General features: G+C 33.2%; 1 protein-coding gene across 1 annotated transcript; it reads right to left on the reverse strand.

Moving 5' to 3' along the window:
* Nucleotides 1–13,930: 13,930 nt before the first annotated feature.
* On the reverse strand, nt 13,931–105,270 carry Synj (synaptojanin). The gene is made up of 23 exons (XM_076462699.1): nt 104,833–105,270; nt 79,699–79,785; nt 61,874–62,144; nt 58,227–58,452; nt 55,971–56,054; nt 53,727–53,788; nt 50,797–50,893; nt 49,887–50,056; nt 49,609–49,690; nt 49,260–49,412; nt 47,437–47,593; nt 40,929–41,111; nt 40,214–40,319; nt 39,273–39,413; nt 35,963–36,155; nt 33,645–33,803; nt 30,628–30,781; nt 28,883–28,952; nt 24,830–25,051; nt 24,311–24,389; nt 20,845–21,019; nt 20,302–20,534; nt 13,931–18,504 (listed from the first exon to the last, which is right to left on the reverse strand). The coding sequence occupies exons 1-23, from the start codon at nt 104,957–104,959 to the stop codon at nt 17,878–17,880; spliced, it is 3,858 nt and encodes a 1,285-aa protein (XP_076318814.1). The 5' UTR covers nt 104,960–105,270; the 3' UTR covers nt 13,931–17,877.
* Between the last annotated feature and the right edge of the window lie 222 nt (nt 105,271–105,492).

Below are 105,492 nucleotides of genomic sequence, written 5' to 3' on the forward strand. Positions count from 1 at the left end.
TACAGAGACATTGTTAGTAGATTGAAGAGACTATTTGTATTAAATTGATTGCAGAAGATGCTGAGAACATATGTTACACAAGTTAAAACAGTGTAGAAGTGATTTATAGAACTCTAATACCAAACATGCATGATTATTTTCTGTACCAATAAAACAAGTAGTAGCCCTTAAGGGTTTACTCTAATACTAACATCAGTAAAGATGTTTCTTTAAAATCTAACAGATTTTTGTTTTTTTTCCTTGAAAATATCTCCTATGGAATGTAACCCAGGTTACGTAGTGACTGAATTGGAAAATATTTTAAACATATCTTTTTTCATGTATTTTAAGTAAGTTTTGTGAAATAGGTTCTGCTCACACCCATAATTTGTAAATTATTAGTTTAAAAATCAGGTATGAATTAAATACACATTTAAAAAGTCAGGAGACTTTATCACATAATGAATATTTTATCATTTTGTTATTGTTACTGTCAGGGGCATAGATTTTTTACACCCGATGGGGGGGGATGTTTTTGCAACCACTTATGTGGACTGTTAAATTTGCAAATTGGTAATCTCTGATTACGTGAACCTGAAAGCTGTAAACATGCAGTCATACTTAGGCCTACTGACTGATACTTGCATGTATTGTAACTATTGCTTAGATCGAAGCTCGCCTATATTAAAGATGTACATGTTGACTACTGAAAAAGCCTACATCTAGGCCTAATTATGTAATTCGATTGGTAAGAACACGAGAATCACAAGAACAAACGCACAATTTGTAGGCCTGTGATGCAATAAAACAATTCAACAGACCAAAGTGTAGGGAGATGATTGTATGCACCATACCCCCCACCTAAAATGAAGAGGAGATGTATCCCCCATCCCCCTAGGATCTGTGCCCCTGGTTACTGTATAGTTAAGACACTTGTTTCCTCTTAGTGTTTGTTGATGAAATGGTTGTTTGTAAAATCAAATGTAATGTATGATAAATGCTGACAAATAGGATTCGTGCAATATTTGAAAGTGAGATATTTTGCAGATACTGGTAAAGCTGGAACAACCTTTAATTGCATATTAGTTTTTCCTTATACATATGTTGGCTGTATTATTTGAAAATTCTTCACAAAATCAGTACAAAATATAAGCACTTTCACTGTAACTCCTATAGGAAACTACTAAGTGCCATTGGTTCAAAGTTATGGTAAACAATGAATGTTTACACATGCTGCCTTGTTAATCTCCAATTGTTTGATTGTATTGCCTTTAATGTATTCAACAACACACAATGCTATTAAAAACATGGCTAGCCTTAATTGTTTGTGTTTCGTGATTTAATTAGCTAAAGAACACTAAGTTGTTTCAGGCTTTTAAAGAAATTAGAAACACACATCCGTTGTTTAAACAATCAAGTATTCATGCTTTATTTGGTATTAGAAAATGTACAAGAAATATCATATTGTAAAAATGAAGTTGACATCTTAGATAATGCAAACAGATGTAATAGTTTATCATTCTATTCTCAAGAAAACAACGAAAGAGTTTTATGATCTCAGAATGTAATTAGACTAGTGATTTAAAACTCTTATATTATATTTCATTTTTTTCAATTTTAAATTATTTTGCATCTTTCTTCCACAAGATTCAGTGTCATTGTACACATTTTATAAAAGGAAATGTAGCAGATAGAGAGTATTACATTAGCAAAATTTGGAGAACAGACAATTACCTCAGAATAGTGTTCCTTTAACATGTTTTAATGTTCCTAACATAGTGAATATAAATGAAAATATTTAATTTTTACTTTTCTATTTTAATGTATTAGAGTTTCATCTGGATTATTTTGGGATTCGCATGACTTGTAATGAGGGGCAAACTTAATTCAGTGAAACAACTTGCTTAAGTTTTCTTTTTTAGAAATTAAAGCTATTGTCAAATAATTATAATTACATTTAAATCTAATTTAAAATTTCTTCAAGTATCTTAAACGATCTGCTAGAAAGAGCTTTAGTGACTAATGATATAAACTGAATGATACGAGAAGGTTAACAAAAGTATCAAGCACAAGTTACTTTGTATTTCTGCAATGATTATATTGTCTGAAATTCTTAATATATATGACAAATTTTGGGGCAATATGGGTCCATCTTGGCTGTTCCATCTACTAAATTAAATGGGAAAAAACAAATCTAAGTGGCCTTTTATATATATATATATATATATCTAAAGGAAAACCATTTAAGAGACCACTCTTAGAAAAATAAAACTGCCTCAGATGACTCGTACCTTGCCAAAATTTATACTTATGTCTAGTCCCACTGTTAACTATGAAAAAGACAATGTATCGACACTATCAGTTCTCTTTACAATCTTAAATACCTCAGTCAGTTCCCCTGTAGCTCTTCTTTTATTAAAATAAAACAATTTCAGAAATCTTAATCTTTCTTCATATGACAACCCCTCCCTCTGGGCATTGTTCTACTAACCCTCCTCTAAAATCTTTCCAACAATTCAATGTCCTTCCTTGGGTAAGAAGCCCAGTACTGAACACAACACTTCATATGTGGCTTAACTAGTGACCTATACAGTGAAATAATAACATCTTTAGACTTGTATTCAATATTTCTATAGATACAACCTAAAATTCTATTTACCCTACCACTAGCAACAGCACAATACTGGATGGTTTAAGAGATTGATCAGCCATTACAACAAGATCCTTTTCTTTCATGACATTGTTAAAATTATTCTTATAATTCAAATCATGATAGCCCATGTGCAAATGTTTTGATTTGTGAGTGCTGAGATCCAAAGAAACATTGTGTATTCACAAGTGTCATCAAAAACCAAGTATCGTTCAGTTTGTTTCAAACAAAAAACACTAACTAATCCAACTCTGAATCCACCAAATACCAAAGTCATTCTATGAATACTTGTAACCTGTCAATAACCCATATGATTATCAAAGCACATTTTTGTTCATTTAAGGCTATCTAAAAATACTCTAAACCAGTCATTATCATTCAACCATTAAGCTCCCTTGAATTATTGCATCAACTATTCCTGAATTTCAAATATCCTTGAATTATCCTGTAACATATCCAGTTTCCTAATGTACAGAATTTTTACATTGCAGAAAACAAGTACACATTGTAATCAAACAAGCCTACAAAACACGTTTAAAATAGAAATTCCACTTTCAGCATATAAATCAATAAATATGGAATTCACAAAAAACATTGTAATGGAAGATAAAACTACTACAAATATTTATTAAAAATAAAAATTATATTTTTAACATATAATAGTAGTGCAGAATAAAGTTTTTTGGGGGGGAACATTTTTATAATTTGTTGACAGATAACACAATGTAACAAAATGTTTACTTTTTCTTGTTCCTGGACAGAAAGTGTTATTTCCCAATTGCTTATGCCTAAAGTAAATGGAAAAGACCTATTCTTCTCTTCAAACCTTACTTTTGTGACCTGGGAGCATATAATGAAAACATGATGACACAAAAGTGATTTACATTACAGTCGCAAATCTCGAAAACTACTCTTGTACACATTTCTGTATAACTTTAGTGTAAATACATGTAAATCTTGATTCATATGTTGTTTTATTCAGACCTTATGCAAATGAAAATGTGCAAATTTGCCCATTTTTACATATAAAATAGGTTAATTTCTAAATTTCATTATCCAGGTCACGAAAGCAAAGTTTGAAGGGAATAATGGCCATTTTCTGTACTTTTACAACGTAAGCAGTTAAGAAATAACACATACTGTCCAGGAACATAATCTGTGTTACATAGTGTAATCTTTAAATGTAAAACAATTTTGATGTAATTCAACAATGATGGTAATTTTTCTTTCTTCTGTGGTTGATCAAAGATATTAAATGTTACACAAAGATACATGCACTGCTGTATCTCTTTGTTAATGACATGAACAAATATTTAAAATATTATTAAATGTATCATTGAAATATTTATAGCAGTAAAAATATTAGGTCATTTTTAGACCAAATACCAATTCTTAAACTTTTAAAAATTAATTTTCAATAAAAGTGGCAAACAAAACATTGACACAGAGATGAAAGATCAATTTTAAATGTTTATGTTTAAACTACATCAGTGAAAAAAAAGTTTTGTATATCCTTTCATAACTAATGCTCTGACAAAGTTTTCAAATCTGACTGTTAGGTTTATTATTTTATTTTTAAGACTGCAAATGATTGAAAAGTTAGATTTTGCTTCTATTTCTAAAACTTCACATGAATTATCATAAACCATACAAGGAAATATACAGCAAATGCTTGTTTGGATAAACTTAAAGAACAGAATTATTAAATTACTTCAAGGTATTTGAAAAACAATAAAATATTCATAATTGGTCAGTAAAATAATTTATTTGAATCTTTTTAAACTTGTGATGTGGTTCAAAAATAATTAGATTATTAGTATGATACATGTTTTCCTCAATTTATTCACTATTTAGACATTTATCTTTAAGTGTAGTTGAAGGAAAACTTTTTCTCTTATTATGAAGACCATCTTTTGCTGGTAAGTTAGAAACAAAAACACCTTCACGCTCTAAGGTATTTACTCTATTTTGTGAGTTATCAATATTGCACATTATAGGAACCTTACTGCTCCTAACTTTCTGTTTTTTAGGTAAGTATGACACATACAAGTTAGTTTTGTTCATTGCATGTTCCTCGCTATCATAGTGTTTCAATGTTTCCGAAACATCACAAAAACTAGAGGAATCACGTACTTCACACTTAAGCTGAGTTCTGGTTAGTTTCAGTTCTAATGTTTTGAGTATTAAAATCTTTTGAGGCTGGTGTTTCTTGCAAAGCATTTTGAGAGTTACTCTCACTCTTTGTTTGAAACATAAAATTAACTTCACTGTACATGAAGTTATGTAACATTTCAACTAATTCTTTCATTTTCCTTACAACAGGCCTGTATTCATCTGTTTGAATATTAAAGTTATTCTTTTTAAGATCTGCAAGTGATTTATGAAAATCACTTTTAAAATGCTGCTTAGCACAAAGTGGTCCTGTGAAGGTTACTTTACAACTTTTACACACTAAAGGCACATCTTCACAAGCGAGAGTAAATAGATCATCAGACCTAGTAGAAAACGTACTACCAAAAACCTTTGATTTCTTTTGTGTGTCTCTGTTGTGATATGAAGTAAATTCAGTACTGCTTGAAAAATCTTCATTGCTGAGAACTAATTTGGTTAGTTTAGTACAACTTTGTTTATTCAATTGTTTTTTATGAATATAACTTTCCATATGATCCTTATATGGAATTGGGCTGTTAAACTGTTTCACACAAACCTTACACGACTACTCTTCATTTTCTGGTAAATAATTTTTAGAAATTACAGGTTTTGTAAACTGTCAATTACTTTTTACATCCTTTCTTACTGAAGGCTGTAAGTTAATATTTACTTGAATTTTCTTGTGATGCTTTTGACTCTGACAGTGTTGTGCATATGGGATAGGACCATTGAAGGACTTGTCACAGGGTTTGCAAGAGTAACTTCTTTTGTCTGACATAATGAGTGATGAAATATTGAATAAATCAGACTTGATTGATGGTTGTTGTTATATAGATATGGACTCTTTACAAGAGATGAACTCCAGTACAATATGGATTCAGTTCTGTAAATACATAATGCAGGTGTTCTTAAAAAAAAGACAAACAGGATAACACTAACTATTCGAAACATGCTGAAATAAAAAACACACTAAAGTTTATTTTCTATTTTCACATTATAAATAGGAACTAAATGATTATGTCTGCCTTTAAAGTACAGATTAATAATCTGAAAACAAATAAGGCACAAGGGCATCTGTTTTCCAACTTACACAGTATTTTGTTCTTTTATATGTGCTACACATTTTTAGCAATGGTTAATAAAGTCACTGCATAAGTCAAATAATTATAACCAATATTGTTATGATATCTTATAAACTTCTGTGGTTATAAAATGAAAAGATTTTCAAGACAACAAGAAAAGTGGCATAAAATTTACAAAATTATGAACACAGACTTCATCATAGAAGGTAGAAGACAAACTCCAGAAGAACTGGAATTTGTTGAGTTTCTCTAGAAATAATTCAAAAGTAAATTGCTTATCTATCTGTCACACTGATGAAGTATACCGTATCTATGTCATAAACTGTGCAGAAAATGTATCACAACATCATCAAATCTGACATTTTAACTGAAACACAAAAGTTCACATGTACCTGTTATAACATAATGTTTAGGGACCTGTTGGTCCAACTAAGTCAAATTAAAACTATGAAATAAACAATATTTTTTAAAATATTTAAAGCCAGACCTTATCATTTATATATCCATAAAGTTTTCTTTTAAACTCACTCAAATTTGCTGCATCTACTAAATCTGAAAGCAAGCCATTCCACGGGTCAAACACTCCATTTAAAAAATAAAACTGCATTAACTAAATACCGCTGCACCTTTCCTAAATCTATATTTATGTCCCCTAGTTCTATAATTCTTTCTGTTAAGTTTAAAAATTGTTGATGCTTCAATAGTAGCAATTCCTTCTACAATCTTAAAACACTTCAATCAGATCTGCCAAAACATTTTTCAGGACTTTAATCTCCTCTCGTATGATGATCCCAACTACCATTTTAGTAACCCTTCTCTGAACTCTTTCCAACAATTCAATGTCTTTCCTAAAGTAAAGGGATCGAGAATGAACACAAAACTTCATACGTGGCCTAACCTAACCAGCGACCTACACAGTGAAATAATAACATTTTTAGACTTGTATTCAATAATTGCCCTACCATTAGCAACTGCATGTTGCTTGGATGGCTTCAGATACTAATCAACTACTACACCAAGGTCTTTTTCTTTCATGATGCTATTAAGGTTATTCCAATCGAAATTATACTCATAATTCAAATTATGATAATTCAAAAGCAGTATCTTGCATTTATCATAAACTCTATCTGCCATTTATTTGCCCAACTCACTAAATGATCTAAATCATTTTATATAGCAGCAGCATTTTCTTCACAGCTAACATCACTCTAAACCTTAATATCATTTGCAAATTTAAATAATTTATTGACCAAACCTTGATTTAGATCACTGACATAAATCTAAAAAGTGGAATGATCCTCAGACGGTGCCCTGAGGTACACCGCTTGCAACATTAATCCACTTTGACTGAACTCCATTTATAACAACCTGCTACTTTCTTCCACCAAGCTCCTCTTCTATCCAATTAGTTAACTTATCCCCCACACCTATAGTTAAGTTTCGTTTGAAACATGTTACGAGGCACTTCGTCTTTTTTTTTTTCTCTAAAAATCCATATACACCAAACCCACAGCTTTACCTTGTACAGATATGCAGTAACATTTTCAAAGCATATCAAAATATTTGTTAGGCAAGATTTTCCCTTAGTGAAACCTTGTTGACTATTCAATAACATTCTAAGCTTGGTTTTTCATGCTCCAAGTTATACGCTCGTGTACAATGCAGACACACTACAAGTCAAATAAACAAACTATATGTTATAATACTATTCGAAGTAAACATTTTTAGGAAAACACCTTTAATGTTTTTCAGTAAATTGTTTAACATATCTTTCAATTTGTACGTAAGACTGTTCTGAAATTAAAACTCCATTTTTCAAGCCCTCGCTATTTATTGCACTTCATCGCCATAATTCTAATACACTTCTTCTATGCCATTCAATTCTGTTCTCACGAAAAGACTAAGTTTTAAAATCGTAACCAAAACAATTTCCCGCGTGATAAGATAACGTGTTTACACTTAGATCTGATTTGTTAATTGGAAAGGAGAACAATAACATCACCATGCGCGTGATACAACCGTAACTGTTTCGTATTTGAAGCTTTTCTTGAATCCTCACAACGCTGGTAAGTTAATCAAAGCAATACTCTTTCTAAAAACACAGTGTTGGATCATAAATAATTATATTTTATTTAGCGAAGCTTCGAGAAACAGCTCATCGTCAGGTCTAATTTGTTGTGTAATTATTATTAATAATATTAACATCTGACTATAAAAAATTTGCTTTGAACATAAACTGATAACTAAATCAAGCAATAACGTGATAAAAAAATCAACGTTGTGTGTTTTCTGTATTTTGTTTTTAAATTTCATTGTATTTATCAATTAACTTTAGGTACTGTATAATTTAATGTCTTTTGTGTTCTTAGAAAAACCTACATTACTCTAAGGTATATCCAAATGAAACTAAACTACTTATGAAGCCTCCTAGTAGTTCAGTGGTAAATCAATGGCTTAAAACACTAAAAAATGCGGTTTCGATTCCCATAGTGGACACAGCCCATTGTATGTTTACGCGCTTAACAACAAACTAACTGTAGGGTTAATTATACTTGTCATAAGGTGGGTGGTGATGACTAGCTGCCTTCCCTCTAGTCTTACACTGCTAAATTAGGGACGGCTAGCATAAATAGCCCTCGAGTAGCTTTGTGCGAAATTCAAAACAAACAAACAAATATTTGAAGTAAAAAGAAAATAGAGAGGACCTAATGTGGCTGAAATTTTTGTAATGTGCTCTTTCATTGGACGGGTTCTTTTGGATTGATTGATAAAAAGAAAGCCAAGTCCAGTTCACATTGAATAATTATTTGTTTAAAATAACATTTGCTATAGATTCAGTTAATAATGTATAAAGTAAGAAAATTATCTCATCCATCAAAATTTGTAGTACATACTTGAAGGATTCACATATCTTGATAATAAAGTTAGAAAACAAATGACCTTTACACTATAGATAATTAAAAAGTTTTATTTTAACCGATATTTTTCCTTTGGGACTTTTTCAGGGCTATTACATATATCTTTTATATGCAAAAACGGCTCGTTTGGGTTGAGAAAATAAGTGGGTTTCTCGACATCACTGATTATTACATATATCTGTTTCTGCAGTAGAGAAAGTACCGTCCCTAGCGACAGAAGTTTTAAGAAGGAAAGATCGGTCCAAAGAGAAGACTATATACGAACGAAAGAAGAGGATGTGAGAGGAAACTATAGGCTTTTCGAACAGTGGTAATCGCAAACGAGAAAGAAGAAACATATCTGTAGACAAAAACGATACAAAAATAATAAGTCAATAGCTCGAAATGAGCACATGTGAGATCATGCAAAACCTCATTAATGTCTCAGTCTTGCATGAAGGTTCGGCAAGGAAAATGGAGAATGAATTAGTGGAACATAGTGGAGAGTACAAGGAAGAAACACCTTGATGAAAAGAGAAAGGCAAAATATCAGATAGAAGTCCTCCCAACCAGGGGCGTAGATCCTGGGAGGGATGGGGGTAAACATACCTCTCTTCATTTTAGGTGGGGGGTATGGTGCATACAATCACCCCCCCCCCTACAGTCTGGTCTGTTGAATTGTTTTATTGCATCACAGGCCTACAAGTTGTGCGTTTGTTCTTGTGATTCTCGTGTTCTTACCAATCGAATTACATAATTAGGCCTAGATGTAGGCTTTTTCAGTAGTCAAAATGTACATCTTTAATATAGGCGAGCTTCTAAGCTTTTCGATCTAAGTGATAGTTCGTATCAGTCAGTAAGCCTAAGTATACATGCAAGTATCGTGGCAACAGGATTACTCTGTGACTGCATGTTTACAGCTTTCAGGTTCACGTAATCAGAGATTACCAATTTGCAAATTTAACAGTCCACATAAGTGGTTGCAAAAATCATCCCCCCCATCAGGTGTAAAAAATCTATGCCCCTGCTCCCAACAATTTGTAAAAGCAGAGGCCAATAAACCATGGATTTTAAAAAGGTAGTTTACAATCTGAAGACTAAGAAAAAACGAGCGGTGGAAAAACCAGTCACAAATGACTCCCCACGGTCGTCGATAGCTAAACACAATAGAAGAGCAACACGACTGTGATAATAATGTTACACAATAGAAAAGTTTAGCCCGACGGGAGTCAGATCAGACAAGTCACACACGTGAAATAGAGGTAAGATACCCCTTAATGAAGAAGGGAGAGTGAAATAAAAAAAAAAAAGAGACAAATAGTGGAAAAGTCTGGGTGTCAAACGAAGGAAGGCAGAATTGGCCAAAGAAATTCCAATAATACAACCAAACAAGAAGAGTGGTGTGTAAATTAAAAAATTTCTAAGTACTTTGATTATTAATAAATGAAGCCATTAAAGTTATACCATTCTCATATTACATTTCCAAATTACTATCAATCAGTTTTGTACACTTTTCATTGTTATTTAGAGTTACATTAATAAATATTTTATGATTCATATCAATATGAGGTAAATATATGACATTTGCTGTACCCAGTATTTTTACTTTGAAACGTAAACGCATATTTTGTATAATAAGATATAAATATGTTCTACCTTTAGAACATTTAATTAGGGTTTCAGAAATGTCGATTTGGTAGTTGTGTCCAATTTGCAAGCGAAGTGAAGCTTAGGTTTACTATAAAAGGTTGTTATAACGAGTCTTTGTTTTCATTACTTTTGTGACTTGTATGTTTTAAAAGCATTTTGACTATTCCATAAATACTACTACTGTTCATGTTACAAATTAAGAAATTATTAGTGATAAAAAAACAACGTAAGTCATAATCCAAAATAATTCCTGTAAATTACTATAAAATTTTATCCTCCCAACCAAGTTTTACAGATGAATCGATTTATTTTTTACTTTGCAAAAAATTATACAAAAAAACTTAAATAGATTTGTTTCATAAAGCCAGCTGTATTCTCTACAAATATAACTTTAATTTTTTTGTTAAAATATAAAATTTATGTTACAGCGATCATGATTTCATGAGTATAACCTGCAATTGAATGTGTGGTTTATAACCAAAATACCACACACTTAAGTCAGCTAATATAACAAGAAGGAATTGTCTGTTTTTTGACTAAAGTGAGAATATACTCAAGCAAAAATGAAAAAGACAGAAAGAAAGCCCACCAGCTCCTGTTTATAGAAGAACAAACCCAATCAAAAAGCATGAATATATAGAATCAACTATTTACAAATTAAAAACAAAGGAGACACAATAACAATAGAAATATTCCATGCAGTAACATAGAATTTTGTATTAAAAGTGTCTGAAAAAATATGAATCTTTATATATATCATACAACAATGGTACATTATGATGCACAGGAAAACTAAATAAAACTACTGCTATATCATACCAAACCTTCACCACCATCCTTAAGCTTGAAATCCGGAGGTAAATATATCTCTGTCACATTTAATTTGTTTCTTTACCAGTGTCTATTAATTTTTAAACAAACACATATCCTTGTAGTTGACTCTTTTTAGTATTTGTTGGTGCTTTCATTTCATCAAGTTTCTTAATTCATTAAAAAAAAAAAAAAAGGGAGAAAGAGTCTGGGGTGCATGTATTAAAGAAAGAGTCTTGGGGTGCATGTATTAAAGAAAGTCTGGGGTGCATGTATTAAAGAAAGAGTCTTAGGGTGCATGTATTAAAGAAAGTCTTAGGGTGCATGTATTAAAGAAAGAGTCTGGGGTGCATGTATTAAAGAAAGAGTCTGGGGATGCATGTATTAAAGAAAGAGTCTGGGGGTGCATGTATTAAAGAAAGAGTCTGGGGTGCATGTATTAAAGAAAGAGTCTGGGTGCATGCATGCATGTATTAAAGAAAGAGTCTGGGGGTGCATGTATTAAAAAGAAAGAGTCTTATGTATTAAAGAAAAGTGCATGCATGTATTAAAGAAAGAGGTCTGGGGTGCATGTATTAAAGAAAGAGTGTATTAAAGAAAGAGTCTTAGGGTGCATGTATTAAAGAAAGAGTCTTAGGGTGCATGTATTAAAGAAAGTCTCTGCATGGGAGTCTTAGGGTGCATGTATTAAAAGAAAGAGTCTTAGGGTGCATGTATTAAAGATTAAAGAAAGTCTTAGGGTGCATGTATTAAAGAAAGAGTCTTAGGGTGCATGTATTAAAGAAAAGAGTCTTAGGGTGCATGTATTAAAGAAAAGAGTCTAGGGTGCATGTATTAAAGAAAAGAAAGTCTTAGGGTGCATGTATTAAAGAAAAGAGTCTTAGTCATGTATTAAAGAAAAGAGTCTTAGGGTGCATGTATTAAAGAAAGAGTCTTAGGGTGCATGTATTAAAGAAAGAGTCTTAGGGTGCATGTATTAAAGAAAGAGTCTTGGGGTGCATGTATTAAAGAAAGAGTCTTAGGGTGCATGTATTAAAGAAAAGAGAGTCTTAGGGTGCATGTATTAAAGAAAAGAGTCTGGGGTGCATGTATTAAAGAAAGAGTCTTAGGGTGCATGTATTAAAGAAAAGAGTCTTGGGTGCATGTATTAAAGAAAGAGTCTTAGGGTGCATGTATTAAAGAAAGAGTCTGGGGGTGCATGTATTAAAGAAAGAGTCTGGGGGTGCATGTATTAAAGAAAGAGTCTGGGGGTGCATGTATTAAAGAAAGAGTCTTATGGGTGCATGTATTAAAAGAAAAGTCTTAGGGTGCATGATTAAAGAAAGAGTCTTAGGGTGCATGTATTAAAGAAAGAGTCTTAGGGTGCATGTATTAAAGAAAGAGTCTTAGGGTGCATGTATTAAAGAAAAGTCTTAGGGTGCATGTATTAAAGAAAGAGTCTGGGGTGCATGTATTAAAGAAAGAGTCTTGGGGTGCATGTATTAAAGAAAGAGTCTTGGGGTGCATGTATTAAAGAAAGAGTCTTGGGGTGCATGTATTAAAGAAAGAGTCTTGGGGTGCATGTATTAAAGAAAGAGTCTGGGGGTGCATGTATTAAAATAAAGAGTCTGGGGGTGCATGTATTAAAGAAAGAGTCTGGGGTGCATGTATTAAAGAAAAGAGTCTGGGGTGCATGTATTAAAGAAAGAGTCTGGGGTGCATGTAGTGCATGTATTAAAGAAAAGAGTCTTGGGGTGCATGTATTAAAGAAAGAGTCTGGGTGAAAGAGTCTTATGCATGTATTAAAGAAAGAGTCTTAGGGTGCATGTATTAAAGAAAAGAGTCTTAGGGTGCATGTATTAAAGAAAGAGTCTTAGGGTGCATGTATTAAAGAATGTATTAAAAGAAAAGAGTCTTAGGGTGCATGTATTAAAGAAAGAGTCTTAGGGTGCATGTATTAAAGAAAAGAAATTAAAGAAAGAGTCTTAGGGTGCATGTATTAAAGAAAGACTTAGGGTGCATGTATTAAAGAAAGAGTCTGGGGTGCATGTATTAAAGAAAGAGTCTTGGGGTGCATGTATTAAAGAAAGAGTCTGGGGGTGCATGTATTAAAGAAAGAGTCTTGGGGTGCATGTATTAAAGAAAGAGTCTAGGGGTGCATGTATTAAAGAAAGAGTCTTAGGGTGCATGTATTAAAGAAAAGAGTCTTGGGGTGCATGTATTAAAGAAAAGAGTCTGTATTAAAGAGGGGGTGCATGTATTAAAGAAAGAGTCTGGGGTGCATGTATTAAAGAAAGAGTCTGGGGTGCATGTATTAAAGAAAGAGTCTATTAAAGGTGCATGTATTAAATTAAAAGAAAGAGTCTTGGGGTGCATGTATTAAAGAAAGAGTCTGGGGGTGCATGTATTAAAGAAAGAGTCTGGGGGTGCATGTATTAAAGAAAGAGTCTGGGGTGCATGTATTAAAGAAAGAGTGCATGTATTAAAGAAAGAGTCTGGGGGTGCATGTATGAACTTTATTTCCTGATAATAAGTGGTAGTGGCTAGAATTAATTTTTTTTCAGTTTTTATTATAATTATGTGCCAATATGACAACAATTAAACAATGTAACCCCTTGAAGTTGGATATACTGATACCACCACTCTTGGAAGAAGTGACACATGTTGACAGAAATTAACAACACACTTATGTGTAACAGAACAAACTATTTAACCAAAACTACACTATCAGATCTTTCCTAAGTTTTTTTATTTGCCACTTTATTTTATACAATCAACAGAGAAGGTTTTAGTTCAAGATCACAAACCAACAGGGCTATAACGACAACAAATGAAATACAAACCAAATATTCTGTTACATTTCAAGGAACTTTTGTTGAAACTGTTTATTTCAATCATATCTTTTATGATAATTAACATGAAATAAGTGGTCGTTTATGTAAAACATTACTACCAACAATAACAACAAAATGCTAAACAATTGCAAATCTGGCCATGAAGAACACCAGATTACTTGACAAAATTCAATAAAAACATTAACAAATGGAAATTCTTCCCCCTGATTTTATATCATAGTAATGCAACTGTCTGGAGGTTTGTTTTTTAGTTTTTTACAACTGTGGCACCTTAAATATATAATATCACTATATGACAGCTACTAAAGAAAACTCACAAGTACAAATACGTTAAAAATTGAAAGCACATTACAGACAACAAAACCACATTATGATCCGTAATGTTGGCTCACAAATTATTCACAGAATGAAAACACTTGTAATTATTACATTTTTATAACTGTAGCTATATTAAAAGCAATTTACTTTAAAAAAATGTCATGACCTGATTAACAAAACTGGCAAGAATTTCAACTAATATTTATTCGAAGTGAGAATGTTTAAAAATTAATAACTAATGGGCACACTGTGCTAAAAGGTGCAAGCCAAAACACTTTCTGTTAAACATTACAAGAGAGGTAAATGATTTGGACAAACTATAATTTTCTGATTAATTTAAGTTTCAACACTAAAACTGGACAAGATCAACTGAAAAGGGAGAATACCTAATTTCTTAGCCACAGAAATTTAATCTACAAGATTTTAGTGAAAACAAAGTACTAAATATTTATTTTACTAAAACAGTAATTTTACATTTTCAACACTAGAAGAAAATTAAAATGACCACTAAAATGTGTTTTGATATTAGACACTTGTACATGGTTTTAGAAGACTTCAAACACATATACTGTATAATTTTGAAAACTAAATTTCAAGATGTTTTCACACTAAAAACTTCATTTTTTTTTTTGCTTTATGGAGGAGAATGAGGGTGTAATTCAGAATAATTTTGTAATATTTTTCTTATTACATCTTACAATCTCATTATTCATAGAGCTTTTCCTTTGCAAAATTTTTATTAAAGTAAGAAAATTAGCTTTAAGAGTTTAATAGCAGTCAGTAAAAGTATGTGTAAGTACTAATAAATATATATAAAGTGGCAGGTTACTATTGAACCAGAATAGAGGTGTTCTATTTTTATTCTCTTGACTAAGATTTAAAAGTAATTAGAATTTATAAAACCTCCTGAAACTTAAGGGCTATATGCTAGATATTAAGTAATATTTTTGGTTATTGACAAATCATTCTCATATACTGCAACTATTAAATAAACAAGTTTTGGTACATACGTGTATGGTTAAGACAAAACAAATTTTCACTTGATTAATATCAAAGATATCTAGAGGCAAAATCAACTATAACTATAAATGATGGAATGTTCATGTATTATTAATGGATAGAACCACAAAAATGTATCTTGTAGTTCTTAACTTGGTCAGAAAATAGCAGGACCAACAAGTAAAGCTGAATTTTAAAAATACTTAACACATTTACTTTCACTAAAAACTCTGAAATTACAACCCACAAGCTATAATTTCAAATTGATTTATAAAACAAATGGCATGTTTAATTTAATGGAAATTCAACTATTAAAAACTGAGTTTGTTTCCATCATTCCATTTTTTTAACTAAGTTTAGATTTATTGTGACCTAATAAATACTGATAAAAATTAGAATAATAGTCTTACTTTACAAAAGTGTACTTTTATCAATATATTTTGTATAAAAAAAAATTAGTGGTTAAATTGTTACCACATAACAATTGCAAGTTTGTATGTTACAAGCGATTTTTCAAAAATGTTTAAAACTATAAACAATAAAAATGAATCAGTGTTGAACTTCTGATTGTGCTATCTCCAAATTTCAGGTTGGTCTTATTTTATAAATCATCTCACAGAAACACATTAATAAAAATAAACCAATTTTTTTAACATTTTAGTCAGCTTTTTGTAGTTCAACACAATTGTAATTCATCACACAAAACTAGGTGCAGTGAGACAACTCACAATGAGCTACACAATGAGTATTATACCATTTTTATTGAAAGCAAAATATGCTTTGAAGTTGATGGTTGAGAAATGAAATTGCAAAAAAACAGATGCATGAGTCAGTTCATGCTGAATGTTACTTAGTATCAAAATTATATGCAACAACGTTTCAAAACTTCAAGTTTTCTGCTTTCACAAATTATTTATAAATAACTTAAAGAAATGAGCTAGAAGTTGTGAGCTATCTACAAGAAAAACATTATTTTGCTATATTTAACAAACACGGATCGTAAATATTCACCATTAATGGGTCAAATTACTTAAACTACAATTGTACTCTGTGTGTGTCATCAATTTCTATGAATGAGCCATTGAATATATTCTTTTAACTTTCCATATTGTATCAATGGATCTTTTTGGTTCAATTTCATGTACAAGTCATGCTGTATAATTAAATCATCATTGGGTTTTTAAAAGATGAATTTTTATAATATTTGTAAAATATAGTAGTTTCTGTATAACTTTCTTCTGACGTGCTTAAGTTGATTTCACAGGAACATCAATTATTCTTATGTCAAACCTTTCTTTAAATCAAATACTATTAACTGTTAGGTTACCTCATATCAACAATTTAAACTTTTAAAAGCTTTTAATGAAACAATTTATAATAACAAAGCATTAAATACGACTATCTTTCTTTACAATAAATTACAGGTGTACAGAGCACAAAAGATTAAATTATTCATCAAAATTTAAAGTTTTAAACTCCTAAATAACCCATCAACATCAAACAAGTTAGTTATGAATTTCAATTGTAATACACAAACAAATCAAAGTATAACAGACTGAAATGTAGTGTAACAATAAAAGTGCACCAGTGATTCAACTGACTCTCTGCAGACAAGGATATACACATATTTAAGTCTGTGATCAGTGAAAGAACTGGAGTGATACTTTTATAAACTTCCTATAAAGCAATTCACAATCTTTTATATTTTAGTTTTTTTTTCATCTTTGTTTTCACTACAATAAGGAAAAGTAACATTTAAATATATCCAACAAATCTTGATAAATTACTTTACATGGAATTAATGAACAGTAAGTTCTAGCAATAAGTGATATACTGAATATTTCTTCAGTACTGTCTGCATAATGTTTCTTAAACCTCAGAATAACCAAGTGTTAAACTAAAGAATCAGTTATGACCTTTAATTTCTCTAATTAATAAATCAATTAAAATGTTAAATTCACAAATGTGAAATAGTTGTTACAACATTCAAGAAGCTAATGATTTTCTATTGGTTAAAAATATAATGTAATTTGATGCATGTTAAAAGCAAAATTCTGAATTATGAAAAACAGAAATTCGAAACCAATAAATAAAAATTGCTGAAATTGTCTTCTATGAGATAAAGTAATCAGGATAAATTATTTAGAGCATAATTTATAAATAATGATTCTTAGACACCAAGAACAAAATATACACCCTTTAAAAAAAAACAAAACCATATGAAGCACAAAAGTAGGATCACAAGTAACCTTTGGTTCCCACCCAAGTATTCTACTAATGTAAATCAATTTAAGAGGGAGCAAGCTGTGAAAGAAATACTGGAAGACACCCCACTGTTTTAGTTTTATAAATTAAGAGAGAGAAAGTGTGAAATAATATGAAAAAGGACACTGTTTACAGAATAGTCTGATAAATGCACACATCAAATATACATATTTGTAGTTACACTTTAAACTTTGGTACCAACAAACATTTAAAATGGATAAGCTACACAACTTGGCTGTAACCTACTGAACTGACCGTCTTGAAACATCTTGTGGGGGGCATGGATGTACTCTAGTAGTACGTGCAGGAATTGGAGGTGCCGGTTGAGAGAGAGGAGTTGACCCAAATGTAATTGTAGGCATCACTTTTGGGCGAGAAGGAATTGGAGGAGGAAGAGGCTCTGTAGGTGGCTGAGAAACATTTTCTGTTGGAGGAGACGGCTCTGTGAACAGCTGAGGAACATCTATTTTACCAGAAAGTGGTGGTGATTGCCACGAGGATGCTGGAGGTTCTGGTGGTGACATTTCTGGCTCAGGCCATGACTGAGTTGATGATCCCATTTCATATGAATCAATACGAGGAGGAGGTGGTGGTGGTGGTGGAGGAGCAGATGCTCCAATGGTGGTGTACGGGACTGAAGGCGGGAGAGGTCTTGCTGGTGGATCTTCAAGCACCTTCTCCTTAGTCACCCAAGATTCAGACACTGGCTGACTATAGCAAGATCTAGAGACTGATGTAGCTACAGAATTATCCCATCCCTGGTTCCAATTAGAAGGACTTTTCACATCAGCAATACCTTCAGAGATAACATGTTCTACACTTGATAATGAAGGTCCTTCGACAGGAGGAGCTTTGTTTCCAAAAACCACCTACAAGTTTTAAAAACATTAAATGAAAAATAATATTTATACCAATCTTCTTAGTTTTGCTCTACAAAGTTAAAAGAATGTAATTAAATATAAGGGATGAAAATTACTTTAATTAAATATACTAGAAAAGACTGATTAGGATATTTACGTTGGATACATGTTACTGATTAGGATGTTTACATTGGATACATGTTACTGATTAGGATGTTTACATTGGAAACATGTTAATGTTTCAGATTAGATGAAAGTAATCAGCAAGAAGATAAATAAATAACACACACACACAGAAACTATAAAAACAGAAATACAAGAAACATACACCCAGCAAATATGAACAAAGATATAGCATACAAAATGTTAAGGACACGCGTTAGGAAGTTATACCACTTTGTGTCAGGAAAAGCCTTCGTGATGTAGCACTAAAACAAATGTTCTATCACAATCTCAATCTAGTTGAAATGAATAATTTTCCACTTCACAGCACTAACTGGAACTACATTACATCATGTGACAGTGCAATAAAAGCTCCCGATTTGTACAAGTGATGAAATGTGTATGACGTGAATACAAAGGGATTGTTATTAGAGAAAAAAATAGGTTAAAAAGGCATCTAATTTGAGGTGAATAAACAAATAAGCTAATGAGCATGTAAAGAACAAAGTGTCACTTGCAAAGGCTATCGTCAACAGCAAAGTAAGTAACACAATAACTGACGCAATGTGAAATCTCATCGCAGCAGTATTTACACAAAATAGTTTTCAGCAGCAATGTATGTAAGTGACATAACAGTTTGCTGGCAATTTATAAGCCACTGTATAATTACAATCAAACACTTAATATAAATTAACCTTGTGAAGAAATGTATACACCTAGTACACCTTTTTAATTAATTGTGTTCCAGTGATTTATGATTCAAAGATTTTCATTAGAAAAATTACTGTTTTACTGTGTATTTCTGTGTAACTTGTTGTCCTGTGGTCTTCACAATATGTATAATCCTACATCAACATAATGCCACTGCATTCATGATTAACAAACAAGAGTAAAAATATTAACATATTAAAGGCAGGCTAAACATGAACTAGAATGACAAAAAAAGCAGGAAATCTTAAATTTCACTTTATTGAATATCCTCACAAGTGTCAGATAAAACACATGCCTGCAAATTTAAACTTCATAAAAGTTGTCTTGATTTTAACAATTTCCATAATTCAGCTACACAGACTGAAAATATTCATTTTTTCTATCACGTAAGGATTTTTTTTTTATATATATATATACAAATTGGGAAGGGAAAAAAAAACTCTCACATCAAATTATTATTTTGTGTACAACAACGAAAGAACATTTTTTATTATGTTTGGGTTCTGGAACGACCAATAAACTCTCATGTCATGATTGGTCTGTAGAAACCTATAGCTAGTGGTTGTCAATATTTTAACCATACAATGTGTCTCATTTTCAGTTAAAAATTATTTGTTTACACAAAAGTACGTGATGTTTCATGAAAATTCTGTAAGAGATGGAGAAAAATGGATATCATTTTCAGATTCATTGTACACCTGCACAACCATGCTTTTCACAATTCTAAATATTCTATTACATACTTAGCTTTTAAATCTTCATCATAAATCTTTGTCAAACATACAGTTATCTGTAAAATGATCAACTCCATTACTAAATTGTCTTTCTTGAATAAAAACATAACAATACAACATAATGAGGTTTAGGAAAATTTGTAGTATTTACTACACTAAGTTACAGCTGACACACATTCCAAGAGATAAACAATATTACTTCTTCACGAGCTCTTATTTCCCTTCTGGGGGAACCCTTTGTTGTTGAGCTAGTTGGAGGCGGTGGAGGCCTTCGAGGAGGTTGTGGACGTGAAGGTGGTGGTGGTCTCGGTGGCTTTGTATAAGTTCCTTGGTCAGTAAAGTCTGTAGGTTCCCCTAGTGATGGTGTACTACGTCCAGAAGAAGGCTGTGACATGGTCAGTTGGCTTTCCTCCTCATCCACAACAAGGTAAGCTATACACATAAAAACTTAAGTTCAAGAGTCTAAACTGTATTTACATCAAAGAAATAACTCAATGATCTACACAGTCGTGATAGAAGTTTATAAGATTAGAAGCCAAGGCATCCCAAAGGTTATTTACTGATTTACAAAGTCACAAGAACTCAGCATGTCTTGTAAAACACCAATGTCTCTTACACTTGCAATAATATGCATAACTAATGTTCACAAAACAAAAACAACTTCAAAAAGGAAGAAAGAAAAATGGCAAAATTCAACAGCAATGGTCAACAACTTGTTAAACCACACAAATATTTTTTATACCTTCCATGTCATAACCAACTTCAGGAGGTAGATATTCTTCATCCAGTAGGCCAATACCTTCATCATGTTCTTGGTTTAGTGGTACTGTGTTATTTCTACACAGCTTTAGTTCCTTCTCAATAGCAACTTTCCAGTCGGGAGTCTTTAGTTTCACTATAATCCTGTGACCAAGAACCTGAAATATACAAATACTTTTGACTACTATTCCATGCTTTCCTATTATTCTATTTTTCAATAACATAATAACAGTTTAAACCTACCACAAAATAACGAGTGATAAATTAGGACAGATAACATGCATTGTTTTGTCTTTTGAAATTCTTGTCTTGTGAAAGTGAGGTTCAGTTCCATAAGATACGTTTTTATTCAAATGATATTTGTTGTTGTATGGTTCTCTACGTAATACCACCATTCAAAAATGTCCATTCACTAAATACCTCAATTTTTATCTTAGTAATACCACCTTTCAAAAACATCCATTCAGTAATACCTCAATTTTCTTTCTTCAACTAATTCATATACTTATGTTATTCTTTTCCTACACTGAAAATGTATTTCTTACAGGTACTTACTTCCACTCACATACAAAACTCTTCTTGCTCAGTGCTGTTCTCTATTTGCAAACTTTTTCTCATACACCCCAAGCCATTCAATCCTATGCACCTTCTCAGGTCACAAGGTTTAAATGTTCACACACGATAAATCTCCACCAACAGAACTCCATTATGTAACGACTCCCTGTATTCTATTCTACTTAAACATCACTTCAAGTTTGGCAGTAAACAGTGGGGAAGGAAGGGTGGGAAATGTGAGTGGTGGTAGTAACTAAGTACCTGTCAGAAATACATTTTCAGCACAGGAAAATTATAAATTCTGTCAAGGTACCTTATTTACACTCATGTACATAACCCACATTGAATAAGAACAGGTTGACAGACCAGTGCAAGGGAGAATAGAGAAGCATCTAAAGGACCCTCCCCCAATAGAGAATCCTCAAAGAAGAGAATGATATGTGGAAGACTGTCCCATTTCTGTTCCACATATATTCTTTGCCTAGACATAGAAAAGGTGAGACTGAGTTAAACAGATAAAAATGAGGAGCACATTTAACTGTGGGTTAAAACCAAAAGGGTGATTTGCCCCAAGGTGTAGAATGGCTAGGGGATGATGGACCATACAAATTCAAGCCAACAACATCCAAAATGCAACCACTGGGAACCAGCATCCATATGGGGGCAGAATAAGGATCATATCATCTGTAAGTCAACTTTGATTGAAAACTCAGCCACCAGAAACTGAAATCCCAACATGGGTAGGATGAAAATAATATTTTGCACCTCAGTTCCAGCCAACTCAAGGAAGAATTAGCTGGTGAACAGAGCATATGTAATCAGAATGAAATACAGATACATCACTCTCATATCAAACATTTTAGAACCACCCCAAATTCAGTATCATCACTGGTTTAAAACCAAAATACATTTAGGGGAGGCACTAGAGAATCAACAACCAAGTGTACCCATCATAACCCACAACACAGCATGAACCAAGGGAATAGATGCCACCATAGAAGACCACATCCCAAAAAGAGAGGGAAACTCAGGAACAGTAAGAAGGGATGATGACTGGAAGCTTCATTTAACAGAGCCAAAGAGGAAAATATTGGGCCTGACTAAAATGAGTGTTGAAAAAAACACTCAAATGGATAAGAGTTTAGGTAAGAACAAGGAAGGATGTCTCCAACTTCATCAGCCAACTGACCTGAACCACTTCTAAACAACAACAAAAAAAAACAAACAAACAAACAAGTGTGTTGGGTAAATTCCAGTTCAAAATGAACCAAGAAAATCAGTTGTCCATGTAATGGTGGAAGTATAACCCTCAAGTTTGCTAAGCTATGCAAAAGCCTTGACTGCCCAAGAAATGACATAAGGGGGTGTACAAAGCCTGAAAGGAATAGTGCAAAATTAATAAACTCCCCTGTGATGCAATAAGTTAATGTCTCAATATGGGAATATGGAGATAACCAATTAGAACATTGCCCTTGGTCATCCTTAAACCCAAAGAAAAAGCCCTCAGTAAATTAAGACATGATTCCATACTAAAATGAGGTAGCACCAAGAAGCAACTGAGGCATAAGAGATCCATCACAGGATGCCAGTCTCCAGTTTTTCTTGTGAATCACAAACAGCCTGGAATAAAACCTTGGAGAAGGGTGAATTATAGATTTGATGGCATATTGAGAGAGATCTTGTACTGCTTTGTACAAATGCTGACATGTGGATAGATCCCAAAGTAACAAAAAGGAAAAAGGTATCTGAAACAATAAAGGCAGAGAGAGGAAATGGATAGCAAGTCCCTTTGATTAAACTTGAATGACCCACAGATCTGTAGCAAAATTCTAACACAGCTGGGCAAAGTTAGATAAACAGCCCCCCCTAAAACAGAACCACAGGGTAATCACCATTACTATTGGCAAAATAATATTCATTGTTGAAGAGAATGACAAGATGTCTCCTTGTGGAAGGAACAGCAGATATAGGGCATTGTCAAGACTCCATGCAAGACCAGTGATCAACTAATGAGTAAAGAGTCAACTGTCTTCTTACAGATTCTACCTGCAATTCCAAAGTCATAAGAATATCTCTAAAGACTGGCCGTTGGAGAAAATGGGCAAGGCATAAATCCCAAAGATAAGGAGCTGATAAACATTGTGGGACAAAACTGCACCTTTTCCCACTTTGGAAAACATCTTAGCACAAGTACTGCCGAATGGCATACAGGGAGCCACACGTGTATGGTTTGGTTTGTTTTGAATTTTATGCAAAACTACACAAGGACTTTTACACTAACTGTCATCCCTAATTTAGCAGTGTAAGACTAGAGAAAAGGCAGCTAGTCATCACCACCCACCATCAACTCTTTGGCTACTCTTTTACCAACGAATAGTGGGACTGAACATCACGTTATATAACCCTCATGGTTGAAAGAGTGATTATGTTAAGCAGGACAATGATTCAAACCCACAACCCTCAGACTGAGAATAAAGTACCCTTACCACCTGGCCATGCGAGGCTTATGTGTGCGAGGCAGATCTATTGGTGGAGAGTTGTCAAATGACAGCTTGCATGTGAGAATCAGTTAAACTATGTGAAATGAGAAAGTACAAAGAAACAAGAGGTTTGTAGCATACAAAAAAAAATTGTGAATGGAAGGCAGCACTGAACAAGCATAGTTATATATGTGAATAGAAATAAGGTACCTTGCCATAATTTTGAATTTATCTTAACTTTTCTATTACAAAACACAAAAATATTTATTTTTGCCCTTAATGAGATTTTATTATGTTTTCAATCTTGTGTATATAGTGTTTGAACACAAGTCAGTTTTAACTCTTTCACTTTTAACTATTTTTAAGTTCTTGACTATAATGTTCTCAGATTAGTTACCTCACATGACATCTCACCTCAGATCCTGAAGATTTTGTAGCTGCAAGTGATCCCTGACCCTCTCGAAATGTCACCCATAAAGTCTCTTCAACATATCTGCAATAATTTGAAAAACAGATCTGCAGCAAATATTAAGTGATGAAACAGTATTTTGAAATAATATGGAGTATAAGGTAAAAATACCTAACTATTGGTTTGTCCTTATTTATGAGTGATATTCTTGCTGTTCACAAATAGACACACATTTATTTCATTATTCAATGAGATTAATGTCTTACAGAACTAGTTTATTGGTGTACAGCTGCATGAGACAAACTATTGTATCCACTACAATACTACAGAACCAGTTGAATTTACTGAACTCATTTCCAAAGTTTTTGAAATATTTTATGCTTTTAAAGTGTCTTTCTTAAGAAACTCAGAACTATTTTTAAAATACTCGCCAGACACAGATTTAATGAAAAGGCTGAACAAAAACATGCTAAACATGTGAACATAAATGCCTCCAAAAAATAAACATTTCTAGAACCTCTTACCTTATCAAAATTACTTCTCCTGCAGATTTGAACAAAAGTAATAAATTACTTAAGAAGTCATCATCAAATATGTGACAACTTTCTCCCGATACCTCTTCTTCTAGTTCAACAATAACTGTTCCATCAGGAGGTCCCATTGAGCCAATGACATCTTGAAACACCTCGTCTCTCTTATCTTCATTTACTTGTAGCACCTCAATGTCAATTTCAGCAATCACAGCCCTAAAATATTTCCAACCAAAAATGAACAAATAAATTAATTTATTTTCTATAGTAATATTACATGGTTTGAATGAAGTCAATAAAAACAACTAGGTAAGTTAGCTGTGCACAAAATATAAATGAGTGAAATTAATAATCAACAGCTAATGCAAAAGGCTTGTCAAAGTAAGGTAACATCACACAGAAGTCAGTGCACAATAATGATTTGACCTTTTCAAAAGCAGTTTGACATGTTTCAGACCACTTTAACTTTTGACTTTTCTTTGATAGGTTTGTTAATGGTACAGTGATTGTGGCAAAATTTTTACAACACTTTCTCTAACAGTCAGCCATTCCCAAAAATCTTGAACTTACAACACAATAAATCAATTTTGGAATGAATTAGAGAAACTTGGCCATGGACTACTACATAACCAAATAAACAAATTTGGCTTTAAAAGAGTTACTTTTTGCCTTATTTACATAAAACTGGCTTTCTTAATCCTTTCAAAGACATCACATAAGACACATAACTGTTTTTCCCAGGTGTCACTGTAAATCACAATATCATCAACATAAATCAGCATCTCACAGATTGTTGAAACATTGATTCATCATTTGTTGGAATTTTGCTTGAAAATATTTCTTACCAAAAGGCATTACAGGAGTAACAAAAGCAAATCTTTCTTTTGCCCTATAAGTTAGTAGAATAATCCAGTATCCCTTTAATTGGTCACACTTTGCGATATATCTGGCTTTTCCAATTTTATCAATACAATCCTCTATTTTTGGAATAGGAGAGGTATCTATCTTTGTCAAAGCATTTACTTTGCAAAAGTTTGAACAGAATCCAACCAAACCATCAGCCTTAAGACCTAGTGCACAAGATAAAGTTCAGTCACTTTGACTGAGTTCTGAAACACCATTTTCCAGCTTACAAGATATTTCTTTACACATTTCATCAGCCATGATTGGATTCACACAACAGAGATGTTGTTTCACAGGAAAAGCATCACCTATATTCACATCATGGACACCAATACTGGCCTGATTAGGAACATCCAGAAATATACTTTACTTTCATATTCTATCAATAAACTAACGAAATAAATATCAATAAATAACGAAAGTGACTGAGGTGTGAATCAAGATTGGCCAAAAAGTCAGAATTAGTCAGATTGATGCTGCATTCATCTCCAATATTTTAAAATGTATGGGTGGTTGATTCAAAGCAAGGGTCATCAGTATCAGGAGAACACTCAACAGATAAAATATTTTCAGATGCTTCTCAGATGTGATAGGGCTTCAATATATTCATATGACACACAGCTAGGTATCGTATTGATGATTGGATGTTTTTACAACGTAGTCCATATTGTTAATCTTTGAAACAACCTCACAGGAACCATAATACCTAGCTCTAAGTAGATGTCCCATAGTGAGTAACAATACTGAGACTATGCCATCAGAATACAACATACACTTTTCAGCCTTGTGATCATAAATATTTTTCAATTTAGCTTGCAATAACTTCAAATTTTCTCAAGCCAATTCACAAGTCATTTGAATACATGTCTATTATTTGTTTTTGGCTTTATTTTTAACACAAGGGATTCTCCTCAACATCATCATCCTTAGTAATAAATCCATTAAACATTTTGGGTTGGTTCAGCAACAACTTTACCACCAGCTAAATCAACTCTCAACAATAACGATACACCCTTAACTGGCAAAGTAGGTCTTACTCCAACAACAAGTGGTACCAAAACTGGGTCCGATGCTAAATGTATGATGTCAAGAGGAACATCAGTAAAGCCACCCTCAACACCCTTAGCAACAGAAGACTCACTTTAATCCAAAGTCACAGAAACAGACATAAAAAGGTCTAAGTTCATCAATGATTACATCAGCATTTATATCAATGGCTGAATCAACAATACTGGGTGAACTGAGGAAACTATGTCCATATGTGGACATGAATGCACCGAGTGTTGCCTCATCTTCTCTTATTTTCTTCAAACATCAACAATCAGACATAACATGGCTAGGTTTTATACAGAAACGTCTGACAGGCCTTGATGAAGTTTATTATGCCAGAAAATTTCAAACTAGAAGTTCTGGATTTTTTTTGAAGAATCCTGAACAGACATAGGTTTTTAGCTGAGGTGGCAGGAATTTCTTTTTAAGAAAAGAAGTTTTATGTGTTAATGTGTAATCACCAGCTGCTTCCTACAGTTTTCAACTTTCTTTTCATCCAAACAAGTTTTAAGGTCATCATTCCTCAGTTAGACACAGTTTTGTTAGTTTGTAAAAACTGTTGCCAATATCCATCAAATTATACCATTTATCAAAATAAACCTCTTTTTTTTGTGGTCAAATTCCAAATAAGTTTAATTTTCTTACTTGTGATAAACACAAAACATTTGGTGATAAGTTTTGAGTACTAACTCATATACTTTGAAAATAACTGCTTTAACCTTATCATGATTTGTACAATCTTCTATAGAAAGAGAAAAGCATAAGGTACTTCTGATTTCACCAACTGAAACACTTTGTAACAATAATGATCATTTTTGGTAGGCCATTCCATAGTCTGGGGAACCTTCTCTTCATTTCCATTGAATGATGGTAATTTATCAGGTCAGTTAAGTTCAAAGTCATAATTTTCCCTGGGTCAACCATAGTTGAGTCTAATTTCCATTTCTTTCAGCTTGATTTCTTTTTTGGCTTCAATACAGACTTGTTCTTTCTTAGCTTTGATATGAGCTTGTTCTTTATAGACTATGATATGAGCTTCTTCACCTTTGAGACATTCATTTTCTCCTTGAACTTTGATACAAGCTTGTACAAACTATATTTGTTTGAGTTTTAGCTGGATCTCTAACTTATCTTTATCACTCAACTCTGATTGGTTAGTGGAGACATTAATGCTTCTTCTGACAATAAATCATCATTGACTAGCATTTCAATAGAATGTTTTTAATTAGTTAATTTTTCTCATTCATTTCTCAACCTCTAATTTTAATACTTTGGCAATTTTGAGCAATTCACTTCTGTTATACCTTCCCAGTTGTATAAGTGAGGGTGATTCAAGAAAGCCTTGATAATCAGACATGATCAAATCTGTCTCTGATTCAGATCTTGGATACAAGCCCCAAATTTATTGTGTTACATATTACAATTTAAAGTACCATAAAATTGAGTTAAATTGTACTTTAGATTTAGAAGTTAAATACATATCAATGTGTATCCAATTTTGACACTTGTCAACAAGATTGGCACACTTAGTTTCTTTTCAATACAAATATATTTCAATGTAAAAACAATAACACAATTTATTGTTTGTTTCTATTTTGTGCAAAGCTACATGAGGGCTATCTGTACTAGTCTTCCCTAATTTAGCAATGTAAGACTTGTGGGAGAGCAACTAGTCATCACCATCCATTGCCAACTCTTGGGCTACTCTTTTACCAATGAATAGTGGGATTGAGCATCACATAATAATGCTCCCACAGCTGAAAGGGGTGAACATGTTTGGTGTGCCAGGGGATTCAAACCCACAACCCTGAGATTACAAGTTGAGCACCCTAACCACCTGGCCATGCCAGGTCAATACAATTTATAATAACAGTTATTAAAAATAATAATAATGGGTTTCAGAAACCTACAAAGAATACTTAATTCTTCTGTCTGTAACAGAAAAACAAGTTACTAACAAAGAAAGTGCCCCTATGCATCAGAAACAAGACAGTGACACCAAATCCCAGAAAAGTCGAGGAATCAGATGGTCTTTATATAGATGGTAAAGTCTAAAACAAAAACTTAAGGATACAAATAATGAAAATTTCTTACCTGTGATCTGAAGTCTTAAGTTCTGCCCTTCCATAGTGTACAATGTTTCCAGGATTCCAGAATGGGTCATCTGGAAATTAAAGATTTATAAATGATTTAGTGTTACATAAACAGAACAGTAAGAATTTATAGAACTGTTTCAAAATGAAGTAGAAAACTAATAAAGCTGTATAATAATAATAATAAATAAATAGAATCTTATTTATGAATTTACATTGTTTTTAATGTTGTAGAAGAGAACTGCCACTTTAAGAAGATAAAACTATTTTATGAACAGACAATAAATAACTCAGCTAGGCCTTTAATAACTACTAAGAAAACAGACAAATAAACACTTCTATTAGTAAGTTATATGTAGGAATATTTAGTGTTTGTTATATAAAATCTCATATAAAAAGACTCGTGTGTAAAAAAAAAAAAACAATTTCCTTAAAACTTTTAACATCTTTGAGCTTAAACTTGTTCTGTATTTTTAACTTAAAAATTCTTGTAGTTAAAAGTTTACCTCAATTTCTCAAATTATTCAACATCAAAAGTTTTATCTATTTTATTTTTGACTTGTATATGTATAGTTTCAACAATGTCTTTAAGATACATTTTTAACCAATCAAGTTGTTTCTGTTACACACAGACTCCTTAAAACCTTAATATTGTTTTTTTTTTACAACTGTTTTGTACGAAAAAATGTGAAATAAAAATAATGAAATATACATTTTATTTTCTTCTTGAAACAAAATTAGTATAAATTAACTAATATCATCTGAGATGATCATGTGAGATGATAATACTTGGCAGGTGCAAATACTGATGTTGTACTTGTAAGAAGAAAGATTTGAAAGTAAATATTTATTGTATTACAATGAAGAAAAATTTTTGATGCAGATATACAACCAACTCACAAGTATTCAGACACAAAGTTCTATGGCTCACTGTTCTCTGACAGTGTTTCAATGTCTTTCACAAAATTAGGTGCTGTTATTCCACAAAGTACACCCTAAATCAGTTTATAAAAGATGCCTGGTGCAACTCATCTCCATTATTGTTTGAAAATCTTGGCCAGAAAATCACAATTACGATCTAGTATTTGAATTTAAGTTTCCTAGCTGGAGTTAAACATCTTGGTGAGCATTCCAAAATTTTATTATTGTTAACATTGAAACAAGACATGCTTTATTGTAGAGACTGATATCATGATGGAACACAGCGTGTGGTTAACTTATCTTTTAAAATTCATGGGTAAACAAATGTACAGATACTTCACAGATTAGCCACACAACTGATAGCAAAATACTCACCACGTACTTAGACCACAGCAGACAAATCATTCATCTGTTTGCTTCTAGATCCACAATCTGCCACTGTTTCAAAACTGTATGAAGTGCATCTTCTCATTCCAGAAAGTGTAAATTAATTATCAAGGTTTGAGTGATGATAGAAAAATTAAACAAAATAGTGCAGGTCACCTTTAAGGGACACAGTGCATAATTTGTACTAGGAGAGAAGCCAGGGTGGAAAGGTTCAAACCACCACCCCAATATTCTAAAAACAGTCTAACTAATCCATTATCATTGATTATAGTTTTCTTCTTTAAGAAACCCTTGACTTTCACATAAATTACTTAATTTTTTTATGTAGATGCAAAGGTCCACTCTTTTTTTTTTATAAAACAAATACACTTAACATTTATATATTATTTTAACATGCAAGTATAATTGACAAAAAAGATGTGATTTAATAAAACCTACCAGTTTCTCTCACAAATCTTCGTTTTCTAAATAGTACTCTGTCTGTCCATGCTGGTATACGATTCTTTTCGCTTGTGTCATAATCATCAGAAAATATATCATACTTGTAAGTAGGGGGAAAGTCTATGTCACCTTCTATAAAATGCTTAAATGTCTGGAAAATAAATGAGAATTTTTTTGTTTTTCAATTTCACACAAAGCTACATTGAGTTAAATTGTACTTTAGATTTAGAAGTTAAATACATATCAATGTGTATCCAATTTTGACACTTGTCAACAAGATTGGCACACTTAGTTTCTTTTTTAATACAAATATATTTCAATGTACAAACAATAACACAATTTATTGTTTGTTTCTATTTTATGCATAGCTACACGAGGGCTATCTGCACTAGCCGTCTCTAATTTAGTAGTGTAAGACTAGAGGGAAGGCAACTGGTCATCACCATCCACTGCCATCTCTTGGGCTACTCTTTTACCAACGAATAATTGGATTAGTGGGATTGACCATCACATTATAATGCCCCCATGGCTGAAAGGGCAAGCACATTTGGTGTGACAGGGATTCAAACCCACGACCTTCAGATTACAAATCGAGTGCTTTAACCACCTGGCCATGCCAGGCCAATAAACAAGTAAATTTTATCATTAAAAACAAATATATTATAGAAATTTTTCTTTTTTTCTTCTTAAATAAATCAATGGTAAATTTCATTTCTAGAACAAAAAAAACAAAAAAACACTGCAACTAAATCCACAGAGATTTTGATTTCAAAATTAAATTGCATAATTAAACTGATTTAATTCTAAACATTTACATCATTTGATAAGAAAAAAATCTTAAAACAATTTTGAAAATAAAATGTTTTAGTCACCTTAACTGCTTAACTCTCTTGCTCTGGGCTAAGTTGATTCAACTTAGTTTGTGATACCAGATTTATCCTCAGCATTTCCATATCTATTTAATAACACACTTGCATTTCTCTGTCTAGAACTTTTCTTATAAATTTCTCAATCAAACATTACAAGTGTCACATCTTTAGAAAGATCTTTGTTCGAGGAGTCAAGATTCAATACTGGTTTTTATATTCAGCATCACCTAATCTGTTTTTACTTAATTAAACTTTTTAATGTAATAAGTATGTCACATGTTGGCCAAGTGTTGTTGACATTGGGTGAAGACTGGTTTCGATTTCAGCTTTAGTTTTTCATTTGTGAAATATTTCTCAGAAAAAACACTCACTCTGCATATAATTTCCTAAAAAAAAACAACTAAAATATGCATGCTTGGTTCATTCAAAACCATACGGTCATCATTTTATGAACATGCATTTCTGAATATTCACCAAAGTTGGTCTACATTTGAACTTCACATTTATTTTATTTTTCAATAACTTAGCTTCAGTTTGTTTGAGACACTTTAAACCTGCTTTTTCTTTACTATGAATTTTATTTTTTGTGTTCAATTGAACTCATAAAACTGTGTCATACACTCAATGCTATTAACTCTTCCATACTCTATATACTATTATAAACACTATTACTTTATTTACTGTTTAATTTATGCACAGTTTTATTGAGTAAAGTTACATATATGCGAGTTTGTTTGTCTGACTGTGTAAATTTTTTCAAACAGACCAGGATTTATCAATCTAAAACATAATGCATAGCTTAACTAGCATGTGTGAAAATGATAATGTACAGAAAATTCAAGCAAAGGGCATGAAAACTACAGCAAATATTTTGCAGGTCATGGCTAATTATAACTTAATATATATCATATAATGTACATTGTGTATCTTCATAAAATTTCAATAAATATTACATGTCTTTGTAGAAAAATTAGATCATTTTTAATGAAGCATTTTTACTAAACATTTCTCCATGAATGTATATGTTGACTGTTCCAAGTGATTTTCTTGTTGTTAAGATAATAAAAACCTATCTTTACCTGAAAATTGTCAAATTTTAATTGCATTATCTCTAAAACTTCCTAATTAAATTTCAATTTTTTTCTCAGTAAAACTTTATATTTTTATGCATTTGGTCATTTGCCCTGCCTTAACTCTATATGCATTTGGTCAATTTGACCAACCTCGTAACAATCATAAAAAAGAGGAAACAAATTTAAATTAACAATTTTCTTGTTATTATGAATACAAATTGCAACAGAACACCACAGTTGTTTATCCTTAATAACTTAGAGCTTGTAACAGTACACGTTTTTATTGTTTCCTTTCCCATTGAACACACCTAATATACCACACAAATTGTAAATCACTCTGCAAATGTGTTCCTCACATCATTTTATCAAATTAAGTTATACACAAACTACTCATATACTTGTGAAGACTTTTTTATTATTATTATTCCTTATCCCATGGAAATAAAGTTTGATTTGGAAGGAAAATAGATAAATCTCTGTACAAAAAACAATACATCATTTGACAGATTAAAACTTAAAACCTTTCACTGGGTATAAATAATTAGATTTCAGAGTGACTTATTGGATATTTGTGAAAAAATATGATATGATAGTAGATGAGGCAAGTGGGTCTGATTTTCTTGCTTCTATCTCCATCAATGAATAAGTTTGAAGACTATAAAGATTATGTTTTGTAATAACCATGTTATAACAAGTAATTTAGAGACAGTAAATAAATTAAGGAAGAGGGTAAACCTATGAAGCAAATGTCACAATTTTCATATAGTGGAAAACTGAGAATTTTTAATATTCTCTTATGAAATAAAAAGCTTTAAACTTATATAATAACTTGATTTATCAACTTTGTTTTCATGCCAAGTTTATTTGTACTCTACAATAATAAGGTACTGCAATTAATTTTTGAATGTAAAAACCATGAACTACTAACTTTGACCTGCCCAAAGAGAGAGGGTAATATCTTAATCTGTTTTAATTTTTGAATTACATTTTGAACAGTAGTTGTATTAATATTTTTAAAATACAAAGAATTCTGATATAATTTTGCACCATGTTAGGCTGAGAGAGAGCATACCTGACCAGCTTGTTGCTGAGTTTTTAGTTGGTCAGATTCCAATAAAGCTGACCAGTTCTGCTGTCGAATCAGTTCTTTCACCTCTTCAATACTCATATCAATTCTGTAGTTAAAGTCTCCACACCAGAACACGTAGTCATGGGAGTTCAGTGTTCGTCCCTGAACAGATCTTTAATATTTACTACACACTACTATAAATGATTAACTCAAACTACAAAGAATATTTAGAAAAAATAGATTTCATTTATTGTGGATCAATTGCTAATAGTGTTGATAATATGGGCAGATAAACATCACTTCTAAATACAGTCCACAGTAACATTTATGCTAATAGTGTTGAGAATATGAGCAGATAAACATCACTTCTAAATACAGTCCACAGTAACATTCTTTATGCTAATAGTGTTGAGAATATGGGCAGATAAACATCACTTCTAAATACAGTCCACAGTAACATTCTTTATGCTAATAGTGTTGAGAATATGGGCAGATAAACATAACTTCTAAATACAGTCCACAGTAACATTCTTTCATAAAATGGATATATATAACGTGGCAGATCATGCCCCACCCTTTTCTGTAGTTCATTTGTTTTTCAAAATTGGCAGGAATCATATAAGCTTGGCAAAATGCTGTAATTTTCTGTGGTTAGTATAGATTTTACTTGCTAATTAACAAAGATCCATTACAGGGTGGCCCATAAGTCCCTACCCATCCATATGTTATTATGTTATATTCAATTATGCATGTATTATAAATTTTTTCTTTTTTTTCAGAGAAATATGGCCAATGTAAGCCCATTTACACTTGAAAATGTCTCGCAGAACATGGCATCGCATAATATTATGCAGCGAGAACGAGGGACAGCACACAGATACACTGGATACATAAGATATATGGATGGGTAGGGACTTACGGTCCCCCCTGTATAATAAAGTGTTTAGAAGTAAATAACAAAGAAAGTTTTATCTGAAGACATATTAACACCAACCTAACAAGTCTCCATGTTATTAACTAAATTAACACCAACCTAACAAGTCTACATGTTATTAACTAAATTAACACCAACCTAACAAGTCTCCATGTTATTAACTAAATTAACACCAACCTAACAAGTCTCCATGTTATTAACTAAATTAACACCAACCTAACAAGTCTCCATGTTATTAACTAAATTAACACCACCCTAACAAGTCTCCATGTTATTAACTAAATTAACACCATTAACAAGTCTCCATAATTAACTAAATTAACACCAACCTAACAAGTCTCCATGTTATTAACTAAATTAACACCAACCTAACAAGTCTCCATGTTATTAACTAAATTAAAACCAACCTAACAAGTCTCCATGTTATTAACTAAATTAACACCAACCTAGCAAGTCTCCATGTTATTAACTAAATTAACACCAACCTAACAAGTCTCCATGTTATTAACTAAATTAACACCAACCTAACAAGTTTCCATGTTACTAAATTAACACCAACCTAACAAGTTCCATTTAACTAAATTAACACCAACCTAACAAGTCTCCATGTTATTAACTATATTAACACCAACCTAACAAGTCTCCATGTTATTAACTATATTAACACCAACCTAACAAGTCTCCCTACTACATGTTATTAACTAAATTAACACCAACCTAACAAGTCTCCCTACTACATGTTATTAACTAAATTAACACCAACCTAACAACTCTCCCTACTACATGTTATTAACTAAATTAACACCAACCTAACAAGTCTCCCTACTACATGTTATTAACTAAATTAACACCAACCTAACAAGTCTCCCTACTACATGTCATTAACTAAAAATATACCAAATAAAAACCATGAGCTTAAATTTCCCACATAAAACTTGTTATATTCATTTGCCTGACATTACAAAATATTCCCTAACAAAAATGCTCAAATTTTCCTGATCAAAGTTGGTAAATTAACTTTACATGTATATACAACAAAAAGTAAATATACACAATGCAAATTTTCTTCCTGTTGCACACTGTCAAATCTCTGTTCAGTATTACTAAATACTGCTATAGTCTAAGCTGTACAAGAGCAAAACACATGTATATTTAGGATAAACTTATCTTTAAAGTGACAACTGTACTGGACAAAGAATAGATATTTTCTTCTTTCGTGCAACTATAAAATATTTTATATTTTAAATTTTGGATTTTGCTTCTGTATAGTTTTCCCTTATTTCATTTTCTGTAATGTGGAAAAGTTTATTTTTCTGGTTCATGGAAATCTGATTTAAATTCTACTCTTTTTGATTCAAATGTGTTAAGTTTTACAAAGATTTCTCACCATTGGGAATGAAATTTTTCTGGTGATTTCTGAATAATCTGCATTTCTCTCAGCCCACTGAGACTGTCCTGCAGCAAAGTGAGCACACACAAAACAGATGGATGTACTGTGAAAAAGCATACGAATCGCAACAGCTCCTTTGTTACCAGTGGCTCCCCCTAGACCTGTCTTTACTAAATCCACTGCTACGTCTCTGAAACAAACAAAAATCCATCAAAGAACAAGATTGTATCACACATTATCATTTTACTAAAAATACTAAATGCTAGACATTAACTGATCTGTTTGTTTAATACTCAGAATAATATACATCATGATCTTACTGGGAGTGTTCAATACCAGGATAAAGAAGCTTCCTTTGAAAGCATCAAAATGTTGATCTATAACGCACAGAAAACTTTTCATAATACTTTAAAAATATACACAAGTTAAATATTCAAGTTGTTATATTTTAAAAATTGTAAACAATCCTTTTTTTAAATTTGCATTCATCTGTCATGATACTTGATAAAAACGAAAAGAAACAAAAACAGAAAATTCCTGAGCTCTTAAATAACAATACAATAGGGAATTTTTGTTTATGGCAAAAAGACTCAAACTATCTACTGCTGTTCCTACTTTTGAACTGCTAGCCACAGGAAGGTAACTGTCCAGTAATGTAAACTGCTAACTCTTTATCACAAAATATTGGGATTGACTATCACATTACAAAGACCACAAGACTAAAAGAGTAAGCTTGTTCATTTAGACCGTGAGTTAAGCATTCAATCCACCAGGCTGTGCCAGGCAACAATTATATGTAAAATAACACATGTTGAATGCCAAAAATATATATTAGAGAATCCATAAGATCAAAGGTTTTCTGCCTCATAGTTCCAGATATTTCAAAATACTGAGCAAAATAACATACATATGTTTACTGCACATTCTCTTTGTCAAAGTTTCCAGAAATGCAAAAACTGTTGGCACATATCATTGTTTAAAATGCTCTTATTCATGGATAATCACATTAATTTCTGTGGTATGAATAATGAACTGAGATATATGTATCAGTAAAACAAAATATATTCTTGTAAAAAATTAATGCAAAGCTAATAATCAGGTGTTACAGTAACGCATTACTCCTTAAGGTGATGTTACTAATGAAATTTAATGTTTATCTTAAAACCTCTTGTTTCATATATTATACAAATTAAAATGGTAATTTTAAATCAAATTCATAAATAACACCCAAACCATTTACTGATTTTATTACTTGATCCTCGTGATGTTTTATTCATTGTTGTTACATTTCAATAATTTTTTGTTTTGAAAATAAATAATACTAGCTTAATCAATAATGTCACACAATCTTAAGAAAAAATTACTACATTATGTAATTGAAAATAATTCAAAGGACAATTTCAAAAAATTGGATTGAAGAGTCATTGGGAAAAATTCAAAACAGTTAAGTACACAGAATCTGCGCTAGCTGTCTCTAATTTAGCAGTGTAAGACTAGAGAAAAGGCAACTGGTCATCACCAACCACCACCAACTTTTGGGCTACTCTTTTACCAACGAATAGTGAGATTGACCTTCACATTATAATGCTCCTATGGCTGAAAGGACAACCACATTTGGTGTGATAGGGATTCAAACCCACAACCCTCAGATTAGGAGTCAAGTTTCTTAGGCACCTGGCCATGCCAAGCCACATCCCAGGAGAATCACAAAGCTCTCTCATTGCTTTATGTAGTGTACATCATACGATAATCACATCACTCTCATTGCTTTATGTGGTGTACATCATACGATAATCACATCACTCTCATTGCTTTATGTAGTGTACATCATACGATAATCACATCACTCTCATTGCTTTATGTAGTGTACATCATACGATAATCACATCACTCTCATTGCTTTATGTAGTGTACATCATACGATAATCACATCACTCTCATTGCTTTATGTAGTGTACATCATACGATAATCACATCACTCTCATTGCTTTATGTAGTGTACATCATACGATAATCACATCACTCTCATTGCTTTATGTAGTGTACATCATAACGATAATCACATCACTCTCATTGCTTTATGTAGTGTACATCATACGATAATCACATCACTCTCATTGCTTTATGTAGTGTACATCATACGATAATCACATCACTCTCATTGCTTTATGTAGTGTACATCATACGATAATCACATCACTCTCATTGCTTTATGTAGTGTACATCATAATGATAATCACATCACTCTCATTGCTTTATGTAGTGTACATCATACGATAATCACATCACTCTCATTGCTTTATGTAGTGTACATCATACGATAATCACATCACTCTCATTGCTTTATGTAGTGTACATCATACGATAATCACATCACTAGTGAAAGTTAACAGGATAATGTGCTTTCACAGAAAAAAAACTTTTGTTGTGGAGCATCTTTGACATTCACCATTACCTTCAGCAACTGTACTTTACTGTTCAGCCATGACAATGAATCTGTATGAACTATACTTTCTTGTGTATAAGGTTTCCCTCAATATCATCCCAGAAAACATCAAAGTAGTGAATATAAGAGAATCTATTAAATTTATCCCACATGTTTAGAATGCTGGATGTCTGTAAAGTGTGTGCTGCAGTTACATACATCAAAATGACTAAATTATGCAACTGAAGGCAGCAAACCTAAACTTATTATGCAAGCAATTTTTGACTTTTACTAAAGGGCGAGTCCCTCACTGGGACAGGAGTAAAGCTACAAATTTAAAATGCTAAAATCAGGGGTCTGATTCCTCTCGGTGAACACGGCAGATAGCTCGATGTGGTTTTGCTATAAGAAAAACACACACATTAAATGAATGAACATGATATCAGACAGTAAAGAATTCTACCATAATATCATAAAGAAATTACCAAAACTACAATAAAGTTCAGGAATAAACACCGCTACCTCAGAGAATGAGATAATAATACATTTTAATGTTACAAGTACAATCCAAAGGAGTTGTAAAGAAATCAATAGGAATTATAACTACTTGTAGAAAAGCAACTTTGTTTTTAATAGAAATATTTCATCTTTTCCTTGTGTTGTGTCATTGATCTGTTTGTATGTGTCTACTTCTTTAACATCAACCAAATCTTCATACAGTGAATTATTGTAATATACAATCTACAGTACATTATTCCACAAATGGGAAAGTACAGAGAGACAACTGGCTCTCAAAACTACAATATTCACAAACTACAACCAACATTAAAAAAGAAACCGCTATCTGAACTACCTTAAAGTAGACCAAATTTCTCATCTTACCTAATATAAGGAGTAAGGTGAGATCTAACAAATACAAACAAACAAACCCCCACCAACTGGCCAGAGGTAAGAATGACGTATTTCTGGTCACGACAGATGGTCTTCTGCAACTCAACAAGCCATTCCCTTTGATTGGCTGTGCTGTAAAAAAAGAAAGCCCACCTATAAACATTTACCCTTGTATAAATACAGACACTAATATGCTTATTACTTATAATTACTGTGTAATTGGAAATATATTCTATGTGGTTTGAACAAACTGAGGATTCTATGATTTGTCCTTAACATACACACAGAACTACATAGGTTGCCTTTAGACAATGGTAATTTCAAGTTTTATTTCAATTTCAACTTATTCTAAAATTCTGTTTTGTTCATAAGGTTTTAAACTAATATGTTTTACAGTTTGTAAAAAATTAACACATGGGTTACAGTTTCATCTTTATTGCTATAAGACAAACATTACTAATATATCATAATAAATTTTAATAAACACTGTTAATCTACTGTGTTACTCTTTGAAGATTTAGTACTGAGTCAGATAACATTCAAATCTCAAGCAATATTAATTGTACAACACCTGCTGAAAGATCAAGATATCAACATAAGGAACTGGATTGGTTTGGCTGCAAAGCTACATGAAGGCTACCTGTGCTAGTCATCACCACCCACTTGCCAACTCCTTTACCAATGAAATAGTGGGATTGACCATCACATATAATACCCCATGGTTGAAAGTGTAGACATGTTTAGCGGGACAAGGATTCCCACCCACAACCAGCAGACTGCGAGTCAAGCATTCTGACTGCCTAGTCTCACTAAACTTCATAAGTGACTGCATCACCAGTTGTTTTATTTTTGTGTTTCTTTACAGGATCAACTTCTACAGAACAAAATGACAAAAACAGCAGCAACAACAACAAAAAATAAAAAAAATTCACCTGGCTCCCATGATATTGGATGCATTCAGGTCAACTATTTCTTGAAATCCAATAGCAAAAATATCAACGGGGGTGTCATCTTCTTCCACTGTTAAATCCACTAAAGCTGAGGGATTAAAAACACTTAATCAGGAAAGTTGTGTTATTACAATGCTATGAGAACATTTGTCAAAAACTAAGAAATGGTGAAGAGTAGACAACATTTTAACATTTCTAACACAGGTTTTTGTTCCTTGTTTTTTAGTCATCAGTAATCACTTTGACAAATAATGCTGAATAGGATATTTGAAAATTATGTCTCAAATCACATGTAATAAGTTGAAGACATGCCATATTTAATATTGAATTAAGGAAGTATTAAATGTTTACCATGGGAATAAATAAATGACCTTTTTCATCTGCAAAACTGTTGGTCATTCTAAGACATAAACTAGAGAAGATCTGTTCATGTGTTGTAATCATTCTTGTTAAAATAATTACACAGTTTAAACCTTTTCTGCCTTGACACTTCGTCAACGTCTAGTCATAGCAATAATAAACTTTACTACAGACTAAAAGTCACATACAAAACCAAAATAATAAGCATATCCATAAAACATACTCATGTACATATGTAAATGCTCACAAAACTTATTTGCTCTGTTAATAAGTACACTCTTAACCTTACAGAACTGTTTTTGCATTCTAGAAAAAATGGTGAAATCTCAACATTTACCATTTGCCTTTTTTAATTTTCGATTATCCAAAAGCCATTCACTAAGAGGTTGGTGTTTAAAGACAACACTAGTAAAGTGTTTTCCTCCATTTACATTCCAAGTTGCCACAGCAATTCTTACTTTCTGTGGATGAGTGTATTCCAGGTGGCGACTGCACATGGTTCGAAGGATGTTTGTTGGAACTGAAATAAAGAGCAGAATGTAAAAAATGCTTCTTATGTTGTTTACAATCTAAAATCCAAAACCCAAAGAATACGCAAAAGATACATATGTGCAAAAGTAACTCATGTGCTAAGTCATAATCTTTATCAGCACCTACCTGCACCATTAGAACTCCCTGTCAGTTGTTTTGTCTGTTTAAAAAGACTGTTTGCATTAGTCTGCATACTGCAATCACTGATAATCCCAAAGCAGCTTGCACTCATGATTTATCCATCTACAACAACCAAGGCATATTGCAAGAAAGGTAACTTAAAGTTTTACAGTCTTGTATGGGAATGAAATTAAGCAAAATTACTTATGACAATGCCATATTTGGAAGACATTTTTCAATTTGCTTTAAAAAGGAATGGATGAACATGGGCTTTGGAATAATGGCAACATTAAAAAAGAAACACTCTGATGCTTGAATGGTGAGTTACAAAAATAACCTATGTCACCAAATGCTAAGTGCATCAACAGAAATTTAGCTATTATAGTTACCACTACTAAAATTACCTACTCTATAGATATGGGTATTAAAACTAACATAAATACAAGCTTTACACATAAATTATGAGTGTTTATAATATTCCAGTAAATATAATAAATGAAAAAGAATGCACAATTATGCTTAAAGTACATGTATATGATAGCTCTATTCCTACTACAGTGTAATACAATAACATTCAACAGGCTTTAAGTATGTATTTAATATCAACCAAGTCTTTATATAGTGTATTATTTTAATATATATATGTTTCTAGCTAGAGTATGTTACTGCAAAAATGGGAAAGTACAAAAAAACTGACTGGCTCTCAATTGCTGAACCAGGTATCTATCCTCGATGCTATCTACTGGATTGTTTGGTTTGTTTGCTGTTTTATGGTGCAAAGCAACAAGGCTATCTGCACCAAACATCTGGTAAAAAGTAAAATTATTAAAATTCATAAAATGAAATTAAGATAAAACAAAACAAAGTTTAATTTTTGAGTTAAAAACTTAAATAGCATTAAATCCAGTTTTTATACCTAGTTTACAGCAGTAACAGAGAAATTACAGTAATACAAGTTGTAAAGGACTTTCTGCAGCATAATTTTAATTATCTTAACTCACCAGGATGACTAATGGATAAGTTCGAAAGTCAGCACTAGTTACCTGAACTTGGCCTATCCAGTCCTAGTTTCAAGTTATTTGACATTATGGCCATTTTTCAGAAAGTAAAATAATACAAATTTTAAAAGACTTTCTGTAGCATAATTTTAATTATTACAACTTACTCGTTAGTTGGCCTTTCCAGTTCTGGTTTTGAGCTAGTTGACATTACAGCCATTCTCTAATTTCATATTGAACTAGTTGTACTTTAATTCGTAAAAAGAAATCATATTAAAAAGGGTCTAATTTATTAACTAAAACTTAAATATCATTAAAAAGGTCAATGGCCTTTAAAAAACTAAAAACATTTGTAAGGTGGGTAGTGTCACCATCGTACAATGACACTGTTCAACATTATGGATAAACCTTGGGACAAAACATGTCTAAAATGGTGCCATCCTTCAGAGTTATAACAATGAGAAGACAATTAAATGTGGCTTATTATTACCTGAGAGTCACACAGACAATACACTGGTGCATCGCTTCCAGATGAAAGAAAACAATGTGTTAAAAAACTGACCAATGTGTAGTCTTGTTAGGACAACTTCCTCTTTCTGATTCTTATGGAAACAAGATGGCCAAAGTTCAACAGAGGGTTCTATTTGGAAAAGCTTGTTTTCATGTTGCTCATTTCAAGTTGACTGCCGACTGGCATGGAGCTAAGCCTTCAATACAGGACCCTAGTCCATGTATGGAACAAGCAAAGCAGTGATAGCACCAGAGCAGACAAGACTTAGCTACAGTGTTGGCGAGCACATTCCCATGAATATAAAAGTAGCCTGGTATCCAGAAGAACTGGACAAAAGTAGACATTAAAGAGAAATGGGCCAGTGAGTTTTGAATATCGGCGAGAACTAACATGAAGCAATTCCAAGGCCAGTATAGGAGCAAGTGAGTCAGTATAAATAGTGCAATTCGAGTGCTGCTTAGCTTCTATGTGATCCAGGGCAAGAGAAATGGCATACAGTTTAGTAGTAAACACAGAAACTGTAGAGAGGATTCTGTGCACAACCATCAAACCACAACAAACCATGGCATAGTCCACACAGTCAACTGATTTCGAACCATCCGTATAAATGGGAATAAAAGTATGGCTTAAAAGATGTGCAACAAATAACAGGCAGTATTTCCAATCAGAGGTGTGTACTTTTCTCAAATGACTTAAAGAAAGGTCACAATTGGGGATTGTAATAAGCCATGGTGGAATGGGCTGACCAGCAGATACAGCAATTTATCCAAGGACAGACCCAATTCATCAAACTGCACCTGGATGCAAAGGCCAAAAGGAACAATAGCAGATCATCTGTTCTGAAAAAGCATGGCCCACTGAAGAAGGAAAACACAACCCCAGTTGAGATTTTGTGGTAATGATCAAAGTTTCGAAGCATACAATAAAGACAGTTGCAAATGGCAGGTGTAGAGGAGACTCTATGCACAAGTTCTGGACTGGAGAAGTGTGGAAAGCCCCAGTGCAGAGTCAAAGTCCCTGATGATGAATGGGTCCAGCATCTTCAAGGATGAGGTGCTACCAGAGCCAAAGACCAGTTACCCATAGTCTAGTTTTGATTGAATAAGAGCACAATATTTCTTTGGCATAGAACATCAATCCACTTCCCAAGTGGTGGAAGTGAGAACAAGGAGGATGTTCAGTGCTCTTGTACATTTGACTTGTAGCTGCTTGATATGAGGTATAAAGGTCAGCTTATGGTCAAAGATAAGTTCCAAGAAATTTGTCTCAAAAACCAGGGTATCACAACTTCACCAACACAAAGTTCAGGATCTGGGTAAATACCATGTGCCATCTACTGGATCAACAGGGCTTGGAATGGGATAACACCAGAGGATAATGAAATGCTTCAGCTGCAGGATTCAGCAACACTTCATCATTTTCAAATGTTTTAGACAATCTAAGTGTCAAAAATGGTGAGGCAAATGAATATAGTGCGGTTGGAAGTTTTTGAATATCTCATGATATCTTTGGAGCAGACTTTCTTGAACTCTGTGATATTGACACAAATTCTTAAAATCTAATGAGAAATAAAAGAGACTGGGACAAGAATTCCCCAGGAGATGACCAAAGTTTGATAATGATAGTTTCACTGATCATGGAGATGTAGCTGTCAAGACTGACACAGAACAAGGTCAATAAGAAACATTGTTTGGTGTCCTGCAGTTTAAAAATACTTCAACACTGAACTGTACACAATGGTGTTGGTAAGCACCATTCAAGACAATGCACCAACTTCACAAAAAAAGTGATTTGTTGAACAGTTTTGTTATGAATGTTAGATGTATTAATAGGAATACTAATTATTTCCATGTTTCTAGCTTTTCGTGTTTAAACACGAGAAAACAAAAAATTGTAATAACACAAGAATATCAAGAGGATGGATCTCTACATAAAGGCTATTTTGGCTTCTACTCCAGGGTGCATTTATATACAGGTTTGTACTTCATTCAAAAAATAACTAACACTTCTCTTTGGATCAGTAACAAAACAAAAACTAAGAATGGTGAAAAATAATCTATACACAATCAAAAACATTTCCTTCAAAATAAAATAAACTACCATCCACTAAAATATTTTTAATATCAAAGTTAAGATTATTTCTAATTTCACAAATCAACAAATACATCTTGAAATGTCATATTAACAAAATTTTATAATTACTTGAAACCTACAGTTTTATTTTTCTTGAAATACAGTTTAAAGTTAACTGTAACAGAAAAGAAACATTTCTTTAAGAAGGGATGTCAAGATTACAAAACCATAGTTGATTGTGGACTACAACAAGTATATGTGAGGGGTAGACCTCAATGACCAACATTTCAGCTACTGTTCTACTGAATGAAGGACAATAAAATGTTATAATTTTTTTTAACTTTTGGACTTGACAGTTGTATATGCTTGCATTTTGTACAAACAACAAGGCAATCAGTTGGTATTATCCTAGAAGACCTTCAGAATGGACCTAACCACAGATTTTACTGAGTCTCTTCTTCAAAGCAGACCAGGTCCAACTGTAAGAACTCATAGGTAGATATGCAGACTGAACCTCCCAGAAAATAAAGTAACAATCAAATGTAAACTGTGTAATGAATTTCTGTGTTTTAAATATTTTGAAAAGTATCACACTATCGCCACTCTTCAAGTGTCTGTTCTCTTCCTCTGTTCAGTTTTTTTTCTAAATATTTTAATGTTTGTATTTCAAAGTATAGCAGAAATTCTTTTTTTATACAGAATTTTTATTGATATATATTTTTAAAGTTTTCTTTCTTTATTCATACAGTAGTAACGTGTCAACATCAGTTTAAGATGTTGAAAATGTTTTTAGTAAAATATTTACATAAACTTGCATTCACTGATAGTTTTTCCTGTGCAGAACATTACGCATGTTTCTCCCCCATTCTTCATCTCTTCATTTTGGTTGTTCCTTTTATCTTGTGTCAACATTTGTATATATTTTGTTATGGTAGAATGCATATAACTTGATATTAATTCACGTATAATTTGTATGTACGTTATTCATTTTAGAGATGTATATCATTTGAGCACAAGTTTACTCTGCAGAAATTTGTAGAGTATTGTATCTTTCTGAAATGTTATAAACAAACCTTCCTTTTTTTCAGGTTGTTTAGGTTCTGGTGTTGCATAATTTGCTTTTATCTCAATTTAGATAATTAGAAAAATAATACAAATTCAGCATGCAAAAGTATAGTATATGAACCTACAAAGTCGAAGTACAAAACTCGAACTATAATACCAGTATTCTGTACAATACAGGGAAATTTTGACTACCACAATTTACATGTTTTTATATATATTATTAATTCCCAAATGCTTAAATTTTAGTTATTTTTTTTAAACACAAAGAAAATAAGCTTCAAAAACAAAGATTAAGTTCTCACAGTTATTACAAGATTTTGTACTCAAGTGTCACATCACAGTTATTACAAGATTTTGTACTCAAGTGTCACACATGCTAAGCCTTGTTTATTCTTTTGAATGGAAGGTGTAGAGATATTATTATTTTACTCTTAAAATACACATAAAAGTTTAAAAAATATCAACTTACTACATTAGTACACACAAAACACCTGTAATTTAGAAGAATCTCTAAAAAAAACCTTCAAGTGAATTTTAAAAAATCCCATTTCTCTTCAGAGCATAAACTTGTCATTACACTTCAATACCTGTGGTGAAATTATGAATTTCATCTTCAACCTGTTGATAAACAGACCTAAGATTAATGTACACAAGAAACTGCTCTTTCTGTTGGTTGTAAACTCTTAGAAAAATAAAAGTTGGTGGGAGTGGACAAGAGGCTTTGAAAAAATGGACTAGTGGGAGGAGCCAAACTACTGTCTCAGCAAATCAATGAGGTAGTGGGTGGGTTCTTATTTTTATTCTAACTTGTTAATATCTCCAGTTCAAGTTTCTAATTCATTAACTACTGCACTCATTGTGCGGCAAGCATAATTAATTATAAAAGGAACAATAATACAAAAGAAAAAGCTATGTGACACACAAAAAATATTTATTTTTATTTATATTTCCTTTTAAATTGAAGTTTAAAACATATATAATATCAAAACTTGGAATATATCCTTCATTTTGATGTGAATCCCTCTGATGTAGGTAACGACAAAGCTACTTAATAAAATTTTGAAAATAACTCTTAAAACATCATGACATGTCCCTTTGACCTACCTGCAGTGATAAGGTTAATTAACATTGTGATATCCTGTAATTGTAATGATATCCTGTAATTGCAATGAAAATGATAAAGTCATTCAAATAAACAAGAACACATAACTTTATGAAACATTTGTTGAAATACTAAAAGATATTTAGTACAGTTAAACGAATGTATTGTGAGCTCAACAAACTCACACAGCAAGGCATTAGATGTTAACCCTTCATTTGCAGCTTATGTAAGTATGCCTACCAGCTCATGTGCACCAAATGCTTGCATTTAATGATATCAACTACAGACAAAGAGTTATAGGTATGTTTTCTGCAGTTTTCTCTTTTCGTAGAATCTATTTACATTATCCATTAAACACAAAACATGCTGAAATTTGCAAAGGAATAGTATTCCAAACACATATTTTGGAAAAAACAATCTTTAAACTCTAAATTACAAAACTTACCATGCAACACATGCATAGGAAGCAGGGCCCTGGTACGATCAGCAAGCTCACTGTTTAAAGCACTTCCCAAAAGTAGCACATCAATAGCTTCTTGTTTACTATTGTCTAAGAGATTGCTCTGTATTGTACGCACTACAGAGCGGGATCCATCTTTCAACTAAGTAGAAAAAATCAATTTGCCAAATGAGAATTTAAATACATGTAGCGCAGAAATTTTTGTGATGAGTTTAATATAAAAAATTAAAACTCATGTGAAGAAACATGTTAAACGTGTCAGTGTTCTTTAAAAATCAATTTTTGAGACACATTTCAGAAATACTACCATTAATAATTATGTCTAAAATCCATACTTGATTGATGTAAAACTAAGAAACACATATGTATACATCATGTAGAATTAAGTTTTAGTTGTAACTTTCATTTTTTCACAGCTTACTTTATAATTAACTGCAAGAAAAGCACTACCAAATCAGTAATGATATAAAACAACAACAATACGCTTAGAATTATAAACACACTTTATAGAAATGTTTCCCACATTATCCTTGGAACTACTACTTCCATCATAAATCATACTTGATCCTGCAGCCAGATTATGCAGTATAATCTGGGGTTTCTTGATCCAAGTTTCTTTGGCTATCTTTCTCACCTTGGAACTACTACTTCCATCATAAATCATACTTGATCCTGCAGCCAGATTATGCAGTATAATCTGGGGTTCCTTGATCCAAGTTTCTTTGGCTATCTTTCTCATGAAACAGCCTTTGAATTTGTTTACCTTCGCAAACTTTTAAAATTATTAATGAAACCAAGAGATACGCCCCCTTTCATCACAATGGATTTTCGAGTTAGAGGGTCATCTCGTAACTACAACCTGCAAAATGCTGGTTGGTTGGTTCATTTGATGTTTTATGGCACAAAGCAGCTAAGCTATCTGTGCCAGCAATGTGCTGCAATAAGTAGTTAAGAACATTATTAGAGATTTACTTGTGCATGATTTCAGAGACCACTGTTGTCCCAAACTTTCTATAGGTAAGTTTTTCTATTTTGTAGCAAACATCAAAGAATCTCTTCATCAAAATGTTATGATTTTGATTCCTCAATGTTTAACAATCACACTGCACAAATGTTTCTCCTTGGAAATGACTGTGATACATTCCACCAGTCTCAAGTTACCTTGGTGATACTGCATTGGTAAATGGTTAGGACTTCACTATGAACCAAATAAGTAAGGACTAAAACATATCATCTGTAGTACCCACTGTATGCATTTACAGTGATGTACTGCTCAATCAAACATACAAATCTTGTAAAGTTTAGTTAGCTTTCAGTATTACTTTTATATACCTTTAAATTTGTTTTCCTAATTTTGTGCAATTATTAATTGTTTGTTGTTAATATATTGAAGATTGATGAAAGTCATATTTTAAGTGTTTCCTTTAACAGAGGTCCAACATATTAAAACATTTATTCATTCTAGAAACAAAAAAACTGAAATTTTATTTCAGGAACAATAAAATACCAAGAAAAAAGTTGTGTTAAATATTTCTCAAATTATTGTATTCACAAAGGTAAACAGAATTGTGAAAACAAATAGATATTGTCCACCTTAAAAATACTTGTGGTAAAATAAACAAGTTCTACCATATGTCATATGTAGCTTCTCAACACAGTTATAAATAAGAGAGTAATTTACGAATTTCATTAAGACAATTATTTTAGATTTTGACTGTTTTATAATTCATACATTGCTTATCAAATTTCAACTGACTGCTATAAATGTCTAACACACACTCTTTTATTTAGTATTCGTATACTTTTACCTTGGATTTTCCTTCAAGTGCTCCAGTTCCAGCATATATTTTACTCACTTGGTCACCATTCTGAACCCACATCTGACGAAATACCTCCACAAACCGATTTACTATTTGAGATTTATCAATGAGACCTAAGCTCTCAAGTTGTTTGGGAAGTATCTAAAATAGAATAAATAATTACAGTGAACAAAACTTGTGTTCTTACTAAAATAATAATTTATAGTTTTTAAAAGATTCATATTAAAAATATCTTTTTTTTCAAATTTGTAATATTTTTGAACAACTATTTTCAGACCAATAATTCTTTCCTGCACTAGTTCTATTTAAAAAAATGTAAAATAAGAAATCTACCCACCTCTAGTGCAACAAATGTCTGTACTGCATTAGTCCTATCAAGACAATCCAAGCAGTTGGTACGGAAAGATCCCGTTTGACGTCTGTCAAAAGAATAACATTTCACTAATCATCATTTTATGTTTTCTTTTAATTTGTTATTAAGAATGTAATTCTTTTTAATTATATGTAACCTACTCTATAAATCACTGTTTTGAATATATTAACTACATAAAAAAAATTATTTTACACACCATGGAACTCTAATTACAACCATCATAAATATCAAAAGTTACTCACTGATACACTTCTCCACCAACTGCATGAAAGAGATTAAATTTTTCAAAGTTCTCTTTGAAGGTCCTATTCTTCAACTGAACAAGGTTTTCTTGCCTTCCCCCACGACACACAGAATGATAGTCAAAATTACACATTGGAATGTTTTTGTGGCGACAAGCTTTAAGATGTGTCTAAAATAAAATCACAGAAATAACTTTCTTCTTTCAGACACATGAAGTACAGCATAAGTTAATAAAGACATCTCACAACTAGTAGTTTCAACTGATAAAATCTGTCTTAGCAGAGAGTCATTTCTATAAGACATCACAAAATAACATTTCGTCTAAGTAATATTATCTACATGAACAGTGGTAAAATGTGGAGATAAAATTGTTTTGGAATCATAAGTGTTCTAAGGTATTTCCATTCTTTGTAATTTATTTTTCACTAGTTTTATTTTTGTTTGTTTTTTAACCAACAAAGTTTTTTTTAAGTTATGATATTATTCTTGTTTTTAAAAAAAAATTAAGGATACTTCAGGGGTAGGGACTGAAAGTGTCAACCACTGACATTATAATACAACACAACTTTAATGGATTATTTTCTCCAAAGTGAAAATACTTAATAATGAAACTTACAATTGGTTTAGTAGAACTTTTTATAATTAACTGATGAGGTAAAAGCATCATTCCTAAATCTTACTTTTTAACACAGCTTTCAAAGCAAATCAAGTTGTGTATCAGGACACATTTGAACTAGTTTAAACCTCCAAGTCTTTACTAAAATCAATATTTTCATACCTTTCACTAAAATCTGTGTAATAAAAATAATTATATATTTACTAAATATACAATATGAAACTGATCTTAAGAAATAAAATTGCATTATTATTATTATATAAGTCAAAAAATGAATTATGAATCTCTTCTACCTGATACATTTGACTTAACATTGACTCCCCTTCTTTGCTTCCCAGCAAATTGATTATAACTTGGTCCCCATATCGTTGTTTGATGATTGTGAAGTGTCTGTTTAAAATGAGGTCACTTCATTACAAAGAACTGTAGACTGAAACTTATGAATTTCAGTTTTAATACCATCTTAGCAGTATAAGTTCATGTATTATTTTTTTCACACATTTTAATACCCAACCAATGTATTCAATTCCAAGTTCTTGATACAAATTCTTTAATTTTATGTTTCAATGCAACTAGAACAGTTCTGTGTACTTATGAAAAGAAATGCTGTCAATAACATCAAGTTACTATTTCCATATTGAACTAAATTAGTATGTTAGCTTCTATGAACTTCAGCAAACTGCTTCAAGACAGATTTATTAACACAAGATCTTTCCCCTAATCTGAGGTGAAGTAGATTTTTTGGGTGGCAGGGAAAGGAACAAGAAATTGAGTAATTGTTTGAGGTAATGCATAAACTGTTGGATGTTCTGGAATCTGCTGTATCTAAATTGGCAATCAATATAATTGTAACATTTCTGTTGAGATTTGGGACCAATCAAAGATATAATGTGTGTAATTTAAATGCACACACCTAGATCAACAACAAACAAACAACAATAAATCCCAAGATACAACAAACTACAAAACCTTATATTGCTGCATACCATATTTTCTCAACATCAGCAAAAAAATAACCAACATTTGGAAAAAATTTGCAACAAAACACAACATTCCAGTAATCAAATTTATTCAAAAACCAGGTTCAAAACTAAAGTCCATATAATGTAAAACCTACACTGACAAACACAACACTAACATAATTTATAAAATGCAATGCAACAACTGCCACAACTTCTATATTGGAGAAACAAGTAGAAAAATGGAAACCAGATTCAAAGAACACAAAAAAAACACCTTCACATATTTTTGAACACTGCAAATCAAATAAACAAAACATAACCACAGAAAACACTCATATATTAAATCGAGAAACAAATATAAATAAACGCAAAATCAAAAAAGCCCTACTTATACAACAACTACAACCAAAATTAAATCAATATAAAGGAACACCTTTATACCTATACTAATTAATAATATAACATCCCTTACAACGCCCCCTACAATCCCGTACCCATATATACTCTCGTCCCTAAGACGCACCTGGCAACAGTCAGTTGCAAACTCTCTCTTTGTTAACCTGAACATGACCTAGAAAGGTCGAAACGTTGTTCTCTGCTTATCAATACAAGTGTTAATACTCATACCAGCTGTTCCGAGATACATTTTTGTGTAGAAAGGCATTTTAAAATCTGATTTTAACACGTAGAACTGTTTAATACATGTGGATACTTTTTTTTTTATAAAACATACAAAATTATTTGTCAGTTTTATTGGACTAAATAAAAAGCAATGTCATGAGCATACAAGAGGTAAAATAAATTAACTGTTTTTTTCTAGTAACTAAAAGAACATGATATTCTTGTATTCTCTCAATGTTTAAAGCAGAAGCATAGTGGTTAAGAATCCTCTACTATAATCTAATAAAAAAATTTAATGATAAATAAAGCTTATTCAAGATGTATCTGAAATTCCTTTGCTATTAAGAATAATTAAATTTTAAACTGGCATTTTGCAAAAGAAAGTGTTTGCACAGATCAAGACTAAATCAATGCTTGAATTATAACATGTAGAAGAAAGTGATTAATTAAAGAGCCAAATCAAAATTATTCTTAATAAAACTATAATCAAAGGAGAAAAATAACAAAGAAACAAAAGTAACAGAAAAAAACCCAGAGTCAAATGAAAATAAACTGAACATGAAGAAAGTTCACATTTACCACACACATGAAATTGTACAAAGAGCAGCAGTGTCGGTTAACTTTAATTAACAAATCACATCTTAAACTGTGATTAATTAACAAATTGAAGTTTCGTAGCAAAAATACAGATAGTCAAAAAGCCAAAATCACCATTTAATGCATGTTTTAGCAGACCTTAGAACAAAACTGATAGCATCTGCTTGAACTGTAGAAGTGGATAGACTCAGCACAAAGAATGAACTAAAACTACATGAAAGCCTCTCATTTAAAAAAATTCATACAAATTAAAAATGAGTCATGTTGCTGCAATCAAATGTTCCTGAATCAAAGAACTTTATTTTTCCTTTCACAGTTACTTATAAAAGCAAAATTTGCCATTAAAAATGAAGAGAATTAAAGGCAAAAACATGCAAACCATATGGCTTTCATTATCAACTTTACACTGATGAATACACACCAACAATTACAATTTCCATAACTCATCCATAATCAGTGATGTCATCCATAACTTCTCTCTACTATACATTAAATATCTGATGGCATTATACACTCACACATTAAAAGTATTATCTGGTATATTTTTACACCACAAGAGGGTGCTTTCATGGTATTAATAGAAAATTATGCCATGAAAGTAAAACACTTTTTCTTTCATCTTTTAAGTACAACTTTTTTTTTTAACAAATTCAGATCAACCCAGACACACAAGTCATTATGTGAAGACACTGTTCAGTTCTAGTAAAAGAGTGCTTCACATGAACAATTCTGTGCTTCCTCAATGAAAAAGAAATGACCCAATGTCAAAATGCTACTACAAACAGCATGAGTAAGATAAGTTACTCTTGTAACCCTTAAACAGATCTGCAGCTAAAAATTACTTTAAAAAACATTAAATAATTAAAGCTTTACAAGGTATAAAAATCACAAAAATAATATAAATTCCTTACTTCATTTATAGCATCCAATTAAGGTGAATTTTATACTGTGTTGTTGACCTACATTTTTATTGACCTCAGCTGCAAATTTTAAATATCTATTTATATCTGATAAATATTCTACAACAGAGAGTATAGGTCTACCTGTCAAATGCAGGCGCTGAAGCTTCACTCCCTCTGGACATTTTTACACGATGAGAACCAACCTGAAAATAAAGAAACATCTTCATGAAACAAAGTTCAACTCAATATTTTTCAGCTTTATTTACATTAAAAAATCTCCATTTTCAAAGAGTCTATGCTGCAATATATGCTAACAAAATTCTAGAAAACTAAAATATATACCACTACGTTGATTTGTTAAATATCCAGAAATCCACTTCCAGCACACTAGTTTAAGCTGTGTTCTATAAACCAGTGTTCAAATTTTTCAGCAACATTTTATTATTCCAGGTTCTGTGTAAATTAATATATATATATTTTTACTTTATTTTAAAACCTTTAAATTTTGTTTTGACAAATGAGAAAAGTCATGAAAAATGATCCTATCAATTAATATAGCACTTAATCTTTTTAAATGTCACACTGGCTAGGCTTAAGCATCAATCTTCACATAAAACTACTTAAAAGTAAGTCACGACACATCATCTAGGAAATACCCTTGAATGACCAACATAGAAATAATAAATTATTTCACGGTAGACATGGTCAATCAGAGCTGAAAACAGTTTCTTCAAGACACTTCAGAACAATTTTTAAATTATCTATCTAAATTGTTTATAATTTAGGATATTTTTATCAATATTAATGAATCAATTCTGAAATATTATGCTTTGTTAAAAGCATTAAGATATTACTTATGAAAAAGAATTTTTGCAACTTTGCCTATGTTTTCATGTTCACTGAACACAATAAGCATGATATTGGATAAACAACATGTCACTGAAAACTTTTGACTTCCAAAAATTCTTCCAAGTAAATCATATCTCTCAAGGTAATTACCATTTACCTCTTCGAAGTTTTTAATTATTAAGCCATCTTTGGGTATATGAATATTTCATTATATGATTCAAATCAAATACAAGCATACAGTTTTTTTCAATCAACATTTGAAAGTAAGTTTTAGATAAATTAATATTTTATTTAAAATAATTCAAACACACTAAATACTTATGTTTCTACAATGTCACCTGCTAACAGAATATTAAACTGTGCTCTAAGTGTTCAGTAAGTGTTTTTCATTGTTGGCTTTTACCACATACAGAATCCAAGATAATATTACCTCTTAATCTTTGTTTCAATATTTGTTTTTTCTGTGTGCCATTATTTTTGAGAATTGCATTTAGTATGTTTATTTTCATTTGTCATAAGAATTACAATGAATCTATTGACAAATAACTTTTCATTACTCTCTTTAACTTATAATATCAAATAACTTCTATTTTAAAAATAAATTGAATTTAACAATATTCTCATATGTAGTGAGCTTTCAAATGCATTATCTTGGGATTAACTGACGGCTCACAGACTCATTGAGTATTAAAGAAAATATTAGAAATACAAAAATAATGGAAATATACAGATTGTACTAGATTAAAAAACTCATGTCAAAATAATCACATCTAGGTCTATTATCACTCTCAACCTAATTTCAAAACATAAAATTTATATGAGAATAAAAATTATCTTTTCTCATTGTTAAGCCTAAACAGGAACTTACTAGGCCTACTTTCAATTTGAGTCTGCTTACAAAGCAGAAATCTTTATACAATAATAAAAATTAACTCAAGTCACTTATATTCCTGAACAAAAACTCAAATCACAATTGTAAACGAACTCTCAAACTTTCTCACAGATTATACTCTTGTCCAGTCACAACTAAGACTAATAAATTATCACTCGTTTTCTTACTCACTCGTACAGCTTAAAACTAAAGATTGCTTGAAAATTCAAATATTTTTGAAACAAAACATCCTAAATGTAGCATTTATAAGCAACACGCACACCAATCAAGCAATGGTACTTATCAGGCAAAACTGTAACATGTAATTAATAAATATTTACATTACAACAAAATAAGTATCACACAACATTTCAGCTAAATCTAGTATGAGTTGCACTTTTCCAGAATATTCTCTTTAGTTATAGTTATTGGTCTGTTTCAGTTCTTAATTTTTTTTAGAAGAATGTTTAAACATCTTCTTTTATATAGTTCTTGTCTTCCACTAACATTATTCTCACACAGTGTCCTACTTTCACAGTGGTATGAACACAGTAAATACAAAATAGTAAAAACCTCTCACTTTATACTTGTTATAATTTACCCAGACCTCCTAAAATTTGAGATCACACTTATAATACAGCAAATGACTGAAAACTGTACCTGACCTGTACACCTGGCTGTTCCCAAAACAAAGGTACCGACCCACGTGTCTGAACATAAGAAGATACTTGATCGTCCATGTAAATGACCTGTGGAAAAAACAAGATTTTCATACAAGTATTAAAATTACAAACCTTGTATTCTAGTTACAAAAAAAACTTAAAAAACAAGAACAATGAAGTTCAACATATTATTCATTTTCAGTATTTAGCTTCAGAAAAATCATGATATATCATGAAAAATGCAATTTCATTATTTCTGTTTTATTTTTTCAAGAAACAAAAATGACAAATTTGCTAATAGTTAATGATATATTTGAAACTATTTAACCATCAATGTAGTTTTCAAGAACATTAATGTAAACTAACTTTGTTGAAACTCATTCTTAATATCCAACTAGATTTTTTTCCTGTGATAACAGTCTCAACTTAACATGGTCTCCTATAAGGTTATATTTTATTGTATTCCAGCCCCTAAGGGCTACATGAATGGTTTGGTTTGTTTTGATTTTCACGCAAAGCTACATGAGGGCTAGCTATCTGCGCTAGTTGTCCCTAATTTAGCAGTGTAAAACTAGAGGGAAGGCAGCGAGTCATCACCACCCACTGCCAACTCTTGAGCTACTCTTTTACCAACAAATAGTGGGATTGACCATCTCATTATAATGCCTCCATGGCTGACAGGGTGAGCACGTTCGTGTGATGGGGATTCGAACCCACGACTCTCGGATTTCAAGTCGAGCACCTTAACCACCATGCTGGGCCGTTACATGAATGGAAATAAGTGAAATGTTCACACTGAATATGCCCACATGGACTAAGATTTGGTAACTCCACTATCCCTAAGGAGATGAACAGGATCACCATAATTCTATTCTACTAATATTTGATGCTACAAGTGCAAACACTTGTTGCATTAACCATACTTGCACAAGCAAAGGTTAAGTGTGCATGCTACAACTTTTTATAGTGTCATTCAACAAGGTATTATGTATTTGATGTCAGAGTTATCACCTATCCATGTTACCCTGTACTGTTAATTTTGTAAGCTAGTAGTAGATGACAGTAAATACCTGAAACTATGCACATATAAAGGTTGAAAAACAAACCCTTGATATGCATTTCAGAGGTTCCAGAAACTATGTAAATACAATGGGCAAACTACACAATGGATAAAAAAATCTTCATTCCTCACATGAACGTCCCCTTGTGCTTAGACTTGAGTCAGACAGACATTGTCAAAGCACACACATATCTTAGTTTGTGTATAAGGGGTTTATACACGTTACTCATATTTCACACATATACAAGTGGTAAATTTGTATTACAGTACATAATCTTTCTCCTATAAGTGTCAATAAATAATTATTGTCTTGGAAGAGCATTAATCCATCAGGGTGAAAAAATGCAATACTGTGGGGTCAACGTGATCAGCACTAATATTTAAGTATGTCCTGGATATTGTTTAAGAATCAAAGGGCTCAACTCTTCACCATGAAAATGTTCCTGCATTGTTATACCATTTCTACCAACTCAGACTGTCACAGCAACAAGTGTCTCATGTGGTATTCTTTATCATTTTAGTATCAATGCCGAAAATAACAAATTTTAACTCACTGGATGACACTAAGTGTCTACAATTTGCTCTATAAGCATCACTATATACATGTTCTTTCTGTATGCATCTAGAAAAAATTTTTGACTGGTTATCAAACATATTTGACAGTTTATGTAATGTCCTTCACAAAATATGTTTGCAAATGTTGATTAACTTGGAAAGAACTGGTTAACTAAAACACAGTCTGACATGTGTTAAACTTTATAAACTGGTACATGTGTTGTTTCCTTCAGTCAGTCACCAGTGATTGACCACAACAGTTACTCCAAGTGACAGACATAATCCTTTGACATTATAGGAAAATTTTAATGATACATATCTTTGAATATCTGGTCAAAGAAATGTTCTATAATAAGTGTTCCTTTTAAACAGACACCCATTAACATATCTCTTTGAAAATTGTGAAAAACTCTGATATAAAATTGATACATAAATACAGGACACTTGAAATCATCTACCACAACACTTTACCCACTTTATAAGTACTAATAAATGAAGTGTTTTAAAAAGAAAGTGTGGAATGATCCGAGTGGCCAATCACTGTAGTTTTCAAATATAACATAAATGTTGTCTTCACTTGTAAAAAGCTATATGTAGTTTTAATGTGCACAGTGAGTTTTGTTACATATTAATATTACAGTTACCTGTTCCGTTTCAACAAAATTTGCCACATGCCCATCATCATTCGATCCCCTGACGTTAAACCGTGTTCCAGCTCGCTCACAACTGAGGCGAGATATTACACATGCTCTTGCCTGTTGATGCCCAACATATATGGTTTTCATTTCAATACCTCCACACATGGCCTTAAGTAACCACTGAGCACAATCCACTCCATATCGTAACAGATGAATGTGTAACATACGATTCCTGAATAAAATACACAGATCATACTTCAGAAAAATCATAAACAAAATAATGACAATTGATTAACTTCTGATGTATCAAGTTTCAGTTAATCCTACTGATAAGCTTTCATAGGTAACAAATAAAATAGGGTTATATAAATAAGTTATTATTTGCACTTCACATCTGGAGATCAATGTCCGAAAACCTGTTGTTTGACAAAGCAGGTTCTCTCATTCATTTATAATTTTGTTGCATCTCTAACTTGGAAAATCTTTCAGTCTAATGGAAAAGCATACTTGACAATCAAAATAACTGTTGATAAAAATGGGTTATGTTCCTATTAGAGCATAATTTAATTCACATGCAAGCTAATTTCTTTAAACATAAGCCACTCAATTCAACTGCCATAAAATAAGCAACTGACAGATGGAGAAAAAACAGAGAACACTTCTGCATTTCACTTCAATATTTTCAACTCAATTTCTGAATTATTTTAATATAAAATTAATATACTTTAACTTTTCTTTATATTGAAAGTAACACAAAGAAAATAATACACAATCTGATGCTTTTTTGTTTTGTTTTTATTCAAGGCAACATACATTTATTTGTTGTTGCAGCTGAAACGTTACTGATGTATTCTAAACGCTATTTAACATACACCTGTTACGCTGTTACCATTCACATGTTCTTGCTACATTCTTGGTTGCATCAAAACCTTTGCTTAAATAATAGCTACATTGTTTTTGTACCCAGAATATTACTAACCAGCTTTTTTGAGGTCTTATTTCTGATGGTGTAATTTAAAACAATTCCAAGATGTCTATAGTTAAAGATGCTTTTTGGCATTACTACATTTAATATTCAATATAATACTTTGTTTTCCACATGATGAATCAGTAACAAGAAATTAATTTTTTGTTTGCTTATAAAATTCAAATTTACAAAAGTAGGAAAGTAATATGTTAAGTACAATGGTTTAATATGATTTATTAAACTTGTACTTAAGTTATTTGTATTGAATTACTAAGAAGAGTTAAGTATCAAGATTATCTAACTAGCCTAAGTTTATAAAATTACTAAGAAGAGTTAAGTATCAAAATTATCTAAGAAGCCTAAGTATCAAATTACTAAGGAGAGTTAAGTATCAAGATTATCTAAGTAGGCTAAGTATTGAATTACTAAGGAGAGTTAAGTATCAAGATTATCCAAGTAGCCTAAGTATCAAATTACTAAGAATAGTTAAGTATCAAGATTATCCAAGTAGCCTAAGTATCGAATTACTAAGAATAGTTAAGTATCAAGATTATCCAAGTAGCCTAAGTATCGAATTACTAAGAATAGTTAAGTATCAAGATTATCCAAGTAGCCTAAGTATCGAATTACTAAGAATAGTTAAGTATCAAGATTATCTAAGTAGCCTAAGTATCGAATTACTAAGGAGAGTTAAGTATCAAGATTATCCAAGTAGCCTAAGTATCGAATTACTAAGAATAGTTAAGTATCAAGATTATCCAAGTAGCCTAAGTATCAAATTACTAAGAATAGTTAAGTATCAAGATTATCCAAGTAGCCTAAGTATCGAATTACTAAGGAGAGTTAAGTATCAAGATTATCTAAGTAGCCTAAGTATCGAATTACTAAGGAGAGTTAAGTATCAAGATTATCTAAGTGGCCTAAGTTTATAGAATTATTTGACTTTAACAAACCACTTAATTCAGAATTTCCAAATGTCCTTTTATAGAATTATTTGACTTTAACAAACCACTTAATTCAGAATTTCCAAATGAATTGCGTGATATGTATCTCTTACCCATAACTCTCTCATCCTCTACATGACTTATTGCACAAACATCACAGCAATTTACACAAGCATTACCTTCTTCCCACAATTCAAAGCTGTAGCTGTGATGAAAATATAGTTGTGAGGAAAAAAGATATCTGAGGGGTAAGTGTCTGTTTGAATTTTTAGTTGTGAAAGATTTAAACTTAAATTTAAGTATTTACTTCTGAAATAATTAAAACAAGAATATTCACACCATATAGGATGTGAAAGCCATGAATACAAAAAAAGAAACAAAAAATACAAGACTGATGTTACATGGCAGAGAGATAATAATATGAACCACAAGAAATATGTAATCCAGTACTAGAAAATATCTTGTAAAACTGGATTTGAAGACCAAACCAGTCTTACTTAAGACTGGACCAAAAGGTATTCTTCTAAGCAGGGAACCACCATAACACACATTAATTCAAGTAAAGAGGTCAGTTTCTTTAGCAGTGTTGACTGAACCTGGGGAGTCAACAATGGGTTGTAAGTTGTGGAATAAACAGATAGGAGGAATACTACATTCTATTTCAGCAAAGGGAAAACTCTTGAGAGAGCAGCCCATGCATTTATTAAGAAGGGATATATCCAGAGCCAGTAGCCTCCCCTCTATCCAGTTAATCACTGACACAACTGACCAAGATGGTGGGTGCTCAGATAAAAAAACAATAAAAGACCGAGCATTCCTCAAATGAGGAACTCAACAGTGTGAAAACTGTATATTGTGAATATCAAAACATAAACAAGAAACAAAATCATGTATGATCTCCATTCTGGTCAGAACTGAGACACCTAATGATAATAGTAATGTTGTTTCCAGTGTTTCTAGCATCAAAATATGATGCAAGAGCATGCAGGCATAGATGAGAAAGGTACATACTGAGGCATCATCAGCCACTAAATATCATCCTCCTTCCACTTACAAAGAACAAAACCCTTTCACAGAGCTCCATTGTGAAAGGTGGAATTATGTCTAGGAAGAGCACAGAAGTACATGTGGCAAGTAAAAGCAATGACTGGATGAATCCATACATGGATTTTCACTGAAGGGAAGACCATTTATTTTTCTTTTATGGTATATAAATTCAAACAGTTGCAGGAAGAGCTGTATAAAAAAGAATATTGTAGCAAAATAAAAAGCACAAATGTTAAAAAGACAATCAAATTATGTCAGAAAAGCAAACCTCAAAAGATGATATGGCACTTTGACAATATGTCACGTGTACAGTGGGAGAGTGGATAATCAGGGGTAAATGGTACTGTTGTTAAATGTGTTAAGGACATTTGGAAAGTTTGATCATAGTTTTGTTAATAGGTTGTGTCCAAACTCAAGAAGAAAAAGTCTTCAGCATTTCAGAGGTAAGTTTACTCGATTTTAAATATGCTCTATGTGCTACTTGAAGTTTTGTCCTACTTCATTTTTATATAACAAAACCATTATTTAATTTTTTATCTTATCACATATGCATACACAGTATAAAAAACAAAGCAACACCAATTATAATTACGTATTTCACAATTACACGTTACAATGTAAAGTTTTAAGGCATTACACTAAAATTAATTCAAAATTATTACAAAACAGAGGAGTATCATCAGTTATAGCCTCACCAAAAAAACCTATTATCAGTCTCCTGGGTCCACATTCTTCTTTGGGCACAGAGAGTGAGGTCAATTGGGTCATTTACAGTAGAAGACCATGAAAAGTAGAAAGTGCCAGAGTTCAGAACCTTCCTCACCTCTTGAATTCGTTCCAAGTCCTGTGGATTGTTCCTCAAAGAAATAAAAGCAGTTTCGGTGATTCGAAAGATTTCCGAGTGTCCCAGTTTTCCAATAGACAAACAACCCATGACAAGAACTAGGTACAAAACTGTAGTTTCTCCTGTAAAATATTAGGAGAATTAAAAAAAACAAAAACTATTAATATGCTTAATGGCAGATCCCACATCTGTTGAGATAAAGTTCATCTTTTAAAAAAATAATATCAATATAGATACAACTATTTTAAAAAATACATGCAACTTTAGAGTCTTTAAAATCACTTAGTACAGAATAGCCATGAATACCACACACCTTACTATTGCTATTTATTTGTAAAAATGATTTGTCATGCAAGTCATCTTTCAAAGTCTCATTTTGTGGATAAAGATCAAATCTTCTAAAAACGGATTTTAAATTAGGAATGGGTAAATCAATTTCTATACCCAAAAATGGCAGGATGCAATTAGGTTAAAAAATTATTAGCTCCAATGTTTTAGAAACTTTTCTGCACACCAACATAAACTAATGTTAAAGCTTTTGTATTAAAAAATAAAAAGTGCATTATTATACTGATAACATGAAAAAAAAAAAAATGAAAACCTAAATGAGGCCAATATTTGTAGATGAATGCAACATGTCTCTTCACCATGCAATCCCAATTTTGAAATTGTGAAAAACAAAGAAAAATAAACTGACCATATCACTGACTGGAACCTGCAAGAAGACACTTTCATTACAAAACCCATGTAAATGTTCAGAATGGGGCTAAGTAACTGACCGAAAACCCAAAAATTATGATATATTTGGGAGCTCTGAACCCCCTAAGAAACCTCAAGATATGTAAATTCAACTTCCTTATTGTCTATCAATGTGTTGGGCAAACAGATATTTATAAATGAACCAATTTTCATCTTGATTCCTGTAAATAAGAGTACACCGGAAACCAAAATACACATTTTGAGTTACCTTTTAATTCCATAAAATCACTAAAAAGGCATCTAAACATCTGAGCAAATTAATTGAAACAAGTTATTTTACAATATTTTCAGCATGGAGGCCAGTGTAGGCTCACTGGACTCGCTGATTTCCCTTAATAGTCATTTTTTCACACAGACGGCATCATTATCTGTGTTTTGCAGTACGGTCGATCTATTTTTGGGATATATTGAGAAATATTACGGCATTCTAAATTGCATTAGAAGGGCAAGGAGACCAGTCAAAAAACAACTTCTTACCAACTCAATGAAAAAAAAACGGTATCAATGGGATCTGAAATACAAGAACTGGATGCAAGAACAATGGAGGAAGGTGTTATTCAATGATGAGACTCATTTCTTCGTACAGGGTCAAAGAAGTCTGCATGTTCGCAGATCTCCAGGTGAAAAACTTTGAGAATCTCACATCAATCAGTTCATAAAACATCCCTTGAGAAGATGTTTTGGGGCTTTTTCAGCTACTATGGCGTCGGAGGCTTACATATCATAGAAAGTATGATGCGAGGACCACAATACATCAAAGTTTTGCAGAGAAGAGTCGTTACAAAATTGAAAAAGAGATTTCCAAATGGATTTGGCATTTTTCAACAAGATCTGGCTCTGTGCCACACATCAAAACTTGTGAAAAATTTTATGACTACAAATTGAATAAAGATACTGGACTGGCCTGGAAACTCTCTGGACTTAGATCCTGTTGAAAATCTTTAGGCAATTTGTAAAGAAAGACTTTGAGGAAAAGACTGTACTATGAAAGATAAGCTAATTGAGGCCATAATTGAGGTGTGGTACCTCGATCCAAAAATTAGTAAAGATTGCAGTCAACTCGTGGACTCGATGCTAAAGCAGCTTAATGATCTTCTGAAAAATAAAGGTGGTCATACCATGTACAAATTTGTGAGTAATTTTTGGATTCTCAGAAATAAAACGCAAAAAATTGAAAAAAATCGTAATTTTCCATCTTGTTTCAATTAATTTGCACAAGGGTGTATAGGCCAAAATAAAACCCTATCAAAATTTAAGTCAATATGCAAAAAAATGAAAAAAACGGCAGTTGATTGAAAAATGTTGTGAAGAAGTAAGAACAGAAAAAACAGACATGTCTCTGTAGAAAAATAATTAACATAAACTCCTGCTGAAACTTTGTAGAATGGACGGCAAGTGCCTGTTGCAGAAACAGAAGTATAGAGGACAATGCTTCAAAAGTCTTCCTCCTTTCATCTTCAAGTCCTCCACACTTGTGTCTCCACAACAGGCAGTTGCCGTCCATTTTAAAAACTTCATCATGAATAATTTGCCTAAACAATCTATCAAAGAATATAAACTCCTGTTGCACCTATCCTTTTGTAACAAAGCTGTGTGAAGTTTAATCTTCTATAGATGTTTGGTATACCATTCATAGCTGAAGAAAAGTTACATATTCTTTTTATATAGAATAGAGAAAACAATGATGGACTATTTATATCCACAAAAATCATGACAATAATTGTGAAAAAACATTCCTTTTATGGAACTTCTTAGAACTTTATTTTTACGAAATACCATTTAGACACACCTGGATGAACTCCTTGCACTAATTAGCAAAAATTCCCATGCTTAACAATATGTGATCCCTATGGTATGGGTAGAGAAAGCTCAATGTAGAGGAGCGAACAACGTTTTGACCTTATTCGGTCATACCAGCCGTTTTTACATGTATATTTTGCTCCACAAGTGGGTTTTCTCGTCATCACGGAATATGATCCCTCTGTTGTAACACTGAATCTCATCTCAAATGTCCAAATTTTCCCATGGTGTCAGAACAAATCCTACAATCCTCACCAGGAACTGCGCTGAACTAAAAAATTAGGGAAAAATCACTTCTCCCTATATTCCAATACAGGAAGATTTGGGAGAGATGACATGAAACACACACACAAACGGCGAATCATATTTTATACGTTTGGTTGTGATTGTTCAAATATTCCTTTCAATTCTGTTATTTACTATTTTCTTCGCGTATAGATCTAATCTTATCATGCTTCTGCGATTGCCGTCTTTCTGTTTACTGTTTTTTAATAACTGATATAAAATGTCATTTAGCTAATACCGCAGTTTATTGGTCACCTGCTTTAGAACTTAAAAAAAAACAACAAGGATAAATATTTGATAAATAGCTACTCACATAACGCAGAAGTCATGAAAATGTTTTCTTTAAATTAACCGATGCCGACAAAACGTTTATCCCATATACAAACATGAGTACAGTTGTAACACGTTACAAAGTTTGTACTTTACCGCGTGAAGCACAATCACGATAACAAAAGTTAAACTATAAATTACGAATAATGAGATTGAACACTATAGTGGAGATAAAACATTCAGTTAAATTTTACAGTTGACAGCACGTGACTGTCATATCTTCTCAGATGGGTGTAATGCACAAAACAAAAAAACACATTTTTTTATCTTTAGAACAATGTTTAAATAACTATTTACTTTCTGTACAATTATCAATATTATAAAGGAAATACTTATTCATAATACATATACACTGGTGGTCAAAATCTTAAGACCAATGAACATAAAGAAAAAATATGCATTTTGCGTTGTTAGACTTAACCACTTATTTGAGTAGAGCTTCGAAAGATGAAAATAAGAAAAGGGGAAATAAAAATAAAAAACTCTTTTAGCATTTAATAGGGAAAATGTGAACACTATGAAATTAGCCTAAATACTAACTGGTCAAAAGTTTAAGACCACACTGAAACGAAGTGTTAATCGGTAAACACGTAACGAAATGTAGTCATTTGTGATCAAGCATTAGCTTTGTCAACATCTCCCACTGACATCTCCTGTGTTACATTTGGTAAAAAAATGATGACAGAGTTTGAACGTGGCAGAATTGTCGAGCTGCAAAAGCAAGGTCTCTCTCAACGTGTCATCGCTGGTGAGATTGAGCGTAGTAAAACTGCTGTTGCAAATTTCTTAAAAAACCCTGAGGGATACGGAATGAGAATTTCAAGTGGTCGACCCAAGAAAATTTCACCGGCGTTGAGCAGAAGGATTTGACGGGTTGTCCGGCAAGACACTAGACGATCGTCAAACCAGATTAAGGCCCTCACGGATGCAGAATGCAGCTCAAGAACAATAAGACGGCATCTACGAGAGAAATGCTTTGAAACCCGTAAACGTCTTCAAAGGCCACGCCTCCTTTCACACCATGAAACAGCTCAGTTAAACTTTGGTGAGAAGCACCAAACATGGGACGTAGAAAAGTGGTCGAAGGTTTTGTTCTCTGATGAGAAAAAATTTAACCTGAATGGTCCAGATGGCTTCCAACGTTACTGGCACGATAAGGATGTTCCATCAGAGACATTTTCTACATGACACAGTGGAGGAGATTCCATCATGATCTGGGGTGCTTTCCTCTTTGATGGAACAATGGAGCTTCAGGTTATACAGAAGCGTCAAACAGCAGCTGGCTATATTGGTATGTTGGAGAAAGCATCGTTATTGACTGAAGGCCCTCGCTTGTGTGGAAATGACTGGATCTTTTAGTAGGACAAGGCTGCAATCCACAATGCCCGCAGGACAAAGAACTTTTTCATGGCAAATAACGCGATTCTTTTGGACCATCCTGCATATTCGCTCGAACTGAACCCCAATGAAAATGTTTGGGGGTGGATGGCAAGGAAAGTAAATAGAAATGGACGTCAATTCCAAACAGTGCATGATCTTCGTGAAGTCATCTTCACCACTTGGAATAACATTCCAGCCAGCCTTCTGCAAACGCTTATACCGACCATGCCAAAGCGAATTTTTGAAGTTATTCGCAATGACAGCCGTGCAACTCACTACTGAGACCACTTATTGGGCATTTCCTACCCTGTTTAGGACTTCTTTTTGATATGGTCTTAAACTTTTGACCAGCTAGTATTTAGGCTAATTTCATAGTGATAACATTTTCCCTATTGAATTCTATTTTTCCCTTCCTTTTCTTATTTTCATCTTTCGAAGCTCTGCTCAAATAAGTGGTCGAGTCTAACAATGCAAAATGCATATTTTTTCTTTATGTTTATTGGTCTTAAGATTTTGGCCAGCAGTGTATATTAAGATGTTAAAGTTTGCCTTACGATTGAAATTAACCATCGGTTAAAACTGTACAAATTACACTTACAAACATGGTGTCAGGATATGCAACTTGTAGTGAGAACACAATCTCGGTTGACACACGTCACACCCAACACAAAGAAAGAAATTTAAAATCCTAAAAAATGAATTTCGGTGCATCTTTATTCAAATTACCTTCATTTTTTGATATGAAATGGTACATTCGCCATAATAAAAATCTGTGTCACAGTTAAGTGTTACACGAATGTATAAAAAAAATTAATCGTAAACACAGCCTCTTTGGACAACAAAACGCGATGATGGACAAATTATTCGCTGTACACACACAGTTTGTTTGTTTTGAATTTTGCGAAAAGCTGCATGAGGGCTATCTGAACTAGCCGTCCCTAATTTAGCAGTGGGAAGGCAGCTGGGCATCACCAATCACCGTCAACCATTGGGTTACTCTTTTATCAGAGAATAGTTGGATTGGCCGTTACATTATAACGTCTCCATGGCTGAAAGGGGAGCATGTCTGGTGTGACAGGGATTCGATCCCGCGACCCACAGTTTACGAGGAGGGCATTAAAACAAACGCAACATCTGCCCCATGTAGTATTACAAATATATCCAAATACAACATGCAGATGGCCTTCTGAAGGGACAGCCCCAAAACAACAACACTATAAAATCTGTAAAACCACGTTACGCTACACAGTAGAAAAAACAACAAAGGGAAGACGGTCATAAGGATGGTCTCATGGCATTAAAAACGTGGCAACATTCCTAACAATAGATCAACCGTCCTACTGAATCACACAAAGCAAACAGACAAGCTAATTTTTCTCTCTAATATCCACAAGGTTTGCAGTAGAAAGATAAGTGCCCTTGGATGGCACCACCACCTTTGACCATTAATGTATAATTTGAAATTAAAAACGCACAAATATCTATTTAATGTGAATATCTGTTACCACCTATTTAAATTAGTGTTGCATTTTAATTATACATATATTTACTCGCTTGTAAGGGTTGATTTTTGATATTCAGTTACATCATCACCATGAAATCTAAAGGCTAAAAATAAAGGGAGGACCAGTACACTTTGATCAATATGTGATATTGGGTTAAGATGTAGACAATTTAGATTCGAAAACTTTGGGTAATGAAAGACTAACATATTAAGCAAGAGAATTCTTGATGACGAGTAACCCACTTGAAATAAAAATGCATCTCAGAACAGCTGTTATGGGTACTAACACTGTCAATGACAAGAAGAGAACAAAATTTCGACCTGAAGATGACCTAGGAAGGTCGAACTTTGTTCTCTCCTTATAAATAAAAGTGTTAATACCTATAACAGTCGTTCTGAGATATAAGTGAGAGAATTGTTCCATTTCAATCTCTTCCTGTCTGGTGGCGCTAGATGGAGTGTTTTCTGATAGTAAAGCCTCATCGGGCTATCTACTAATCCAACCGAGGGATATCGAACCCCCGATTGTAGCGTTGTAAGTCCCTAGACTTACCGTTGTACCAGCGGGGGTCTACGTGCTGATAGAAAACATTTCTTTAGTTTCTTTCACATTTTTGCATAAAACTGTCTTTATTATAAAGATTCCTACATATGAACTAACAGTTTACAGAAATACAGCTAGCCAACAGCATACATAATTCTAAAGTACAAAGTACAATTTTGAAACTACAGAGCACAAATCATGAATTTTCAGATTCGTAGTCCAAGTATGCTAACCACAGCCTAGGTCACATCAGATGTTTCATTTTAGTATTCTACACATTTCATGAACGTTTTGAAGATATATAACAGTAATTACTAATTGTACTATTTATTCCTTATTGAATAAAATTTACAAAAGGTGAACGTTTTTTAAATAAGAATTTTTTGTGGGAAGTACTACACGAAAAGTGTTCGGATTATGCCGATACAAACTGTAATGTCTGTTATATATTAAAAATGGTGCCATTTATTTCAAAAATATTTTTAAAGCTCCAGTTTCTCAATATTATATTTAAAAATTACATGAATAAAGATAGATTCACAACTTCACACACAGTCCTACTGAAAGTCACGTTCTTGTTGTGAGGACAGTACTGTTATTTAAAACTACGTTATATTATAAAGAAATGGTTGTTGCACACACCATAGATATTTCTCTAATTGTCAAAATTTTGAATACATAAATTGTGGAATTATTTTATTGTCATTTGCAGTGCCATTCAATAGATGGCACCAAAATGTGTTTATTCTTACGATCATATACATAGATATAAATATATATATTATTATTTTACTATAACACAATGTGACAAATTTTGTTCCTGTATAGTATGCGTTATTTCTTAATTACTTATGTTGTAAAAGTACAGAAAAATGGCCATTATTCCATTCAAACTTTGCTTTTGTGACCTGAATAATTAAATTTAGTAATCTATTTTCTATGTAAAAACGGGCAAATTTGCACATTTTCATTTATATACGGTCTGAATAAAACAACACATGAAACTTGATTTACATGGGTTTATAACTAAAGTTATACAAAATGTTTAGAAGTGAGTAGCTTTTTTCGAGATTTGCGACTGTAATGTAAATCACTTTCACGTATCAGCCCCCAAATATTGTCTCCCATCATGTTTTCGTTATAAGCTTCTTGGTAGCGGCGCTCAAAGTCCAGTATATCTTAGTGGAAGCTCTCGCCTTGCTCCTCTGAGTATGCTCCCATGTTCTCCTTGAATTTATCAAGATGAGCGTCAAGGGTATGGACTTTCAGGGACATCCTGCAGCCCATCTTACCATAGTTCTTCCCCAGAGCCTCAACCAGTTCCACATTTTCGACCTTGTGATTACCCAAGAAGCCCCGGAACCACTGCAACAAGCTTTTTCTTCCTTGCTACTGAGCTTCTTGGGGAATTCTGTGCACTCCAGGATGTTCTTTATTTGTAGTCCAATGAAGACACCAAATAGCTTAGAGAAGAAGTCTCGAAAGAACTTGAAGGCTGTAGACTACTTATCAAGAGCTATGACAAATTGTTTCATAAGATCCAATTTTATGTGCAATGGTGGGAACAACACCTTCTGGAGGTCCACTAGTGGCTCACACTTGATATTGTGGCTTCCCACAGAGAACTCGGTCCATTGTAGTCAGTGCTTCCTGTTGTAGTGTGCTGCAGAGTCCCTGCAGGGAAACTTGGTAAAGCCTCCTTGGAGACCCATCAGAATACCACCATTTAAAGTCTCCAACAACCTCCCAGCCATACTCATCATACTTCAAGGCTTCTAACAAGGTGTTGACGCTGTTGTATTCCTTTTTGAGGTGCACAGAATGAGCCACGGGAATAGACGGATACTTATTCCCGTTATGGAGCAGCAGTGCTTTTATGCTTCTGGATGAGCTATCAATGAAGAGGCGCCACTCGTTCGAGTTACAGGCAAGTCCAGTTGCCTCGCACAGACCAGATACATTGTGGCAAAAGTAAAGCCCATCTTGACGAGTGAAGTAGCTTGAAAAATGTCAGTGACGCTTCCTCTGACTTGCACACTTTCATCTAACAAATCCCACTCCTTGAGCCTAGATGTCAAAAGCTCGGCATTCGACTTTGTTAGTCCAAGATCTCTGATCAAGTCATTGAGGTCTCTTTGGTTGTGGTAGTACAGGTTTCTCTCACCAGCTGCAAACTTTGAATTTGTAATCTTGATCTTCAACGTTTACCTCTTCTTCTGATTTGCTGCTCTCTTCTGAGGATGGCTGCTTTCTCTCTGGTGGAGTGGGTACAGGGAGCTCAGGGCAGTGTGGCACTGGGGTAATGGATGATGGAAGGTCCGAATACATGATAGCAGACGCATTCTTCCCAGCCTAACGTTTGGAATGGTCCACCATGCAGAAATAGCAATTGCTTGAGTGGTCAACGGGCTCACGGCAAATTCTTGGAATAGCGAACTTCATGGCTCTCTTTTCCCCTCTGTAACATCATACAAAAGAACAAAATAAAATTGTTATTATGAAAAAAAATTATTTCATGCAAAATATTTTTTTGATATTTTTTTCTATACTATTGGAAATTAAAAAGATATTTAAGTTTTAAAATGTCTAAATTTGTATAATATAAAATCTTAATATTAAAGCAAGCAAAAATTGTCTGTCTTACCTTCTAGAGTTTTTTTGCAGTGCTCGCAAGTAAAATGAGGTGCCCAGGGTTTATCTTCATCCCCAAAAGACATGCTGAAATATACCTTGTAGGCTTCACACATTTTAGTGGATGCTGTCACAAAGTACCTTTTCGCTTTGTCTCGATAAATTAGTCACATACATAGCATAATGCGTCTGGAGAATGCTTGCAGATTCTTGATGCCATCTCTGATAAAATCAGATAGATATACGTGTTCACTTAATCAGCTAGAACTAAACTGAAGTGGTGAGTGGCGAGTCCCTGCATATATATATTACTATGGAAAGTTCTAAAAGGTTCTTGAAAATTCTCGTAAATTCTACAACATTATAGAACGTTTTTGAAAATTCTTGTAAGTTGGAGAAAATTCTGTATCAGCTACTCAGCACTAAATTTACCTGGAATGTTCTGGAAAATGGGTCAATTTGAAAATTTCATTACCCAGATCACAAATGCAAAGTTTACAGAGAAAAATAGGTCTTTTTCATTTACTTTAGGCATAAGCAATTGAGAAATAACACTTTCTGCCCAGGAACAAGAAAAAGTAAAAATTTTGTTATATAGAATAATTGACATATTGTGTGTGTGTGTGTGTGTGTGTGTGTATTGTATACATACAAATATATACAATGTGCCCATTATAGTAAAATAACATATTACTCCAAACCAATGTTCAATTTAAGCTTTAATATGTGAATTTTTGTCCAGTTTAAAATCAGACCGATATTCGTCTTCACATTACTTATTGTGCTATCCAAAGGAGGGCGTAAGCGACCGTTAAATTTAAAACGTTTTTTAAGGTTAAAATCCAGATTTTGTACGTTACGAAATACCATAACCACCTACTGAGATAATGTTTTCCTATCTACTGTGCTTTCTTATACCAAGCTATAACTGATAACTTTGTCTAACCTTATCTAACACTCCTGTCTTTATACTTGTACACAAATGTAGGGCCGGTGATAGCTTTACTTTCACCCTGTGCACAAATTAAAGAATGCCCTTAGAGAGCTGTTTATCATTAATACGCGGGTCGTGATGGTCTTCCAGTAAGACCCACACGACCCACCGGTGAGTCGTGCTCTGTTTTCTTTTTAAAGAGCCATTTATGGGCTGGGACACAACGGTTATATATACAGATGAGAATCGGGCATCAGGACATCATTTCTTTTCTGGACCCTGGAAAGTATCAGCAAAAGAATAAACCGACATGATTTACTTAGGGTAGCAATACTTCTGATGTATTTTATATTTTAGTTGTAGTAAACATATTTATGTTTTAATTTTACAACGACGTAACTTCATACACACTGTTTGAATAGTTTAATTACAGAGTATTTCAAATTATACACAAATCAGGTTCGAAACTGTTTCTTTTCTTCCATGCTGGCGCCTGTTCATATGCCTCGTATGTAAATTTACTGAGCTTCTCAGAATATAAATATGATCTGTAACAGAAAATCTAGCGCCGACCTTGAAAACTGAATGAGCAGTCGTTAAAAGACCTTTCGGTTTAAAATCGATTTTCAAACACCGCCAAAAAGTTATTTTTAACATCACAACTTTCATTTTTTCGCGCCCAGTGAAAAAACGAGAGAGTATATTTGAATAATAAAAAAAATCTTTATTTTCTTCTTACAATGGGCTCTTTACTCAACAGAAGTCCTTCACAAGTGAGTTCAAGGAAAAAGATGAAGAACAAAAAAATTGAAGCCTCAAGTTGCCAGCTGCCGTTCTTGAACAAAACACCAGCACGCGCTTTGCACGTGGCGGCAAGGCTTCACACCTGGTCCTACTAGCTTTCTCAGTTCTATTCCCATCGGAATTAGAAACATGAGGATTGTTTTTTGTTTTGTTTTGAATTTCGCGCAAAGCTACAATAGAGCTATCTGCGCTAGCCGTCCCTGATTTAACAGTGTAAGACTAGAGGGAAGTCAATTAGTAACCACCACCCATTGCCAACTCTTGGGCTAATCTTTTACCAACGAATAATGGGATTGACCGTGACATTTTAACGCTCCCACGTTTGGTAAGAAACACGAGAAATTCATGATATTAAGATATATTATCTACTCGATTTGTTATTGTTTTTTGACAGTATACTGCAATGGCAACCATTAAACGTTGATAACATTTGCAAGACTATTTCGAAGACCAGCACATCCGAGGCTGCTATCATCTTTTCTTAGTGTGAAGTGCTAACTTGCACTCGCATTTAAATTGATTTAACAGATATGTTGGGTTATTCTTTACTAACGAAAATTGGAATTGACAGAACAGTATAACGGTTCCAGCACTGAGAGGATGAACATGTTCGACACCAGGTGATGATTTCACGACACATATTACTAGTTGAGTACCATCCTAACAACTAAACCATGCCAGGTCAGATAATAATAAACTAACAAGTAGTGTGACCCTATACTTTGCAGTCATAATAGTGTAATAAACGGTGAAGTCAGGATATAGGTATTCAAGATAACCCCAGTAATTAATTTTTTTTTTACTATGAACTACTCTCTCATGGATATACTCTGCTACAACGGTGCACAGTAACTACAATTTCAAATATATGTTGACATAAATATTTCAAAATGTTTGCAAATAACTCACTTATATCATCATTACATCGGATTATAGTTATCTTTCAATTAATAAACAGCAAGTGTTGACTTTATTTTCCATAAACTTCACAGAATATATAAAATTTCCAAGGTTTACGACTTATAACAGATTATCTCACACTTTAATGTGGATTAGAGTGAATAGTTCTTAACAAGAAAACTAAGCAACAGATAATTTCCACGAAAAACGAGACCGAAATTTAGCAAATAATGTTCATAATAAAAGTCACGTGAATTGCTCTTATTTAAAATTTCCACGTGGAGACGCTCTATACATTTTGAATTTTATAGGGTAAATGCTAAATTCTTTCTTCAACTGCTTTACATGGAATCATAAGTAACAGTCGAGCTTTATAAAAATCTTATGTTGCTTTCATGACGGACGACACGCCATCGCCGGTGACATTCATATTAATTATACTCGTTCTGTGAAATTGTTTAACGACAGACTGGCAAAAATACATTTCGAGAAGATTCTACTACGGAGGAGATAACACCAGTAACGACATCTAAACCGAAACACTAGTACCATTCGCAAAGTTACGAAAGAGAGCCTTCCAACTCAAGAAGCTTTTAAGATAAAGCTTGATATATATCATACCGTTAACAAAATAATAAAGTGTTGAGTTTACGAAGACTCAAGTCAAAATCTCACAAACTATCAGCTGTTTCCGAAATCAACAACAGTTTTAATCGTAAAAATGGCTGACGAAAGTGTGATAACAATAACTATCTGCGACCATATCTGACCAATTCTTGAACAGGATACAATCATAAGTTCTCAGACGAATGTCAAGTGCTGTTACGAAGACACAGAAGATGACAATTTAACGAAAGTAGTGAAATTATCATGTGGTCAGTTTTATATACTTATTTTAAATTATCATGTGGTCAGTTTTGTATACTTATTTTAAAAAACTTTCCCAAGAGAAAGAATTGCGTTTAGTGACTTTGGTCTTGTATGCTTTTCTGACCTTGTATCATTTACACTTAACGTACGTCCCTTAAGAATATCCTAATTATTTAGAGGAGTACTTCGTACAAATTCATAAAAAAGTAATAACACATCAGCATGATAACGTACAACTGACAAAATAAAAAAACTACAAAAACTCGGCTAGTTTCGACAAACCGGGCCGTTAAATCACTTATTCTTCATCAACATTCTTGAAAATAACACTGCTGTTAATATACGGTCACTCAAGTACAAAAGAAATATCTTGATTAATGACCGGTCATTAGCAGATAATTAAAATATACATATTACCTTAATATACAAAATCATACTCTAACCAGCAAAGCCATGATTAACTTTGGGGGAGGAGTCAAATTCATATGGTTTGGTTTGTTTTGAATTTCGCGCAAAGCTACACGAGGGCTATCTGCGCTAGCCGTCCCTAATTTCTAGCTGCCTTCCCTCTAGTCTTAACCACCCACCGTCAACTGTTGGTCTACTCTTTTTACCAACGAATAGTGGGATTGACTGTAACATTATAACGCCCCCACGGCTGAAAGGGCGAGCATGTTTGGTGTGATGGGCAAATTCATATGGAGGTTCAGTGTATGTTTTCTTATAGCAAAGCCACAAAGGGCTATCTGCTCAGCCCACCGAGGAGAATCGAACCCCTGATTTTAGCGTTGTAAGTCCGGAGACATACCGCTGTACTAGCGGGGAGCGGAGGTTCAGTACACAGCAGGATCATATAACTTAATATTTTATTATCAGGTTCTTCTTATCTTCTTGAGATAACTGCCACTCCCCCTCACACACAACTGGCTCTAAAGTTAATTTTGATGAAAATAAACAGTAATGGAAGTCATATGATCCAATAACTAGGCAGATTTGCTTTAAACCTTTGTGTTTCCCGCTGGTATTAACTTTCTATTATATTCTACAAACAGTGCCATTTTAAAACCCACGTTCATTTGTGTTGTTCTGAATAAATCAGTGTTAAGCGTCATTTGTATACGTATGATGTCTCATGTCCATATAAGTTTTCATCTACAAATAATGTTACACTTAACAAGAAAAGTCATTGAAAAAAGTTCCTAGTTTTATTTCTTAATTACATATTGTTTAAGGAGAATGTTAAACGAAAAACACCGATAAAACGAGAGCTTGCCGTGTACTTTATAAATGCCTTCCTACAGAGTTAGTTAGACCGTGTCAGTCATGAATCAGTACATAATAAACCATGACAATGACGTCACCAGTCTGTAGCTGCACATCAAATAATTCACAAAGAGGCAGAGTTGACGTTTTACCTGGTCGGTAACGTACTTTATAACGTGGAATAATTTACATGTTTAATTTATCGATTGTTTGGGTAACTTTATCCAAAGCTCGAATTGGCGTGAATGTTTTTAACTTAGAACAACAAAAACGGAGATTTCGTGTTTGTTTCAGTATAATATTCAAACTGATTGTAGCGATTTTTTTTCATCTGTATCACATGTATGTGTTTTTCTTATAGCAAAGCCACATCAAGCTATCTGCTGAGCCCACCGAAGGGAATCAAACCCCTGATTTTAGCGTTGTAAATCCGTAGACTTACTGCTGTACCAGCAAGGGGGGCGTCAGACAGAGTAAGGGACACTATGAATACCACAGTTTGTATTTTTATCACATTTTTCACACTAGGTGTGTGTAACTGGTGGTCGGGAAATTACCTCTGGCTCGCTAATAATTAGTAGGAAGGTATATTATCACTAGTAATAGTATCAGTACGACTCGAACCAAGACATTTCGTTGCAGTAAAATATTTGAATATTTGCATGTAAAACAAAAAACAAACAAACACTAAAATAATAAATTTAATATACTTTCACACCCTTGGAGCGAAATGTATCATTACTTTATGAAGAAAAAAGGTCAAACATTAGGAGTTTGCACTGTTTGTAAGCTAGAGAACTGTAAAATTAGTTTATAAATTTTTTGATAACTTGAAAAGTTCCCGAAACTATATTATCGCAACAGAACACCTTCGAAGCGATCAGAAAGCTGCCCGCAAAAATAAATGATTATTCCTTAACTTATTTAACAAATACTGTACTGTTTTCAAGTCATTTAAATCAATTATCAGAACGAGGTTACTGTAAACGTACTTAGGGAAGTAGTTTTTTCGGGGCCACGCACGCCTGAAATTGGATGAAACCCAATACTTCAAAAACTAAAACTATTTATGAAAAAAAAAAGGTATTCGATCTTCGTGACGATGAGATGTTAACCTGAAGATGGCAGATGATGGTTGAAACGTTGTTCTCTACTTTATTTTAATAAAAGTTTTAATACCCATACCAGCCGTCTTGAGATCCATATTTAATCTTCGACTGAAAAATAAGTGTCCTTTATAATCAAACAAATGACCAAAGGCCACTTTATTTTTTGTGCTATTCATGTTGGCAGGACAAGAGGTATGCAAGACATTATAAAACTCAAAGTTGTTAATATTAAGTGAAGATTGGGAAGTAGTAAACAGTTAGAAATGAGATTTTAAAACTTTAATTAGTCACTCAACGTTTCGCTATAGAACTTCTGGAGAGTTCCACTAAAACACAAACCAAAACGAAGAAGCTGTAAGGCGAAACGTTGAGTGTCCAATAAAAGTAGTATAAATTTGGGGTTATGAAGTCGTTTATTTTTAGTATTAAAATGTACTTTATATATCAAAATGCCTTATGGAAATTATAATAATGAAATTTTAAAACTTGATTTTATGTTACTGATTTTAATATGGTACCCAGTTTTATGCTACTGATTTTAATATGGTACCCAGTTTTATGCTACTGATTTTAATATGGTACCCAGCTTTATATGACTGATTTTAATATGGTACCCAGTTTTATATGACTGATTTTAATAATGGTACCCAGCTTTATATGACTGATTTTAATAATGGTACCCAGCTTTATATGACTGATTTTAATAATGGTACCCAGCTTTATATGACTGATTTTAATACGGTACCCAGCTTTATGCCACTGATTTTAATACGGTACCCAGCTTTATGCTACTGATTTTAATATGGTACCCAGCTTTATGCTACTGATTTTAATATGATACCCAGTTTTATGCTACTGATTTTAATATGGTACCCAGCTTTATGCTACTGATTTTAATATGGTACCCAGCTTTATGCTACTGATTTTAATAATGGTACCCAGCTTTATGCTACTGATTTTAATACGGTACCCAGCTTTATGCTACTGATTTTAATAATGGTACCCAGCTTTATGATACTGATTTTAATATGGTACCCAGCTTTATGCTACTGATTTTAATAATGGTACCCAGCTTTATATACTGATTTTAATAATGGTACCCAGCTTTATGCTACTGATTTTAATAATGGTACCCAGCTTTATGATACTGATTTTAATATTTATGCTACTGATTTTAATATGATACCCAGCTTTATGCTACTGATTTTAATATGGTACCCAGCTTTATGCTACTGATTTTAATATGGTACCCAGCTTTATGCTACTGATTTTAATACGGTACCCAGCTTTATGCTACTGATTTTAATATGGTACCAAGTTTTTTTCTCCTTGTTGCTTAATTTAATTAAAAGAAGTTATGTGTTTTCTTTCTGTACCATATACATATAAAATCAAGTAGTATTGAATGTATTTAAAATTGACTCAGAAAAGCTGAAACTGTCATTTGAGATCTTCACATTTTTGGTAATGAATATTGGCAAGGCTCCAGAGTCACTTCACCACTTAAGTTACTTAATATTAACAACTAACAGTTATTCATGAAATATTAATACTTGTTTCTTACACTTTAGCAGACGTTTTTATTTTATTGGATTAGCATTACAGAATACACAATTACTAGTATAAACAAATGTAGTTATACGTATTTCTAAAAAGTGGGTTTAAAATCATTTACAATTTATTAATTTTAAGTGCATAATGTAATTAAATTAATAACAGAAAGGATATACATTGAAACACAAACAACAATACCCATTTCTCAAGTAAGCTACAGTACACACTACAGAGAGACCCATTGAAACACAAACAAGAATACCTATTTCTCAAGTAAGCTACAGTACATACTACAGAGAGACCTTTATTTATTAACTGGTGACAATTTTCCAACTTCTCAACCATGTAACTTAGTCCTTGAATGTGAAGCAAAGGGATTTTTAATGTACTTTATTTCTTTTTTCCCCTTTCAATGGCTTCAACGACCATTTTCATTTTTCCCTTGCTGCTGTCTTAGTTCTGACACACACGTCATCCAGCCATTCATGCAAAGCCAGTGAACTGAACACTGCATCTCTTGTGAGTTCTCTACCTAGTTTAAGTACAGTATTTTAAGGTATAAGCTAATTTTTTTTTACATGTACATAGACTATATTTGGACTTTGTTATTGTTGTTAACTGTAAATGTAACAGATTATTAGAGATATTAAGAATGAGTTAAGCCAAAAGTAATATATATATATATATATACATACACATATCCAAAAGAACAACACGTCTGTAGTGCCCCTTGTTGTATCATACATATAAAAGTTGGAAATTAATTGTTCATGTTTAAAACAACCTGTAGCTTTCACAATTCTGACTTTGATTCTTTATCACACAGTACATACACAATTAAAATAGATAGATAACATAAGACTTGTAACATTAAACAAGGAACAGCTGTCAAAGTTTGTTATCACTACATAGAAACAGATTCTTGAACAAAACAAAGGCAAGAAAACACCACAACAGTCCATTTGTACAGTCATGCTGTAACACTGAGATATTGAGAGTGTAAACTCACCAACTGTCAGCTGTAACACACCAAGACAACCATAAGCATCCAATAGAGGTGAATACTGACGCTTCACCATATCTGTTTCATGCTCAGCTGCAAAAAAAGATCTTGCAATTATAATTGAACCTAACATAGTAGCTTTAGAGTACCAGAAATTAAATGAAACATGAACATAATAACACCTTTAGTCTAAAAAAATGAATATATATATATATATACACACACACACACATATATATAAATATATATATAAAGAGAGAGAGAGACATAAATGTTAGGAGTAAAGGTTAAGTTCTATAGAGAAAACATTTTTGAACAAAGCTCCTTTGAAATTCTCATTCACAAACAACATCAGAATCTAATTATATGATAACTTACAATAATTATGAAACAGAAAAGGCATGCATTATCTTCATAAAATTTTAAAGGGACAAATAGCAGTTTATTAGCCCATCAAGGATGTCCCTTGGGGCTCTCAACTATAACCACCCCTTGCCACTCGTGCATTCATCAAATCTTTTCTTGAACTCAGTTAAATTTCTGATTCCATCACCTCTGAAGGCTGCCTATTTGGAAAGCTAAACACCCTGTTTGAAAAGTAACACTGTTTAAACTGCAAATGACTCCTACAATGACAAGATTTGAACTTACGACCCCTTGTCCTGTTGTTTTCACAGCTGAACACAAAAACTTTAGTGGATTTATATTACTAACACCCTTAATAACCTTAAACTTCTCAATCAAATCCTGTATGATCCTTCTCTTCTCTAGAGAAAACACATTTGGAGATTTTAGTCTCTCCTCATAGGATAGTCCCAGTTATCATTCATCTGGACCTTCTCTGAACCTTCTCCAACAGTTCAGTGTTCTTGAAGAAGGGAGTCCAACTTGTAAGGCCTGATTTGGAGCATTGTGTACAAGTGATCTGTAACTGTTAAACAACAGTATCCTTTATCTTGTATTCAATGTTTCTCTAGATGCTACTCAAAAGTTCTGTTAGCCCTATTGTTAACTACAATACAATGTATAGATGTCTTAAGTGATATTTTAATTACAACACCAAGACCTCTTTCTTCAACAAGTATTTAATATATTCCAGTTCACATTGTAACAAAAACTTGAATTGTGAAAACGTAGATGCATCACCTTACATTTTGGATAGCTAAACATCATCTGTTACATAATGGTGGGCTAATACATCAGATGATCTAAATCTCCCTGTAAGTCTACAGTATCTTTGATACAATTAGCCACTCAATAATATCTTAATGTTATCTACAAACTTTAAAATTTTGTTAGTCATTCCAGAGTCAGTACCATTAATACCAATCACAAACAGCAGAGGACCCAGCACAGAGCCCAGAAGTAAACCACTTATGACTGTAATCCAGTGACACCTAACTTCATTTATTACTACTATGCTTTCTAATCTCCAGTCAATTTCATAATATTACCCCCACCTCCACATATTTTTGTAATAGGTCTTTTGTCTATTCAATATACATGTATATAAAAATGAAGTCAATGTTTACAGGAATAAGAAACAAAAAACAATGAATTACTCCACTTATTGTAATCATTACATGAAGGTTCTCTAGCTATGTTGTTATCAACTCTACCTTATTTCTTAAGCTAACAATCAGCTAACTATACACCTACAACACAAGTGGAACAGAAACAAATATCAATATTGATCTTACAAGTTGAAATTAATATTATTTATAATTAAAAGTAATAAAGTAAATGTGTACAAAATGCATTTGGTACACTCTTGTTTATGTAGTCAGCAGACACAAGATTATTTCTCCAGCTAATAACCCTTTTGTGCGACACCACATGTTTAGAACAGTACGTGTTTAACTCCAACCAAGACGAGATAATGAGAAGGTGAAGGAAGAAGGCTAACCCATGTTATTCATTGACAGTTTTATTGAAAATCACTTTTATTCTGAATAAATATTTATATGTAGATATATGTACAACTAAAATAACATACAATTACAGGCAATGTCCACTGTTAAAGAAACAAGTGTACACTATAGAAACACACAAACTATGAGATATGATCAGGTATAAAAGATTGAGTTCATATACATGTGTATACCTTACTGGGGTCACAAAAAAAAAAAAAAGCAGATATGTAAACCCTCCAAAGGTTACAATGAATCATGATAATGTGATGATGTATGTTCGTGAAGTAAGGAGTGAAATGTGTAATGGAAGACACTCGCACATGACACCAAATACTGCCTGGTCATTACACTACTCATGTCACATACAGATTCTCTGATAAAATAAGAATATGCTGTCTTAGTAAACATCAGCAGTGGACATACTAGAATGTAAAAGATACAAAATTATTTTGCTAATATCTTTAAAAGGACTAAATCATCATAAGGGACACAGAGAATTTGGTTAAAAACAGTTTAGTGTTTCGTGGTATGCACGTAATAGCATATTTTCTAAACAACTTTAATTACACTGCTCCTAGAGGCCTAAGAAAATTCCATTTTTGATGTCATAATTTATGTAAAATCTTCCAATAAGACTGTTTGGACTGGAAAAAAGTTAAGGAACATAGTGGTAAACAAGAATCTAAAAAATATGCACAAGCTAAGTAATAACAAACTATTCCAATAGAGACTGCAAATTATCTTAAAATGAGAACCTAAGAAATAACAAAATAAACAATTAAAAAAAACACTAGTTGCATTCACATAAATGTCACACATGCGTGTGCAAGTAATCAAAATTACTTGAGTTAGAGAAGAAATAAATGTTGGCTCACAGGCTCAAGTAGGGAGAATTTTAGCAATTTCAAAACAAGTATAGTGTTCTAATTCCATAAGTTAACATTCTGAGGAAGAGAAACAAGGATAAGAAAATGGGACAAGACTGTAAGAATCAACAAGGTAAGGTAAACATAAAATGTTAATAAAATTCTAACATCTATAAACAAAAAGTAAAGCAGCAGCTCACAGAAGTAATGCAACACAAGTTATTTAGAAAAAAAAACCACCAAAAAGTATTTAAACTTCATGTCCATATCACCAACAGACAAGAAAAACAAAACTGAAATACAACTTTCCTGGAAGAAAACTTGGCAACTTTAACAAAGAACTGATAGTATCTAACCAGAGTAACAAATATTTATAGTTCCCAAACATTCAAAAGGAAAAATATGAAGCTTTTCCAAAGAATAATAACATCTTAATACTGAACAGTGAAATAAAACAATTATGAAGAGATCTCAGTTTGAAGCTTGAACTATGAACTATGTTGTAAGTGGGTGCGAAGAAACTACTACAACTATTTTTGACTCAGGGAGCTGACAGGGAATGTCACATAATAAATCTTAGTTTAAAAGATTTTGTGAAACAAATGTCTTCAAGGTGTTTGCAGGTAATTTTGAAAATTAAGAATATTCCCTAATGAAGAGATCTCAAAGAATTTTCAGGTCTTCTAAAACCAGTTTGATTTACAAAAAACCTTTCCCCATTACACCAAACATGCTTACCCTTTCAGCTGTAGGGGCATTATCATGTGACGGTCAATCCCATTATTCATTGGTAAAATAATAGTCTGAAAGTTGGCAGTGGGTGGTGATGACTAGCTGCCTTCTCTCTAGTCTTACACTGTTAAATTATGGATGGCTAGCACAGATAGCCCTTGTGTAGCTTTGTGTAAAATTAAAATAACAAAAACCTTAGATGAAAATCAAAGAAACAAAGTGCTAAGTGTGAATGGAATGGTACGTACAATACCAGAAACACTGAAAAGGTTCACTGCAGTCACAGTGTAGACTAGAATAGGTAACAAATTATCAGAAGTTTTAAAAGAATGATCCCCACAAAATTATGTGTAGAATAAGGCTCTTAGCTTTAAAGCAGCAAAACAGAGAAATATGTTAGAAGGTAAAAATACCTTACATTTTATTGTTCCACATGGTTTCTGCACAAAGAAAGGTTTAGTAACTGGTACTACACCAAACAAGAACAAAAACTATTCAGTACTACCAAAAAACCATAAAGAGTTTAGTTGTTTGTTCTGTTTTAATGCATCAATACACAATGGATGATCAGTGCTTTGTCTACTGCAAGAGATAAAACCCCAGAGTTAAGTGTTGTAAGTTTATAAAGTTACAAATTACCCAGTAGGAAAGAAAACAAAAAAACTGAAATTGTAAATATCTGCAAATGGATGTCAAGTGCTATTGGTTGATACATTTAAATATATGTTGATCTTGCATATATAGAAAGAAATAATGACTTACAAGAATGCAACTAGGAAATGAAAAGGGAGAAACTTAGTGTAATAAGACAAAGTTAAATGTGTTCATTAAGTGTTTATAAATGTTTATATACAAATATCAAAAAAATGTGATATGATAATTCACACATTCAATACCAAAATCTCTGTAAACACCACAAAACAGATTTATTATTTACAGTTTCAAAAACTCTGTACGAAGTTCAACAGCATATCACAAGTAAACAACAAATAAAAATATGTCAATCAAAATAAAAGGCATGAAAAAAACTCATATCTAAATGACTGCTAGTCATCATTTGTAAAGTGCCGACTTCAACAGTACATGCAAACGTATCACTGTAAATTGGAATGTAAGTGCGTTAAAGATATATTTTGAGTTGTCTAGAATCCACCTCAACCTTTTCTGCAATCTTTAGAAGCAGTGTTTCAGGAATAAGTAGTAATAGTAAATTCTGATAATTTCATGTGCTTTTCTTTTTATAAAGTTGTCATTAACATTTTTCAGCTAACATATAGAATTTGAAAACAATACAAACAAGTAGGTAAGAGTGTGTGACAGCTATGTTTAGTTTAATTCTTGTGCTACAGGTTGTTGGTTCTGAGGATAGAAGAGTAACATCCTGGGCTTAATGGCTTTTTGTCATGTAAAAAAACATTGTGATTTTATGTTAACACAAAATACATACAAATATTTAGATAATATATATGATCTAAATTCTGTACTTGAAACTACACACACTAAGTCGTAACTGTTTGAGCATATATACAAGTATGCATATCTTACTATGAAAGTGGCATGATGGCAGACCATGTACACACAACACAATATATTTACACTTTAAAACATGTAAACCAATGTTCTCTCTAGCATATTAAATGTTTCCATGGTCCCAGCCCTTCATTCAAGCTCTCCTCTTCCTTTCAAACTCTTGGGAAATTTCAAAGCCTGATCTATTGACTCATCTTTCTATAGGGGCCCTACCTTGCACTAGATACACATATATGTATATTTTGTATTGTAGCTCTGTAAGTGATGAACAAAGTGATATAATACACACACAGCTTTATGTATTATAGTGGAGCATGCACTGTTCTTTCCCTTGGGAAGTATGGAATTTGTCTAAACGTTTTTGCTCCATGGATTTTGCACACACTGTTCATGTGCAGCAATGATAAGGAGACTAGGTCAAAAAGGGATCTACTGAACTACAGCATCTTAAGAATTTTAATTCACAACAAGACTTTATATATTATAGGATATCCATATTCAAAGTTCATGCCTGTTCATAAAGTAAAACCACATCTTCAAAATGAACAATCAGATTTCACAAGCAGAAAAAATTTACTACAGTATTAATGCAACTAAACATTTTTTTGTCTCTTGAAAATAACACAAGTAAAGAACCTCAGTGACAAAAAAACAGACTCATCCAGACATTGCACAAAATTTTGAAATATTATGTCCCAGAAGTTGTTGATTTGTAGAAATAAACTACTTGACTCCAATATTCAGAATTTTTTCAGATTTGAAATCCATGAAGCACAAAGAAAGACACAGCTGTATATAAATTCTAAGGTAAGCAGCCTCTACAAATGATCAGAGGTGAAGGAGTTTCCTTTATTTCTATGTTTATGTTTCTGGAAAGACATTTTGCTCATTTCAATTTTGTTTTTTTCAATCAGAAGAATATTTTTCTAGATTGTATTATGGTTCCGTAAGTCTGGCACATTCAATCCATTTTTCAGCTTTAATGTTTCTTTCTTAAATTAGGGTCAAGTTTTTTGCAACTGAGGATCTTAAAATTTTTAAAACAACAAAACTACCAACAAATAACCCCATACAGTTTTATAAAGTTCATATGTTTAATATACATATTCCTGTTCCACAAAATGGAGCTACACATATAATTAGACAAAAACAGAAAATTTCATTCTTCAACAACAAACAGTTGATGTTAACATTTTCCAACTCTGCTCATGCATAGATGTTAACATTTTCCAACACTGTTCATATAAAGCTTTCTTCATTCTTTGCTTTTAACTATATGCAAACCTTTTCATTCATCATTAGCCTTAAGGCTCCCACTTAAATGCACGTGTTTCTACAAGATATTGTTGCATTGTTCCATGCAAATGAGATGGGACAAGCCTCCACCAATAGGAGTGAAACATAGTTGACTCACTCTGTACCAACTGCCAATCATCACTTTGAGATTAGCAATAAAATAAGATGCACTGAAAGTAGGACGAATGTCAGAGGGGATGAGTGTCAATGGAAAATGTTAACTTCTAACACAACATGTAGCCTCCACATATAGTTAGTCTCACACTGAAGTGACAAAGGGACCAGAACACAATCTTACTTAAATATCTTTAGGAAGCACCCAAGTGCAACACCTTATACCTTGGGGAAGTATAAGGGCACACTTGTGGGAATTTGCACTTTGGCTGTACAAAGGTAAACTCTTTGCTCAAGCAGTAAGGGAATGAAGTGTTGCAGAGGACAAAAGTGCCATATATGTTGTGTGGCTAGGGAGCATCAGACTGTACATGGTGGGTCAACTCCAGTTTAAAACCACACAGCATTGGGAATTTAGTTTCTAAGCCATAGTAGGGGGAGGGTCCCCTACCATCTTCATCTCAAGCCCAGTGATACAGAACAGGAATGTATCATCTAAACTACAACACAGTGAGGACTTATGTTTCCTGGTCCTATGTCAATCCAACATTAGACCACCTGGAAACACAACAACTAGGTAGTGGTAGGGTAAGGAAATGCCAGCCACAATGGTAAACTATACCATAAGGGTAAACTGTACTATACAGACAGATGCCACTATTCTATTCTCTACTGAGTGCAATTAGTCACACCCAGGAGGCAGCCTCCATACTCCATCACTCCAGCAACTAGGAACTGGTAAGTGGCAAGGAATCCTATGCTCCAATATACAAAAAATGGTGAATAAAAACAAGCTGGAGAGACTGCAGGAGTGCATCAACCTAAGATAGCACAAGAAGTGACCACAAAAACACTATTTTGAAAAGTAGACCAGCACTACGTATTAAGATAAACTGAAATCTCCTTCCTGCTTTACTACTCATGAGTGTGTAAACTGTAGATCATGCCTTTGTTTAAAACATTGAGAAGTGTGAGGATATCTCAAGCAATTTGTGAACATTCCATTTTATCAGACCAGGAAAACCCTACAATGTAGATTTTGTTAGGTTTACTCTGAAAGGTCACATCTTGACAACAGGATAATGTAATGTATGGGACGGTCCTGTTAAAACAAGGTAAAAATTAAAGCCTCCCTAATCAGTGATGGTATAAGGCATGAAGGATAGCAACCAAAAATAGCTTATACCCTGACAAAGAAGAAATGACCAAATTATATAGATCATGGATGAACAACCTACGATTCTTCAAAAACTAATATAAGGCTTCTTAAAAATAGCATATTTCACAATGCTTGTAATTTAAAGTAAAATGCTTTTGACCTGTTGGTAAAGGCAACAATATTTATATTATTTTATGAAACAAAAGTATTTATATTTTCTGAAGCCACTGAAGTGGTGCTACTAGAAGCCTCAGTTTCATCTTGAACTTTGTCAAAGTTACTTTTGTTCTTCTGTGGCAAAATATTTTAAGAGTCTCTTCAGTAACATACATTGCAAAATTCTGGCTCCTTCCCTGCTGTGAGTTGACCAACCCTGATATAAATAGTCTGCAACAAGTGTGAGGTATGTCCATATGTCATCCCAAATTATTTTCTCCAACAGATGATGAAAATAAGTAGTCAAAGAATGAATAAGGCTAAAACTCTGATGACACATTGCAGAACTAAAGTGCATCCCCATCCAACAATAAATATATCAAACAGATGAGTTGATGCAGCCATTCAATGAGATGTGTTGGTTGATTGACATTTATTGGCACAAAGCAACCACGCTATCTGCACCAAACAAATGGTAAAAGTCTTAAAGTCACAATCTATAAAATGTAAAAACATATAGAGTTAAAAACTAAGCAATGTCCAAAATTCAGATAAAAGTATCATATGGAATTACAAGAGACAATAGCTCCTGAAAGTTTAAAAACACAATCAAGTTGGACAGTATCACCACTGCAAGAAACACTGTCCAACATCAGTGATAAACCCATAAAAAAATAGAAGTCTAAAATGTTTCCATCACTTCACAGTTGTAACAACAGCACAATAATAAGCATGGGCTATTGTGACTTGAATGCCACAAAGGCCATGCACTGGTAGATCAGTCCCAAGTAAAAGAATATAATGATGTAAAAAAAACTGCAACCAATAAATAGACTAGAAAGGAAAACTTCCTCCTTCTGATCCTTATGGAACCTAGACAGCCAAAGTGCAACAGAAAAGATGGACTTAGCTGCCATGTTAGCAAGCTCATTCCAATGTATACTTACATGGCCAAATATCCAGAAAAATTTGATAGTAATGGAAGATAGAGAAAAATTGGCCAGTTATTGTTGAATTTCTACAAAAATAGGTGAGAATTAATGTGAAGCAATTCCAGAGCCAGAAGAGAGCTAAGAGAATCAGTGTGCTGCATAGCATCAACATTATCTAGAGCAAGAGAAATGGCATAAAACAGTGAACACAGAAGCTGTTAAGAGGATCATATGAACAACTACCAAGCCATAACAAACCACAGCAGAGTCCACAGAGTCACCTGATGTAGAACCATATGTATAAACTAGAATAGAAGAATTGTTTGAAAGATGTTTAGCAAAGACAAGACAGTACTTGCAATAAGGATTATCCATCTGCTTCAGATGACTCAAAGAAAGGTCACATTTGTAAAATGTAATAAGCCACAGTGGAATGGGATGATCATTGGAGGCAGCAACGTCGTCCATTGTCAGAACAATTCAGCCAGTTGCACCTAGATACAAAAGTCTAAAAAAGGAATTGTCTGCCATCTGTTCTGAAAGAGCACCACCCACCAAGGAAAAACGACACAACCCCAAGTGGGATGCTGTGGTAAGGATCAAACTTGGTAGAAAACTGCAGAGACAGTTGCAAATGTAAGAGGTGAAGACAGGATTCATATGGTTTGGTATACAAACTCTGGACTGAAGAAACATGGAAAGTCCCTGTACAGATCAGAAGCCTCAGATAATGAATGGGGTCCAACTTCTTCATGGCAGAGTTCCTGGTACTGGCAGAACCACAGACCTGAGACTCATTGTCGAGTTTGGATTAAATAAGGACATAATAGATCTTATGCATAAAACACTGATCTACTCCCCAAGAGTTGATTGATTGTTTGACTGATTTAGTGTTTTATGGCACAAAGCAGCTAAGCTATCTGTGCCAAACATCCAGTAAAAAGGTAAAAATAAATTAAATATAGTAAAATACATAAAAGGGAATGAAGGTAAAACAAAACATCATTGAAACACAGAAAAAGTATGAAATCAATGTCGACACCTAGTCTACAATGTTAAGAGAAAAAACAGAGTAAGAGAAGTTGTATAGGACTTTCTCTAGCAAAATGGTAATGATCATAACCTGCCAGGAAGATTAGCAGGTAAGTACAAGAACCACCGTCAGTCACCTGAAGTTGGTCTTTTCAGTCCTGGTTCCAGGTTATGTGTCATTATGGCCAGTACTAAAAGGTAGTGTAATAAAAGTGTTAAATGAAATGCAGTAAAAGTGCAATAATAACTCGCCAGGACAACTAACGTGTAGTTGAAATGGATAGTTCAAACAGCAGCATTAGTCACCTGAAGTTGGCCTTTCCAGTCCTGGTGTCGAGTTATTTAATGTTCTGACCATTTTACAATGTCAAATTGAATTAGAGAGATTGAGACTCTGAAAAGGGAACCACAATTAAAAAGGTGTAATGAATAAATATCAAACACTTAAATGAGGTCAAAAAGATTAATGGCCATTAAAAAACTAAAAACTTTATGAAGGTGGACAGTGTCACTATCACCAACAACACTGTCCAATGTTACAGACAAACCCTTAGAAAGAACATGTTTAAAATAGTGCCGTCATTGAGAGTTGTAATGATGGCAGGAAAGTAAAATGTGGCTTACAGTGATTTGAGTGTTACGCAAACTACACACTGGTGCATCAGGTCTAGATAAAAGAAAACAATGAGTCAAAAAACTGTGACCAATGCGTAGTCTAGTTAGAACAACTTCCTCCTTCCAAACCTTAAGGAAGCTAGACGGCCAAAGCCCAATATAGGGTTTTATTTGAAAAGGCTTGTTGTCACGTTGCTCACTCCAAGTGGACTGCCAGCTGGCACAGAGCCGAGCCTTGAATACAGGACCATAGTCCATGTACGGAATAGGCACAGTGGTGATAGTGCCAGAGTAGATAGATTTAGCTGCCATGTCTGCAAGCGCATTCCCTCAAATAACATAGTGGCCTGGTATCCAGAAAAACTGGATAGAAGTAGATGTTAATGAGAAATGGGCCAGTCGGTTTTGAATATCAACGAGAACAGGGTGTGAGCCAACGTGAAGTGAACCACCAAACCACAATAAACCATGGCAAAGCCCACAGAGTCATCTGATTTTGAACCATCCGCATAAATTGGAAAAGAAAGGTTGTTCAAAAGATGCTCAGCAAATAAAAGACGGTACTTCCAGTCGAGAGTATCTGCCTTTTTCAGATGACTTAAAGACAGATCACATTTGGGGGCTGTAATAAGCCATGGGGGGGATGGGCTGACCAGTGGATTCTGCAATGTTTTCCAAGAACAGACCCAATTCATCCAATTGCGCCTGGATGCGAAGGTCAAAAGGAGCAATAGCAGATCGTCTGTTTTGAAAAAGTAAGGCCCACTGAGGAAGAAAAACACATCTCCAAGTGAGATGCTTTAGTAAGGAGCAAAGTTTCGAAGAATACAGTAAAGACAGTTGCAAACGGCGAAGGTGCAGAGAAGGTTCTTGAGATTCCACATATAAGCTCTGAACTGGGGAGGTGCAGAAAGCCCCAGTGCAGAGTCGAAGTCCTTGATGATGAATGGGGTCCATCATCTTCAATGCCAAGGGTCTGGCAGAGCCGTAGACCATTGATCCATAGTCGAGTTTTGAACGAATAAGAGCACGATATATCTTTAACATAGAACATCAATCCACTCCCCAACTGGCAGCAGAGAGGACACAGAGGATGTTCAGTGTTCTTGTGCCTTTGACCCGTAGGTGCTTTAAGTGTGGTATGAAGGTCAGCTTAAGGTTAAAGATAAGCCCCAAGAACTTGGTCTCAAGGACCACTGGCAGTGAAACTTCACCAATATGGAGTTCAGGATCAGAGTGGATACCCGTTGGCGGCAAAAGTGCATGCAAACGGTTTTAGAGAGAGAAAACTTAAAGCCGTTCGCCGTAGTCCACTTCCGTACACAATTGAGGGCAGTTTGTAGTTGCAGCTCAATATATCTCATGTTCGATGACTGGCACGAGATGTGAAAGTCATCAACATAGAGCCCGTTTGCAACAGCGAGAGGGAGTTGTTCAGTGATGGCATTTATCTTTATACTGAAATGTGTAACACTCAAAACACAGCCCTGAGAGACCCCAAGTTCCTGTACAAAAGAAAGGGAAAGTGTCAAACCCACACAAACTTGGAATCTCCTGTCCATTAAAAAAATTTCAATAAACATGGGTAAATGGCCACGTAACCCATATATACATGGAGGTCTCTCAAAATGCCATACTTCCATGTTGTGTCATAAGTCTTCTCAATGTCAAAGAATATTGAAACAAGATGTTAGCATTTGAGAAAGGCTTCTCTGATTGATGTTTCAAGTTGAATAAGGTGGTCCGTGGTGGAATGCTGTCGTCGGAACCCACACTGGGTGGGCGAGAGGAGGTTGTTTGATTTGAGGAACCAAACAAGACGAGCATTAACCATCATCTCTAAGGTCTTACAGAGACAGCTCGTCAAAGCAACTGGATGGTAGTGTAAAGGAATCTTGGGATCTTTCTCAGGTTTAGAGAAAGGTAAGGTAATAGCCTGGCACCAGGCATCAGGATAAACATTCTTCTGCCAGATCCAGTTAAAAACAATTAGAAGAATATCAAGAGAAGCAGGAGGGAGATAGCGCAGCATGCCATAGTGTACATCATCAGGTCCAACAGATGTACTGCCAGACTAATAAAGGGCCATTTCCATTTCCACCAGAGTAAAGGGACAATTATAGTAAAAAAGACAGTCAGTGCGAAAGGAAAAAGGTGAACACTCTGCCCGAGTCTTGATGGCCAAGAAGGTGGAGGAACAAGCAGAAGTGCTAGATACCCAGCAGAAGTTTTCACCTAGAGTATCGGCGATGCTCCGGACATCAGCTACCTCTTGGCCATCAGAGAGTAAGATGGAGAGGGAGACAGAATTGTAGTGCCCACTGACCTTTCGAATCCTGTCCCATATGACCTTGGAACTGGTGGTAGAAGATATGCTAGTTGTGAACTTAATCCAAGATTCCTTCTGGCTTTGACGCCTTACCCACCTAGCATGTGCACAGGCCCGTTCGAAAGTGATGCGATTTGAAAGTGTGGGATATCTACAGAAAGTATCCCAGGCCCGTTTTTGAGCCTTCCGTGCCAAGTGGCAAGCAGGATTCCACCACAGACGAGGATATCGTGTAAAACGTGTCGAGGGTTTAGGAATACACTGAGCAGCTGCTTGTATAATACAGTCAGTTACCGCTGCCACACAGTCGTCTATTGTTTGCTGATTCACAATGGCAGGATCAAGTTCTGCAAGAGCAGTGAAAGTAAACCAGTCTGTCTAATCCAGCTTCCACCGGGACACGCGGGTAGGGTGGCATCGACCACGGCCAGTCTCTCTCAAAAGTATAGGAAAATGATCACTGCCTCGTGGATTATTGTCAACCCTCCATGAAAAATGGGAAAATAATGAAGGGGAGCAAACCGAGACATCAATAGTGGAAAAGGACTGACAAGGTGCATGAAAATAAGTGAAAGAACTAGTATTGAAAAGAGAAAGATTGTGATCAGAGAGTATACGCTCTACATAGCGACCCCTCCTATCACTAACAGCACTTCCCTAGAGGGGATGATGTCCATTAAAGTCCCCCAGGATTAGAAATGGAGATGGCAACTGTTCAACAAGAGCATCAAGGTCTGATTGATCATATGTCTCTCCAGGGGACAGGTAGAGAGAACAAACAGTGATGGTATGACCCAAGGAAACACAGATGGCTACAGCCTCCAAGGGTGTGTTGAGTGACAAAGACAGGGTGGGCACATTGTGATCAACCAATAGTGCCACCCCTCCACTCATCCATCACACAGCCTGTAATTTCTGTACAGAGAAAACTGCCAAATGGTGACTGTATCAGCAGGTTTTAGAAATGTTTCTTGTAAGGAAAGACACACAGGATGGTAGGAAGCAATCAGTGTTTTGATATCACTCAGATTAGAATGTAAACCTCGACAGTTCCATTGTATCAAGGTGGCCATTTTTAAGAACGGGTAGATGAAGTGGCTGGAGAACCCTTCTGTTTACGACCACGTCTTTTTTCTTTACTGTCCTTATTCGGAGGAGGTCTATTGACCTCCATGGATCCTGCCCTGGGTCAATTAAGCAGGTCTTTGTTGTTGGAAGGGGATTCCAATGACTGAGGACGTGAACGAATGATTGTTTTGCATCGTGGGGTTGGAGAAAAAGATGTATCAGAAGAAATGCCCGTATTTGAAACTGAAGGATGTGGATCTTGAGATTTGTTGGACTGTATGGGAGGAACAGAGATGGGTGTGGAAGTCGATTCATCAACCTTTTTAACCATGGAGATCAAAAGGCTTTTCATTTGTTTTGAAAACGATTCTCTTAGAGGCACAGAGAGATCTGTCTGCACTCCACTGTAGTTGTGGAATGAAGTGCAGCAGCATATGTCCAAGATGGAGTTGTGAACAGCAATTTCCGAGCCTCAGGATAACTAATGTTATGTGTCGTTTTTAAACCCTGCACCTCTTTTCCTCCAACCATTTTGGGCAAGAATGAAAGTAAGAGGGGTGAGAACCATTGCAGTTTACGCAATGTGGGTTCATGTCACAGTCATAGGCATCGTGGTCCTTGCCTCCACAATGAGCACATGTCAGGGAACCACGACAAGATGTCTTTGAGTGGCCGAATCTCTGACATTGGAAACATCGAAGAGGGTTTGGTATGTATGGCCGAACCCTGCAAATGAGATAACCTGCCTTGATGGTGGCAGGTGCACGTGGTGAAGTAAATGTTAAAACGAGGATATTTGTTGGCAGTGTAACTCCATCTTTGCGAGTGGAGATGCGCCTCACTGCAGAAACTCCTTGAGTGGAGAGACCAGCGAGAATCTCTGACTCGGGAACATTCTTCAAATCCCTTTCAACAATAACTCCTCGTGAAGAATTCAAGGTAGCATGGGGTGTAACCTCAATATGTTCATCCCCAATTGCCTTTGAATTCAAGAGGAGTTCACTGTGTTGGGATGTGAATGTTTCAACCCATGTCTCCAGATCAAAGTTTGTTTACTGATTTGGAGAGCTAGCAAGTCCCTCTAGTCCCTTCTGAATAAAAAAGGGGGACATTTGCCCTAAAGGTTTTTCTGAAATAGAATGTAATATAAGAAAGTGGGGTACAGGTGTTACAGATGTTGAAGATTGCTGCTCAGAGTCTTCAAGACGTGGTCATTTACCTGTTGACTGTTTTTTTACTATTATATTTAAATTTTTTGTTGAAGGATCCATAGGAAAAAAGGAAAATTTCAGTACCCACTGACCCCACCCCCTATAGAGCCCTACAAGGGGACGCACTACAATGTCATGCAAGGATATTGCAGCAACGCCAGGGTTTCGGAGCACTATACCCAAACACCTGCATCAGACACAATGTTCACAACCGCCATTGGGAACTTCCAACACTGGTACTTGGTTGACTCTAGGCCAAGTACTCTAGCCGATTGACCCAAAGGCTGCCCGCCAAGAGGAATTCAAGGCCAAAGTGGTGTGTTAGGGTTGAACCCCTCAACCACCAGGATCCTCTCCTCCCCTTCACGAGTTGCCACGCACGGCAAACATCTGGGTGGATGTTTAGATCCCAGAGGAGGTAAACTAAAAGAACAGAACCTTCCCTGGGAGGTCCCCTCACCATGTACAGGAATCCACACCAAGGGGCTCCCCAAGAGGTGGAAGTGAAGACACACAGGATGTTCAATGCCCTTTTATACTTGACATGTAACTGCTAGATGCGAGAAGTGAAAGTAAGCTTACAGCCAAAGATAAGCCCCAAAAACTTAGCCTCAGGAACCATAGGAAGAAAAACATCATGAAGATGAAGCTTCAAATTGGGGTGCAAATCCTATTGGAGGCAAAACTGTGTGCAAATAGTCTTAGAGAATGAAATGATAAAAGTGATCGAGGGCAGTTTAAAGCTGTATCAAGTGATACAGACAAGGTAAGTACATGCTGGTTAACCAGTAGAGCCACCCTTCCATAAACTTGTCCATCACACAATCTCTCATTCCAGTATAAAGAAAAGTGCCAAAAGATGACAGTATTAGCAGGTTTCAGGAGTGTTTCCCATAAAGAGAGACACATGATGATAGGAATCAATCAAGGGTTTAATTTCATCTAAATTAGAATGAAAATTTGAACAGTTCCACTATAACAAAGTGACAATTTTTATTTAGGTGAAGGATAGTTGGGTGAATAACTCTTTTGCTCACAACTATGATATTTTTAGTATAAGCCAATTCCAGTGACTGCATCTTGGAGCCAAAGAAGATAGACCAAAGCAGTCACTGGAAACTGGGGCTAAAAGAGATAAAGCCAAACAGTTGGGACATAAACAGGAGTTGATGTTGAGTTGTATACTCTTTTATCATTACAAGAGAAAACACTCTGTCAGAGGCATGGAAAGATCCATTTTTACTCCCACTTTAGCAATGGAAAGTATGCAAGCAACATGTCTAAAGTGCAGTATGAGAAAACAACTCCAAGCCTCTGGATATGAAATGTTAACAGTTTTTAAATGCTGTGCCTTCTTTTTCTTCATCTATTTAGGAGAGAAATTAAAACAAGTGGAATGGAAGCCATTACAACTGATGCAGTGAGGGTTCAGTTGACACTCATAGGCATCATCTTTGCCATCATAAGAAGCACACATCTTTGGTGCTGTAAACGTCAGAGAGGGATAGGAATATATGGCTATAACTTACAGTTTAGGTGACATGGCTAAGTGAACATCAAAATAAGAATATTGGTAGTCAACATACAATTCTATCTTTTTGAGTAGAGATATATTATACTGCATAAATTCCTTGGCTGGAAAAGCCAGCAAGGATCTCCAACTCAGAGATGTTTCATAAATCATTCAAAATGATCACTCATGAAGAATTCAAAATAGGATAGGGATTACCCTCAGTGAGTATATCCTTAATGGACTTTGAATTCAAAGAAGAGTTCATTACATTTTGGTGGAGGTATTGCCATTAATATGTTCCCAGAATTTAGCTTCTTCACTAACTATGGAGAGCCAGCTAGTTCCTCTATACTCTTTTGAATAAAAAAGGAAGGTACAGGAAGAGTAGAAGATGGATATTAGACAGCATAGTCTTCCAAAGATGGTTGCTTTCCAATTACTTGTTTTTTTTTTATAATTTTATTTTTTCAGAGATACAAAACACCGTACTAAGATTAAAATGATTCAGTGCTCACTGACCCTATCCACCATGAAATCCTATAAGAGGATGCACTACAATGCCAAATGAAAATATTGTAGCAATGTCATTCAACCATCAGGATCCTCTTCTCCCCTTCACAGGTCACCACACACTGTAAACATGTGAGCAGACGTTCAGATCTCAGAGGAGAGTAAAATGAAAATACAGAACATTCCCTCACCATGTACAGGAATCCACCTCAAGGAGCCATCCAGTGAGGATAATGAGAGAAGTATCATGAATGGAAAATGGATTCCACTGAATCAAAACATGGAAACAGAAACTATGAGAAGAAATAAGAGTCAAAAAATAATGCACTTCACAGACAGGACAGAGGAAACAGTACAGATATGTATGACAATAAAGATAAGAAATGAAAGGTAAATACATATATGTGAATGCAGCATCACTTTCCCATGACATATGTTTTAGTTAGAAATGTGCAGTCAAGATAGAGAAGGATACAGGGGTGCAAGATATAAACAGAATGCAAGAAAAACAAACAACATACATTTCAGGAAGTCAATAACCATAAGGAAAAAAAAGGAGGAAATAGGTTTTTAATGACATAATTGTACATGAAAGTGCAAAGGGCAAAGATTAAGGCCATAGAGAATAAAATTAAGGACAGGGAAGGCACAGGAGGTGAAAAACATGGAAACAAAAACCTGACAGAAAGAGGAAAAAATATAAAGTAGTTGTAAGATGAAGAATCAATTCCTACAGGTCCCACTGACCGAGGATCTTGAAGAGGTTGAGACAAGCACATCACCCTATCAGGGAAGTATCTTTAAAAAATGAAGATCCAAACAAGAGAATGTCAGATATAAAAAACTGTTTAGAGTAGTATTATCAATTTATTTTGTGATTGTAATCCACTGATACCAAGGCTATGAAGATTTCTAGAAGGCCTAAGTGACAGGTATATAAATAGCTTTGGCCAGATGAGCAGAAACAGAGTAAAAGGTAAAGTCACATGAAAGAGAAGGTTTGTTAGAGAAAACTAAAAACGCATCATAGGTGAAAATGGCCTAATGGTTGGCCTAATGGTTGGCCTAATGGTTGGCCTAATGGTTAATGCATTAGAATAAAGTTAACAGTTCGGATAGAGATAAAGCATCATAGGTGAAAATGGCCTAATGGTTGGCCTAATGGTTAATGCATTAGAATAAAGTTAACAGTTCGGATAGAGATAAAGCATCATAGGTGAAAATGGCCTAATGGTTAATGCATTAGAATAAAGTTAACAGTTCGGATAGAGATAAAGCATCATAGGTGAAAATGGCCTAATGGTTAATGCATTAGAATAAAGTTAACAGTTCGGATAGAGATAAAGAGAATAATTTGTTTTATCAAAGGGTTTTCTAAACTAGCTGAATCCACCTGTGTGAACTATGACAGTTATTGTAAGTACAAAAAGCAAATGATTATTTTAAGTATGAGACTCATGCAATTATTGGAAGTTCAGAATACAACTGTGGTAAATGATATGACAACATAAGTGAATTATGTACAGATATTTTTGAAAAACAGCTTGGCTTGTCCACTGAATTCTAAAGCAATTGAACTGGCCAAAGTGAACTTTTGACAAAAAACTACGAAGCAATTAAGATACAACTATGGTCAGTTCACTTTAAAAAAAAAAAAAAACATCAGGCCTTTTGGAATGGATACTTTACATTTAACTATGGTAAGGTTGACTTGTTTGCAAGAATAATTAACTCAATTGTATGTGCAGCTTCAAACTATGATTAAGACAGTGGTGAAGACCATAATAATGTACAAAAAACAAAATGTAGAAAAGAGTATAGTGTGGAACAAAGTTTAAAAGTAGTTTAAATGGTTGGTTAAATTGTTAGTAATGTAATGATAGAAGTACATTACAGATGACCTTAGAGATGTGATAACAACATGTGATTTCAATATAAAGGAAACAACTAAAACCAGGTTAAATTTAGACAATTCTAATGATGAGAATTTCTTTTAAAGTAAGGGATTGTAGATTTTTTAATAGTGATAGAGTATCAAAACAATTTAAGAAGTGGCTTTATATGTAAAATACAAGTTACATCCAGTGAAAGTTAAGGTTGTAACAGCTAACAGCAATGAAAATGAATCTATTTGGATTTCTGTTAGTGATTATAAGATGAAAAGGACTTTTACTTGGAATTTGTTATGGACTACCAGTTGAAACTGATGAAACTCTGCAGGGAGATAAAGAATTTAACTGTCAATGAGTTTATAGTTATGGGGGATTTTAATTGTAATTACATAAATTGGCAAATGTAAGGAGACAAATCATCAGGTTTTTAAAATTTCAGGACAGTTTTCTTTGATAATTGGTTATTGAACCTATTAAGAGCACTGATGTTCAGATTTATAATTAACTTCTTGTAAAGATATGACTGGTACAGTACAAATTGATGTAAGTGATCATGGCTCAATTAGATTTAATGTTTTGCTGTATATAGATATGAAATAATGATATTTTGGTTGCAAATTTAAAAAAAAAAAACTCAAATTTTGAAGAGATGAGACAAAACTTTACTGCTATGAATTGGACAATTGAATTAGTTGGAGATACTAATTAAATGTGGATTTTCTTTTTAAAATAAATTATTGAATATTCAAGGCAGTCATATTTCTTATAGAGACATGAAAGGGGTAACTGAAAATAGAAACACAAAGTTGGGTTTCCAATTATTAAAAGGGCACACTTAAAGAAAAGTATTATATATTAATTGCAACAAGGGAGAAGTTTGAAAGATTACAGTATATCAAGAGAGTCTGTCAGATAGAAAATTAAAGAATAAAAAGTATATGAAAACAAGAATGGCTGAAATTGTAAAAAGTAATAGTAAGGATTTCTTCAAAAACATGTAAGCCTAATGTTAAGATGGGAGTACAACCTTTGAGGGATGACACAGACATGTTAACGTCTAATGATTATAGGATCCCTAGAACATTAAATTCCACTTAAATCTTTACTAATGTAGAGTTAACCAATATTCTTCATCCTGAACAATTGCTAGATGGAAACAAGATTCAATAAGATAACCACATTAATTCTAAACTTATTTAACAAAAATTGGGAAGCTTAAAGAATGATAAGACTCCTGTGCCAGATACTATTTACCCACAGGTTTTCAAGGAGGTTAAGAATTGGATATGTTAGCCACTTTCCTTAATTTCTCCCGAATCCTAGAAAAGTAGACAGGTGCAAAACATTCGATACCAACTAATGTTACTCCTCTTTTATTAGTCTTACAACAGTGATGGGAAACATTTCTGAAATTCTAATAAAAGATGTTTTGCAAAGACATTTAACCATGTTTGAAATTTGATTGGATGGTCAGTATGGTTTCACAAGAGGTAAATCTTACCTTACAAGTATTTTGATTGGATGGTCAGCATGGTTTCACAAGGTGTACTTTTGATGTATCACACTTTTCAAAAAACACTGGATAATGTACCACATAAAAAGAGTTGTTAAAAAAGTTTTATCTGTAAATGTGGAAGAACGTTGACTCATTGGATAGAAAATTGGCTAGATGGAAAAAAGGTTATTATAAATGGAATTCAGCCAAACTATCCATGTCAAAATGGGGTAACTCAGAGTTGAGTTCAGTGTTAGGGCATTTGCTCTTTTTACTTTATATAAATGATACAAATGAAGACAGTCAATACATTATTAATATTTGCCGATTATATCATAATTTTGGGTATTACTGGCTATGAGGATACTGCTGCTTTACAAAAGGATTTGGATTATTTGATGAGTTGGGCAAATAATTAGCAAATGGCTTTTAGTTATAACAGATACAAAGTAATGCATGTAAGATTAAATTTTAATTATGAGTATAATTTTGATTAGAATCATTTTAACTGTGTTATGGAAGAAAAGGTTCTTAGTCTTCAGGATGATCAGTCTCTTAAGACATCCAAGTATTGTATTGTAACTAGTGGTATATCAAACAGAATTATAGTTGGTATCTACAGAAATGCTGACTAAATCTAAAAAGGTTATAATATCATTGTATAGGTTATTGGTTAGACCACATATGGAGTGCTGTGTTCAGTCTTATACCTTTTATGTTAGAAAGGACATTGAATTGTTGGAAAGTGTTCAGAGAAGGGCTACTGGAACAATACTTTAAATGGAAACATGGTTATATGAAGACAAGTCAAGATCTCTGAAATTGTTATTCATGGCATAGTGGTTCATAGAATGGCTCAGAGGCTTCTTTTCTTCAAGTACAAACTTTTAGCTCATAGCTCCATCTCTTCATTGAGTTTAGATCTAATTACAGTTTGGGACTCAGGAGGATAACACCTGTAAATTAATGTATTTGATCATACCCAAAGTCTGATGAATTTATTTTTTCTATTTCCACCTGAAATAATTTCAATTTGAGGATAGGCTGGTAGAGATCTTGGTGAGTAATAAAATAATAACAGGGTATACACAAGCCCCACACATGGAACTGCTGACAGATAAAAATATAGCTAATAAAAAGAAATAGAAAAAAAAGTATCATAGATTAATTTATTCTAAACCTGCCTTAATGAATTACAAGTGCCACACCTACTAAAGATACCCTCTTATTTTCTCTTGCAAAAAGAAGAGTTAGAGGGAATCCAATATTAAGGGAAACTGATAAAGTTGACATTTCATCTTTTTTGTATTTATTGATGAGAATGGCAAGACAACTTTATTTTTAACAGGGTGGTTGATTATTGGAATAGGCTTCCTTCAGTGGTCATAGATGTAATTAATCTACAGAAGTTTAAGGGAAAGCTTAATAAATATTTAAATGATTACAAATGACCTTCAGAGTTTTAATTTGGAGTTTAATATAGTGTGAGGAATGGATTAATGGGTTATTTAGCTTTAAGTTTTATGTATGTATGTGTATATACATGGGAAAAATCCTCAATTCCACATAAATATTAATTGTGATAAGCTAAAATAATTTCCAATTAACTAAATACACGTTGAACACTCCAATAATAGTATACTGATAAGATAAATCACAGCCTTACAAAGCAAACAATCAAATTAAATTGTATACATTTCAAAATATAAAACATATATATATATATACATATAAACAAAAATTACTTCACCGTTCTGTATTAAAGGAAGAGATAAAAGGTCACAGTTGTACAATCACAAGTGCTCCTAAATATGATACTTTAGTAAAATTATTAGATGCAATATTATGTATGTTCTCAAACTTGAAAGTTGATATATGGAAAGTTAAAAGTACAATAACACATATATACATTTTCTTTGATGCCTTAGCAAGGTGGTGCATTATTGCACATTCCAGGCACACCAATAGAGCAATGTCAGAAACAAAAAATCACACACAGAAGCATACTTTAATACAATAAACAAGTGATATATTAAGACTTGTACTATACAGTAGTAAATGGATACATTTAAACAATTAATGATAATTATTGCATTGCTTTTTATGAAAAACCACATATGTAACTATGAATCAAGAAAAGGAAAATTAACTAGAAGCTTGATGAAGGATAAACCAAACAAAGATTCAAATTATGGACTTGTAGTTACTTCTGGAACACTAATAACACAGAGAGATATCTTACTTTACATTAAAACAAATATGGATTTTTCTGCACTGCTTTAAAACAATATATGTTGTTAATCTTAGTTCTCAGTTGTAATATTGTGATGTATTAAGAGAAATTGCTTTCTTTATCAATTCTTTAGGTGGTCAAAATACAGAAATTTCACAAAAGCATTAGAGTTAAGGAAAAATGCAATATTAACTTGTTAAAATAATTTTAACTTTAGAAAACAGCTTGGAGTCTAAGAACTAACAATGAAACAGTTATAAGATTAATTGTAATTTTTCAATGAGGTCAAATGATTAATTGCACACAAATGTATGTAATATAACAATGCTTTACTGACTGGTCTAAGTACTTCTCAGTAACATTTATTACTGAAAATGTTTATAAGATAATAATCTATGAACTTGTACTGAGTTTTAGCCAATGATGTATTATCTATATGATCCATACATTTACATGAATGTAAAAGGTTCTACCTTGCACTTTTGTCAGGTTGTATCATCATAATGAAAGCATACTTGTAATTAACTTGGTTATAGAAATCAAATGGTGATAATAAAGGTGAAATTTTCAAATTAGGAAAAAAAGGATATTTTTTGCCCCAATTGTCAATAATTTCAATAGCTTCTTGAAGAGTAGTATTATAATGTTGGGAAAGTTTTAAACTGTTGTTACTGCACAACAGTGGCAAAGAAAGTTAATTTGTTAATGAAAGTTACAAATAAGAATGTTATCTTATCCAAAACATTTATGTGGCTTTATTCAAAATGCTCTATAGAGCTTTGGTGCCCTTATTATACAAAAAATGTCAGTGTGCAGGAGAAAATGCAGAAATAGATTACTATTTGGTGAAAACACTTTTGCAATGAAGAGATGTTGAAAATTTTTATTTAACTGTTATAAGTTTCTAGGGACTTAAGTAATGCATTCACAGAAATTCTATTTCAGTGGGGAAAATACATGTTTGTAGTTGAATATTAGGGGTATTTAGTAATCATTCTAAAGACCAAAATGTAGAATATATCTCAAACAAAACTACTTTTCTCTTAGTTTGAACACTTGAAATAGTTTATTTGATGGTGTATTATGTGTTGTTTACTAAATTTTTCAACATTTTGAATTACAAATACATCAATAAATGAATCAAGCAGTCACCATGAAGAAATATACACTTTGCAGCCAGATCTTCTGTTAAGCCTACTTTAGGTAAAAATGTAATACTTGTCTTTTCATGATACTTTTCCTTCTAAATAACATACATTTACATTTTTTTACTGCAACATTTATTCAAGTATTATTAACTTAATAAGATGAATACCAAATTTTGATTAGTCAATAAAACAGAACTAGTTACATGCCTTATTTGGATAATAAATTTAGGATGCAAGTGTATAAGAAACAGGAAGATGATAAAACAAATCAATCCATTTCCAACATCCATCCAACATGGTTTTAAACATAAAGAATTCTGAATAACACCACATCAGGATACCATTTCAAAGTTTAAAATTTCTAACCTAAAAGAAGTCTTGTTGAAGAACAACTCCACAATGAGGATTTCCAACTCTTAAACTGATCACCCTAAATATTAACTTTGATATTCCCAACTCTTTCAACTCCAGACTTTGTAACCACCAAGGTGTTTTAACCTCTAACCACATGAATCCATTGGACCCAGTTATTAATTAATACAATTCAGTAAGTCAAGGAGAAAAATCAAGAAGGCAAAGTAAGTAAAATTATTACTAAATCTAATATTTTGTTTATAGTTGTATTTATTTCTCCATTATGTTTATTTTTCAGTTAAATAGGTGGTATTTCCAGGGATAAAAAAACATCTCTTTCAAATTATACTTTACATTTTTATAAACTTCAGAGAAAGTATGCTAAAACTTCAAGCTTTTTCTCAAGGTCTATATTTCTAAACCAGATATGAAACTGTATGCCATTTCAGAGTACTTCCAACAAATTGGTATAGATATATCTCTTGTATTGAATATAAATTTCAAAAGCAGCCTCATGCAACTTTCAAATTTTGTAAAAACTTACAGTGTCATAATAGCCTTTATGTCTTTACATTAAAAACAATTATTTAAAAAAATTATATTTTAATTACAACTTAAAATTTAGTTGAAGGCTTGTATATAACACTATCAAAATATTCAAAACATGTTCATAAATATTCAACATAATGTTTATATTTAAAAGTCATAATATTTATTCAAATTATAATTATAAATTTAAAGCCTGGAAATATGAAACATGCTTAAAGTCCTCAAATAAATAATAAACTTGCAAGAAACTTCTCACTAGAAATTTTTTCTATTCTTTCTTTTGTGTGTGTTCAATCAACTTTTAAGTTTTACTTTTAACAACACTATCACAAAACTGTTCTGCTTTGATTATAAATTAAAGTTGCTCAAAGAAACTATATTGTAATTCAACAGTTCAAGAAATTGATGGTTGGGAACTACATTATATCTAAGTTACTATTTACACATACAGATGTATATAAGAACTGTATAAAAATGAAACCGTATTACTTACATAAAACGGCAACTGCTTGGGATTCAAACAGAAGAGTTTCATCTTTATTCCTCTTTTCTAAAAGTACACTATACGGATTTGGAGGGATTGCTTTATGATACACGCGAAAGCTTTTACCAAAAGGCATTGCTGTACAATCACTTGGATCTTGGATGAACTGAAACTACCACAGTATCACTCGGCCTCCACCTCCTGGTCTCATTGACCAACGATACACGGTTTTACATTAGGTTTCATTTAGTTTGATGATGAATTAAGATATTTAAAATAAATACATATTTTAATTTGGTAAGTTCTACTAATAACAATAAACTATACTGACTCTGTGTTACAAATTTCTCGCTCAACGTTTCCTACATATTACCGCAGACAGTTTCAATTAAACATAAACAACGTCAATGACACTCTTAGACCGTCACTACAACTATCACGGTAAAATAACAGCTCAGCCGATCTGTTAGCCATATACTCAAACAAGCGCGGCCTCTAGATATTCAGTAATTATGTTGTTAGTAAGTAAAAATAAAAACGAAATACTATCTATCTAAGTTATTTTGAATGAAAAAAAAGAAAATAAATTTATAAAACTGAGTGGAGCATTTTACGTAACATTCTTTAAGAATTATTTACAACGCTAAAATCAGGGGCTCGATTCCCCTC

The sequence above is a fragment of the Tachypleus tridentatus genome, chromosome 1 (genome assembly GCF_004210375.1).
Source record: "Tachypleus tridentatus isolate NWPU-2018 chromosome 1, ASM421037v1, whole genome shotgun sequence".
NCBI lineage: Eukaryota > Metazoa > Arthropoda > Merostomata > Xiphosura > Limulidae > Tachypleus > Tachypleus tridentatus.

What these genes read in the sequence shown, in the direction of transcription:
- Synj (XM_076462699.1), bottom strand. Translation starts at nt 104,959, where the DNA reads ATGCCTTTTGGTAAAAGCTTTCGCGTGTATCATAAAGCAATCCCTCCA. An exon ending in TGTGTTACAGCTGACAGTTG is followed by an intron (nt 62,145 to 79,698) that starts GTGAGTTTACAC and finishes AATATTTTACAG; the next exon opens with GAGAAACTACAGTTTTGTAC. An exon ending in GAAAAATTTCATTCCCAATG is followed by an intron (nt 33,804 to 35,962) that starts GTGAGAAATCTT and finishes AGATCTGTTCAG; the next exon opens with GGACGAACACTGAACTCCCA.